The sequence below is a fragment of the Muntiacus reevesi genome, chromosome 1 (assembly GCF_963930625.1).
Source record: "Muntiacus reevesi chromosome 1, mMunRee1.1, whole genome shotgun sequence".
Lineage (NCBI taxonomy): Eukaryota > Metazoa > Chordata > Mammalia > Artiodactyla > Cervidae > Muntiacus > Muntiacus reevesi.
In genome coordinates, this window is record NC_089249.1 from 22,079,184 (window position 1) to 22,223,362 (window position 144,179).

The following is a 144,179-nucleotide window of genomic DNA, read 5'->3' on the forward strand; positions in this document are numbered from 1 at the left end:
TGAATCAGCCATAGGTATACATGGTATACATAGGTATATATGGCCTCCCTTTGGAACCTCCCTCCCTTCTCCCACCCCATCCCAACCCTCCTCAGAATGTGTTCCTTTTTATGGCCAATAATATTCCATTGTGTATATGTACCACGGCTTCTTCTGTCAATGGATATCTAGGTTGCTTCCATGTTCTAGCTATTGTATGTAGTGCTGCAATGAACAATGGAATACACGCGTCTTTTTCAATTTTGGTTTCCTCAGGGTATATGCCTAGGAGTGGGATTGCTGGGTCATATGGTGGTTTTATTCCTAGTTTTGTAAATTGAAGTTGCTCAGTCATGTCTGACTCTTTATGACCCCATGGACTGTAGCCTACCAGGCTTCTCCTTCCATGGGATTTTCCAGGCAAGAATACTGGAGTGGGTTGCCATTTATCTCCATACCATCTTCCATAGTGGCTGTATCAATTTACATTCCCACCAACAGTGCAAGAGTGTTCGCTTTTCTCCACACTCCTGCCAGCATTTATTTTTTTGCAGACTTTTTTGATGATGGCTGTTCTGACCAGTGTGAGGTGATATCTCATTGTAGTTTTGCTTTGCATTTCTCTAATAATGAGTGATGCTGAGCATCTTTTCATGTGTTTGTTAGCCATCTGTATGTCTTTTTGGAGAGATGTCTAAGTCTTTTCCCACTTTTTGATTGGGTTGTTTGTTTTTCTGGCATTGAGTTGTATGAACTGCTTGTATATTTGGAAATTAATCCTTTGTCAGTTGTTTCATTTGCCATTATTTTCTCCCATTCTGAGGGCTGTCTTTTCACCTTACGTATAGTTTCCTTTGCAATGCAAAAGCTTTTAAGTTTAGTCAGGGCCCACTTGTTTATTTTGCTTTTATTTCCATTACTTTAGAAGGTGGGTCATGGAAGATCTTGCTTTGATTTATGTCATTGAGTGTTCTGCCCATGTTTTCCTCTAAGAGTTTTATAGTTTCTAATCTTTAATCTATTTTGAGATTATTTTTGTGTATGGTGTGAGGAAGTGTTCTAATTTCATTCTTTTACAAGTAGCTGTCCAGTTTTCCCAGCACCATTTATTGAAGAGGCTGTGTTTGCTCCATTGTATATTCTTGCCTCCTTGATCAAAAATAAGGTACCCATAGGTGTATGGGTTTATTTCTGGACTTTCTATCTTGTTCCATTGGCCTATATTTCTGTTTTTGTGCTGATACCATACTGTTTTGATGACTATAGGTTAATAGTATAGTGAAGTCAGGAAGGTTGATTCCTCCAGCTCCATTCTTCTTTCTTAAGACCACTTTGGTTATGTGGGGTCTTTTGAATTTCCATATGAATTGTGAAATTTTTTGTTCTAGTTCTGTGAAAAATGCCATTGGTAATTTGATAGGGATTGCATTGAGTCTGTACACTGTGTTTGGTAGTATAGTCATTTTCATAATATTGATAATTCCTACCCAGGAACATGGAATATCTCTCCATCTGTTTATGTCATCTTTGATTTCTTTCATTAGTGTCTTATAATTTTCTGTGTACAGTTCTTTTGTCTCCTTAAGTAAGTTTATTCCTAGATATTTAATTCTTTTTGTTGCAATGGTGAATGGGGTTGATTCGTTAATTTCTCTTTCTGATTTTTCATTGTTAATATATAGAAATGCAAGTGATTTCTGTGTATTGATTTTGTATCCTGCAACTTTGCTAAGTTCATTGATTAGCTCTAGTAATTTTCTGATACTATCTTTGGGGTTTTCTGTGTATAGTATCATGTCATCTGCAAACAGTGAGAGCTTTACTTCTTTTCTGATCTGGATTTCTTTTATTTCTTTTTCTTCTCTGATTGCTGTAGCTAGGATTTCCAGAACTATGTTGAATAATAGTGGTGAAAGTGGATGCCCCTGTCTTGTTCCTGATCTTAGGGAGAATGCTTTCAGTTTTTCACCATTGAGAATATTGTTTGCTGTAGGCTTATCATATATGGTCTTTACTATTTGAGGTACGTTCCTTCTATGCCCAGTTTTTTTAAGAGTTTTAATCATAAATGGGTGCTGAGTTTTGTCAAAGGCTTTTTCTACATCTATTGAGATAATTATATAGTTTTTATCTTTTAATTTGTTACTATAGTGTATCACAATGACTGATTTGCATATATTGAAGAATCCTTGCATTCCTGGAATAAACCCAACTTGATCATGTTGTATGAGCTTTTTGATGTGTTGCTGAATACTGTTTGCTAAAATTTTGTTGAGGAGTTTTGCATCTAGGTTCATCAGTGATATTGGCCTGTAGTTTTCTTTATTTCTGTTGTCTTTGTCTGCATTTGGTGTCAAGGTGATGGTGGCATCATAGAATGAGTTTGGAAGAGTTCCTTCCTCTGCAATTTTTTGAAAGAGTTTTATAAGGAGAGGCCTTAGCGCTTCTCTAAATATTTCATAGACTTCTCCTATGAAGCCATCTAGTCCTGGGCTTTGGTTTGTGGGGAGATTTTGGATCACAGTTTCAATTTCAGTGCTTGTAATTGGGTTGTTCATAATTTGTATTTCTTCCTGGTTCAGTCTTGGAAGACTGAACTTTTCTAAGAATCTGTCCATTTCTTCCAGGTTATCGATTTTATTGTCAAATAGTTGTTCATAATAGTCTCTTATAATCCTATTTTTGCATTGTATGTTGAAACCTCTCCTTTTTCATTTCTAATTTTGTTGATTTGATTCTTCTTTCTTTTTCTTGATGAATCTGGCTAAAGGCTTGTCAGTTTTGTTTATCCTCTCAAAGAACCAGCTTTTGGTTTTATTAATCTTTACTACTGTTTCTTTCATTTCTTTTTTTACTTATTTCTGCTTGGATCTTTATGATTCCTTTCCTTCTACTAATTTGTGGGTTTGTTTTGTTCTTCTTTTTCCAGTTACTTTAGGTATAAAGTTAGGTTGTCTATTTGATGTTTTTATTGAGGTAGGATTGTGTTGCTATAAACTTCCCTCATAGAACTGCTTTTGCTGCATGCCATAGGTTTTGAGCTGTTGTGTTCTCATTGTCATTTGTTTCTAGAAAATTTTTGATTTCCATTTTGATTCCTTCAGTAACCTGTTGGTTATTTAGAAATGTTTTGTTTAATCTCCATGTATTTGTGTTTTTTACAGTTTTTTTTTCTTGTAATTGATATCTAGTCTCATAGTGTTGTGGTGGGAGAAGATGCTTGATATGATTTCAATTTTATTAAATTTACTGAGGTTTGATTTGTGACCTAAGATGTGGTCTATCCTGGAGAATGTTCCATGTGCAGTTGAGAAGAATGTGCATTCTTCTGCATTTATTTTTTTGTTTGTTTTGTTTTGTTTTTAGTTGGAGGCTAATTACTTTACAATATTGTAGTGGTTTTTGCCATACATTGACATGAATCAGCCATGGATTTACATGTATTCCCCATCCTGATACCCCCTCCCATCTCCCTCTTATTTTTCTGCATTTGGATAGAATGTCCTGAAAATATCAATGAGATTCATCTCATCTAATGTATTATTTAAGACTTGTGTTTCCTTATTAATTTTCTGTTTTGATGATATTTTCATTGGTGTGAGTAGGGTGTCAAAATCTCCTAGTATTACTGTGTTACCATCAGTTTCTCCTTTTGTGTCTGTTAGCGTTTGTCTTATGTGTTGAGGTGCTCCTATGTTGGGTGCATAGATATTAACAATTGTTATATCTTCCTCTTGGATTGATCCCTTGATCATTATGCAGTATTCTTCCTTATCTCTTGTAATCTTCTTTATTTTAAGGTCTATTTTGTCTAATATGAGTATTACTACTCCAGATTTCTTTTGCTTCCCATTTGCATGGAATATATTTTTCCATTCTCTCACTTTCAGTCTATATGTGCCTTTAGGTCTGAAGTGGGTTTCTTATAGACAGCATATACATGGGTCTTGTTTTTGTATCCATTCAACCAGTCTGTGTCTTTTGCTTGGAGCATTTAATCCATTTATATTTAAACTCATTACTGATATATATGTTCCTATTGCCATTTTCAGCAAGAGAGTTCCAGAAAAACATTTATTTCTGCTTTATTGACTATGCCAAAGCCTTTGCTCTGGATGAAATCCCCATAATAAGGCTGAGATTGTGATCATTGGGAACAGTTGTAGACACTAGGACAAAGTACAAACTCGAGTAAGGCCAGATCTGAGCCTGAGCTGACGCCAAAACACCCACAGCATGTCCAGAGACCTTCCTAGAAACATTGGAGTACTTTCTAAATAGGCAGATTGGGTGATGCTTGCTGTGTGGAGAGGTCAGTGCAGGAGTAAGGAGGCCATTCATCTTACTACCACTCTCTCTGTATATAATTTTCTTCTCCTTCCCTTTTCTCTCTTTTTTCTTTATCATGCAGTTCTAATGTTGTTCTTTATTATTTCTCTAATTGTTAATTTCCCCTTTACTTTCCCCCTTCAAAAAAGAATCTATTTTAAAATAAACTTATTTTATGTCTTTTTTCTATTTTTGTAGTACTATTTAATTATATTCATTTTCGCCATATTTTTGATTTTGTATTTTTGCTAGTGTAGGCTTTACTATTTATTTTAAATTATGTCTTGGTTGCCCTCTTCTTTTTTGATTCTTGCTTTTATTCTTTTTTTTTTTTAATTTTTCATTTTTTTCACTCTTCTCTTTGTATTTGTGTGACTTTCTTAGAGTGTTCTTGGCTGTTGGATGTTGTTTTTACCATTAGTCTTGGGTTTTGTCTTCTGTGCTATGTGGCTTATGAAGTATTGGTGCGACAATAAGTTGTCAGGCTGAACTTTCAAGGAAGGAGATGGGACTCCAGGACGTTGGACCACCAGAGCCTTTCCAACCCAATGGAACATTAATTGGTGAGAGCTCTCCCAAAGACCTCCATCTCAACACTAAGGCCAAGCTCCATTCAAAGCCAGCAAGCTACACTGTTGGACACTTCATGCCATACCTTCAGCAAAACAGAAACCCAAGCTTGCTCATTAAAAAACAGACTGCACAAAGCAATACTATGCCCATACAAACCACAAAACTATACTGAACATGGCACTGCCTTTTGAAGGACAAGATTCAGCTCCATCCACCAGATCATAGGAACAAGTCCTCTCAACCACTAAGCCTTCACAAGGAACTGGTCCAACCTCAGTCATGGGGAACAGACCTCACCAATAAGAGGAACTATGACTTGTCCAGCCTTCAGAAAGAAGACTCCAAACAAAGTAAACTAAACAAAATGAAAAGACAGAAACATACAACAAATGGAAGAGTATGGCACAAGTCCACAAGATCAAATAAATGGAGAGGAAATAGGCAGTCTACTTGAAAAAGAATTCATAGAAATGATAGTAAAGATGATAAAAAATCTTAGAATAAAATGGAGGCACAAGTAAATAGAATGAAGACATGAATTGAGTAGATGCAAGAAATGCTTAACAATGAGAAAGTATTTGAAGAGATTATAATCAAACACTTCCCTAACATGAGTAAGGAAATAGCCACCAAAGTCCAGGAAGCCCAGAGAGATCCATACAGGTTGAACTCAAAAAGAAAAACATGCCAAGACACATATTAGTTAAGCTAACAAAAATTAAACACAAAAAATAATTATTGAAAACAGCAAGGGAAAAGCAAAAAATAAATACAAGGGGATCTCCATAAGGCTAACAGCTGATATTTCAACAGAAACTCTGCAGGTTAGAAGGGAATGGCAAGATATACCTAAAGTGATGAAAGGGAAAAATCTACAACCAAGATTATTCTATCTAGCAAGGATTTCATTTAGATTTGAAGGCAAAATAAAAAGTTTTACAGATAAGTATGAAGAAGGCAATGGCAACCCACTTGAGTACCCTTGCCTGGAAAATCCCATGGATGGAGGAGCCTGGTAGGCTGCAGTCCATGGGTTTGCTAAAAGTCGGATACGACTGAGCGACTTCACTTTCACTTTTCACTTCCATGCATTAGAGAAGGAAATGGCCACCCACTCCAGTGTTCTTACCTGGAGAATCCCAGGGACGGGGGAGCCTGGTGGGCTGCCATCTATGGGATCGCACAGGGTTGGATATGACTGAAGCGACTTAGCAGCAGCAGCTGCAGCACAGACAAGTAAAAGTTATAAGAATTCAGCACCACCAAATCAGCTTACACCAGGAAGCAAATGCTAAAGAAACTTCCCTAGATAGGAAGCAAAGAGAAAGAAAAGACCTAAAAACAAACAAACAAAAAAAAACCAAAACCCAAAACAATAAAGTAAATGGAAACAGAATCATACATATCAATAATTACCTTAAATATAAATGGTCCAAGCAAAAGACACAGTTTGGCTAAAGGGACACAAAAACAACAGCTGTCGACAAGGGATACACTTCAGACCCAGGAACACATACTGATTGAAAGTGAGGGGCTAGAAAATATTATTTCATGCAATGGAAATGGAAAGAAGGCAGGAGTAGCAATACCCATATCAGATAAAATGACTTTAAAATTAAAAAATATCATGAGACAAAAGAACACCACCTAATGATCAATAGATCAATCCCAGAAGCATATATAACAATTATAAACATATATGCATCCAACATAGGAGTACACCAATACATAAGACAAATGGTACCAACTACTATAGTGGAAATTGACAGTAACACAATAAAAGAGGGAAATTTCACCAACTCACTCACACCAAGGAACAGATCATACAGACAGAAAATTAATAAGGAAACACAAGCATTAAATGATACATTGGACCAGCTGGATCTAATTGATCTCTATAGGACAGTTCATCCAAAAACAGTATGTTTCACCTGTCACATATGAGACATTGTTCATGGTCACATCAAGGCTTGATCTTGCATCACATCAAGCCTTGGTAAATTTTTAAAAAAAATAAAATCATTTCAATCATATCAAATCATATCTTTTCCTACCACAATGTTATAAGATTAGATATCAAGTAGAGGGGGGGAAAGTCTGCAACAGACACATGAAGGCTAAACAATACACTTCTGAATAACCAACCTGTCGCTGAAGAAATCAAAAAGAAAAACAAAATATACCTAGAAACAAATGATAATGAAAACACATTATCTCAATATCTACAGGATGAAACAAAACAGTGCTCAAAGAGATATTTATAGCAGTACAAGCCTACCTCAAGAAACAAGAGATGCAATAAATTCTTACACCTAAAACAACAGAAAATGAACAAAAAAGCCCCCCAAAGTTAGTAGAAGGAAAGAAATCATAAAGATCAGAGCAGAAATAAATGAAAAAGAAAAAGGAGGACAATAGCAATGATCAATAAAGCTAAAAGCTGGTTCCTTGAGAAGATAAAGAAATTTGACAAACCACTAGCCAGGCTTATCAAGAAAAAAAGGAAGAAGACTCAAATCAATAAAACTAGAAATGAAAAAAGAGAAGTTACTAGAGACAACACAGGAATACAAAGGATCATAAGAGGCTACTATGAACAACTATGTGCCAATAAAATGGATAACCAGGAAGAAATGGAAAATTCTTAGAAAAGTATGACCTTCCAAAACTGAACAAGGAAGAAATAGAAAACATGAGCAGACCAATCATAAGCATGGAAATCAGAAGTGTATTGAAAAATCTTCCAACAAAGAAAGCCCCAGGGCCAGATGATTTCACAGGTGAATTCTATCAAAAGTTTAGAGAAGAGCTAATACTTATCCTACTCAAAACTTTGCAGAAAATTGCAGAGAGAGGAAAACTCCCAAACTCATTCCACAAAGGCACCATCATTCTGATACCAAGCCAGACAAAGATACCACACAGGAAATTTCAGGCCAATATCACTGATGAACATCGATGCAAAAATTCTCAACAAAATTCTAGCAAACAGAACCCAACAACACATTAAAAGTTTATGCATCATGATCAAGTGGGTTTTATCCCAGTCATATATATCCCAATATATGCAAGGCATGCATATATTGCATTCAATATATGGAAATCAAACAATGTAAAGCACCATATTAAAAGATGACAGATAAAAAATCATATGATCATCTTAGTAGATGCAGAGAAACCTTTCCACAAAATTCAATACCCATTTATAATAAAAACACTTCAGAAAATAGGCATAGAAGGAATGTACCTCAACATAATAAAAGTCATACATGACAAACCCACAGCAAACATTCTCAACAGTGAAAAAGCACTTCCTCTAAGATCAAGAACAAGACAAGAGTGCTCACTCTCACCACTATTATTCAATATAGTTTTGGAAATCTTAAACGTAGCATTCAGAGAAGAAAAGGAAATCAAAGGAATCCAGATTGGAAAAGAAGAAGCAACACTCTCACTGTTTGCAGATGACATGACACTATATATACATAAAAAACCCTAAATATGCCACCAGAAAATTAATAGAGCTAAGCAATGAATATAGTAAGGTTGTAAGCTATAAAATTAATACACAGAAATCCCTTGCATTCCTATACGCTAAAAATGAAAAACCAGAAAGAGAAATTAAGTAAGCAATTCCATTATCCATTAAAACAAAAAGAATAAAATATCTAAGAATAACCTACCTAAAGAGAAAAGACCTGTATTCAGAAAACCATAAGACACTGGTGAAAGAAATCAAAGGTGACACAAACAGATGGAGAGATATGCTGTGGTGTTGGATTGGAAAAATCAATGCTGTGAAAATGACTATACTCCCCAAAGGAAGCTACAGATTTAATGCAATCCCTATCAAATTACCAATGACCTTTTTCACATAACTAGAACAAATAATTTCACAATTTGGAAATATAAGACCCTAAATAGTCAAAGCAATCTTGAGAAAGAAAAACAGAGGAATCAACCTTCCTGATTTCAAACTATACTACAAATCTACAGTCATCAACACGGTATGACACTGGCACAAAAACAGAAATAGAGGCCAATAGAACAAGATGGAAAGCCCAGAGACAAACCCATGCACCTATGGGCACCTTATCTTTGACAAATGAGGCAAGAATATACAACGGAGAAAAGACAGTTTTTTCAATAAGTGGTGCTGGGAAAATTGGACAGATACCCGTAAAGGAATTAAATTAGAACACTTTCTAACATCATACACAAAAGTTAACTCAAAATGGATTAAAGACTTAAATGTAAGGCCACAAACTGTAAAGCTCTTAGAGGGAAACATAGGCAGTATACTAGCACATATATATGGAGTCTCAAAAAAATGATATTGATGAGCCTATTTGCAAGGAAGGAAGGGAGATGCAGTCATAGAGAACAGACTTGTGGACATGGTGATAGAAGGAAAGAGTGGTATAAACCAAAAAAGTAGAATCAATTATATATACACTACCATGTGCAAAATAGAGAGCTTGTGAAAAATTGCTATATAACACATGGAGCCCAACCTGGTGTTCTTTGATGACCTAGAAGAGTAGGATATAGGTGGTGAAGAGAGAGGCTAAAGAGGGAGGTTAAAAAGCAAAAACGTTAGTCTCTCAGCCATGTCTGACTTTTTGTGACCCCATGGACTAGGCTTCTCTGGCTATGGAATTCTCTGGACAAGAATACTGGAGTGGGTTGGCAATTCCTTCTCCAGGAGATCCTCCTGACTCAGGAGTCAAACCCAGGTCTTCTGTGTTGCAGGCAGATTCTTTACTGTCTGAGCCACCAGGGAAGCACTGAAGAGGGAAGTGATACATGCATAATTTTGGCTGATTTGCATTGTTGTACAGCAGAAACCAACACAACAGTATAAAGCAATTTTCCTCCAGTTAAAAAATAAATTAATCAAAGGAGAGAAAAAAACTGGAAAACATTCATAAGAGGGTCAATAGAGAGCTCCGCAAAAGCAAGTAGAGCCTCTAAATAGTATAAAATCACTGGTTTAGACATCCCATACAACAGCTCATGTAATAAATATGAAAACAGCATTGCTTTGCAGGTCATTTCATATGGATCTGTCTAAGTGCGGAGGATTGGAGGGCAAGGACAATTGGAAAGGGACTTATTAAAATGCATTACTTATGAAAGTAAGCAGGATCCTGAGGGGCCTTCCTGAGTACAGAATCTCCTCTATGCCCCCATTTCTTGTTTGTAGAAAAAAAGGCTTTAGTCTTCAAAATCTTTACTGAGCTTCAAAGAGTAGGCTCAAGCAGTTAGTGATTAGGACAAGAGTCATTAAACTCCTAATTCTTCCTGAAGGGATAGAGATACAATTTAATGCATATCTTTGAGCTTTTGTAGAAATTAAGACCCCCATCAAGGTGGAGGATGGTGACTACATGCTGACTACACACATGTAGGCCCCAGACTGGAGCCGGAAGATTGAGGTTTCCCAAACATCACTCTATTATCTTACCATCAACCTGTTACCAAGTCCAAACTCACTCTGCTCACCACATGACAGGTCAGTAAATCCAAAAGACTAGGTGTTGAGGTAAGGAGTATAACTATTTGGAAAGTTGTCTGACCAAGAAGATGGCAGACTAATATCTCAAAATAACCATTTTATTGGAATTGGGAAACCAGCATCTTTTACAGAAAGGAGAGGGGGAAGCAGTGAGGAAGTAAAGTAAAAAGTCATTAATCCTGGAAATATTTCCTGGAATGGCCAATCTCAAGGAGGGTCTAAGTTAACTTCTTCCTTCCTAAAGCCATCCACAGGTGAGCAGGGTCCTGAACAAAGGCACTTTGGTTTAACATTCAGACAGAGGGGCAGGGTTTCCCAAAACAGGCCATTATTTATGATTATAATAACAAAAGCAACAAAAAGCAAAGATTAAAGTCAAAGAAACAGATCCAACATGGAGTCAAAATTGGCTCTTCCCTATCAACCAGTCAGAAGAATGTCCACAGTTCTTTCCTAACACTATTTTTAAAAACTCTTGCTTGAAAGCCATTTGAGCATAATCTGCCTGTTCTTCTTGCTTAATGCCCAAATAAACCCTTACTTTTCTGCAAACACCCACTGTCAGAGTTTGGCTTTCTGTAACATGGCCACAAGAGCGCTTATTTAATAACAGCTTCAAACATAGTAGATATTTAAGATTTCTTAAATTGATGGTGAAATTATTTCTTTAGTCAATCTGATCTAAAAACAGCCCAGATCAATGTGCATAAAAACAAAAAGTAAATGAAGACAGAAGATTATACTTTGTCTTAATTCATGAAAGAAAAATTCGTCCTTAGTTATACCAATTGTCCTATGAATCAGGTTAAAATGATTCAACTAATATATGCTCCCTACTGGGATGCTATGCTAGATGTTTACCCTAAGATTTACCATAGTGTCCTTACAAAAGAAGTAATTTATCACAAACAGTGGAATGGTTTAAAATAAAACTACTTATTCTTTGGCAGCAAAACTTGTCACCCCAGAATGTCTCTTGGGCACGCAGATTATTTTGAGCTGAAAACAACACCCAAAAGACTCAGGAAGAAATTTTGACAGTCCTTCTAGCTGCCTAGAGAATGTACCTAGAGCTGTTCTGGGAAGGGAGCTATCATCAAAGAAAACTATTGCATGAACTAGATGTGTAGACTGGGAGAAACCTAGCAAAATCTGTTTGTTAAAATTCTCATTGTCTCATATTGTCTCTGTATGGCAGAGTAAACATTTGTTTACCAAGCATCTGCTTTTTCATCTCTCTGTGAATTGTCTTCCACCCTTCTGAGGTACCAAACTGATACCCCCAATGTCCTCTTTTGTCTTTAGCTGAAGAGGGCATTTAAGGTGAGGGCTTCAGCCATTTTGGTGAGTCACTCATTTTTCCTGAGTCTCTCCCATTGTACATTACTAATTTTTTTTCTCCTGTTGATCTTTCTCACATCAATTTAATTCTTAGGCCACTCTGAAGAATCAAGATGGGGAGAGGGAAATTTTTTCCTCCTCAACTTGAACAAATTCAAGATATTTCACTTCTAAAATAAAGAATCCTTACCTAACAAAAGCTAAATCAATCTTCAGATTATAATATGTATGGGAGCAAACTCTGCCTGAAAACAATTTAAAAGCAATGTAAATTTATTTCCTACAACCTTGTGGCATATGTTTATTAACATTATTTTGTAGCTTTAGCTCCATCATTTGCGTTAGAGAATTAAAAGAATCTAAACCCTTCAGTCAGCCCTTTGACTTAGTTAAAGCCCTGAAAGCAATTTCCTCAGGTTAAGCAATCTGTGTGACAGATTTGAACTTAACCCTTTTCCCCTTTAACACCTGTGCCTTGTCTTCTTCAGTAATTAAGTCACTTGAAAGAGTGATAAAGGAGGTCAGGTTATGCAATCTTTATTGCTAATTGCATATTAATGGCAAAATTCAAACTGAATATTAATACAAACAACATATTTTGTTTTGTGGTCTCTTAAATTTAGTAAAAAAGAAATTTAAATAGCAATGAACAACTTTGCCCATTCAATTTATTTATGCGTAAAGAAAAACTGAACTGGGCAAATGGTAAAGATGCACCTCATGGAGAATTTTACTAGTAGTAGTAAAAAGAGCTCTTGGGTTGAACATTCTGTTTCTAAACAATCATGGTTAGAAATCCAAAAGAAGTCAGTTCTAAAATGCTTTCCTGGGATGTCTTTTTTTCTTTCTGTAGACGTCTGGTTTGATCGCTCATTTTCTAGGTATTTGATTAACTTTTTCAGCTTGTTTTCAGTTGGCATGATCTTAAAAAAAAAAAAAGTGTTAGAGAATCACAGCACATCCGTAATCAAGAGGGGTTTTGGTAGGGCGGTACGGAGGCTGGGAAAGGTACCCAGAAAACCAAGATTTCTCACCAACCTGCGCGCCCGAAGAGCATCTCCGGCCTCAGCAGGAAAACCCAGCAAGGGCGCCCGGTGGCGCCTCCTCCGTTGTCTCCCGCTTCCCCCGGTGACTAGAGAAGGGGTCACCAGACCCGCGCCAGGCTGCGATTGGACGCGCCGTCGTCAGGCGCCCTCCAGAAACACAAACGCTTCTGCAAGTGAAGGGCTTTAGGTTTTTTACGTCTCCCGTAGCTCCCCTCCGCTCTCCATGCAGGTCTCTCTGGCTTGCTTGGGCTCGTTCGCGCGGCGTGAGAGTTAGCAAAAACCTCGCTGCCGCATCCGCCTAGCTCTAATTCCCGCCCCAGCCTCTCCACCTTTTCTGGAGCCCTCTGCTCCCGCCATGGGGCCAACTTGGGGCTCCTAAGAGTTGCCGCCTCTTAGCTGCGCGCTCCTGGGCCAAAGTCTCCGAAGGCGGGATATGGCTTAGGGCGCTAGAGGGGTCAGCACAGAGGTAACTGGAAGGGGAACGAACGGCTATCTGGGAGAAACGAGGCCAAACGATGAGTTTCCATAAGGAGGACGGAGTGAGCAGCCTGTGCCAAAAGGCACTGCATATCGTCACGGAGCTTTGCTTCGCGGGCCAGGTGGAGTGGGAGAAATGCTCCAGCATCTTCCCCCCGGACGGGGGCAGCCAAGGCGGAAGTAACACAGGTAACTGGGGAGGGCTCCGCTTGCGACCTCGCAATCCTGGGAGCTCGCGCTCTCGGCAGCTCCTGAGTCCTGCGCCTTCCGCGAGGCGCGGGGGCTTCTTTAGGAAGCCTAGCCTTCCTATCTTATCTCTCTCCTTTGGTTAGCTCCTGGCGACTTCCAGTGTGGACTGTTCGGGTTTTGTCTTTTTGCCTCCATCTGTCTGGCTTCTTCCACTTCTCTGGTCCGCTTCGCACCCGCCGCCGCCGTTTCTCGCTCCGAGGCTCCTGTACCCTCTTTCTCTGAGCTCTCCCACGCCTCCCATCTCGCTCCCAGGGAGGAGAGGCGAGCGCGGGCCGCGGCGTCCAGACCGTTAGCCGAGCGCTGCCCGCGGGGGCCATTTGCCACCGGGACTCTGGCTGCCCTCGCTTTTGTCCCGCAGGTGGCGGGTCGCGGCTTGGGGAAGGGGCCAGGTCGAAGAATCCGTACTTAGATGCAAAAACAAAACCAAGCAAAACAAATGCCTTGGAACTGGGGCTGCGTTGGTCCCCGAGAACAGAAAGGAGCCCAATAGGGGTAACACGCAACCAGTGTCATGTTTGCATTTGACAGTGTGCAAAACCCTTTAATATATATGAAATTCTAGGGCTTCTTGACAACGTTGAGCCAACAGCGGGGATGATCAACCCCATTTTTCGAGGCAACAAGTAAGGCTTAGAAGACAGATTTAAGTGGAAGAAGGAAAGGTTTATAAATCCTTTCTACACAGGTGTTCATACAGCCCTTAATACAGGCGTCCTCTCTGCCCCATCAACAAACTTGGGGGAAAAAAACGGGATGGGATAGAGGAAGCACACGGATCTTTAGAAATCTGAAGGTGGAAAAAAGTCTCAGGTAATAGATTTTTTGCAAAAGAGATGTGGAGCATAGCAGAGCCACTCAGGGGTGATGCTTGGGGGGAAAGGATTTGTAACCACCTGCGCTGTGATTAGTTTGTGTAGCCTATTGTGCCACTGATGGGGTCTAGTTGGATTCCTGGAGTTGCGGGCCGAGTAGTTTTAAGAGTGCCATGGGAGAGAGTCCACATAGTTTTGGGAAATGAACACAGGTTTGGGGGATTTTCGTTATCGGGCTGGAAGGTTGTCATTCCTTCTGTAGGGTTTGTTTCTTTCCTTTTACTATCCTGTCATTTTAGTCTTCTGGCGGGTCCTCGTGGGTTGAGGGTAGTCAGGGCAACAGATGAGAGCTGGACCTTAGCTCAGCGTGGAGCAGCAACAGTGCAGAACCCTGCATGCTGGGAAGGAGACAAGGAAGGCACAGTTAGTGGGCTCCCTATCCACTACCACCAAAGACAAAGAGAGAAAGGATGGAGGTGGGGAACAAATGTGTTTTAACCTTTACAGTACCGTTATTTAAGTGGAATATTTGTACTTTTAAAAATTCTCTGATCATGGTAACAGGAACCAAGAGAGGCTTCTGTCTGCCCTTGGCACAACCTGAGGAGATGTTGCTACTTGAGCCCTGGAAAGCAATGATATATAACTGCTGCTGTACATATGCTGGAAACATGGACATTTTGTGAATTTTAATAAACACAGCAGAGTCTTCTCCATATGTTCAGCAGGTGTTCCATTCCTAGGAGTGTGTGAAATTCAACTACTAGTTAAAGCACTGGCTGAATATTGCATATTTGCTTGTCTTGTGTATAGTTGCTCAGCATGAAGTAAACACTCAAAATAGTTTGAACTTAAAGTCTTCTGTGGTAATTGGATAAGTTGCTCTGAAATTGATGATACACATGCTAAAGATAAGACTCGGAGATGGAAGTGCAGTGAAAGAAATGAGAGTATTTAAAAGATCTGAACTTTGGCCATTTAATAGTTGATGCTGTGGATAAAACTACTGATTTCCACTCCACCCCCCCATCCCCACCCCTTGTGATCATACAACAAATAGTGGTTTTCTGGGCCTCAGATTGGCTGGTAATAAGGAAAATCTGAAGACTGGACACCAAATACTAGCTTTTAAATCTTTATAAATACACAATTATGGCCTTCAGGTGGGCTTCCCAGGTGCCTCAGTGGGTAGGGAACCTGTCTACAGTGCAAGAAATGCTGGAGATATGGGTTTGATTCCTGGGTCAGGAAGATTCCCTGGAGGAGGGCACAGCAACCCACTCCAGTATTCTTGCCTAGAGAATCCCATGGACAGAGGACCCTGGTGGGCTACAGTCCTTAGGTCCCAAAGAGTCGGACATAACTGAAGCAGCCTAGCTCAGCACAGCTTAAGGTAAAACACAGCATGTGAATTGTGGAGAGAATTCTGAACTTGTTCTAAGCATTACAGGAAGTAATTGTAATCCTAATTCCTTTCGGATTTGTTCCTGGGAACAAAAATGGAGCAAAACAAAATCTCAAACAATTTCATGGGTATTTTTCTGCCCTTAAGTGAAAGTATGTACTATTCACATTGGGTATTCAATTTAATATATGAATATTTATTGAATGGTTACCACTAAAAAAGACACCTTACTAGGTTGTGTATGAGATATAAAGATGCAGAAGCTTGTTTTACACTTTCCATTTATAAATCCATGCAACAATTAAGAGTAAAATAATCTGCAAATAAGCTCCTATTACTAATAGATATCTATGAAATATATCAAAGATTAATTATCAAGTCTTTAACTATATTAATTAGCTACTCAGCCTCACCTTGTTCTTTATAGTAGATTTTCTTATGCACTTGTTCTAGTAGGTGATTCTCTACTCACTGTTTGTTTAATGAGAAACACGTTATGGTAAGAGGACATGGACACTGAGTAGAATGGTAGTTTTTTACTTTCAGCCCTGCTCAGATGGTGCCGGTTATTCTAAGGTTGCAACAACAATTGCAAGCTTCCAGACTGTGCATGTTTTTAAATTCCTTCATGCAGGGGTAGGGGGAGAGAAGTTCAGGTACAGGGCTCTCTTGGTCTCCTTGGGGGATTGAATCCAGAAGTCCCCACAGATACCAAGATTTATGATGCTCAAGTTCCTTACATAAAGTGCTGTAGTATTTGCTACAGCACTTCCTCCCATTTATTTTAAATAATCACTAGATTACTTATAATACCTAAATCATCAAGAGGTACTTCTAATACCTCTCATCTTCTTGATGAAGAGGTATTCATACCTTCATCAAGGTATTAGAAGTACCTCTTGATGAAGGTGAAAGAGGAGAGTGAAAAATCTGACTTAAAATTCAACATTCAAAAAACTAAGATCATAGCATCTGGTCCCATCACCTCATGGCATGAAAAAATGAAATGAAAGTCACTCAGTCGTGTCTGACTGTTTGCAATCCCATGGACTCTACAGTCCATGTAATTCTCCAGGCCAGAATACTGGAGTGGGTAGCCTTTTCCTTCTCCAGGGGATCTTCCCAACCCAGGGATTGAACCTGGGTCTCCTACATTGGAGGGGGATTCTTTATCAGCTGAGCCACCAGGGAAGCCCACTTCATGGCATATAGGTGTGGAAATAGTGAAAGACTTTATTTTCTTGGGCTCCAAAATCACTGCAGATGGTGACTGCAGACATGAAATTATAAGATGCTTGTTCCTTGGAAGAAAAGCTATGACAAACCTAGACAGAGTATTAAAACACAGAGACATTACTCTGCTGACAAAGGTCCATATAATCAAAGCTATGGTTTTTCTAGTACGTGAAAGTCGCTCAGTCATGTCTAACTCTTTGCGACCCCATGGACTGTGGTCCATGAAATTTTCCAGGCCAGAATACTGAAGTGGGTAACCTTTCCCTTCTTCAGGGGATCTTAACCCAGGGATCGAACCCAGGTCTTCCACATTGTGGGTGGATTCTTTACCAGCTGAGCCACAAGAGAAGCCCAAGAATTCTGGAGAGGGTAGCCTATCCCTTCTTCAGCAGACCTTCCCAACCCAGGAATCAAACTGGAACCACAAGGGAAGCCCAATAATTCTGGAGTGGGTAGCCTATCCCTTCTCCAGCAGATCTTCTGAACCCAGGGATCGAACTGAGGTGTCCTGCATTGCAGGCAGATTCTTTACCAACTGAGCTATCAGGGAAGCCCTCACACATGGACGTGAGAGTTGGACCATAAAGGCTGATTGCTGAAGAGCTGATGCTTTTAAATTGTGGTGTTTTAGTATACTGTATTGGTCTTTATCTTTCTGGCTTACTTCACTCTGTATAATGGGCTCCAGTTTCATCCATCTCATTAGAACTGATTCAAATGAATGTTTTTTAATGGCTGAGTAATATTCCATGGTGTATATGTACCACAGCTTCCTTATCCATTCGTCTGCTGAAGGTCATCTGGGTTGCTTCATGTCAATGTATGATAAAAACCACTACAATATTGTAAAGTAATTAGCCTCCAACTAATAATAATAAGTGGGGAAAAAAAAAATAAACTGTGGTGTTGGAGAAGACTCTTGAGCATCCTTTGGACTGCAAGGAGAACAAATCAGTCTATCCTAAAGGGAATCAATCCTGAATATTCTTTGGAAGGATTGATGCTGAAGCTGAAGCTTCAATACTTTGGCCACCTGATGTGAAGAGTTGACTCATTGGAAAAGACCCTGATGCTGGGAAAGATAGAAGACAGGAGGAGAAGAGAACAACAGAGGATGAGATGGTTGGATAGCATCACTGACTCAATGGACCTGAGTTTGAGCAAGCTCCGGGAGATGGTAAAGGACAGGGAAGCCTGACGTGTGCAGTCCATGGGGTCACAAAGAATGAGAAATGATTGAGTGACTGAACAACAGCTACCTAAATCAAGGTAAATGATATGCCACTCATTCATTTGGTGCTCAGCCATGTCTGACTCTTTGCGATCCCATGGACTGTAGCCCTCTAGGCTCCTCTGTCTATAGGTTTTCTCAGGCAAGATTACTGAAGTGGGTTACCATTGCCTTCTCCAGAGGATCTTCCTGACCCAGGGATTGAACCTGGGTCTCCAGCATTGCAGGCAGATTTTCTTCCATTTGAGTCACCAAGGAAGACCCATACAAAGGCAATGTAGATAGTTGCCTGTTTGACAATCCAAATTTTGGTTTCTTTAAACTTCCTTAATTTTTTAGAATACTTTCAACCTGTGGCAGGTTGATTGCATGGATATGAAACATGGATACAGAAGACTGATTGTAAGCCTAAAGTTACTCTACCTTAAAGAAGTCATGAATCACATATAGAAATAAAATATTCTTCTACTGTTTTTTTTTAAGCACCAATAAAGAACAGGCTTCACCATTCTCTTTACCATTTACTGCTCTAGCAGCAGCAGAAGTAGTGATAATGTTATTGACTTGAGAATCAAGCAGTCAAGTTGACAGATTCTATATTTTAGCAAACTTTACAGTAACTTAACTGCAGATGGCAATACTGGTTAATTTACTCTTTTGACAAAGTTTTTTCAGAGACATTATTGATGTCAACATTATTAGTACACTAGAAAGTTCATTGTGTGCAGTTTTTTAGAAAATAAGATTTTTTCAGTCTTTTTACCACTGATTCTCCCCCTCCAAAATAGATAGGTCACCCACTAAATTCATTAATGTAAAATAGAACTTAATACTCTAATACTTAGAGAAAATATAAAACAGTATATTGGCCTATTGCCTTAAATGTAATTTATCATATATACCGTGACTGAATATACATAATAGTTTTTGAACTGGATTTGAGTTCATTTCTGGTCTTTAATTGCTGCTCCCTATCCAAATGCTTGTGAGATTTTAGGAAATTTCATTACTTGAGAAGCAGACCTCATAAGTGCAGCTAATCAAAGCCCCTTAAGCTCATAGTCACATCACAACTGTGCAGACCTAACCATAATTTAAAAATTTTATACAAATATTTAATTCCTCAATGTTTTAAATTTACATTTTACACTTCTAATTTAGTACTAAAATTCTAAAATAAAAATGTAAGCAAATTCTTCTAAATTTATATATGTGTTCTTCATTTTCTTAAGATGTGGGAATAGTAGGTATTTATATGGTGAACACTTTCATTGAAGTTACTTGACTAATAAAAATGGCAATGGCTAAGTAAAAAAATTAAAATAACATGATTTCCTCTGAGAATAAGGCATTTTAAGTCTGTCATAATAGCTTAAAATGAGTAAAAGAGCTTTGTAGGTTTTCTCTACAGATAGAAAGCAAATGATTACCCAATTAATTTATTTTATATCACTAGTAGTAATGAGTTTTACACATTTTAATGATTGTATAAAGAATTACAGTTTAGAAACATAGTAGGCATGTTAAGTTTCAAAAAGTAACTGAACCACAGTGAATTCAGACCTGTAGGCACAGTTGAAGAAGGCTGCACCTGAGGGTTTTTTCCTTCCCGATGTTGATACTCCACTGAAGAATGACCAGCTTCTACTATTTCTAGTTTCATAGTTACATGATCTTCAGTACATATTGTGCTTGCTCTCAGTTGCTTCTAGGCAAATGGATGACTGCCTTGGCTTCAAAGGCCAAGCAGGTATCAGCAAACATCCAGTACTCTTCACTGTGAGATATCAATATTTCAGCAGTATTGGCATGATTTATATTTTGCCTTAAACTTTTTTCCACTTTGAGACAAATTAAGATCTGTGTTTCCTCTCTATATGAGCTGTGAATTTCTGAAACCTGATTCTTTCAAGAGCAATTTAATATATTGAGTATATAGCTGTCCATTTCATCCAAATCAGATTTTCTTTAAAACTTAGTCATCATTGTAATCTTGTTTTATGGGGGAAAATTGTCATTATTGGGAATACGTCTGCATTCATTTACAAATTGTTTTTGTACAAAACAGTGTCAGAAAATGAACATTATCATAAATGTTTAATGGACTTTACAAAGTCAATTTCAATAATCTATATTTTGAAAATATAATTATGTTTTTCCTGATCTACCTTTTATTCTGTTAATGACATTACTTCAGTAGGCTGTAAACACTTTGGGGACAGTGGCTTGTTTATTGTTTTATCCTCAGTGCCTAGAAAAAAACTGTGGCTTGTTAAGAGTTTCAACAAATATTTATTGGTTACTGAGAGAATGAATAATTGAATTAATGAATTTATCCTCAAGAAGCCTCAATATCCTTAGCTGTATAACAGTGGGTGCTATTTAATCATCTCCCAATCCCTTCTGAAACTCAGTCAGTTCAGTTCAGTCACTCAGTCGTGACTCCAACTCTTTGTGTCCCCGTGGACTGCAGCATGCCGTCTTCTCTGTCCATCACCAAATCCTGGAGTTTGCTCAAACTCATGTCCAGCCAGTTGGTGATGCCATCCGATTATCTCATCCTCTGTTGTCCCCTTCTCCCCTGCCTTCAAACTTTTCCAGCATCAGGGTCTTTTGCAATGAGTCAGTTCTTCATATCAGGTGGCCAAATTATTGGAGCTTCAGCTTCAGCATCAGTCCTTCCAATGAATATTCAGGACTGATTTCTTTTGTGTTAACTGGTTTGCTGTCTTTGCAGTCCAAGGGATTCTCAAGAGTCTGTCCCAACAGCACAGTTCAAAAGCATCAATTCTTTGGTGCTCAGCTTTCTTTATGGTCCAACTCTTACATCCATACATGACTACTGGAAAAAATCAAACCATAGCTTTGATTATAGGGGCCTTCATCGGCAGAGCAATGTCTCTGCTTTGTAATACTCTGTCTAGGTTTGTCATAGTGTTTCTTCCAAGGAGCAAGTGTCTCTTAATTTCATGGCTGCAGTCACCGTCTGCAGTGATTTTGGAGCTCCCCAAAATAAGATTTCTCACTGTTTCTGTTGTTTCCCCATCTATTTGCCATGAAGTGATGGGACTGGATGCCATGATCTTAGTTCTTTAAATGTTGAGTTTTAAGCCAGCTTTTTAACTCTCCTCTTTCACTTTCATCAAGAGGTTCTTTAGTTCCTCTTCACTTTCTGCCATAAGGGTGGTGTCATCAGCATATCTGAGGTTATTGATATTTCTCCCAGCAATCTTGATTCCACTTTCTGGTTCATCCAGCCTGGCATTTCACATGATGTACTTTGTATATAAGTCATTTTTGAACTTCAATTTTGAACTTCTGAAACTAAGTTGTATATTTTTGTATCTTTGTGTCTTTGGTGTCCAATATAGTATTCTATGTAGGTAATATACCACTTATTAAGTTTTATGATCATATCAAAAATTAGAGCACTTAGGCATTTAAAACCTAGAATATGATAAGCAACATACTCAAAAGTAACTGAACTTTGGATGTCCATTCACTTCCTGAGTGTATTCAGGTAGAACTATGACTCCCTGGCTCAACTTATGTGTTACACAATAAATGTATTGAATTTATTAAAGTTCTAGAAAAGTGGGAATATCTGTTTAATATACCCATTCACAATAGTAAAAGGAAAACCTGTTCATTTGCTTATGTAAAAAGTAGCATGGGAAAAATAATCATATTATTATTCAAACTGTTCTTATTCATTCCAGTAAGAACTAGAAATCATCATTTTGCAGTTGTGAAAACTAAGGCAGAAAAAGTTAGCAACTTCCCCTCAATCACAACTAATTAATGATGTGGCTAGGATAACAATGCTGGGCTCTTTAGATCCTGTCCTAGGCTCAACAAAAAGTAGGCATAAAAAGAGATCCTGGGGATCCTCTATGACCCACCTCCCAGAATATTGGACATAAAAGCAAAAATAAACAAATGGGACCTAATTAAACTTAAAAGCTTTTGCACAACAAAGGAAACTGTTAGCAAGGTGAAAAGACAGCCCTCAGATTGGGAGAAAATAACAGCAAATGAAGCAACAGACAAAGGATTAATCTCAAAAATATACAAGCAACTCCTGCAGCTCAATTTCAGAGAAATAAATGACCCAATCAAAAAATGGGCCAGAGAACTAAACAGATATTTCTCCAAAGAAGACATACAGATGGCTAACAAACCCATGAAAAGATGCTTAACATCACTCATGATCAGAGAAACGCAAATCAAAGCTACAATGAGGTACCATCACACACCAATCAGAATGGCTGCTATCCAAAAGTCTACAAGCAATAAATGCTGTAGAGGGTGTGGAGAAAAGGGAACCCTCTTACACTGTTTGGTGGGAATGCAAACTAGTACAGCCGCTATGGAAAACAGTGTGGAGATTTCTTAAAAAACTGGAAATAGAACTGCCATATGACCCAGCAATCCCACTTCTGGGCATACACACCAAGGAAACCAGATCTGAAAGAGACACGTGCACCCCAATGTTCATCGCAGTACTGTTTATAATAGCCAGGACATGGAAGCAACCTAGATGCCCATCAGCAGACGAATGGATAAGGAAGCTGTGGTACATATACACCATGGAATATTACTCAGCCATTAAAAAGAATTCATTTGAATCAGTTCTAATGAGATGGATGAAACTGGAGCCCATTATACAGAGTGAAGTAAGCCAGAAAGATAAAGACCAATACAGTATGCTAACACATATATATGGAATTTAGAAAGATGGTAACAATAACCCTATATGCAAAACAGAAAAAGAGATACAGGTGTACAGAACAGACATTTGGACTCTGTGGGAGAAGGCGAGGGTGGGATGTTTCGAGACAACAGCATTGAAACATGTATATTATCTAGGGTGAAACAGATCACCAGCCCAGGTTGGATGCATGAGAGAAGTGCTCAGGCCTGGTGTATTGGGAAGACCCAGAGGAATCGGGTGGAGAGGGAGGTGGGAGGGGGGATCGGGATGGGGAATACATATAAATCCATGACTGATTCATGTCAATCTATGGCAAAAACCACTGCAATATTCTAAAAAAAGAGATCCTGGGGCCATCCATGGTGCTAAAGGACACCGGAACAGCATCAATTTCCTCTGTTGTGTAATACCCAATACTGTTCAAGTTTAGGAACAGAATTCCTGAAGGGAACTTCTAAATAGAGCTATTTTCTTTTTCCTCACAATGTTAAATATCCTAGTGACCACTGAAGATGTAAGAGCTGACATTAACATAGCTTAGGTAGACTGTCAGAAAGTAAAACAATATATATATACATACATATATATATATATGTATGTATGTATATATATAATAAATATATTAATTCTTTCCTGGAATTGTGCTGTGATGGCCTGAGAACTAAAAGGTAAAATCATCTAGAGGGAGTGGTGAGGGAAAAAGGAACTGATATTAGCTTTGTTCCATTCAGATGGGTCCCAAAGTGTTATAATCTACAGTTAAATATTCTGTTATTGAATAGAGAACATGATAGCTTTTAAAACCTTGTAAATCAGTTTGTCCATACTGCAAGATTATTTTAATTTAACAATGAGGACTGTTGTTTTCTCTTCAGTATCCATTGTTCCTTTAGTTGTATTTAATTAGTCACACATTTATAGGTATAATGAACAAAACAATATTAAGTGATTTATTATCATTTTGAATATATTATAATATGAGTGGTTAATATAAGTGAGAGATAGTTTTAGCATTATGCTTTTTTTCAACAAATAGTTATTGAGGTCTTACTATGTGAGAACCACTGTGCCAAACATTAAAATGTACTGATACCATTAAATGTGTGTAGTTTTTCAAGTTAACATAAAGGTAGAGTTAATATATAATAATACATTATGAATTATTTACTCAATTATGAATATATGTAAAAATTTAAAAGTAAATTTGGCTAATTTAATGATATTTGATACCATGCTTGATACCGTCAGTCAGGCTTATTTCTCTTCCTTGAATTTTGTCTCCTCATATCAAAGATTTGGAATGACAGACTAATTACAGCTCAAGCAGGCAGGATTTCTCAGCCCCTGTCTCTTCATAGTAAGCATTCAAAACAAAGGTAAGGTTACAGCTCAATTATAGCTCAAGCAGAAAGGTCTTTTATTCAACAGACAAGGGATAGTACACTCCTGAGATGTGGGGACAAGCCAACCCTGAAATAGTGGCCACGATCCCTCTAGGCTTTCCCTTTTTATACTTCCTGTCTCCTCCTCTTGCTTCTACCCTGTACAAAATGCAAATGGGCCAATCAGGGAAGGGTTGGTATCTGGTCACATGCATAGTAAGGCTTTTGTATATTCATCTAGATGGGTGCAGACTGAGAGTTTTGATAGACAGTTGCTAGTTATATAACAACAGGCTCTATTGTGCATGTCTTTCCCATAATTCAGTCTGTTATAATCAGATGTATGTATGTCTAGAATATTTATGAATATGTGATGAACTGAACTGAACTGAATGGACTCCTAGGGGCCTAAGGTCACTTAAGGAAGTCCCTGTGGTTAGTTTGTATTCATTGTGTGCCTAGGGTACTTGTGCAGGAGTTGGAAAAGTATCTGGGGTTATTTTTGTAGCGTATCTGTGAGCTCTCCTGGGCCTGTCTGGAATGGGATTTAGAGATCAGCTTGCATCCTTTTCAGTTAGGCCACCTCTTGTGGCTCATGTCTAACTTCCTACCTAACAATACCATTTCATTGAATTTAGGATGCTGTTGATTACAAGGCACACCATTATTTTATATTATACCAAGAAAATAAAAAAAGAAGACCATAAAAATTAAATTATGACTTGGTTCTTTTCCATCACATTAAATTTTTAGTTTACACCTATGGAAAAATTTCTTTTAGAACAGACCTAAACTTTAAAAATCATATATCATTCTTGTACAAGTATAAAAAGGGAAACAAGACAACAATAACAAAAAGGAAAACACAAAAGACAAATAGATTAAAATAATTTAAAATGTAAAGTACTGAGTCTGATTCTTCTGAATTGTGATACTTTCATTTATCCACTTATTATTGGACTCTATGGCATCAAAAACACTGTCAAGAGTAGTAATGATCCATTTTTTTCCTTAAAGGAATTCATTGTTGTGCTAAGTCATGTCTCTTAGCGGTCCCATTGTAGTATGCCAGGTCCCTCTACCTATGGGATTCTCCAGGCAAGAAAACTAGAGTGGGTTGCCGTGCCCTTCTCCAGGGAATCTTCCTGACCCAGGGATTGAAGCTGTGGCTCTTGTCTCCTGCATTGGCAGGCAGGTTTGTTTTTTTTTTTTTTTTTTTTTACCACTGACACCACCTGGAAAGCCCCAAAGAAATTCAAAAGAGAGATAAATACTAGTGTTGCTGCGCTCTAAAGCTAGCTATACAGTTATGTTGATCCTGCCAATGTTGCCAAACTCATTTGACCCAGCAAAAGTTTGGCTTATGAAGGTTATTTCTCTATTTCCTCAACACTTTCCTCCAAGCCATTTAGATTCATTCTTTGACTTCTGATGCTGATGTAATTGCTTTAGCATAAACACAGAGAAAACTGTGACACCCTTACTTAATGACTACTAGTACTTGTAACAGAGTTTCCCTGGTGGCTCAGAGGTTAAAGCGTCTGCCTGCAATGTGGGAGACCTGGGTTCGATTCCTGGGTCGGGAAGATCCCCTGGAGAAGGAAATGGCAATCCACTCCAGTATTCTTGCCTGGAGAATCCCATGGATGGAGGAGCCTGGTGGGCTACAATCCACGGGGTCTCAGAGTCGGACACGACTAAGTGACTTCACTTCACTTCTTCACTTCACTTGTAACAGGTCATTGATACTAATACATTCTGATTTCAAAAACTGAAATGTCTGAAAATATGCATTTTGTAATCAATTAAATATGGTAATGATATAAAGTTTCTATCATTTACTAAAATTCAAGAGAAAGGCGAAAGTCAATAACAATTAAATGGAAATTTTAAGAGGCATTGTTGCAACAGTAATAGGTTGGTTGATTATGTATTGGATTTATGGTTGAGGAAGAGACTGATAGTTGTTTCCTAATATTCATTTCCCCCTTCTATTACACAGCATTAGAATCGTTTACTTTTAGTTTGGTATGTGGGAGCATTATTATTTTTTTTTTTTTTACTTTTTTCTTTTTATTAGTTGGAGGCTATTTCACAACATTTCAGTGGGTTTTGTCATACATTGACATGAATCAGCCATAGAGTTACACGTATTCCCCATCCCGATCCCCCCTCCCACCTCCCTCTCCACCCGACTCCAAACTTTAAAAAGAACAACTTTTTTAGCATATCTTATAGGTTGGTACAATCGCATGACTAAGTTATGATTGTCGGAATATTAGCATTAGTAATGTGCACTACTTCTAGATTTTTCCCTTAAAGTGAAAGGACACACCATTACCTTCCTTTCTCACTTATTATTTTTCATTCAGCTGCCTGGAATATAGACATGTAAGCTTGCCATCTTGGACATTAAGGAGTAGGCAAAAACCTTTGAATAGAAAAGTAAAAACATGGAAGAAACCAGGATTCCAGACACCTTAAGCTGATGTGTTTACCCTGACTTGCTTATACTGGAGCAATTAATTAAATGAGAAAGAAATAAACTTCTATTTTGTTTGTTACTATTAATTTGGTCCCTTGTAGAAATCAGAATTATGTGGCATTATAATAATACCATATTGTTGTTGTTGCTTAGTCACTAAGTCTTGTCCAACTCTTTGCAACCCCATGAACAGCAGCACACCAGACTTGCCTGTCCTTTAGGATGTACCTGACTTTGCTCAAACTCATGTCCATTGAGTCAGTGATGCCATCTAACCATCTCATCCTCTATTACCACCTTCTTATCTTGCCCTCAATCTTTCCCAGAATCAGGGTCTTTTCCAGTGAGTCAGTTCTTAACATCAGGTGGCCAAAGTATTGGAGCTTCAGCTTCAGCACCAGTCCTTTCAATGACTATTTAGGACTGATTTCCTTTAGGATTTACTGGTTTGCTCTCCTTGCAATCCAAGAGACTCTCAAGAGTCTTCTCCAGCACGGTTCGAAAGCATCAATTCTTCGACGCTCAGCCTTCTTTGTGGTCCAACTGTCACATCCACACATGACTACTGGAAAAACCATAGCTTTTACTATGTGGACAATGAGGACAACCAAAGAAACAAAAGATTTGCAATTTACAAGAAATTATAATTTCTGATTAATTGAGAAGTTACCTATTTGTACATTTTGAGAAATTAAAGAACTAGAATTTTTAAATTTAAAAAAGTAGTAATTGGAATTGAGAGAATAGCAATTGGTTTACAATTTTCTGCATCATTGTAGCCATCTGCATGGATAATATGTACTTAGTCCTAACAGTATTTACAATTTCTAGTAATTAAGACCAAGCAGATGTTAGAAATTAGCAAAATTCTGGTTTATTAAAAGCTTATGAGGACTTAGCATGTTTTTGCTAATTATGTTTTCTGATGAGAGTGGTTTTTTTTTCCCCAGAACTCTCTGACTTTATTTTGAGATATTAAGGCAAGATAAAAGAGTAAGATCTTTCTTTATAGCTACATATGAGTCAGAGATGAAGAGTCAGCCGGACAGACAGATGAATAAGTAGACACACAGTGGTAGAAGCAATAGTTATGCCTATGTATGTAATAAAATCAGGGTTTGTGCAATATTAAACCTGATTATCTTTGAGCCTAATTTAATTTTTGAAATTTCATTAACTTTAATTCTTACCAAGATATAATTGGATGAATGGTATATAATGGATTATTTTTAATTATCCAGAGACTTTGAAATTTTGAGCTAGAGAGATCCTACTCATCAAGTTTATTCATTATACCATGGGTAACTTCAAAGTCTGTGTGGAGAAGGAAAACCATTCATAAGCATCTCCCTCCAGTGCTCTCCTCTCCACCTTACTTCATTTCTTTCATGATCATGGCCAAACACTTGTCATTATGTTAAAAGGGCTATTTTAGAATTATAAATCCAAATATTCCAAACCCCAACCAAAAACTCCTATGCTTTCTTCTTTTGCATTTAGAAACTCCATTTAATTTTCTACCTCTGGCTCAATTTCCTGTCAATAAATATTGCATCATGCTTATGATACATCACTTAATCATTGCAATCACTTTCTCCTTTGAGGTTTATTACATTCTTCTGGGAAGATAGAAGGTGCTCATTCATGGATAAATTCGTCTGCTTCTCTATTCCTACACCAAAGAACCTGAATATTTAGAAGATGTTAAAACCAGGCAGGCTAGTATCACTCTTAGTCTTCAGGTGCAAAAGAACCCTCAATTCTGACCAGATGTCCTATGTTTTCCTATTCAATTTTCTCCTATTCTCTAAAGTTCACATATCAAAATTTTCCCACGGGATTTAAATATTCCAAATTATTTTCCAATATCCCAAAATAACTGGCAGTTGACTCTAACTTCTATTTGGAGAGAAAATTATAAACAAGAATTATCTTGAATACCTGCCTATACCTATAAAATTTGATTCCAGAATCTATCCTTTTTTTCTTGAAAAGGAAAAAGTGATTGAGTTCTTTCATCTTTGCTTCAGATTTCATCCATTGTCACCTTTTATGTGACTTTATAGATAATTATTCACTCTGTTTGATTTTCTTTCTCCCTTATCTAGTAATACTTCCCCATAAATTATAAACCATGCTGAAATATTGCACATTTTAATTAAAAACATCAATTCCATGAGTGATTCTTTCCTCCTTTCCTAAATACAATATCTTGAATGAACTATCTATACTCACAGAATTCCCATCTTCACTCCATTCATTAAACTGCATTCATCTGGTTAACACAGTCTCTGCTGCACTAGTCTCATTGAATTCACTGCAGACTTACTTGTTTAAGTTAATGTTTACTTATCTACCTTAGTTTTGATTGAACTTTTTTTTCTTTTCATTTATTTTTATTAGTTGGAGGCTAATTACTTCACAGCATTGCAGTGGGTTTTGTCATACATTGACATGAATCAGCCATGGAGTTACATGTATTCCCCATCCTGATCCCCCCTCCCACCTCCTTCTCCACCCGGTTGAACTTATTTTAACTTCTTATGCTACTTACACTTTATATTCTCCAAACCTCTATGAAAGCACCTTGACCTCATTTTTTTCATAAGTCTTCTACTCTTTCTCAGTCTTATATGCAGGCTCTTTGTTCTTTAAATTTCTCTTTCTTTCTTTAATTATTGCTGTCTTCAGGATTTTGTTGAGGAGCTTTTACCTTCTTTGTCACGGATTCAGATTCTTCTGTTTAAAGAAGTCCTTCAATTTTTATCTTCAGTTGCAGTCATATATGACCAACGGCTTACTCAAAATTTCTACTTGCCTGTTGAATATTATTATTAATATATAGTCTAAACCCAACATAGCTGAAGCATGGTCTTCCTTACTTCATCATCCTGTTTGTCTCCCAGTGAATCACATTCTTGTTCTTCAATCTTCACACTCCTCACTAGCCCCTTGCCTTGCCAAATACCTCTAAAATGTGCTCTTTTCCTCATTCTAGCCGCCCTTGTTCAGAACCACTATCATCTCTTGTGTGGATGACTGCTATAATCTGTAACTATTTTTTCTCTTCTCATCTGGCCTCCACTTTTGTTTTCTCCCCAGCCAGAGTGTTATTTATGAAATGCACATTTAATCATTTCATACTTTGACATAAAAATGCTTCCGGGACTACATATTGCAATTTGAACTAAGTCCAAACTCATAACATCCTTTATGCCATAGTTAAATGTTGAAAAACAATCATTAAAAAAAAATTTTAAACATTTTGATGACTTTACAAATTCTCGCAAATCCTCCCTTAATCTTTTTTAAACTCTTAATCTTTTGATAGTCAGAGCCTTTATCTTGTTTAACAAATTTTGTTGAAAAAAATGTGATAAAAACCTAAGAATTAAACTCTCGGTTTTGTTTTTTAAATACTCTTATTTGTCATAATTGCAATAATAAGCAATGTAAAAATATATAATGCAATAAGCTTGGTTTTATAATTTTAGCTTTATTTCTCTCAAAGAAATTCTAATTAATGAAACTCCTTTCACTTTTTCTTGTTGTGGGAAAAGTCCTTTCCCCTCATTTTGCATTTTTGGTTGGAAGAAGCTACAAGATAAGATAATCAAGGAATCTTAGCTTACCCTATCCCTAAGACATGACTTACCTGTTTCCCTCTTCATTGATGGATACTCTCTACTCCTTCATGTAGTAAATTTTATAGGGTCAGGTATTCATGGAGAATACTTGTGGTTGTCCAGCCAGGCTTCTGACTGTATCTGAAAGTCTAATTAATTCAAGGTGATATGTTAGCAAGTCTAGTTTCTAACAAACCTAAGAAGAGTTGATGCTTTTGAACTGTGGTGTTGGAGAAGACTCTTGAGAGTCCCTTGGACTGCAGGGAGATCAGTCCTGGGTGTTCATTGATGTTGAAGCTGAAACTCCAATAATCTGGCCACCTCATGCAAAGAGCTGACTTGTTTGAAAAGACCCTGATGCTGGGAAAGGTTGAGGGCAGGAGGAGAAGGGGACGACAGAGAATGAGATGGTTGGATGACATCACCGACTCAATGGACATGAGTTTGGGTAAACTCTGGGAGTTGGTGATGGGAGGCCTGGCGTGCTGCACTTCATGGGGTCGCAAAGAATCGGACGCGACTGAGTGACTGAACTAACTAACCAAGCTTATGCTAACTTTTATTATAATTGCTACCTGTTTGAACAGTTTCTCTGAGTACAACTGGGTAGGAAAATAGAATGTTATTTATTAGCTTCTTGAAAAAATAATTTTTACTTAGAAATTTTGGTCTCTAATATAAACAAATTCACTCCTTTTAGTACCAAATAACATTGGAAGATGTTTCTCTTCTTACTAATCTGTGAATCACCATTTAATCCATACTCATTCCATACCCATGCCTCCTTTCCTCTAGGTACTCTTGTTTAAACAAAAAAAAATTGACAATAGTAACAATCCGTTGTTACCTTTACTATGTTGTTATTACCCATAGTTGTTGGAAACTATGATGTTAAATAATTTACATACATTTCCTTATATAAAACTCAAGCATTCCTATGAAACAAAAAGATAAATTCCTCAATTTTACTAAGATTCTTAAAGTCTAAACAAGTTGCCCAAAGCCACACAGTGGTGGGGCTGACATTTGAACCCAGGTCAAAATGGTTTCACAGTATAAGTATACTATTTTCCTAGTATAAGAATTTCTGCATATTTCTTTCATATCACTCAACTCTTAGTTATCCAGATGTCTTGAGGTACATAGGCATATCTTTTCAGAGAATTCCCAAAATATGTTTTCAGTAGCTCCATAAATATTTTTTGACTGTGTGATATACACTAAACACCAAAAAAGGTAAATAAAGGGACTGAGTTTATTTTTAGGCTGGGAACACATGGAGAAGCAAAATAAACACATATCCACAATCCCTTATCCACAATTATGAAACTTCCAAACCTCTAAAAACTGAAAATTATTTTGTAAATTGTCCAATTTGGCACCAACATCTTACCTAAATTGACATTAAGTTGCTTATGGTCTTCAGTGATCCCATTCAGTGTGCCTAATTCATATAATTCATTACATATCTATTAATGTGTTTGGTTACTAGATGTTATCCCTGATAATGTTTATCATAATACCTTCCTAATCTCCAAAACAAAATAAGTTTTGAAACCATTGTGTCCCAAGCATTTAGGATAAAAATTATAGGCCAAAAATTATTAATGTTACAGTACTAGTGCTGTGGTGGTGGGTGTGCTTTAAAAGCCATTAGGAACAGAGGAGGCAGTAGAGCTTCAGGGAACGATACTATCGGATCTGGTTACTGAAGCATGAATACAAATTTGCCAGGCAGACAGATAGGAGAAAACAATGGAGCCACTTGAAACAGACTGAACAGAAATCATGAGAGAGTAATATGTGGCCTGGAGGAGGAGACTAGGCAAGAGAGTGGCAGAGAATGAAGTTGGATCAATAGCCAAGGGTCGAATCACAGGATACTGTGGAATGCTATGCAAAGTTTAAATTTGATCCAGATTGGCTAAGATGACCTGGGAGGATGTTAGGCTAAAAGAGGTAGGAACACAGTTTATCTAAGTTACATAATAATATAATATATAAATTAATAAAATAACTTTATTCCTGCTATCCTGGTATTACTGATAGTATAGCCTGTCACTTTCAAAAGTGATTTGGTTTGGATGAAGTATTATATGACCAAGAATAGTGAGAAGAGAGGTGTGATATTGTGCATATATATTTAGTCTTTGTCTACAGTTTCTGGCTCACAGCTCCTCAAAACCTTAGTATTTCTTTAGTAACGAGAGCCATAAAGGTGTCTTGTTAGGTTAATGGCATAATTTCTTGATCCCAGCTAAGGTTGGGTACTGTTTTCCACAAGATAAACCACGTGATTAGAGGACTGGAACTTTAGTTCAACCCTGCTGAACTTCTGGGAAGGGAGAAGGGCTGGAGGTTGAATCAGTTGGAGGTTGAACCAATGGCCAGTTTTTTTACTCAGCCATGCTAGTATCAAGAAGCCTCTATAAAAACCCCAAAGGATGGGGTTTGAGAGCATCTGTGTTAAACATGCAGAAATTTGAAAACAGTGTGCTCTGAGAGGGCATGGGAGCTTTCTCAACACTTTGCCCAATGAACTCTTCAATCTGGCTATTCCTGAGTTATATCTTCTTTTAATAAACTGGTAAATAAACAAGTTTCCTGAGTTCCATAGGCTTGTCTGGCAAATTAATCCAGTTTTCATTCCATTCCCAAAGAAAGGCAATTCCAAAGAATGCTCAAACTACCACACAGTTGCACTCATCTCACATGCTAGTAAAGTAATGCTCAAAATTCTCTAAGCCAGGCTTCAGCAATACGTGAACTGTGAACTTCCAGATGTTCAAGCTGGTTTTAGAAAAGGCAGATGAATCAGAGATCAAATTGCCAACATCTGCTGGATCATCGAAAAAGCATCCAGATGTTTCCAGAAAAAAAACATCTATTTCTACTTTATTGACTATGTCAAAGCCTTTGACTGTGTGGATCACATTAAACTGTGGAAAATTCTGAAAGAGATGGGAAAACCAGACCACCTGACCTGCCTCCTGAGAAACCTGTATGCAGGTCAGAAAGCAACAGTTAGAACTGGACATGGAACAACAGATTGGTTCCAAATAGGAAAAGGAGTATGTCAAGGCTGTATATTGTGACCCTGGTTATTTAACTTCTATGCAGAGTAAATCATGAGAAATGCTGGGCTGGAAGAAGCACAAGCTGGAATCAAGATTGCTAGGAGGAATATCAATAACTTCAGATATGCAGATGACACCACCCTTATGGCAGTAAGTGAAGAGGAACTAGAGTCTCTTGATGAAAGTGAAAGAGAAGAGTGAAAAAGTTGACTTAAAGCTCAACATTCAGAAAACTAAGATCATGGCATCTGGTCCCATCACTCCAGGGGAAATAGTTGGGGAGTCAGTGGAAACAGTGTCAGACTTTATTTTTGGGGGCTCCAAAATCACTGCAGATGGTGATTGCAGCCATGAAATTAAAAGACACTAACTCCTTGGAAGGAAAGTGATGACCAACCTAGATAGCATATCAAAAAGCAGAGACATTACTTTGCCAACAAAGATCCGTCTAGTCAAGGCTATGGTTTTTCCAGTGGTCATGTATGGATGTGAGAGTTGGACTGTAAAGAAAGCTGAGCACTGAAAAATTGATGCTTTTGAACTGTGGTGTTGGAGAAGACTCTTGAGAGTCCCTTGGACTGCAAGGAGATCCAACCAGTCCATCCTAAAGGAGATCAGTCCTGGGTGTTCATTGGAAGGACTGATGTTGAAGCTGAAACGTCAATACTTTGGCCACCTGATGCGAAGAGTTGACTCATTGGAAAAGACCCTGATGCTGGGAGGGATTGGGAGCAGGAGGAGAAGGGGACGACAGAGGATGAGATGTCTAGATGGCATCACCGACTCGAAGGACATGAATTTGAGCAAACTCCGGGAGTTGGTGGTGGACAGGGAGGCCTGATGTGCTGCGATTCATGAGGTCCCAGAGTCGGACACGACTGAATGACTGAACTGAACTGAACTGAAGGAGTAGGTGGTGGGAATCTCCTCCAATCTTTTGCCAGTTGGTCAGAATCCCACAGGTGACAACCTGTGTTTGCTACTGGCATCAGAAGGGAGAGGGACAGTGTTTTGGGACTGAGCCCTTAACCTGTGGAATTTGATGTCACCTCCAGGTAGGCAAACATCAGAATTGAATTGAATTTTAGGAACACCCAGTTGGTATCCACAGAATTGTTAGTGGTTTGTGAATCACCCCTCCTCCCACACACACATTGAAATTTGGTAAAAGAACCTAAAAATAGAGGATATTTTCAGTTATAGACTGAAAGCTGTTTCTGTCCTGTCTCCCACCCCGCATTGTCCTGCAGTCTCCTTATATCTTGTCTTTGGCTCCAACTGAGTAGAACTTAGCCACTGAAGAAGTTAACTGGTTAAAATATCCAGAAAAAATATATAAGTGGGGCTTGAAATATATGAAAATTATGAAGCAAATCATAGGCTTCCTTCATTTCAAAATTGTAGTTGATAATCAGGAACCATATTGATGTTATATTTTTTCTCTTTTACTCAAGTTATAGTGCTAAAAATAAACTACAAAATATAAACACACATTCCTCATCAATGGGATATAAATGGAAAATATAATCAATGTAGCTTTAGCCTCAATTGAAAAATGAAGGAAAAATTAGTGTCTATATCATAGCATGTTAAAATTAATTTTTATTCATATAATTAAGAAGCAATAAAAACTTAGAATTATTTCAATTTCTGAATGGATTTGCATCAGCAGCAGATTGAGAATTAAACCAGAACCATTTTATCTCACTAATTATAGAAATATAAAATAAAACTACCAATCATTTTCCTATCAGGTCAATGAAAATAAAAATAAAATAGTATTTCTCTGAAATTGTAGAAACTGGTAAGCTTATATGATGTTTTTATTAGTGAGTCTTAGTTCTGTTTTGAAATATCTGTTGTTGTTGTTGTTCAGTTGTTAAGTCATGTCTGACTCTTCGAGAACCCATGAACTGAGGCACACCAAGCTTCTCTGTCCATCACTATCTCCTTAAGTGTGTTTAAACTCATGTCCACTGAGCCAGTGATGCCATCCAACCATCTCATCCTCCGTCACCCCCTTCTCCTCTTGCCCTCAATTTTTCCCAGCATCAGGGTCTTTTCCAATGAGTCAGCTCTTCGAATCAGGTGGTCAAAGTATTGGAGCTTCAGCTTCAGCATCAGTTCTTCCAATAAATATTCAGGGGATATTTCCTTTAGGACTAACTGGTGTCCAAGGGGCTCTCAAGAGTCTTCTCCAATACCACAGGTCTTAAGCATCAATTCTTCAGCGATCAGCCTTTTTGGTTCAGCACTCATGGTCCAACTCTCATGGTCCAGCTCATCCCAAAAAATTGAAATCTGATCCTGTTTCCACATTTCCCCCATCTATTTGCCATGAAGTGATAAGGTCTAGTTTTTTTTTTTTTTTTAACTTAAATCTTTTTTTTTTTTTAATATTATTTTATTAGTTGGTGGCCAATCACTTCACAACATTTCAGTGGGTTTTGTCATACATTGACATGAATCAGCCATATAGTTACACGTATTCCCCATCCCGATCCCCCCTCCCACCTCCCTCTCCACCCGACTCCTCAGGGTCCTCCCAGTGCACCAGGCCCGAGCACTTGACTCATGCATCCCACCTGGGCTGGTGGTCTGTTTCACCATAGATAATATACATGCTGTTCTTTCAAAACATCCCACCCTCACGTTCTCCCCCAGAGTTCAAAAGTCTGTTCTGTACTTCTGTGTCTCTTTTTCTGTTTTGCATATAGGGTTATCGCTACCATCTATCTAAATTCCGTATATATGTGTTAGTATACTGTAATGTTCTTTATCTTTCTGGCTTACTAGTTTTTATGTTGAGTTTTAAGGCGGCTTTTTCACTCTCCTCTTTCACTTTCATCAAGAGGTTCTTTAGTTCCTCTTCACTTTCTGCCATTAAAGTGGTATCATCTGCATACCTGAGGTTGTTGATATTTCTCCCAAAGATCTCAATTCCAGCTTGTGATTCATCTAGCCTGGCATTTTGTGTGATGTACTCTTCATATAAGCTAAATAAGAAACATAGCAATGTACAGCTTTGTTGTACTTTCCCAATTTTGAACTGGTCAGTTTTTCCATACATGTGGGCTTCCCTGGTGTTTCAGTATAAAGAATCTGCCTGCATGCAGGAGCCCCAGGAGATACAGATCCAATCCCTGGGTTGGGAAGATCCCCTGCAGGAGGGCATGGCAACCTACTCCAGTATTCTTGTCTGGAGAATCCCACGGGCAGAGGAGCCTGGCAGGCTACAGTCAATAGGGTTTCAAAGAGTCGGACACAACTGATGTGACATAGCATGCACAAATACATGGAGTTGTTCCATGTGCAGTTCTAACTGTTTCTTCTTGACCTGCATACAGGTTTCTCAGGAGACAGGTAAGGTGGTCTGGTATACCCATATCTTTAAGAATTCTCCACAGTTTGTTGTGATCCACACTGCCAAAGTCTTTAGTCAATGAAGCAGAAGTAGATGTTTTTCTGGAACCCCCTTGCTTTCTCCACGATCCAACAAATGTTGGCAATTTGATCTTTGGTTCCTCTGCCTTTTCTAAATTCAGCTTAAACATCTGGAATTTCACAGTTCACATATGTTGAAGCCTGACTTGGAGAATTTTGAGCATTACTTTGCTAGCATGTGAGATGAGTGCAATTGTGCAGTAACTTGAACATACTTTGACATTACCCTTCTTTAGGATTGGAATGAAATCGGACCTTTTCCAGCCCTATGGCCACTGCCGAGTTTTCCAAATTGGCTGATATATTGAGTGTAGCACTTTCACAGCAATGATATCTTTTAGGGTTTTAAAAAAACCTAAAAGCTGGAATTCCATCACCTCCACTAACTTTGTTCGTAGTAAGGCTTCCTAAGGCTCACTTTACTTCCCACTCCAGGATTTCTGGCTCTACGTGAGTGACCATACCACAGTGCTTCTCTGGGTCATTAACACCTTTCTGAGTATTCTTGCCATTTCTTCTTAATCTTCTGCTTCTATTAAGTCCTTACCATTTCTGTCCTTTATTGTGCCCATTCTTGTATGAAATATTACCTTTATATCTCTAATTTCTTGGAGAGATCTCTCATCTTTCCCATTCCACTATTTCCTCCTATTTATTAGAATCATTCATTTAAGAAGGCCTTCTTGTCTCACCTTGTTATTTTCTGGAATTCTACATTCAGTTGGGTATATCTTTCCCTTTCTCCTTTGCCCTTCACTTCTGTTCTTTCCTGAGCTGTTTGTAAAGCCTCCTCAGACAACCACTTTGCCTTCTTGCATTTCTTTTTCTCTGGAATAGTTTGGTCACTGCCTCCTGTACAGTGTTATAAATCTCTGCCTTATTCAGGCACTCTATCAGATATACTCCCTTGAATCTATTTGTTACCTCCACTGTATATCACAAGGGATTTGATTTAGGTCATATAATGAATGACTAACACTTTCACTGAATGGTCTAGTGGTTTTCCTTACATTCTTCCATTTAAGCTTGAATTTTGAAATAAGGAGCTCATGATTTGGGCCAACTCCAGGTCTTGTTTTAGTTGACTGTATACAGCTTTCCATTTTCAACTGCAAAGAACATAATTGATCTGATTTTCATATTGACCACCTGGTGATGCCCATGTCTCTTGGTATGTTGGAAGATGGTGTTTGCTATGACCAGTGTGTTCTCTTGGAAAAACCCTGTTAAACTTTGTCCTGCTTCATTTTGTACTCATAGGCCTCACTTCCTGGTTATTCTGGGTATCTCTTGACTTCCTACCTTTGCATTCCAATCCGATATAATGAAAAGGACATCTTTTGCTTTTTGTTCTAGAAGGTGTGGTAGGTTTTCATAGAACCAGTCAGTTTCAACTTCTTCACCATTAGTGGCTGGAGCACAGACTTGGATTACTGTGATTGAATAATTTGTCTTGGAAATGAACTGAGATCATTTTGTCTGAGCTTGCACCCAAGTACTGCATTTCAGAATATTTTGTTGACTATGAGGGCTACTCCATTTCTTCTAAGGGATTCTTGCCCACAGTAGTAGATATAATGATATCTGAATTAAATTTTCCCATTCCTGTCCATTTCAATTTACTGATTCCTAAGACATCAATGTTCACTCTTTCCATCTCTATTTGACCGCTTCCAATTTACCTTGATTCATGGAGCTAACATTCCAGGTTCCTATGCAATATTGTTCTTAATAGCATTGGACTTTACTTCCATCACCAGGTGCATCCACAACTGAGTATTGTTTCCACTTTGGCTCCGCTGCTTTATTCTTTCTGGAGCTATTAGTAATTGTTCTCTGCTCTTCCCCACTAGCATATTGGACACCTTTTGATCTTGGGGGCTCATGTTATGGTGTCATATCTTTTTGCCTTTTCATACTATTCATGGGATTCTCAAGGCAAGAATACTGGAGTGGGTTATCATTTCCTCCTCCAGTGAAATTCTATATTTTATTATATATTTAAAATTCTATACTTTATGATTAGTTAAAAGATATTTTTTGTTTATTAGTGCTTGGAATGGACAGAGTCACACCAAACTGAGGTTACTGGTTGCTTTCGAGGAGTGGTGTGTCCTCCTGGATTTACAATGGTGATTTAAAAGAAATTAGATTTGTTCTTTAGTGTGCTAGGGCTTCCATAACCAAGTACTACAATGGGTCACTTAAGGAACAGAAAGTTACTCCTCAGAGTTTTGAAAACTAGAAGTCTCAGATAAGTTGTCAGGAGGGTTGATTTTTTCTGAGTCCTCTCCCCATTGGCTTCTTGATGGCTACCTTCTCCCTGGGTCCTTACATGGTCTTCCTTCTATGACTGTCTTTGTCTTAATTGCCTCATCTTATTTGGGCCTCAGATATATTGTGCTAGGGCTCATTCATATGAGCTCATTTGGCCTTAGTTACTAATTTAAAAGGTCCATCTGCAAATACAGTCATATTCTGAGGTCCTGAGTGTTAGGACTTTAATATATTAATTTGGAGGTGGTGGAGGAACAGACACAATTCAGTCTATGTTATATCCCTAACATCATTTTTTTTAAAACAGAGAAACAAAAGAAATTAATAGTTATATTTGACACTGATGCTAAACAAAGTTGTGAAATAAAAATATATGGTTATCTAAGTCTAGAAAAGTTCTTTGTGGGATATCTATTTACTCTTCCAAACCTTAAGAGTACTACAGCACCAGATTGCTAACATTTGTAATTTTAGGAAGATGAAAATAGAAGTTGGTAGAGGGATATTCTTAACATATTTCAATGGATTTTACTTTTTGAAACAGTTGTCAATGTACAGAAACATTTGGGAAGACAGTACAGAGTTTCCATATTCCCCACACTCAGTTGCTCCTATTATTAACATTTTACATTATGTAAAATGAAAATTATGTGAAACACTAATGTATTTGGTTACAGTTGCCAAACTAGTATTGATACATTGTTAACTGAAGTCCATACTTTATTCAAATTTACTTTTTCATAATGTTCTTTATTATTATTATTTTTTTTAATTCCAGGAGTCTATCTAGGATAATTCCATCCAGATTCAGTTAGTTCAGTTCAGTTCAGTCGCTCAATCCTGTCCGACTCTGCAACCCCATGAACCGCAGCACGCCAGGTCTCTCTGTCCATCACCAATCCCCGGAGTTCACCCAAACCCATGTCCATAGAGTCAGTGATGCCATGCAAGCATCTCATCCTCTATCGTCCCCTTCTCCTCCTGCCCTCAATCTTTCCCAGCAACGGGGTCTTTTCAAATGAGTCAGCTATTTACAACAGGTGGCCAGGTATTGGAGTTTCAGCTTCAACAGCAGTCTTTCCAATAAACACCCAGGACTGATCTCCTTCAGGATGGACTGGTTGGATCTCCTTGCAGTCCAAGGAACTCTCAAGAATTTTCTACAACACCACAGTTCAAAAGCATCAATTCTTCTGCACTCAGCTTTCTTTATAGTCAAACTCTCACATCCATACATGACCACTGGAAAAACCATAGCCTTGATTAGATGGACCTTTGTTGGCAAAGTAATGTCTCTGCCCTTTAATATGCTGTCTAGGTTGGTCATAACTTTCCTTCCAAGGAGTAAGTGTCTTTTAATTTCCTGGCTGCAGTCACCATCTGCAGTGATTTGGGAGCCCAGAAAAGTAAAGTCAGCCACTGTTTCCCCATCTATTTCCCATGAAGTTATGGGACCAAATGCCATGATCTTAGTTTTCTGAATGTTGAGCTTTAAGCCAACTTTTTCATTCTCCTTTTTCACTTTCATCAAGAGGCTCTATAGTTCTTCTTCACTTTCTGCCATAATGATGGTGTCATCTGCATATCTGAGGTTATTGATATTTCTCCTGGCGATCTTGATTCCAGCTTGTGCTTCCTCCAGACCAGCATTTCTCATGATGTACTCTGCATATAAGTTAAATAAGCAGGGTGACAATATACAGCCTTGACAATATAAGCCTTTTCCTATCTGGAACCAGTCTTTTGTTCCACGTCCAGTTTTAGCTGTTGCTTGCCGATCTGCATACACATTTCTCAAGAGGCAGGTCAGGTGGTCTGGTATTCCCATCTCTTTCAGAATCTTCCACAGTTTATTGTGATCCACATAGTCAAAGGCTTTGGCATAGTCAATAAAGCAGAAATAGATGTTTTTCTGGAACTCTCTTGCTTTTTTGATGATCCAGCAGATGTTGGCAATTTGATCTCTGGTTCCTCTGCCTTTTCTAAAACCAGCTTGAACATCTGGACAAGAGTGAACATTGACATTCTAGGAATCAGCAAACTAAGATGGACTGGAATGGGTGAATTTAACTCAGATGACCATTATACCTACTACTGTGGGCAGGAATCCCCTGGAAGAAATGGAGTAGCCATCATAGTCAACAAAACCGTCTGAAATGCAGTACTTGGATACAATATCAAAAAATGACAGAATGATCTCTGTTCGTTTCCAAGGCAAATCCTTCAATATCATGGTAATCCAAGTCTATGCCCCGACCAGTTATGTTGAAGAAACTGAAGTTGAACAGTTCGATGAAGATCTACAAGACCTTCTAGAACTAACACCCCCAAAAGATTTCCTTTTCATTACATGGGACTGGAATGCAAAAGTAGGAAGTCAAGAAACACCTGGAGTAACAGGCAAATTTGGTCTTGTAGTACAGAATGAAGCAGGACAAAAGCTAATAGAGTTTTGCCAAGAGAACGCACTGGTCATAGCAAACACCCTCTTCCAACAACACAAGAGAAGACTCTACACATGGACATCACCAGATACTGGACACCGAAATCAGATTGATTATATTCTTTGCAGCCAAAGATGGAGAAGCTCTACAGAGTCAGCAGAAACAAGACCAGGAGCTGACCGTGGCTCAGATCATGAACTCCTTATTGCCAAATTCAGACTGAAATTGAAGAAAGTGGAGAAAGCCACTAGACCATTCAGGTATGACCTAAATCAAATCCCTTATGACTATACAGTGGAAGTGAGAAATAGATTTAGGGAACTAGATCTGATAGACAGAGTGCCTGAAGAACTATGGATGGAGGTTCATGACATTGTACAGGAGACAGGAATCAAGAGCACAACCAAGAAAAAGAAATGGAAAAAAACAAAATGGCTGTCTGAGGAGGCCTAACAAATAGCTGTGTAAAGAAGGGAAGCAAAAAGCAAAGAAGAAAAGGAAAGGTATAGCCATTTGAATACAGAATTCCAAAGAATAGCAGTGAGAGATAAAAAAGCCTTCCTCAGTGATAAATGCAAAGAAATATAGGAAAACAGTAAAATGAGAAAGACTAGAAATCTGTTCAAGAAAATTAGAGATACCAAGGGAACATTTCATGCAAAGATAGGCACAATAAAGGACAGAAATGGTAGGGAACTAACAGAAGCAGAAGATATTAAGAAGAGGTGGCAAGAATACACAGAGGAACTGTTCAAAAAAGATCTTGATGATCCAGATAATCACGATGGTGTGATCACTCACCTAGAGCCAGACATCCTGGAATGTGAAGTCAAGTGGGCCTTAGGAAGCATCACTATAAGCAAAGCTAGTGGAGGTATGGAATACCAGTTGAGCTATTTCAAATCCTGAAAGATGATGCTGTGAAAGTGCTGCCCTCAGTATGCCAGCAAATTTGGAAAACTCAGCAATGGCCACAGGACTGGAAAAGGTCAGCTTTCATTCCAATACCAAAGAAAGGCAATGCCAAAGAATGCTCAAACTACTGCACAGTTGCATTCATCTCACACACTAGTAAAACAGTGCTTCAAATTCTCCAAGCCAGGCTCCAACAATACGTGAACCACAAACTTCCAGATGTTCAAGCTGGTTTTAGAAAAGGCAGAGGAACCAGAAATCAAATTGTCATCTAAATTACCATATCACATTCAATTATCTTGTCTCCTTAGTCTCTTTGGGTTATTACAGTATGACAATTTCTCAGACTTCCTTTTTTTGACAACATTGGGTTTTGAAGAGTACTGGTCAGGTGTTCTGTAGAATGTCCCTATACTTGAAAATTCATTTTTTTTTTTTTCATGATTAGATCTGGGTTACTAATTTGGGAAAGAAGATCACAGAGGTAAAGTGCCATATTCATCACATCATATCAAGGCTATTGACATGTTTTGTTACTGTTGATGTTCCCCTGGATCATCTGGATGACGTTGTATTTTTCAGATGTCACCTGTGTAAAATTATACCATTTTGCCCCTTTTCATACAAAAGGTACTTATTAGGTATTCCCTAGGAGGAAGTACTCTTTAGGAGGAAGCCACTTGGTACATCCCACAGTTAAGGAGTGGAGAACTGTTTTCCACTTCCTTGAGGGCAGAGTATCTACATAAACTCCTTGGCATGATTTTGCATGAGAGATTTGTGACTTCTCTCCCATTTATTTATTTATATAATCTTATTAACTTTTTATTGTATTCCTTTTATTTTACACATATATTAATTTTGTAATTATTTTAAAATAAGAATATTTTAAAATTCCCTAGCAAATTATTAACCAATTTTGTACTTCAGAAGTTAGGAACACTCAAGCTTATTAGAAAGGACCTATGGAGTTTGAAGAGGGGTTTCACAGGTAGCGCAGTGGTAAAGAATTAACTGCCTGCTAATGCAGGAAGTGCAAAAGATGCATGCTGGTTTGATTCCTGGGTTGGGAAGATCCCTGGAGTAGGAAATGGAAACCTGCTCCAGTATTCTTTCTTGGAAAATTCCATGAACAAAAGAGCCTGGTGGGTCCATGGAGACACAAAGAGTCCAACACGACTGAGTGAGTACATACACACACATGGAGTTTGAAAGTACAACACATTGTGCACTCATTCTCTGTTAGTAATGTGTCCCAGGTGGTGCTAGTGGTAAAGATGCTGCTTTCCAGTGCAAGAGACATAAGAGAAATGAGTTAATCCTTGGGTTGGGAAGGTTTCCAAGAGAAGGGCATGGCAACCCACTCCCGTATTCTTGCCTGGAGAATCCTATGGATAGAGGAGCCTGGCAGGCTATGATCCATAGGGTCACAAAGAGTCAGAAGATGCTTAGCACACACATATTCTCATTTAGACCATAGAAAGCAGCTTATACAAATATTTAACATTACTACTGCTTAGAGATTAAGAAGGTTGCATCTGCAGATCAAAGATGAAGCCAACAGAAGGCTTTCTTTTTGTATACAGTCTCAGAGCATGTTACGCTTCATGACTTCAAGGTAGGTTGCAAGGAGTTAACCTTCATTTTGCAAACTCTTGGACAACCTGGTACTATACTTGGAAATGATATGTATATATCATGCTTTTCTTGTATACAACTGGAAACTTCCTGGGATAGAATTTTTCAATTGTTTCCTTTGAATATATATATATGTAATTGAAGTATAATTGTTTTGCAATATTATGTTAGTTTCCTCTGTACAATGAAGTGAATGAGCTATGTGTAAATATACATATTTCCCCTCCCTCTTGGGCCTCCTTCCCACCTCTCTCCTTCCCACCTCCCCCCATCCCACCCATCTATGTCATCAGTGGTATAGATGAACCTATTTCCAGTGCAGGAATGAGATGCAAACATAGAGAACAAACATAATTATTAATATTTCCTCCCTACAAAAGTACCTAAAAGTAAATTTTTGAAACTCTCAATCAGCATACTGTTAATAATAACCTTAATATCACATTATCCCCCAATTACTGCTCTATTATATACATTATCAATAACTTAATATTTCTCCTACATTGTAATTTTTTTCCAGATATTTCAGTCAGCCTGTTAGCAGTTGTTGTCAGCTTTTGTGGCCTGGCCTTGTTGGTTGTTTCACTTTTTGTCTTCTGGAAGTTATGCTGGCCTTTCTGGAAGAGCAAACCCATGACTTCCAATGTCAGTACCCTTCCACAGAGCATGTCAAGTGCTCCCACTGAAGTTTTTGAGACTGAAGAGAAAAAAGAGATTAAAGAAAATGGAGAACCAGCACTAAAAGTTATTGAGCCTGCAATAAAAATCAGCCACACTTCCCCTGATATCCCAGCCGAAGTCCAAACTGCTGTAAAAGAACATTTAGTTAAACATGCACGTGTGCAAAGACAAACAACTGAGCCTACATCTTCATCCCGGTAAGGAAAGATCAAATAAACAAAACTATTTGGGCTGTGTGTGTGTGTCTGTATTTGTGTGTGTTGTATGTGATTTTCTGAGGGAGAAAAACTGAGGTGGGAAAGGAGAAAAGACAAACAAGAGAAATGAGAAAGACAGAGGAAAATAAATAATAGAGTAAGGAGGGAATTGATAGGACAGAATAAATAAGGATGAAGAGAAAGGAATGAGGACAAAGTCAGACAGAGAGTGGTACCATGAAAGGTAGAGGTTTCATTAAGATAATCTAATTAGAGATTTATTTATTGACTTTTTCCTTTGAAATATTTTTGGTTGATTTCCAGTCTTTCAATTTAGTTTAATGCAACCAATAAATATCAAGAAATCAGCCATTTGCCTTGTGTTCCATTAAATCATCTACAAGTTCACAATCAAAACCAAGTAACAGAGGCTAATGTTTAGTTTACACTTGTTTAACACCTATACCATAAACTTCTAGAAAATTTCATTGCTTATTGGAACTCATAGACCAAACTATTATGGTAAATTCCACAACAGCTTTGGTGAGTATCATGAGCATAGCATAGCAAGAGTGTACATGAAGGGAAGGCAGAGGGAAAACTTCTTAAAGGGATACATTTTAAGGAGGTACAATTTAATTCAGCCTGGAAAAATCAGCAAAAGTTTACTTGAACAAAAACAATTTGCTATAGTGTATTTCAAATTGTGTAACTGTAAATGGGAAAAAGATTCTTATGAAAGATACTTATGAAAAGATTTTTTCCTACTAAGCATGGTCTTCAATCTTTAACATGAAAAACCAGCATGTTATTGTAATAGTAGCACTGTTTCTGATAATAAAGGTCTAATAGTAGCAGTGTTTCTCTGATTCCCAGATGTAACAACTAGTTTTACCCTAGGGACATGGTAAAAATCAAAAGCAATGGGGGTAAGTGATGTTTTCTGCTAAACAATTGACTTCCTAATCTTATCTTCCTATCTCTCTAAATCAAAGATGCTTTCTGACATGACATACTTTTTGTGGATTTGGAAATCTATCAAGTTGAAAAACTACACGGGTCATGTTTGCTACTAGGATTGAAAGAATATTTCATATATCTTTTGTAAAATTTTAAAAAAGGATTGTATCTATAAATAAACCATCTTCTTTCTGAGATAAATTCCAGTGAGATAAGTAAGAATAATTGTTACTTCAGGGATGAGGAACTTTGTGGTAAGGAGGATGGATGGAAGTGTTATTCTTTTCAAGCTATTTAAATTTTATAACCTAAATGTGCTTTGTGTTTAGTTGCTATGTTGACAGGTTTTCCTGAGTGCTGCATTCATTCAATTTTATGATCCAGTATGCATTAATTTAAATATATCTATAGATAGTTAACTCTAAAATAATTATTCCATATGCTACTTCTTTATATTTATAGGAAAAATGCTTTAAAATTATTTCATGTAGTTATTTGATTATCATTACTATCATTACTATCAAAACTTCAAACTGTGGCCAAATATGATATTTAATAAAGCCTCAACATACTCAGAAATTTCAGGGTAAAAATATTCAATTAATCTACAAGATATTTTTTAAAAATATTGATACTCTCTGTGACTATATATCAACTTAATGTTCAGAATTACTTAAATCTTTTAGTGGATAAGTGCACCCCACATAAAGAGACTCAATTAATGAAGACAACTTGGGCTTCTCAAGAAGGTGATAATCTGCCTACCAATGCAGGAGACACACAAATCGTGGGTTTATACCCTGGGTCTGGAAAATGTCTTGGAAGATGAAATGACAACCCACTCCAGTGTTCTTGCCTGGAAAATTCCATGGACAGAGTAACCTGGCAGTCCATGGGGTTGCAAAGAGTCAGACACAACTGAATGACTGAGGATGTACAATAAGAAAAACTTGCCTTTCTTTGCTCAGTTTTTTTTAGAAACCTCAGAAAAATAAAACACTATCTCCAAAATATTATCTGTTGAATGTAAACAAACAACTTATCCAATTATCACTAACTTCCCTGGTAGCTCAGACGGTAAAGCGTCTGCCTACAATGCAGGAGACTCTGGTTCGATCCCTGGGTCAGGAAGATCCCCCTGAAGAAGGAAATGGCAACCCACTCCAGTATTCTTGCCTGGAAAATCCCGGGGACTGAGGATCCTGGTAGGCTACAGTCCATGGGGTCACAAAGAGTCGGACACGACTGAGAGACTTTACTTCACTTCTAGGGAGAATGAAAGAATACATACTGAGAACACAAGTTTGAAGAATTGGTTTTGGATGCAGAATTGCTGTCTAGAAATAAAATACATTAGAGAGTGACGACACTCTCATTTTAGCCCGTCACTTTAGCACTAAATTTCTCAGTCAGTCAGTCACCCAGTCATGTCTGACTCTTTGTGACCCCATGAACTGAAGCCCATGAAGCTCCTATCCATAGAATTTTCCATGGAATTGTCCATGGAATACTGGAGTGGGTTGTCATTTCACACTCCAGGAATTTCTCAGTAATTATATGAAATCAAATCAGAAAAAAATCCTTTTTTCTATTAATTCTAAAAAACATAAAGATGGCATTGTACTTATGTCTCATATTTTTTAAGAGAAAAAGTATAATACAGATTCACAGTTTTTCTATAAGTTTGATATCATTGGCTTCTTTGAATTTCCTTGTTTATGAATGGTTGGGGAAGGAAGAAAATGAAATAGCATTTTTGAGTGCTTACAGTTTAGTCACCATGCCAGCATCCTTTCTGCTAATCCTCTGCCAGCCTGCATGAAGTTAATATTATTAATTATCCCTATTACTTGTGAATTAACTGAAACCCAGAGAGATTTTAAAAATTTCCTAAAGAAATGCAGCTGGTGAATATTCGAACTCACATTTATCCAGATTGATGGAACACATTTTTAGAGTTAAAGCCAAGGAGATATTTTTTTTTCACAATCAAAGATGTTACAAACAAGGACCTGCTGTATAGCACATGGAACTCTGTTCAGTGTTATGTGACAGCCTGGACAGGAGAGGAGTTTGGGGGAGAATGGATACATGTATATGTATGGCTGAGTCCCTTCACTGTTCATCTGAAACTATCATGATATTGTTAATCAGTTATACCCCAATACAAAATAAAAAGCTTAACAGAAAAAAGATGGTTACAAAGTCCACTGAGGACAGGTAGCTTGGAGGTTGGCGAATGAGGGCATCTTCCTGCTCATTGTGCTCAGTTAGAAATGTGGAATTATATGTGGTTATGATGAATAGCTAGTCATGATTTTAATCTGTTTGACCTTGGGATGAATTTCTTGCAGAAAACTTGATTATTTCTATTTCTCAAAATTCCCATCTATGTTAATTACTTCATCATACTAAAATTACCTTTATATATAGAGGAAGGGGAAATTGCTGAGTTTATTACACAGACAGAGAGCTTGAGGGCACATTATTATAAATTGGATTATTCTGCTCAAATGTTAACTTTTCACTGAAGTCTAGCAATATCAGGAGCCGCCCCCCCGCCCCCCAAACCCACACAGTAATTTAACTTTAATGCTTGGTTCCCTCACCTTATTAGGATATCCCAGCTCTAGTCTGGTATTAGGACTCCCTTTTATTTGGCTTAGACAATAGATGACAAGCATCATATTCTCTCAACTTTGACTTGTCTCTATTTTTAAGTGACATCCTAATCAGTTAACAACATGCTAGAAACTATCACATTTGTCAAATTCTCATCTTGTTTTTCAAATATTTGGACATTTGACCCCATCAGCCTGCTGGCAGCCCAACAGCCCAACAGACGTCTGTGTATTTCTTATTATTAACATTATTCTAGCATCTATCTTGATTGTTTTTTCATTCATCCAGTAGTCTTACTTAATAGATATAGTCAGTAGATATAGCTTTTAAGTATAGTTAGGGTATTCTGCAAACTCTGATCTGCAACTCTAGGGAAGTGAAAAAAACATCCACAACATAATGCAGAAAGATAAGAAACATAAGAAATTACAGTGTTCAAAATTACAAGTACATACTGTGTGGTGGAAAATGTGGATTTAAGAGAATAGAAAAATCATTGCCAGCTGAGGCATGGATCTGAGGCCAAAGGAAACTAGAAATTCACATAAATGGCAATTTGAAGAGGGTATGCATTCCAGATGGAAACATTTTATATGGAAAGACACAGAATAGGAAATCTTGGTATGAAAACATCAGGTAAGTTGCCTTGATCAGAAAATAGAGGTCAATTGAGGAATAATTAAAGATAAAGTCAGTTGGAATTAAAGTCTGAGAAGAGCTTGAAGTTATGGACAAAATGTTCAAGGTCTGTCCTGTCAAAAATATTTGTGTCAGAAGAGTCTCTTGGTTAAAGAGCTGTGTTTAGTAAAATTAATTTGACAACAGTTTGTAGGGCAGGCTGTAGAAAAAGACATCTATTTTAAAAGTAATATAGTAGTTCAGGCATGATAAAAATCAGGAAGTTGCAAACAACAGCAAAAGGAAAACTGAGAAAAGTTATAAAGGAAGAATCTAAGATTTCATAAAAAATATTGTGACACTTCTATCATTCCAAGTCTATTCCAATCCTAGACTAAAAGCTTGACATTCAAACTTTTGATGTTTGATGTATGTGTCTGATGATGCCAAGCTGTCATTATAGTGTTTAAGGTCCATATTTCCTCACACATATAGCCCTGCCTTCTTAGGCAGAAAATCTGCTGATATCACTTCTGCATTTCTCTTGACACCTAGACAAAGCACTATAGAATTTCAGGATATATTTGTTGAATTTAAAAAGTCAGTAAATGAATTTGATGACTTCATTTTATCTATCCAAATGGGTCTTTCATGGTTATCAGTTAGAAAGGTGCTTGGTCTTTTTATCATCCTGTAGATCTCAACTGTATTCTTCTGTGCTTGTTTCCCTTATCTAGAATGAAAAACTCTTTTATTCACTATAAGATCTTTAAGGAAATAAAACTTTTTCTATCCAATTATCAGTTATTGTCCTTTAAAGTCATATCTACAGTCTAGCAATTGTTTATTATCTTAATGTTGATCTCTAGCTGATTGCTGTATCTAATAGGATAACTTTTCAGAGAACCAGTGTGTATATAACCTACTTTAAAGTGCTCTTTTTCCCATCATTGAAAGACACTGAGAGTGTTAGTTGCTCAATCATGTCTGACTCTTTATGACCCCATGGACTATAGCCCGCCAGGCTCCTCTGTCCGTGGAGTTCTTCAGGAAAGTATACTGGAGTGGGTAGCCATTCCCTTCTCCAGAGGATCTTCCCAACCCAGTGACTGAACCCAGGACTCCTGCATTGTAGGTGGATCTTTACCATCTGAGCCACCAGGGGAGACCCAATTTCCATCACTGGGTAAGTGCATAATAAGCATCAAGTGAATGATTTTGATTGATTATCTCTCCACTTTGCTCCGTTAAAGACATCATCAGCTGCTAAGATAATAAGTGCTAATATTCAGAGGAGATTAATGATGGCTAAACCTAGGTCACCTCCCTAGGATGAGTATAAGGAACAATTTTCTGTGCATTCATTACTATTGTAAAATGAGGTGAATTGTAAGTGGCAAAATAATTTGCTGAGAATGAGAAATTATGTTGGTTAATCACTGTTAGAGAGGATTCTAAGTACCTACTGAAAATAATTAAAGAAATCATTGACTTATATGTACTGATGGATTTACATTAGCCATGGTTTCTTAGAAAAGCAATTTTTAAAGTCATCACAAATAAAGTTAGAAAGAACACTCAGAAATAAATTATGTAAAAATATTTTAAAAAATATATAAAACTGGATTTCAGAGTTTTCTTTAAGAAAATTTTTAAAAATGAAATCCTTCTCAAAAGATAGCAAAAGTTGCAATTTTCATCCCAAGATACTGAACAGAGTGGGAAAAAGATGTTACACAAATGAAGAATTTAGAAGATATTTAACTAGTTAGGATATTATGACCAGAACAATAGGAGAACCTCAAATCTGTTGTTGTTCACTCACTCAGTGTGCTCAACCCTTTGTGACCCCGTGGAATGAAGCACATCAGACTTCCCTGTCCTTCACTATCTCACGGAGGTTACTCAAACTCATGTCCGTTGAATTGATGACGCCATCCAACTATTTCATTGTCTGTCACCCCTTTCTCCTCCTGCCCTCAATATTTTCCAGCATCAGAGTCTTTTTCAGTAAGTCAGCTCTTTGGAATTAGGTGTCAAAATATGGGAGGAAGCTTCAGTTTTAGCATCAGTCCTTCCAATGAAAATTCAGGCTGGATTTACTTTCGAATTGTCTGGTTTGATAGACTTGCTGTTCAAAGAACCCTCAAGAGTCTTCTCTAGCACCATACTTCTAAAGCATCAATTCTTTGGTGCTCAGCCTCCTTTATGGTCTAACTCTTATATCCATACATGACTCCTGGAAAAATCATAGCTTTGACTGTACAAACCTTTGTCAACAAAGTGATGTCTCTACTTTTAAATATGCAGTCTAGGTTTGTCAAAGCCTTTCTTCAAAGGAGCAAACATCTTTGAACTTCATGGGTGCAGTCACCATCTGCAGTGATTTTGGAGCCAAATAAAATAAAGTCTGTCATTGTTTCTGCTTTTCCCCCATCTATTTGCCATGCTCAGTGGTAAAGAATCCATCTGCAATGAAGGAGACCCGGGTTCAATCCTTGGGTTAGGAAGATCCCCTGGAGAAGGAAATGACAACCTACTCCAGTATTCTTGCCTGGAGGATCCCATGGACCCAAGAGCCAGGCGGGCTGCAAAGAGGATTGTAAAGAGTAAGACACGACTGAAGCAACTTATCAAGCACACACAATGGGATTCAATACCATGATCTTTGTTTTTTGAGTGTTGAGTTTTAAGCCAGTTTTTTCACTCTCCTCTTTTACCTTCATCAAGAGATTCTTTAGTTCCTCTTTGCTTTCTGCCATTAGGGTAGTGTCATATGCATATCTGAGGTTATTGGTATTTCTCCTGGCAGTCTCGATTCTAGCTTGTGATTCTTCCAGCCCAGTATTTTGCATGATGTACTCTGCACATAAGCTAAATAAGCCACATCTAGCTCCTTGAAATAACAATTAATAAAATATACTGTACAGATGCTTGAGGTGGTTAAATAATCTGCTTTAGGAAACATAAGCTTTTGGTATATAATCTAACTTTTGAAATGGAGTGGCTCTTTGAACCAAGGTCAGAGATAAAACCTTATAAGGCATAAAAACTAGGAGATTTTGCTTAAAAACACTGATAAATATTATCTCCTCTTTATAAGCACCGATTATAAATTGGTTAGGGCTTCCCTAGTAGCTCAGCTGGTAAAGAATCTGATTGTAATGCAGAAGACTCTGATTCAATTCCTGGGTCAGGAAGATCTTCTGGAGAAGGGATAGGCTACCCACTCCAGGATTCTTGGGCTTCACTGGTGGCTCAGAAGGTAAAGAATCTGCCTGCAATGCGGGAGACCTCGTTTGAGTCCCTGGGTTGGGAAGATCCCCTGAAGGAGGGCATGGCAACCCACTCCAGTATTCTTGCCTGGAGAATTGCTATGGACAGAGGAGTCTGGGGGCTACAGTCAGTGGGGTTGCAAAGAGTCAGATGTGACTGAGTGACTAAGCACAGCACAGCACATAAATTGTTTAGACCCTCTTCTTCATAGTACAAATAATTCTTGGGAAGTTGACTTTTATTAGTCATAAGAACTTTTAGTAATCATTTCATACAAACTCCAACAGATATTTCCTGAATCCCAGCTTGTGATTTTTATGAAATTCATGAAAAGATTAATAAAACTTATTTTCTGCTATTATAAAGAATACTAGTGGAAGGGTTGGGGATTGGTAGATAAATTTGAAGATAGGATATTTCAATACACTCTTTTCAGTATGCTCAGGAGTTGTGAAGGTACAGAAGGAGGGCCCCAGAGTGGTAGGTAAATTCATTTGAAGGATTTTAACATTTTTCTTCAAATCCTAGCTGAGCTTACTAGGAGAGAGGGTCATGATAGACATAAACTTACTTAAAATTAAGGGATAGCCTAAATGACATGTTGAGCATAGAAAGTTAAAGCTAAAATACATAATTATAAGGTCAAAAGACCTTATACAGGATGAATCAATACCAAACAAAATATTCTTGGTTTTATTATTCTGACAAGATGTTATTGTAAGATTACTATTATTTTTTTTTAAATTTAAGCTTTTGTATTGCTCCATTCTTTTAATATAAATATTATGTTCTCAGAACTTTATTTGTAGATAAAAAACTACCAAGAAAAATTCCCCAACCTAATTACTTCATATGCATTTCTTTAAATATATGATACATCAAAAGCAATTGCTTATCATCTCTTCTTTTGATTTATACACATTTTTGAACATGATAAAAGGTCAAAGGACAAGTATTTTCTGAATACCAACATTCATTTTATTAACATATTAAAGAAAAAGTTTCCTTGAACAGAATAAAGATAAGTTACTCAAATTAATTTTAACCATTATATTGTATAATTGAGAAGAAAAACAGTTTTTCTCTCCAAACAGCTTTTATTATTATTGGATTGTTAGTCATATAGCTAAAGTTTTCAGGGAAAAAAAATTTAACTTATTTATTCAACAATATTTATAGAACAGGGCTTCCCTAATGGCTCAGGGGTAGAGAATCCATCTGCCAATGCTGGAGTCTTGAGTTTGATCTCTGGGTCAGGAAGTAGGAAATGGCAACCCACTCCAGTCTTCTTTCATTCTTGCCTGGACATTCCCATGGACAGAGGAGCCCAAGGGCTACAGTCCATGGGGTTGCAAAAGAATCAGACACAACTTAGCAACTAAACAACACCAACAACAGTATGTGCACGTGTGTGTGTGTATTCAGCTCAGTTCAGTCGCTCAATTGTGTCTGCTTCTGTGACCCCATGGACTGCAGCACTCCAGGATTCCCTGCCTATCACCAACTCCCAGACCTTGCTCAAACACATCTCCATTGAGTCGGTGATGCCACGCAATCATCTCATCCTCTGTCATCCCCTTCTCCTCCTGCCTTCAATCTTTCCCAACATCAGGGTCTTTTCCAATGAATCAATTCTTCACATAGGATGGCCAAAGTATTGGAGTTTCAGCTTCACCATCAGTCCTTCCAATAAATATTCAGGACTGATTTCCTTTAGGCTTGACTGGTTGGATCTCCTTGCAGTCCAAGGGACTCTCAAGAGTCTTCACCAACACCACAGTTCAAAAGCATCATGTCGTCGGCACTCAGCTTTCTTTATAGTCCAACTCTCACATCCATATAAAACTACTGAAAAAACCATAGCTTTGACTAGATGGACCTTTGTCAGCAAAGTAATGTCTCTGTTTTTTAACATACTGTCTAGGTTGGTCATAGCTTTTCTTACAAAGAGCAACTGTCTTTTAATGTCATGGCTGCAGTCACCATTTCCAGTGATTTTGTAGCCAAAGAAAATAAATTCTGACACTGTTTCCATTGTTTCCCCATCTTTGCCGTGAAGTGATGGGACCGAGTGCCATGATCCTAGTTTTCTGAATGTTGAGTTTTAAGTCAAAATTTTCACTCTCCTCTTTCACTTTCATCAAGAGGCTCTTTAGTTCTTCTCTTTCTGCCATAAGGGTGGTGTCATCTGCGTATCTGAGGTTATTGATATTTCTCCCAGAAATCTTGATTCCAGCTTGTGCTTCGTCAGCCCAGCATTTTGCATGATGTACTCTGCATAAAGTTAAATAAGAAGGGTGACAATATGCAGCCTTAGCCTTTATGTACTCCTTTCCCGATTTGGAACCAGTCTGTTGTTCCATGTCCAATTCCAAATGTTGCTTCTTGACCTGCATGCAGACTTCTCAGGAGGCCAGTAAGGTGATCTGGTATTCCCATCTCTTGAAGAATTTTCCACAGTTTGTTGTGATTCATACAGTCAAATGCTTTGGCATACTCAATAAAGCAGAAGTGGATGTTTTTCTGGAACTCTCTTGCTTTTTTGATGTTCCAACAGATGTTGGTGATTTGATCTCTGATTCCTCTGCTTTTTTGAAATATTTCTTGACCATCTGGAAGATGGCTCATGTTCTGTTGAAACCTGGCTTGAAGAATTTTGTGCATTACTTTGCTAGCATGTGAGATGAGTGCAATTGTGCAGTAGTTTGAACATTCTTTGGCATTGCCTTTCTTTGAATTGGAATGAAAACTGACCTTTTCCAGTTCTGTTGCCACAGCTGAGTTTGCAGTTTGCTCAGCAGTGGCTAAACTCAGCAAACTATATATACGTTTTCTGGCTGGATTCAGACCGTACTTTGAAGATAGAACAAACAGAATATGACACATTAGCTTGGGCATATGAGTAAGAAGAGGAAGTCAAGACTGACTGCAATGTTTCGACCTGAGCATCTGGAAACAAAAATTGATAAAGATGAGACTGAGAATGGAATGAGTCTGAGAGCCAAGAACAGGAAATATGGAATTGTTTTGTTTAAGGATTTTGTTCGAAATCTTAGTTGAAAAATTGAATGGGCAACCAGATAATGACTCTGGAACTCTGGAGAAATTTGTGAATCCATATAGAGCTGATGTTCAAACTCAGGGGATAATATTATCAAAGGGGTGAATGTATATAAGAAAGAGAAAACAAGGGATGAATCCCCAAAGTACTTCAATATTAAGCCATCAGGAAAAATACAGTAGACTGAGAAGTAAAGACTAGTAAAGTAGAAGGAAAACCAGGAAAGTACAATTTGAAAGCCAAGTGAAGAGAGTAGGTAAAGAACCATGTATTAAGCTGGGTTTAGTAATGTGGAGGAGATACTGTGGACGTTTTCAAGAGCAATTATGTCAGAATTGGTGTGTGAAAGTTTAATTAGCATGTGTTTACATAGAATGGAAAGAAATAAACTGGATAGTGTACGAACTATCCTCAACTCTTTCAAGGAGTTTGGCTGCAAACATGTTAAAGAAACAGCAGTACAGACAGAGGAGTGGGTTGTTCGGAAAATTCCTTTAAGATAGAAGATATAACAGTATCCTCTTGTGCTGATGGCAATAATCTAGTAAAGGGGCGTTAATAATGCTGGAATCAAAGAGGAGCAGTCTTTAAAATGACATGACAGAAAATGGGAATTAGTATACAAGTGGACAAACTAGCTTTAGATAACAGCATGGGTGTGATCACTCACCTAGAGCCAGACATTCTGGAATGTCAAGTGGGCCTTAGGAAGCATCACTATGAACAAAGCTAGTGGAGGTGATGGAATTCCAGTTGAAATATATCAAATCCTAAAAGATGATGCTGTTAAAGTACTGCACTCCATAGGCCAGCAAATTGAGAAAACTCAGCAGTGGCCGCAGGACTGGAAAAGGTCAGCTTTCATTCCAATCCCAAAGAAAGACAATGCCAAAGAAAGTTCAAACTACTGCACAATTGCACTCATCTCACACACTAGCAAAGTAATGCACAAAATTCTCGAAGTTAGGCTTCAACAGAACATGAACTATGAACTTCCCAATGTTCAAGCTGGATTTCAAAAAAGCAGAGGAACCAGAGAGCAAATTGCCAACACCCATTGGATCATCAAAAAAATAACAACCTTATCTTCCTCCTGAGAAATCTGCATGCAGGGCAAGAATAAAGAGTTGGAACAAGACATGGAACAACAAATTGGTTACAAATCAGGAAAGGAATACGTCAAGGTTGCATTTTGTCACCCTGCTTATTTAACTTATATGCAGAGTACATCATGCAAAATGCCAGGCTGATGAAGCACAAGCTGGAATCAAGATTTCTGGGAGAAATATCAATAACCTCAGATACGCAGATGACACCACCCTTATGGCAGAAAGTGAAGAACTAAAGAGCCTCTTGATGAAAGTGAAAGAGGAGAGTGAAAAATTTGACTTAAAACTCAACATTCAGAAAACTAAGATCATGACATCTGGTCCCATCACTTCATGGCAAAGATGGGGAAACAATGGAAACAGTGTCAGACTTTATTTTCTTCGGCTACGAAGTCACTGTAAATGGTGACTGCAGCCATGAAATTAAAAGACACTTGCTACTTGAAAGAAAAGCTATGACCAGCCTAGACAGTATATTAAAAAACAGAGGCATTACTTTGCTGACAAAGTTTCGTCTAGTCAAGGCTATGGTTTTTCCAGTAGACATGTTTGGATGTGAGAGTTGAATTATAAAGAAAGCTGAATGCTGACGACATGATGCTTTTGAGCTGTGGTGTTGGCGAAGACTCTTGAGAGTCCCTTGAGCTGCAAGGAGATCCTACCAGTCAAGCCTAAAGGAAATCAGTCCTGAATATTTATTGGAAGGACTGATGGTGAAGCTGAAACTCCAACACTTTGGCCAACTTATGTGAATAACAGACTCATTGGAAAAGACCCTGATGTTGGGAAAGATTGAAGGCAGGAGGAGAAGGGGAACACAGAGGATGAGATGGTTGGATGGGATCACCAACTCAATGAACATGAGTTTGAACAAGCTCCAGGTGTTGGTTATGGATAGGGAAACCTGGTGTGCTGTAGTCCATGGGGTCTCAAAGAGTCGGACATAACTGAGCAATTAATCTGAACTGAGCAGCATGGATGATTAATCTTTTAGCAATCAGAAAGGTAGAATATATATACAGATACTGATAACAGAGTTGATAAGGTGGAAGGTTTCTGCTCTTTGCTTCAACTTCATTAGTGAAATGGGAATTAAGGCCCCATAGTGAAATGGGAAGTTAGTGAAATGGGAAGTGAGATTGGGAATAAGGATGGTGATACAAGTTTGAATAAATGAGAAGGTGGAAATGGAGAGTGAGAATGTTTTGCTGTTCAGTGTTAGGGTCTAATGAGGAATTTGGTCATGAATTTAAAATGGACATTGAAAGCTATTTATGTTTTTCTTTAGCTTATTCACTTATACATGTACAGGTGTAGAAATGGTGGAAAGTTGAATTCAACTAGAATTGTGGTTTTGCCCTACCACAAAGAAAATTGAGAATATATACATGAGAGTGACTCTAATGATTAACAATGGAATTGAATTGAATCTAATAAAGAAGGGACCTAGTGCACAATTGGGATCATTTCACATGCTAGCAAGGTAATGCTCAAAATCCTTCAAGCAACAGTATGAAAAGGCAAAAAGATCGGACACTGAAAGATGAACTCCCCAGGTCGGTAGGTGCCCAATATGCTACTGGAGATCAATGGAGAAATAAATTCATAAAGAATGAAGGGATGGAGACAAAGCAAAAACAACACCCAGTTAGGGATGGAGCTAGTGACAGAAGCAAGGTTTGATGCTGTAAAGAGCAATATTGCATAGGAACTTGGAATGTTAGGTCCAAGAATCAAGGCAAATTGGAAGTGGTCAAACAGGAGATGATGAGTGAACATCGACATTCTAGGAATCAGCGAACTAAGATGGACTGGAATGGGTGAATTTAACTCAGATGACCATTATATCTACTACTGTGGGCAGGAATCCCTTGGAAGAAATGGAGTTGCCATCATAGTCAACAAAACAGTCTGAAATGCAGTACTTGGATGCAATCTCAAAAACGACAGAATGATCTCTGTACATTTCCAAGGCAAATCCTTCAATATCATGGTAATCCAAGTCTATGGCCCGAACAGTAATGCTGAAGAAGCTGAAGCTGAACAGTTCTATGAAGACCTACAAGGCCTTCTAGAACTAACACCCCCAAAAGATGTCCTTTTCATTATAGGGGACTGAAATGCAAAAGTAGGAAGTCAAGAAACACCTGGAGTAACAGGGCAAATTTGGTCTTGGAGTACAGAATGAAGCAGGGCAAATGCTAATAGAGTTCTGCCAAAAGAACACACTGGTCATAGCAAACACCCTCTTCCAACAACACAAGAGAAGACTCTACACATGGACATCACCAGATGGTCGACATTGAAATCAGATTGATTATATTCTTTGCAGCAAAAGATGGAGAAGCTCTATACAGTCAGCAAAAACAAGACCGGGAGCTGACTGTGGCTCAGATCATGAACTCCTTATTGTCAAATTCAGACTGAAATTGAAGAAAGTGGAGAAAACCAATAGGCCATTCAGGTATGACCTAAATCAAATCCCTTATGACTATACAGTGGAATTGAGAAATAGATTTAATGGACTAGATTTATAGACAGAGTGCTTGATGAACTAAGGAAGGAGGTTCATGACATTGTACAAGAGACAGGAATCAAGACCATCCCCAAGAGAAAGAAATGTAGAAAAGCAAAATGGCTCTCTGAGGAGGCCTTGAATGGGAAAGACTAGAGATCTTTTCAAGAAAGTTAGAGATACCAAGGGAACATTTCAGGCAAAGGTGGGCTCAATAAAGGACAGAAATGGTAAGGACCTAATAGAAGCAGAAGATATTAAGTATAGGTGGCAAGAATACACAGAAGAACTGTTCAAAAAAGATCTTGATGATCCAGATAATCATGGTGTGATCACTCACATAAAGCCAGACATCCTGGAATGTGAAGTCAAGTGGACCTTAGGAAGCATCACTGCAAACAAAGCTAGTGAATGTGATGGGCTATTTCAAATCCTGAAAGATGATGCTGTGAAACTGCTGCACTCAATATGCCAACAAATTTGGAAAACAGCGGTGGCTACAGGACTGGAAAAGGTCAGCTTTCATTCCAATCCCAAAGAAAGGCAATGCCAAAGAATGTTCAAATTACCGCACAATTGTACTAATCTGACATGCTAGTAAAGTGATGCTTAAAATTCTCCAAGCACTATAGATAATATACATGTTTCACCAGCCCAGTTTGGATGCAGGAGACAAGTGCTTGGGCCTGGTGCATTGGGAAGACCCAGAGCAATTGGGTAGAGAGGGAGGTGGGAGGGAGGATCAGGATGGGGAATACATGTAAATCCATGGCTGATTCATATCAATGTATGGCAAAACCCACTACAATATTGTAAAGTAATTAGTCTCCAACTAAAAAAATAAATGAAAAAAAATTCTCCAAGCAAGGCTTCAGCAATACATGAACCATGAACTTCCCGATATTCAAGCTGGTTTTAGAAAAGGCAGAGGAACCAGAGATCAAATTGCCAACATCCGTTGGATTATTGAAAAAGGAAGAGAGTTCCAGGAAAATGTCTATTTCTGCTTTACTGACTATGCCAAAGCCTTTGACTGTGTGGATCACAATAAACTGTGGAAAATTCTGAAAGAGATGGGACTACCAGACCACCTGACCTGCCTCTTGAGAAACCTGTATGCAGGTCAGTAAGCAACAGTTAGAACTGGACATGGAACAAAAGACTGGTTCCAAATAGGAAAAGGAGTATGTCAAGGTTTTATATTGTCACCCTGCTTATTTAACTATATGCAGATTACATCATGAGAAATTCTGGGCTGGAGGAAGAATAAGCTGGAATCAAGATTGCCAGGAGAAATATCAATAATCTCAGATATGCAGATGACAGCACCTTTTGGCAGAAAGTGAAGAAGAGCTAAAGAGCCTCTTGATGAAAGTGAAAGAGGAAAGTGAAAAAGTTAGCTTAAAGCTCAACATTCAGAAAACTAAGATCATGGCATCTGGTCCCATCACTTCATGGCAAATAGATGGGGAAACATTTGAAATTGGCTGACTTTATTTTTCTGCGCTCCAAAATCACTGAAGATGGTGATTGCAGTCATGAAATTAAAAGATGCTTACTCCTTGGAAGGAAAGTTATGACCAACCTAGACAGCATATTAAAAAGCAGAGACATTCCTTTGCCAACAAAGATCCATCTGGTCAAGGCTATGGTTTTTTCCAGTAGTCATGTATGGATGTGAGAGTTGGACTATAAAGATAGCTGAGCACCGAAGAATTGATGCTATTGAACTGTGGTGTTGAAGAGGACTCCTGAGAGTCCCTTGAACTGCTAGGAGATCCAACCAGTCCATCCTAAAGGAGATCAGTCCTGGGTGTTCATTGGAAGGACTGATGTTGAAGCTGAAACTCCAATACTTTGGCCACTTGATGTGAAGAGCTGACTCATTGGAAAAGACCCTGATGCTAGGAAAGATTGAGGGCAGGAGGAGAAGGGAACTACAGAAGATGAGGTGGTTGGATGGCATCACTGACTCAATGAACATGGGTTTGGGTGGACTCCGGGAGTTTGTGCTGGACAGGGAGACTTGGCGTGCTGCGGTTCATGGGGTTGCAAAGGGTTGGACATGACTGAGTGACTGAACTAAACTGAGGCTTCAACAATATGTAAACTGAGAACTTCCGAATGCTCAAGCTGTATTTAGAAAAGGCAGAGGAACCAAAGATCAAATTGCCCACATCCACTGGATCATAGAAAATGCAAGCAAATGCCAGGAACACATCTACTTCTCCTTCACTGACTATAATAAAACCTTTCACTGCATGGATCACAACAAATTGTGGAAAATTCCTAAATAAATGGGAATAAAAGACCACCTTACCTACCTCCTGAACAACTTGTATGCAGGCCAAGAAGAAACAGTTAGCACCAGACGTGGTACAATGGGCTGATTCAAAATTTTGAAAGGAGTGGTGCATCAAGGCTGTATATTTTCACCCTACCAATTTAACTAATATGCAGAGCACCTGATGTGAAACGCCAGGCTGGATGAAATACAAGCTGGAATCAAGGTTTTGGGGAGAAATATCAATAACTTCAAATATGTAGATGACACCACCCTAATGGCAGAAAGCTAAATGGAACTAAAGGGCCTCGATAAAGGTGAAAAAGGAGAGCAAAAATGTGGGCTTAAAACTCAACATTTAGAAAACTAAGCTCATGGCATCTTGGTCCCATCACTTCATGACTAATAAATGGGGAAAACATGGAAACAGAGACATACTTTATTTTCTTGGGCTCCAACATCTCTATGGATTGTGATTGCCATCATGAAATTCAAAGATGTTTGCTCCTTGGAAGAAAAGCTATGACAAACCTAGCCAGCATATTTAAAAGCAGAGACATCACTTTGCTGACAAAGTCCCTATACTCAAAGCTATGGTTTTCCCAATAGTCATGTACAGGTATGAAAGTTGGACCATAAAAATGCTGAGCACTGAAGAATTAATGCTTTCAAGTTGTAGCGCTGGACAAGATTCTTGAGAGTTCCTTGAGTAGTAAGGAGATCAAACCAGTCAATCCTAAAGGAAATCGACTCTGAATAGTCCCTGGAAGGACTGGTGCTGAAGCTGCAGCTCCAACACTTCAGCCACCTGATGCAAAGAACTGACTCATTGGAAAAGACTCTGATGGTGGGAAATATTGACAGCAGGAGGAGATGGAGGTGACAGAGGATGAGATAGTTAGATGGCATCATGAACTCAATGAACGTGAACTTAAGCAAGCTCCAGGTGTTGGTGCTGGACAGGGAAGCCTGGTGTGCAACAGTCCACGGAGTCACAAAGAGTCAGACATGACTGAGTGACTGAACTGAACTGAAAGGCCAAGTAGTTGGAATAAATTTGTGCATTGTTAGGTATTAAAGCAAAAGCACTGTCAAAGAGAGTTAGTGAACGAAGAGATTAAAATAATGAAGATTTTAAAAGAAGTGATTTGAGTATTGGTATATGGCTCACAGTGCTGCAGTTCATGGCATCACAAAGAGTCTGACATGATGGAGTGACTGAACTGAAAATGCCTCACGATAAGTGGTAATGGGGATATGATCTGTTTTTTTTTTTTTTTAATATAAATTTATTTATTTTAATTGGAAGGTCATTACTTTACAACATTGTGGATATGATCTGTTGACTTGAACTTTTTGGAACCTGGAGTGGTGTATTCAGGGGGATTGATGTGAAAGTGGTAAAGGAAGACAAGAAAGAAAGGTTGTGTGCAGTTATGCTGTGTCTGTTATGGCTGCTGCACCAGCCAGGAGAGAATAAACAGGTCTGCAGTTCCTAGACTCACATTTTCTTCCAGTCTCTTAGCTCACACCTTGCTTACCATGGTTTCAGCAAACAGTGTGCACAGTGAGATAGAGCAAGACAATTGGTGCTGTGAGCAGGATGAAGAACAATACATTGCAAGAGACAGGGGTTCGATACCTGGGTTGGGGTTCCCTGGAGAAGGAAATGGCAACCTACACCAGTATTCTTGCCTGGAGAACCCCATGGACAGAGGATCCTGGCGGGTGACAGTCCATATGTTCTCAGAGTCGGACATGACTGAAGCAACTGAGCAGCAGCATGGCAGCATGGATGAAGAAAATAAAGTTCAAAAGGTGAAGGGCTTGTCCAAAGTTGCTCACTTCATGGGAAACCTGGGACCACACTATTGTCTGATTTCAAGTGCAGCACTTTTTAAATCTCATCTTTATGTAATCCTCTTCAAGTGCTTTCACTTGGATAGTGGGAAATATTGGCACGGTTTCCAGTGGGATTCCAGGACTCTACTCACATGTCATCCAAAGAGATTCTGTCCATACATATTCAACTTCTGTTCTCTGATTTTGTTTGAAAGAAAAGAACTGTTGGTAAAATAATATTTTACAATTGCCATATTAATACATTTATTCCTGTAACATTATGTGATATTGACTACATTTAGTAGCTACCCTTGGATGTTCCAGGTAAGGTGGGTAGAATTTTTCCTTCTCCATCTGGAGAAGTATTTATATGTTGTCTTCTTAGGTTTGAAGGTTAACAGTGGGGTCTGTAGCAGTCTAATGGCCTGTACTTTAATTGGTTGGATACTTGTGTGAGACTAAATAGCCACTTACCACTGTCATTTCCAAAGGAGAAAAAAAAAAATGGAATAAGGTAAAGATCTGTGTTGTCATGACAATGCTTTAACATTGTAATAATTAAAGCTTCTCCTAGCTGACTAGCTAAACTCTGACTTAGAACAGGCACTATTTACTCTATAATTAGGGTACTGGCTTACTAGAATGAAAATCTTAATACTTTTTGATTCCTGTTAGAAGGGGCTTACAGCTGCACAGTTATATTCGGTGACATAAGAAATAAATTATTGATTTTTTTTAGGAGGAGGACAGAAGATTAAATTTTATTGAAAAGCATAATGGAGGTGAAAGTATGGATCAATTTATAAAAAATAAGAAAACAATTTTTGTGGGGTTTCTTGCTTGCAAAAATAAAAAAAATTAAATTTTTGCATAAGTGAAAGTGATTATGGCAGAAGCATTAGATTGTTTAGTAAGTATTCCAAATCTCTTAAGAATGCTGAATGTATAAAGTGGGCTATACTAGATCTATTTAATAATTTACAGCAATATATTCTACCTGTATTCCTTTTAAAATTCTTAAAAGGAATGATTTGTGACCCTAATTTAAGCCCCTGATCTTATATATCTGGAATAGAGTAAATATTAAAATACATTTTATAGTGTGTTCAACGCATTAAAATGGGATCAATCTGAAGAAACAGATCACTTCAAGCTTTAACTGAGTCAGTAAAGACTTTTATATTTAAACTCAAATACTGAAACTAAAATACTGAATTATTTTAGTTTTGAATTCAGTATAGTTTAATTAGGAGCAAATTCCCTCATCTGAGATAAAGTAGTCCTAGTTTGTCTTTGTATAGAAATAATTTTCCAATTATGATCAAGTGGAAAAAGATATAACGACATGAGTAAAGGTTTTGACGTAAGCGCTGGAGAGCTATTGAGTGTAAGAGAAAGCTGAAAGAAGGAAAGCCAAACTGAAGGCTACTGTAGAAAGCAAAGTATGAGGTGATGAGATTCTGGACCGAATAGCAATGGAAATGAAGCAGAATGGACAGTTATATGAGATGTCTCAAAGCAGTAGATCCACAGGACTTAGAAAATTGAGCAAAGTCCATGAATTAAAGGAAAGGTGATTCAAAGCATACTATAGCATTCCAAGCATAAATGATTGATAAAACTGTTAGACCTATTATAAGAGATTATAGAAGAGATAACAGATTTGAAAGCAAAATAGAGAAAATAAAGGATTTGCTTGACTTTAGGGCAAAATTTGGACATTTGTTTAGAAATCTCCCTTGAAGATAACGAGATATGGAACTAAATTTTTGTCTATATGAGATATATCTATATCTCAGGAATCTCTGGGAATCATCAGATTTAAGATAGTAATTATAGCCCAGGAATTGATTATTAGTCTAATGGAGTGACTGAAAAAAGAACAGAAAACCTGGAACTATATCTTGAGGGAACACTTAAGTTGACATAGCTCATGCTAGAAATCATGGAGAAAGTATAAGAGAATCAGATCTTAATGCAAGTCACAGTTAGACAACAATTAGTTAACTGAGATATATATATATATATATATATATATATATATATATTTAATGTTCTGGAAATGTTGATGAGATAAACAGTAACAGTGAGTATATGAAATTCAGTTTGAATTTTAAGAACTATTATTTAACCCCAAATTCTAAAATTCTACAATCTTTCAATCCTTAAGAGTTTCTGAAGCCACTCTATGTTGAAAAAAGTAAAATGTACTCATTTTGGCTGTCATAATTATGTATTTTTTTGAAAAGCAAACATTAATTTGGTTAAATGTTAGAAATAACATCATGTAAGAACATGTGGACTTATGCCTTTAATATTGACACTAAAATGGATATTCATAGGACCAAAATATCCAGATGAAAAGAAACCAGTCATCTGAATGATTTGTTTACATAATGTTTACATCTTGATGCACCCAGGTAACTGATAACATTTATAGCATTTTGTGTAATATTGAACTTTTTTGGCAATCCTCTTTCTTTGTGATTGTGCTTATGATGGTAAGTAAAAATACCAAGAACTTGTAAATTGTGCATTTGTGTGTTTTAGGTGTTTTTATAATTTTAGGAGATTTTCTCTTTGAATACTTCATCCCTGGTTTTTCAAAAGTACTGTGTGTGTATGTGTTTGTGTGTGTGTGTCCATCTGTTTATTGCTGTCGATAAAATACTTCATTATCATGGGTGTGGGGAAGAGTTTATATGCCACTGTATATAACATTATTATCAAAACAATCTACCTAAATGATTTTCTGTGTGTATATATATGTATATATATGTATGCAGACACAATTCCTTCAGAAGACACCTACCAAGGCAAATGCAGGTTTCCAGTGTTGATTTGGGCATGGGCACAGAACCCATTTTACAAAGAGGAGAAACAACCACCAGCATTGGGAGAATAAAACCAGAACTCTACAAACAGAAATCAGTGGACTCTGAGGACGACAGGAAAGAAGATGTCAAAACCTGTGGGAAGCTTAATTTCACCCTCCAGTATGATTATGAAAATGAACTTCTAGTGGTGAAAATTATCAAAGCCTTAGATCTCCCTGCTAAAGACTTCATGGGAACTTCTGACCCTTATGTGAAGATGTATCTTCTTCCAGATAGGAAAAAGAAATTTCAGACTCGTGTGCACAGAAAGACTTTAAATCCTCTGTTTGATGAAACTTTTCAGTTTCCTGTAGCATATGATCAACTAAGCAACAGAAAACTACATTTCAGTGTGTATGATTTTGACAGATTTTCTAGACATGACATGATTGGGGAAGTGATTTTTGATAATTTGTTTGAAGCCTCTGATCTCTCCAGAGAAGCCACAGTATGGAAAGATATTCATTGTGCTACCACAGTAAGTTATAATTCCACCAATATATTTCTTTTATTTGACCTGCAGTGATATATAAAACTAATTTTCACCCAGATTAGTTCCAAAAGGTTAGGGAAATTTTGTCCTAAATACCTGCAAACAGAGTATGAATTACATATATACATACATAATTCAGGCACTTTACACTATCTAGGTAATATTAGTGATTGTATACATAAAAATCTTTTCTTTCAATGTCTAACCTTTGTTTCTACACTTCTTGTTTTGAGGAAGATCATTACTTCACTATACTGGACAATTCTTATAATTTGACCAAAATAGTAGGCCTTTCACTTGTAAAAATTTATCTTTAACTTATTCTCTACAGTCAATTTCCAAATAGTTATTATTGATTTTAATTATTTAAGATGATTTCATTCCTCAGGTTTAACCTAAAATGTACTTTGATGCCATTTGGAAAGGCCTTGATTTGGCTTAAAACTGCCCACTCCTTCAGAAGCTTTTGTGAAATTAGTAAAATTATACCATTTGAAATGGCAAATGATGAGGAGGTGATTGTTTACATTCTGTTCAGTTCAGTTCAGTCGCTCACTTGTGTCTGACTCTTTGCAACCCCATGGATTGCAGCACCCCAGGCCTCCCTGTCCATCACCAACTCCTGGAGATTACCCAAGTTAATGTCCATTGAGTCGGTGATGCCATCCAACCATCTCATCCTCTGTCATCCCCTTCTCCTCCTGCCTTCAATCTTTCCCAGCATCAGGGTCTTCAGTTTCAGCTTCAACATCAGTCCTTCCGTGAACACCCAGGACTGATATCCCTGCAGTCCAAGGGACTCTCAGGAGTCTTCTCCAACACCACAGTTTAAAAGCACCAGTTCTTCGACGCTCAGGTTTCTTTATAATCCAAATCTCACATCCATACATGGCTACTGGAAAAACCATAGCCTTAACTAGATAGATCTTTACTGACAAAGTAATGTCTCTGCTTTTTAATATATTGACAAAGTAATGTCTCTGCTGTCCAGGTTGGTCATAACTTTCCTTCCAAGGAGTAAGTGTCTTTTAATTTCATGGCTATAATCACCATCTGCAGTGATTTTGGAGCCCTCCAAAACGAAGTCTGCCACTGTTTCCATTGTTTCCCCATCTATTTGCCATGAAGTGATGGGACCGGATGCCATGATCTTAGTTTTCTGAATGTTGAGCTTTAAGCCAACTTTTTCACTCTCATCAAGAGGCTCATTAGTTCTTCACTTTCTGCCATAAGGGTGGTGTCATCTGCATATCTGAGGTTATTGATATTTCTCCCAGCAATCTTGACTCCAGCTTGTGCTTCCTCCAGCCCATCATTTCTCATGATGTAAGTTAAGTAAGTTCTCTGCATATAAGTTAAATAAGCAGGGTGACAATATACAGACTTGATGTACTCCTTTTCCTATTTGGAAACAGTCTGTTCTTCCATGTCCAACTGTTGCTTCCTGACCTGCATGCAGATTTCTGAGGAGTCAGGTCAGGTGGTCTGGTATTCCCATCTCTCAGAATTGTCCACAGTTTATTGTGATCCACACAGTCAAAGGCTTTGGCATAGTCGATAAACAGAAATAGATGTCTTACTGGAACTCTCTTGATTTTTTGATGATCCAGCAGATGCTGGCAATTTGATTTCTAGTTCCTCTGCCTTTTCTAAAACCAACCTGGACATCTGAAATTTCACGGTTCATGTATTGTTGAAGCCTGGCTTGGAAAATTTTGAGCATTACTTTACTAGTGTGTGAGATGAATGCAATTGTGCAGTAGTTTGAGCATTCTTTGGCATTGCCTTTCTTTGGTATTGGAATGAAAACTGACCTTTTCCATTCCTGTGGTCACTGCTGAGTTTTCCAAATTTGTTGGCATACTGAGTGCAGCACTTTCACAGCATCATCTTTTAGGATTTGAAATAACTCAACTGGAATTGTTTACATTAGAACTTGTCTTTTTCATTGTAAAATGATTTTTCTGATTATAAAATAATTTAATATCAAAATTTGAAAAATAGATTAAAAATGTGCAATTAAATAGTCTATAATGCCATGAATTAATATGTGAAGACTTGGCATATTATTTTCTATTTGTTTTTCTATAAATGTATGAAAATAATTAAAGTCAATATAAGTTTAAACTTTTCCATGCTTTTTTTCAGATGATATTTGTTTTAGTACATGATGTTCAAGATATGATCCATTTTCTCTAATGAATCTTTTATTGTTGGACATTTAAATTAGGCATAAATTTTGTTATACTAAAAATTGTTGCATTCTTTTTACAGAAATTTCTTTTATATTCGAGAATATTTGTCCAGAATAGAACTGGAGAAACAGAATTAGGGAACTGGTCTCCTAGAAGGTTAGAGTGCTCCTTTTTTTTTCATTTATTAGTTATTAAATGAAGGTATTTAATTTTTTACTGCCAGGCTGTCCTTATGTATTTAACATGTTTTACAAAAATTTTATCACAAATTATAAACTTAAAGTGTTGAAGTTTTAGACAGAGACAGAGGTTATTTAAAAAATAAGAAAACTGTTAAAATCGAAATAGCTCCTTCTGTAGTACACTCGTATTTGAGGTCAACACATTTTCATTATAAATTTTACAGATAAATTAAATAAAAATTTATATTGTCAGTTTATTGCATTACATCATCAAAACATTTTAACTTTTGGGTTTTTATTTCATGGTCTCCACTGTGATTCTCTATTAAGGAACAAACTAGATTATATTTCAAAGGCACATTGGGGCTTTATTGATTTCATATCACTTTTTACCTTATTACTTATATTCTTACAGGAATAACAGTGGTGAAGAGGGAATTTTTACTGAATTTTTTCTAGAATTATAAAATGTGGATAACACTAATTGTTAGGTTATTTCTCTTGATTCTCCAATCTTCTATTATCCTTCTTTTATTTATTCAACAACTATTTGCTGATTACCTACTCTGTGTTTGACATACTCTGAGTACTAGGAATGTGAAAAATGTTACCATAAAAATTTTTTTGACATACATTCTGTTCATATATTTAGGATCAGAGGTAGGTAACCCCTAAATGAAGTATAAAAATTAGTATAATTTTATAGGTGACTGAGAGTGGATTTTCTTTTTAACATTCTTAAATTTTGTGTTTCATAATTGGTCCTTAAAAACATAGTAAGGATTCCTCATGGAAGCTTCAATTTTTGACTGTTTATAGAACATAAACTGTTTTTTTTGTAAATGTAAATGAACTCTTCAGTTTTATTTTCAATTCTCCCATATGCTTCAGGTATTACTATTTTATTTCTCCTGTAAAACTTACCACAAATACAGTGTCTTAACACAAATTTATTACGTCATACTTCTGTAGGTTAGAAGTCCAACATAGATCTTATTGGACTGAAATCAAGGTCTTGGCAGGACTCTGCTCCTTTCTAGAGGCTGTAGGGATGATGCATTTCCTTTCCTTTTCCAGATTTTCGCAGTCACCGGAATTCCTTGGTGTAGATTGAGCCCATGTGAGCAATCGAGGATAAGCTTTCCATCCCAAGGTTTATAAGCTTAATCACATCTGCAAAGTCCTTTTTTGCCATGTAGGTAGCATACTCAGGTCTTGTAATTAGGATGCAGCCATCTTTAAGGATGCCTTTATTTTATCTGCCATGGCTACAGACATTTTCATTTCAGTGTTCTGGAAGTATGACGAAGTATGAGGATAATAACATATATTATTAAATTATTCTAGTCAAATGATGTTTCTCTTTAACTGGAACACTGAGCCACACACTATTCTAGACACTACTTATGACTTTTTTGTTGTGAAGATAGTGATGAAACCTAAGTTTCTTGAATACGGAACCAAAGTTCTCAGTATGCATTAGTATCATCTTTTAGGTTAATGTAGTATTTAATTAAAAATTCTCTTTAGCTTTTGAGAAATTATTAAACATTTTTATATCCTCAAATTAATAAAAGTGAAAAAAAAGGGTTGAAATTTGCTTAAGAAATTGTCTTTTCCTACTCACATATCTTTAATTTTAAAAAATTCACACAGAAATTATAGAGTTTTCTAGAAAGTAGAAAGGAATGAAATTGTAATGTAGTCATATGCCCTCACTAAATATTTGTTGAATAATTAGCTTAGCATATTTTCATATAAGGTCAAGTGAAAGAATGTATGTTAGTACAAATCTCCCAGAAGGGAAAAAAACAATGCAATGATGTACTTTATTGATATGTTTGGTTGTATTTGTTGCCATTAACTACTTTCTGTGTACAAAATAAATTAAAAATTATTGAGTGTTTAGCACAAATTCATATGTGAAATAAGCCAGAAATAATAATATTTTAAAATTATTGTTAATAATCTTATGAAGTTGAAAAAGGAGACACATATCAGGTATAAATGTATTACTAATTATTTCTATACAAGTAGGATTAATATTTTTATCAGGAATTAGCAGGTTTTTTTTTTTTAATTTCAAATTGAATGACAAAGAAAACAATAAAGTTGTATCTTTATTTTGTGCAAAAAATTAGTTTTCACTTTAGAGCTCATCTCATTGCATGTTAAAAATGTGGTAAGCCAATCAGCACTTCACCTAACATTTAAATATCTCCAATGTAGGAAAAATCACATTGAAAGACAGTGTATACCCTATACCTCTACTTCTAAAATGGGAAAGAAAAATATATATTCACATTGAGTTATATATGCAATAAAGGTCTTTATAAGGAGACATAAAAATTTAATAATAGTTATTGCATGTGTCCCTGGTAGCTCAACTGGTAAAGAATCTGCCTGTAATGCAAGGAGCCCTAGTTGGATTCCTGGGTCAGGAAGATCCCCTGGAGATGGGATAGGTTACCACTCCAGTATGCTTGGGCTTCCCTGGTGGCTCAGACAGCAGAGAATGCAATGCGGAAGACCAGGGTTCAGTCCCCAGGTTGGGAAGATCCCTTGAAGGAGGGCATGATAACCCACCCCAGTATTCTTTCCTGGAGAATCTCATGGACAGAGGATCCTGGCAGGCTATAGTCCATAAGTCTCAAAGAGTCAGCGCAACTGAAGCAACTTAGCATGCACGCAGGCAATGTGCTTAGCTGCCCAGTCATGTTGGACCCTTTGTGACCCCATGGACTGTAGTCCATCAGGGTCCTCTGTCCATGAGATCCTCCAGGAAAGAATACTGGGGTGGGTTGTCATGCCCTCCTCCAGGGGATCTTTCTGACTCAGGGATGGAACTTGCATCTGTCTGTTACATCTCTTGCGTTGGCAACTGGATTCTTTATACCTAAAACCACCTGAGGAGCCCAATAATAGTCATTGCCTATTGGCAAAAATGGTAGAAACTGGATGAATATAGAAAAGGAATGATTTGTAATATATTACTTTATATACATCTTATGTTTAGGTAGTTCAGTTCAGTTCAGTTCAGTTCAGTTCAGTTCATTTCAGTCGCTCAGTCGTGTCTCACTCTTTGTGACCCCATGGACTACTGCACACCAGGCTTCCCTGTCCATCACCAACACCCAGAGTTTGCTCAAACTCATGTCGGTGATGCCACCCAACCATCTCAACCTCTGTCGTCCCCTTCTCCACCTACCTTCACTTTCATCAAAAGGCTCTTTAGTTCTTCACTTTGCCATAAGGATGATGTCATCTGTGTATCTGAGGTTATTGATATTTCTCCCAGAAGTCTTGATTCCAGTTTGTGCTTCATCCAGTCCAGCATTTTGCATGATATACTCTGCATATAAGTTAAATAAGCAGGGTGACAATACACAGCCTTGATTACTCCTTTCCCAACTTGGAACCAGTCTGTTATTCCATATCCAGTTCTAACTGTTGCTTCTTGAACTACATACAGATTTCTCAGGATGGAGATAAGGTGGTCTGATATTCCCATCTCTTGAAGAATTTTCCAGTTTGTTGTGATCCACAGACTCAAAGGCTTTGGTGTAGTCAATAAAGCAGAAGATGTTTTTCTGGAACTCTCTTGCTGTTTTGATAATTCAGTGAATGTTGACAATTTGATCTCTGGTTCCTCTGCCTTTTCTAAATCCAGCTTGAATATCTGGAAGTTCACGGTTCATGTACTGTTGAAGCCTGGCTTGGAGAATTTTGAGCATTACTTTGCTAGCATGTGAGATGAGTGCAATTGTGTGGTAGTTTGAACATTCTTTGGCAATGTCTTTCTTTGGGAAAACATACTTTTTCCAGTCCTGTGGTCATTGCTGAGTTTTCTAAATTTGTTGGAATATTCCTGAACTGAACTGAACTACTGTAACATAAAATATATATAAAATAATATATTACAATGTGAGTAGAGTACATTAACAGAATCACCTTTTAGGATTTGAAATATCTCAACTGGAATTCCATCACTTCCACTAGCTTTGTTCATAGTGATGCTCTCTAAGGCCCACTTGACTTTGCATTCTGGGATGTCTGGCTCTAGGTGAGTGATTACACCATCATGGTTTCCTGGGTCATGAAGATCTTTTTCTATTGTTCTTCTGTGTATTCTTGCCACCTCCTCTTAATGTCTTCTGCTTCTGTTAGGTCCATAACATCTCTATCTTTTATTGTGACCATCTTTGCATGAGATGTTCCCTTGGTATCACTAATTTTCTTGAAGAGATCTCTAGTCTTTTCCATTCTATTGTTTTCCTCTATTTCTTTGCCCTGATCACTGAGCAAGGCTTTCTTATCTCTCCTTGCTATTCTTTGGAACTCTGCATTCAAATAGGTATCTCTGTCTTTTTCTCCTTTGCTTTTAGCTTCTCTTCCTTTCTGAGCTATTTGTAAGGCCTCCTCACACAACCATTTTGCCTTTTTGCATTTCTTTTTCTTAGGGATGGTCTTGATCATTACTTCCTGTACAATGCCATGAACCTGTGTCCATAGTTCTTCAGGTACTCTGTCTATAAGATCTAATCCTTTGAATCTATTTGTCACTTCCACTGTATAATCATGAGGGATTTGATTTAGATCATACCTGAATGTTCTAGTGGTTTTCCCTACTTTCTTCAATTTAAGTCTGAATTTGGCAATAAGGAATTCATGATCTGAGTCACAGTCAGTTCCCAGTCTTGTTTTTGCTGACTGTATAGAGCTTCTCCATCTTCAGCTGCAAAGAAAACAATCAATCTGATTTTGGTATTGACCACCTGGTTATGTGCATGTGCATAGTTTTCTCTTATGTTGCTGGAAGAGGGTGTTTGCTATGACCAATGCGTTCTCTTGGCAAAACTCTGTTAGTCTTTCCCCTGCTTCATTTTGTACCCAAGGCCAAATTTACCTGTTACTCCAGGTATCTCTTGACTTCCTACTTTTGCATTCCAGTCCCATAAAATGAAAAGGACATCTATTTTGGGTGTTAATTCTAGAAGGTCTTGTAGGTCTTCATAGAATTGTTCAACTTCAACTTCTTCAGCATTACTGGTTTGGGCATTGACTTGGATTACTGTGATATTGAATGGTTTGCCTTGGAAATGAACAGAGATCATTTTACGCTTAAACTAATATTATTCAAATTTTAATTAACTTTTTCATAAAGTCCAATATCATAAAAACTAATGTAGTCTGAATATATAAATGTAGTTTTCTTATGAACACTCAAGAAGCCACTGAAAGTTTAAATATATAAGGAAAGGCTTTCCTTCTTATAAACAGAACCATTTCATTTGCACATTTATTTATTTATCTTGCTACTGAACTAATATTTTTTCAGCATCACCTATGTTCTAGACACTCAGGAATCTCAAGGGGGGAGAATGTATGTGTGTGTGTTTATGTGTGTAACCACATTGACCTGCCTTACAGATATAAAATGTTTCAATCTATTATCTTTTAATAGCCTATCAAAAGTCTATTATGTTTTGACTCTGTTTCTGTTTTGTAAATAAGTTCATTTCTACTAATTTTTAGATTCCACATACAAGTAATAGCATACAGTATTTGTCTTTCTTTAATCTTTAATCTCTAAGTCCATTCATGTTGCTGCAAATGGCATTATTTCATCCATTTGTATGGCTAAGTATTAGTCCACTGTATATATATATTGCATGTTTATTTATTCATCTGTCCATGTTGATGGACATTATGGTTCCTTCCATGTCTTGGCTATTGTAAATAGTGCCACTACAACATCGAGGTGCATGTATCTCTGAATTAGAGCTTTCATCTTTTCTGGACTTACGTCCAGGTGTGAAATTGCTGGGTCATATGCTGACTTTAATTTTAGTTTCTTAAGGAACCTCCATACTGTTTTCCATAGTAACTGCATCAATTTGAATTCCCACCAACAGTATAGGAGAGTTCTCTTTTTTCCATATCCTCTCTAGCTTTTATTTGTAGACTTTTTGATAATTGTCATTCTGAAGGATGTGACATGATGCCTCTTTGTAGTTTTGATGTGTATTTTACTAATTATTAGGGGTTCCCAAGTGGTGCAAGTAGTAAAGAACCTTCCTGCCAGTGCAGGAGACATAAGGGACACTGATTCAATCCCTGCATCAGGAAGATTCCCCTGGAGAAGGGCATGACAACCTACTCCAGTATTCTTGCCTGGAGAATCCCGTGGATAGAGGAGCCTGGCAGGCTGTAGTCAATTGGGTCACAAAGAGTCAGAAATGATTGAAGCATGCATGACAATTAGTGATATTGAGTATCTTTTCACGTGCCTACTGTCTACTTTGTATGTCTTCTTTGGAGATATGTCTATTTAGGTCTCCTGTCCTTTTTTTTTTTTTTTAAATTTCATTGTTGAGTTGTATGATCTGTTTGTATATTTTGGAAATTAAACCCTTGTAGGTTCCATCCTTTGCAAATATTTCTCGGAGTCCGTAGATTGTTTTTTGTTTTTTGTTTTTTGTTTTTTTTTTTTCCATTTTGTTTCTGGTTTCCTTTGCTGTGCAAAAGCTTATAAGTTTGATTAGGTCCCATTTGTTTATTTTTTTCTTTTATTTCTATTGCCTTGGGAGACTGATCTAAGAACACATTGCTACAATTAATGTCAGAGAATGTTTTACCTATGATTCTTCTAGGAGTTTTATGGTGTCTTTTCATATGTTTAAGTATTTGAGCCATTTTGAGTTTATTTTTGTGTATGATGTGGGAGAGTGTTAACTTCATTGATTTACATGCAGCTGTCCAGGTTTCCTAGCACCACTTGTGGAAGAGAATGTCTTTTCTTCACTGTATTTTCTTGTCTTGTTTGTTGAAGATGGACTGTAGGTGTGTGGGTTTGTTTCTGGACTCTATATTCTGTTTCACTGATCTTTGTCTGTTTTTCTGCCCATACCATGCTTTTCTTTTCTTTTCTTTTTTTTCATTTATTTTTATTAGTTGGAGGCTAGTTACTTTACAATATTGTAGTGGTTTTTGTCATACATTGACATGAATCAGCCATGGACTTACATGTATTCCCCATCGCGATCCCCTCTCCCACCTCCCTCTCCACCGGATTCCTCTGGGTCTTCCCAGTGCACCAGGCCTGAGCACTTGTACCATGCTTTTCTATCACTGTAGCTTTGCAGTACTGTCTGAAGTCTGAAAGGCTTATATTTCCAGCTTTCTTCTTTTTCCTCAGCATTGCCTTAGCAATTGTGACTCTTGTAGTTCCATATAAATTTTAGGATTATCTGTACCTCCCTTCTGACAACCACCAGTTTGTTCTTTGTACCTATGAATCTGTTTCTGTTTTATTTGTATTTGCTTTTTAGATTCCACATATGTGTGAGTTTATATTCCATTTGTCTTTATCTCTCTGATTTATTTCACTTAGCATAATTCCCTCAAGTTCTATCCATATTATTGGAAATGGCAATATTTTATTTTTTATGACTGAGTACTATTCCATTGTGTACATATATACCACTTCTTCTTTATCCATTTATCTGTCAATAGAAACAGGTGGCTTCCATATCTTGGCTACTATAAATAATGCTACAATGAACGCAGAGGTACATATATATTTTTAAAAGAGTATTTTTATTTTCTTCAAGCAAATACCCAGAAATGTAGTTTCTGGCCCATATTTCAGTCTTATTTTTCATTTTTTGAACAACCTTCATACTGTTTTCTACAGTGCTTGCACCAATTTACAACTTCCACTAACATTGTATGATAATTTTCTTTTCTCCATATCCTCACCAAAACTTTTTTCTTGTCTTTTGATAATAGTCATTCTGACAGTTGTGAGGTGGTATCTTATGTTTTTTGACTTGCATTTCTCATTCTCATTTTTCTCATTCATTAGGCATTTTAGTTTGATCTAGTCCTACCTATTTGTTTGTTTATACTTTTGTCTTCCTTTCCTGATGAGACACATCCAAAAAATATCATTAAAATCAGTGTCAGGGAATGTACTGCCTATGTTTTCTTCTAGGAATTTTATGGTTTTGTTTTGTACATATAACTCTTTAACCCATTTAGAGTTTATTATTATATGGTGTGAGAGAGTAGCCAATTTGATTCTTTTGAATGTCGCTGTTCAGTTTTCCAACACCATTTACTGTATAAGCTTTTCCCATTGTCATTTCTTGCCTCCTTTAATGTAGATTAATTGTCCATCTAAATATGTGTTCATTTATGGGCTCTCTATTCTGTTCCATTGATTGTTTTTGTGCCAGTACCATACTGTTTTGTTTCCTGTAGCTTTGTAGAATAGTTCAAAGTCAAGGAGCATGATATTTTCAGCTTCCTTCTCAAAATTGCTTTGACTATTCAAGGGTTTTCATGGTCCCATACAAATTTTAGGATTATCTGTCCTACTTCTGTGAAAAAATGTCAGTTATTTTAATAGATATTGCAATGATTAATAAAATATTGATTTGTTCGATTCATAAGCACAGACTATCTCTCCTCTTATTTGTAATGTCTTTGATTTCTCTCATCAAAGTCTTAAGAATTTTCAGAATAAATATCTTTCACCTCCTTGGCTAAATTTATTCCTATATATTTTATTTGTTTTGATGAAACTTTAAATGGGATGTCTTTTTTAATTTCTCCTTCTGATAGTTTGGTATCAGTGTATAAAATGTAACAGATTTATGTATATTAGTTTGTATCCTTCAATATTGCTGAATTTTTTAATTAGTCCTAATACTTTATTGATGGAGCCTTTGGGGCTTTTATATATAGTGTCAGGTCATCTGAAAACATTGATAATTTTACTCCTTCCCTTCTAATTTGGATGATTTTTGATTATTTTTCTTGACTAATTATTGTGGCTAGAATTTCTAACACTCTGTTGCACAAAAGTGACAAGAATGGGCATCCTTGTCTTGTTCCTGATCTTAAAGGAAATGTTTTCAACTTTTTATCATTGATTATGATGTTAGCTATGGGTTTATCATATATGGTCTTTAATATGTTGAAGTATGCTCCTTCTATGCCCACTTTTTTGAGAGTTTTTATCATAAATTGATGTTGAACTTTATAAAATGCCTTTTCAACATCTGTTGAGATGATCATATGATTGTTACTTTTTGTTTTGTTCATATGGTATGTCACATTGATTGAATTTGTGGATATTGTACCATTCTTGCAACCCTGGAATGAATCCAAGTTGATCATTCTCTCTTTAACTTTTGCCATTTTAATTATAATATGCCTTGGCGAGGACATTTTTAGGTTTATCTTGTTTGGGTGATGCCTGTGCTTTCTATACCTGGATGTCCACAGGTTAGGGAAGTTTTCAACCATTATTTCTTCAGATATATTTTCTGTCTCTTTGTCTCTCTCTTCTCCTTTTGGGGACCCTGTAAATATTATAATGCTTGATTTCTTAATGTATTTTTATATCAGTTATTGTAGTCTTCATTTCTGCCTGATTCATTATTATATTTTCTAAGTCTTTGTGAAAGTTCTCATTGACAGAAACAATCACAAGGATACCCACCCAAATCAGGAAAAGAATGGAAGAATTCAGTGAGAACTTTGAAACAAACTGACCATGGATTTGCATACTTATTAGGTCATTAATCTGTATATTTCTGAGCAAGTTACTAGATCTCTCTAAGTCTTAATTATCTTATCTGCAAAATGAGGATATGAGAAGATTAATAATGGTTTGTTGAATAAACTAAATAAGATGTGCTTAGCATAGATCCACACCTTTTTGTAAATGCTCACTATACATTAGCTGCTAAGAAGTATTGGCAGAATGATATCACTGATATATTGTTTTGGCTTTTGTTATAGTTGGCTTATTTTATAGGAATGAAGATCTTGGTGCTAAATATAGCTTTGCCTTATTATCATACTGAAGATAGTTTTAGATGGTGTGTTTTTCTACTTAGATTGGAAAGTTTTGTGCAGCAGATAATTTAAATCTATTTAGTTACTGTATGCCATGACTCAGTGAGTAGATACGACTTTTTCTTTTATGATATATACTGCTACATAACATGTTTCTCATCTCCCACCTGACTTGACTCTTCCTTTTCCACTGGGCCCATCTCCTCTTTTTCCCCTCACCAACCTCTGCATGCACTTATAATGGGTATCTTATAAAACCTCAAGAGTTAATGATGCTGGTTATCTTCAGTATGCTACTTTCCACTATTCTTCAACCTGTTTGATGCATAAAGAGGTTGACTTGTTTGTCCACACACTCTATGCTCAAAAGATGTTAGGGCAGAAGGATAATGGCATTTGGCTATTTCCTTTGGCTATGTATTTTCTTTAGATTTTTCTATAAGAGATTGTCTCAGGCTGGCTATGTGCTTTACCTGAGGGTACAGTTCCTCTCAAAGTAGGCTTTTCTTATTACACCTCTTTCTGAGTTCTGGTAACTGTCCTCTCCCTTGCCCTTTCAGGCCTCGGGGTCATTACTACCTCTACTCTTACCAGCAGCCAGGGCATCACACTGTCTCTTGTGGTTTCCCTACTGCTTACACCCCTTAGATGCCTCCCCCCACCCCCCCCCCGCCCCGGTTAAACCCTTTGGAATTACTCTGATTTGTCTGTGTCATTCGGTTTCTTCCTATATCCCTGAAAGATATCACAAAGAGATATAATGATTCCTGATTACAAACAGCTTAATTTCCTGTAAACTTCTAGGATCATGAATGTATGCACGCCCTTAGTTGCTCAGTCTGTCCAACTCTCTGTGACTCTATGGACTTTGCGATCCTGCCAGGTTCCTCTGTCCATGGGATTTCCCAGGCAAAAATACTGGAGTGGTTTGCCATTTCTTTCTCTAGGGGATCTTCATGACCCAGTGATCAAACTCTGATTTCCTGTATCTCGGGCATTGCAGGCAGATTCTTTATCCATTGAGTCATTGGGGACCATGCCAGGTGTGGAATATATTCTGCATATTTATTACTTTTAGGGAAGCTAAATTAGTCCTTTAAATGCTTGATATTAAGATAAGGTTTTCAACTATTAACAAGGCAAAATAGCCATGACATTTTTACAGTCTTCTAATTATTTTTATACAGAGAATTTCAAAGGGCTCCCTTGTATCAGAATATCATATTTCATTGCAACTGAAAAAAAAATCTGAATTTCTGTCTTTTAAAAAATCAAGATTTCAGCATAAATAATACACCATTTAATTAAATAGTCTAAAAAGTGACTCTATTTATGATAATTTTTTTAGATTTCAAAACATATATTTGTGTGCCCAGTTTAGAAATATAATCTAAGAACACATTATATATATATAAAATCTCCTTACTTTTTCAATAGAAACTACTGAATATAATTTAGCCTTTGCTTATTAGTGGTGATCTTTATGACAATTAATTATGATAGTAAATTTTAAAAGCAGACTTTTATTTTTGTCCTTTGTTCATCTATTACACTGTTTTTTCTCCATATAAGTATACATGCTTCTTACATTCCTTACTTCAATCTGTTCCTTTTAGGTTTTATAATAAAATATCTAAGTTGGGAGAACTATATATAAGTAAAATCAATATGTGTTAAATAATGATTTAAGATTTTGTTCTCATAGTAAAGTGCATGAGGCTTATAACATGAAAGAAGTCTTTTTATATTAACCTAAAAGCTCAAGGGTATGTTCTGAGTAGGTTTTGAAAGTCTGGATCTTATGATCATATTATTTTAGAATTGGTAGAGAATTCAAGTGATCCTTTTATTTTATAGCTTAGCAAATGGTGGTCCAATTATAATAAGAAAAATACCAGTTCACACTGCTGCTTAATAGAAAGTTTAAAGCTAGATTTTAAATCACTAATTAACTCTTGGTTCAGTGTTGTTTGCCCTGAACTATATTAGAATGCATGTTTGAAACATGCTAAAAAGAAATGAAAAGAATTAATTTTTTAGCATGGAATTTCACTTCTGGTTTACAGAATTAAAATCTCAAATTACTTACATAATTTGAATTAAATAAAAATTTGATATGATACTTCTGACAAAATATATGTAAAAAATTTAAAACTTATAACCCTGTCAAATTTATCTTTACAACATTGATCAAAAATGCGTGAAGTACTAAGCAGTAATTCTTTTGGTCTTATTCAAAACAGTAGTCAGAATCAATGCTATTTCAGGGAATGTCTAGGCTATTTTTCTTTCTTATATATTTGGTGAAAAATCCACACTAGAAATATAATTTGATTGTATTTATTGTTTGTGTCTTTCTATATTATAATATTTGGAGGTTATAGGAAATGGAAAGAAACTTTTTATGCCCATGATGTTCTAGCAACATATGCAGGTCTGTTGCAAGTTTTAGGAATTTAGTATAATTCTACTGGTAGTGTTGAATTAAAATTTTTCCTTTCTCTCTTGTGTTTAACTAGTTTAATTATTAAGATTCTCTTATATAGTGAAAAGAATATGCAGTTGATTTTTAACTATTCAAAATATTCTCCTCTTCTATAATAGAGAGCATTAAATAGCTTCCTAAAATTCAGTAATTGATTTTTTTAATTAAAAAAATTTTTTTCAAAGAAATATAGTACTTCATTCACTAGCTTTGGAATCTAAGTCCATGAAAACAGTTCTGAATTTGTCCTTCTGACTTGTAAAATGTGAAGCAGTATTTTCTTTGAGGAAAGTAACAGAGGAAAGCAGAAGTCCAGAGGAACTCAAAATGAGTGTCCTTTAATTACAATCCAGGGTTTGTTACCATCTAGTTATATCATTTTGGGGAAACTGCTTACTATTTCTGAACTTGTTCCTACAACCGTAAAAAAAAAAAAAATAGATTTATAATAATATCAACCTCATGGGAATAATTTTGAAAATAAAACAAGATAATAAAAAGTGCAGTTCTGTAAAATTTAGTGACTTTAAAGTAACTGTCGCTTATCCCCAACATGCTATAATCTTGTGAATAAAGAAAACAGCTGCTTGTCATCTACTCGATTCAGTTCAGTTCAGTCGCTCAGTCATGTCTGACTCTTGGCGACCCCATGAACTGCAGCAAGCCAGGCCTCCCTGTCCATCACCAACTCCCAGAGTCCACCCAAACCCATGTCCATTGTGTTGGTGATGCCATCCAACCATCTCATCCTCCGTCATCCCCTTCTCCTCCTGCCCTTAATCTTTCCTAGCATCAGAGTCTTTTCAAATGAGTCAGCTCTTTGCATCAGGTGGCCAAAGTATTAAGAGTTTCAGCTTCAACATCAGTCCTTCCAATGAACACCCAGGACTGATCTCCTTTAGGATGGACTGGTTGAATCTCCTTGCAGTCCAAGGGACTCTCAACAAGAGTCTTCTCCAACACCACAGTTCAAAAGCATCAATTCTTCGGCACTCAGCTTTCTTTATAGTCCAACTCTCACATCCATACATGACCACTGGAAAAGCTATAGCCTTGACTAGACGGACCTTTGTTGACAAAGTAATGTCTCTGCTTTTTAATATGCTGTCTAGGTTGGTCATCACTTTCCTTCCAAGGAGTAAGCGTCTTTTAATTTCATGGCTGCAGTTACCATCTGCAGTGATTTTGGCGCTCAGAAAAATAAAGTCAGCCACTGTTTCCCCATCTACTTGCCATGAAGTAATGGGACCAGATGCCATGATCTTAATTTTCTAAATGTTGAGCTTTAAGCCAACTTTTTCACTCTCCTCTTTCACTTTCATCAAGAGGCTCTTTAGTTCTTCTTCCCTTTCTGCCATAAGGGTGGTGTCATCTGCATGTCTGAGGTTATTGATATTTCTCCCTGCAATCTTGAATCCAGCTTGTGCTTCATCCAGCCCAGCATTTCTCATGATGGAGTTTGCATATAAGTTACATAAGCAGGGTGAGAGTATACAGCCTTGATTATCTTGAATATCTTGAATATCTACTTGATTAGTAATATCTAATTCTCTCCATGTGTTAAATTTCTTACCTTAATATTTAACTTTCTTAAATGTATTACTGTCACAATGTTTTTAAAAATGAATAAGATATTCTATACTATTATCCTCAATCTTAAGTTGATTAAAGCATGACACATCATAAAAGACTGTGCTGTGGCATACACTGCATTAAGTCTTTCTATAAATTTAATTAGTTCACTTAACCAATTTTTTATTGGTTTTGTAAACTAAATTTTTACAAAATTTTTACCAGTTTTAAACCATTCAATTACTGATTGAATACCAATTTTATTTATATTTTTGGAATGCTTTTAATTTTTGTATATGCTATGCACAGTCCCACACGCCATAGTGAGTAATGGGATGCTTGACAAGTATAGGCACATATGAAATAGCAATCTAGGGAAGAGCTTAGACACCCAGGAACAGGAAATTATGTCTAAATAAGTTGTTACTGTACCAAGTAGACTGCAGATGTTTCAATTTATAATCAATTATTTATAGAGAAGCAACTATGATATAACTGATATGATGACTGTAAAATATTGCCCACACAGTGGAAAATAATGACTAGGAGAACATTTTTGTAACAGAGGCTGGTTACCTGCTATACCTATTTAGACCAAGGATCTTAAATCTACTGGTACAATAACTTCTGTTTAGTTCTTCTATTTTCCAGGTATTCTTCTGGATGTTTTAGAATATAAAATGTCCCCAGTCTAATAAGGCTTACTATGTAGAAATAGATGATAATGAAAGAAATATGAATATCTCCAGTGAATGGGAGTTCTATATGAGGCAAGGTAAGGGACAAGAAGTTGGCAGTGAGGCGGGGCCACTCTTCATAGTGTGGTCAGATAAAGCCTCTATGATGAGAGTGGTTGATGAGGGTCAGGTCACCAAGAGCCTTTAGGTCATGGAAGGAACTTTGAGTTATATTCTGAGTGACATGTGAAATCATTGATGGCTTTTGATCAGAAGTGAACCATGACTTCATTTATTAGCTGTAAGATCTCTGGCTACTATATGGAGAAAAAACTTTGGCAGAGAAAAAACTTTGGCAGAGAAAAGTGGAACCAATTAAACTAACTTCTTATTTTTTCAAATAGTGAAGCCAAGTTCTTCCAGTTCACATATTTTCATATAGCAATAACTGAGAGGAATTCCTTCAATTAGGAATTTTGTAATGATATTTAAAGGCACCAAACATTCTAAGGACTGCTGTATACCGTTTACTACACGTTTCTATACCCCATCTATAAATAGTAATTAAGTTTTGAAAATAATAAGTCTCCAGTTCTTCTCAGTAAGAAACTTTAATATCTCTTAACCGGTAAAATGAAGAGTTCTTATCAAATTTGTATACTTTTATTGTGTTCCAAGTTCTTCTTGTCCCAGTGTCTATATTAGTCTATCCCATTTGCTCTTTATGTAGATATTAGGATACTTCATTTGTTAAATCCAGGAAAGTTTGTTTCAGCTCTGTCTCTTCAACCTGAGCATTCAATGACTCCTGGTAGCTAATCCAATGGCTGTATTGGATTGTATAAGAGTTAAACCATTGTGTCAGGTAGTTATTTCCTGCTTGGATTAAGGGCTGAAAATGGTTCTCCTACTGAGACAAAACAGGGGCAACATTAAATAGCATCCTTGGCAATAATAGCTCTTGGCTGTGATCATTAAGCACTTAATGCTCAGTATGCTTTATAACGGTCCCATCTGTAACACTACCATGCTCTCTGCCCACTTCTGCCCTGACTTCAGATAAGTTCCATCTTCGTTCCATGAGGAAGCACAATGCTTAATACTATATGCTTAATACAAAGGCATTTCTTCGTTCTTATTGAAATACTAGCAGATCCTGCTAATGGACATTAGGTGAGAATTTTCTCTGTTTTTAATGGAGATGGTGGGAAAGAATCAATAAAGAAAATGTGAGGTAAAAATCCAGGAATGTAACAGGTTTTCTGATAGGACCCTCCTTTGGCTGTTTCTTCCCCCATCTTCATTGAATATGATGAAATCTAGTTTAATCAGAATCACTGAGAGAAAGAGGAAGGGCAGGGAGGAAGGACTGCTCAAAAATTGTGGTTCTTTGAAGAAGAAGGAGGGAAATGAGCTAGAAACTGGAACAGGATTATAATGCTATGCTATAATTTCCTAATTGTATTCTGCCAAGCATCTTCTTCATTGTTTTCCCTTGCTCCCCAATGTCACTAGACTGCTTGCTCTGGATGAGTGGAAGAGATGGTCAAATGTACAAAAGAAGAAGCAATTTGTCCACCTTAGGGAGGTATTTATTTTGGAATTCCAGAGTGCTATAGAATTATAGCAAACATAATGCCAAATCACCCTAGAGTAAAGGGATCTATAAAGAAATAGGTTCAATAAAACTAGCAGATATGTATCATGAAACTTCAGCTCCCCAAATCCTGTGTACCTTTAAATGACTCAAAAGTGTTTTGAGCCATACATGGATATGCCCTTGCACACTTCTGGAGGGTTTCACTCATAAAGCCCTCAACAGTTGTTAACAGTGTCTTAGCTCAGTTGCGCTCTGGTTAATGAGCAGTCTTCATATCTTCAAATGGAAGTGAAGTCCCTGCTGCCACTGACCTGGTTTGATGCTTTTATGATTTTTTTTCATTCAGGATGCTTTTTATTGAGAATCAACATTATGATGCTCATAAACAATAGAAATATTGTTATAAACAAGAAAAGAAAAATATTTCTTGAGCAATCTGCAAATTGAACATACATTATCTTTGCATATTATCCCTTTAAAGTCTAAATGCAACCTCCCCAGGAAATTGTTATTGATAATAGTCATGAAAGTGGATCTCATCTTGACTGCAGAGGAATTCTGGGTTGATCTGAGTAAGTATTATTGAGAACGGATCCTAAACCAGTGATCTTGTTTACATTCTGGTCATAGTTAGACACCTAAAAGCCTTCCCTCACAACTTCTTTATATGATGCTTCCTCTATTTTTAATTACCTTTACCATTAGTCATTCTTCAAGGTTCAGTCACCCACTTCTGAAGTTCTCCTAGATCCTCATGGGAAGAATCAAGTATTTTTCATCTCTACTCTTATAATTGAAATCCAGGAATCCCTCTAAAAGACTGTACAACACTGGATTTAAAAATGTACTATAAAATTATACAAACCTACTTTTTTATCCCATTTTGTCTCTTAATTATGTGATGTTCTGAGAGGCTACGTAACTTATGAAAAATCCCATATAAGCCCTATGAGGAGAAAAATTTTGTCCTGATTATCAGTGTTCCCCTAATGACAAGGACAGGGTTTTCCAGTTAGGCTGTTCTCAATAAATACAAGCATACTAATAAATGAATGAATGTTTAGAAATTGATGAGGTATTTGATAAAGCTAGAGTGCAGAGTTTGTTGTATCAGTTCAGTTCAGTTTAGTCACTCAGTCGTGTCCGACTCTTTGTGACCCCATGAACTGCAGCACGCCAGGCCTCCCTGTCCATCACCAACTCCCAGGATTTAGCCAAACTCATGTCCATTGAGTTGGATGGTGATACCATCCAATGATCTCATCCCCTGTCATCCCCTTCTTCTCCCATCTTTAATCTTTCCCATCATCAGGGCCTTTTCAAATGAGTCAGCTCTTTGCATCAGGTGGCCAAAATATTGGAGTTTCAGCTTCAGCATCAGTCCTTGGACTGATTTCCTTTAGGATAGACTGGTTGGATCTCCTTGCAGTCCAAGGGACTCTCAACAGTCTTCTCCAACACCACAGTTCAAAAGCATCAATTCTTTGGCGCTCAGCTTTTTTTATAGTCCAACTCTCACATCCATACATGACTACTGGAAAAATCATAACCTTGACTAGACGGACCTTTGTTGACAAAGTAATGTCTCTGCTTTATAATATGCTGTCTCGGTTGGTCATCACTTTCCTTCCAAGGAGTAAGCATCTTTTAATTTCATGGCTGCAGTTACCATCTGCAGTGATTTTGGAGCCCAAAGAAGCAAAGTCTGCCACTATTTCCACTGTTTTCCCATCTATTTGTCATAAGTGATGGGACCAGATGCCATGATCCTAGTTTTCTGAATGTTGAGCTTTAAGCCAACTTTTTCACTCTCCTCTTTCACTTTCAAGAGGCTCTTTAGTCCTTCTTCACTTTTGGCCATAAGGGTAGTGTCATCTGCATATATGAGGTTATTGATATTTCTCCTGGCAATATTGATTCCAGCTTGTGCTTCCTCCAGCCCAACATTTCTCTTGTTGTACTCTGCGTATAAGTTAACTAAGCAGGGTGACAGTATACAGCCTTGATATACTCCTTTTCCTATTTGAAACCAGTCTGTTGTTCCGTGTCCAGTTCTAATTGTTGCTTCCTGACCTGCATACAGATTTCTCAGAGAGCAGGTCAGGTGGTCTGATATTCCAATCTCTTTCAGAATTTTCAAAAGTTTATTGTGATCCACACAGTCAAAGGCTTTGGCATAGTCAATAAAGCAGAGATAGATGTTTTTCTGGAACTCTCTTGCTTTTTTGATATCCAGCAGATGTTGGTAATTTGATCTGTTTCCTCTGCCTTTTCTAAAACCAGCTTGAACATCTGGATGTTCAAGGTTCACGTATTGTTGAAGTCTGGCTTGGAGAATGTTGAATATTATTTTACTAGCGTGTGACCCACTATGACAAAATTAATGGAAAAAGGCATTGAAGTGACGTTTTCTCCCCACCCTTGTCCTATTTGGACCCTTGATTGGGATACACTTCCTGCAACAGTGAGCCCAAAGGAAGGATATACCCCATGTACAAGGTCAGAGAAAACCCAGTAAGACGGTTGGTGCTGGAACAACTATGGGGAGATATCCCATGTCCAAGGGCAAGATGGTAGGAGGGGCAAATTTGCATTTAGAATCAAACTCCATTCCCACCAGTGACACTAAGAGGGCTCAAACAAACCTTGTGTGCACCAGAACCCAGGGACCCCATAGAGACGGAGACAGAACTGTGTTTGAACATCTCCTGCACAGGTACGGGTCAGCAGTGGACTGCCACAGGGACAGGGGTTCTGGGTGCAGCAGACTTGGGTATGGTATAAGACCTCTTGAAGAAGGTCGCCGTTAACCCCACCATAGAGCTGCCAGAACTTACACAGGACTGGGAAATAGACTCTTGGAGGGCACAAACAGAACCTTGTACACCAGGAGCCAGGAGAAAGGAGCAGTGACCCCGCAAGAGGCTGACCCAGACTTGCCTGTGAGTGTCCAGGAGTCTCCAGCAGCAGCATGGGTTCATGGTGTGACCTGATGCAGGGTTGGGGGCATATAGTGCTACATATAGTGTAGCAGCATATACCTGAGATCTTTTGAAGGAGGTCACCATTATGTTCATTACCTCCACCATAGATTGGCCCCAGGTAAATAAAAGAAGGAGAGGTAACACAGCTCCACTCATCAACAGAAAATTGGATTAAAGATTTACTGAGCATGGCCCCTCCCATCAGAACAGTACCCAGTTTCCCCCTCAGTCAGTCTATCCCATCAGGAAGCTTCCATAAGCCTCTTATCCTTCTCCATCAGAGGGCAGACAGACTGAAAACTACAGTCACAGAAAACTAACCAATCTAATCACATGGACCACAGCCTTGTCTAACTCAATGAAACTATGAGCCATGCTGCGTAGGGCCACCCAAGATGGACAGGTCATGGTGGAGAGTTCTGACAAAATGTGGTCCACTGGAGAAGGGAATGGCAAACCACTTCAGTATTCTTTCCTTGAGAACCCCATGAACAGTATGAACAGTTTGTTGTATATAACAAGAAATTTGTAAATGAAAGTAGAAAAAACATAAGAACCAACTTGATATGGACTATGTGTCATGTTGAGGAGTATGGACTATATTGAAAGTCCTGTGTGTCCAACATGTATCAGGGAGTCAAATACTTGGAATTTTTAGCAGAGCTGGGGAACAATATAAATGACCCTGAATGTTACTTGTTCAACATGGTCTTTTCTCACAAATCCCTAACCTAATAAACCCTATGTTCTCTACCTTAAGGATTGGATCCTTCCTCATCTGAACCACATTGTCTAGCAATTTAATTGACAGCCATGTTTTATAATTGCTTATTCTTAAACTTGAAATCAAGCTATGAGCACCAACTGATCCTTTCTAGTCTTTCCAATGAGGTTTTGCCAGTTCTGTAGCACACAAAGACTAAAAGGGCCTGTCCATCCAGTCTAAACATACCTGAGCTATGTTTATTATTTAGTCCTCATTCTACTAGCAGTTAAGACACAAAATTTTAGAGCTGGAAAATCAATTAGTTTTTCTCTTTGAACACCTTCATTTTATACCAAAACCCGCTAAGGCCAAATAGGGTTAAATGGATTGATTGAGGTTAAGTTCTATGATTTCCTCAGGTGTATGGGAGGTGTAGGTCAGAGAGAAATAAGTATTTTACTATAGTTTAAATTAAGTAGACCCTCTTTGAGTCTGCATTTCACTATAGCTCCATTTCATGAAGTAAAATAGTAACTTCATGAAGATACTCATTTGATCCAATAACATATCATTTAACAAAGTGAGGAAAGCCATCTGTTTTCTTACCAAGCAGGAAATTTGGAAGGCAGGCTGCATTTAGGGTCCTAAGTGGATATGATGACTGCTGTCACTATGGCAACAAGTTGTTCATTCAAAGATTTTTAAAATAAGTCTTAATGATCCTTCCTAATATATCTCTGAATTCAAGCATGTCTTTAGCCAGCACTTCCCCATATCTGTTTACTTCAGTGACCCCTCTCTTTGGTCTTTTCCCAGCCTAATCTAGCCTACTCAAAATAAATAAATGTTTTTAAACCATTATTTTCATTGGTATCATTATTTTTGAATGTCTATTCATGCCAGGCACTTTATATGGATGATACCTACCTTGTGAGACAGAAGTTACTATTCCTATTTTACTTGTGATCAAACTGAAGTTAAAGGAGGTCATATTTTTGCCATGTGCTTGGGAACTCGTACATGGAAGATGTAGCTTTCAGCTCTGGCTTTTCCAATCCAGGAACCTATGCCCTTTTTATTCTGCCAAGCTCTCACTCTCTAGTGTTACCAAAACCTTTGGATCCCTGTTGCCCAGAGAAATCACCAAACCAACTACATCTAGCTTTAAACCTCCTTCAACATGTTGCCAAACTCCATATTTCTCAACATAAATCATCCATTCTTATTTCTGAGTATTTATCATAGTACTCACCTGTAACATTATTCCTTTTCTTCCCTTTAAAACCCAATTTCATTAATTCTTCAAACCCAACATAATGATCATGTCCTTCCAGGAGTGCTTCCCTTGGTTATTATACACACTAGTCATTGAGCCTTTAAACTGCCTGCTCTCCATATCTTGAGCTCGCTGTTAGTTCAGTTAGTCCTGAAATAAGATGTGCAGTGCAACTGTTTGCATATTGATTTATCTTTCCAATGATTGCTGTTTTAGTGACACAGTGCCCACAAAAACTTTATAACTGTGATTATGTTTCAGAGGTTGACTGTAGCCAGTCATCAATTATCTTGCTCTCTCCAGCTCTATGTGTGTGGAACCAGGTAAAAGAAATCAAAGATACAGTGTCTAACCCAACCCTGGTGCTAGCTTTTATACATAAGCCCTCTATTTCAAGTATGGATTAAGAAAATTGTCATTGTGAATGTTTCACCAATTACATGAATGTGTATCAGAATTAAAGTTGTTCTATCTGAGAGAAACTTTATGGAACATGATATCCTAGACTTAATAGTAGGCTTTCAAATAATTATATGCATAAAGACACAAATGTTTTTCAAAAGTTAATATGGGGAGTTCATATTAATATAGCACTACAGTAAATGAGATTACTCATAAATAAAATTCTCAGAAATTCAAAGCATTTCTCATTTTAAGCCAAAATTATTATTTTAAACATTTTAAGGTTTGGGGATAAAAATAACTCCAAAAAGTAGTTTATACTTCTCTACTTCCTTAAACAAAACATAAAGGATAATTTTCCCTAGCTTAATGACTCAGAATCATCATTTTGAACTTTAATTATTCTTCAACTCTGTAATAAAATGACATTTTTAAGTTACTGAGGCATTATTAGTGTTAGTCGCCTTTGATACAAAATGATTCTAGATTGCTATCCTTTTAAGAACACAGTATTTGCTTCTTTTTTATATGCTTTGTGTCTCTGCAGCTATCATTTATCTCTGCTTTTGCTAGACCTAGTGCTGTTAGTTTTCCCAACTTTACATTTCATGTGTGAGTTTTGACCTGTTATAGATTGATACACCAATTAAACATTCTTCTTAGAACTTTGTCTAAAATAATAGTAAATGGGTGTTGAATAGGGATGGTATAGCATCCTTATATAAGATAATTTTACTGCATACCTATGTTATATTTATGCTGTATATTCAGAGACCTTTCAATTTATTTCCTGGTCTTTTGCTGGGCCTGGGAAGTTCAGATTGTTGAAAGTGACTTTCCTTATAAACTGCATTGCTCTCTGGCAGACAGAGTCAAATAAAACTCAGTCTGGTCCCTGGAGGTGGGCTATCAATATAGGGACAGATTCAGTGGTGGGTACTGAGATCAAAGCACACTTTAGCTCAGAAGACTGTCACAAAAATCCAGAGATTTGATGCACTTTTGTTATGGGATCTTTTTATAGGCCATACAGCCATTTACCTTCATCAAGTTCGCTTCTCATAATTATCTCTTGTATTGCTTCCAGATTTAAAAAGCTGTAAGAATATTGGCATTTACCCTAGAGAGTATTTTGCCCTTTTCCATGTATGGGCAGTTTTACTTCTTCCAAATTCTTACTTCCTAAAGGAAAAACTTAGTCTTAATGAAGACTCAAATTTTGTGCAGTTATTATGCATGCCTACAATACATTAATTTTCCCCACCCAGGTCATTCCAGTTTACTTAAAACTCCTGACTATATGGAATTTGCTCACTTAAGTGGATTTCTTAGTAGTTCAGTGAGCAAAAAGTCAACTAGCTTGTCATCAAAGTGGCCCTTTAATCATATTCATTTCTTTCAATTTATTTGGGCTAGTTCTTCAATCACTCCTCAATTTAACCTCTTCATATTTGCCAATACTTGTTGATAGTCAAAATTTTGTTGCAACTCGGTTCATAGATAGGATCTTTCAGAGATGGCACCAAACACAGTAAACTTTCTTTGTTCCAACCTGTAAACATGTGATATATCAAAAGAAAAAGAAAAATTACTCCTACAGATTGTGTGATGTATAAAAGTGAAACCATCAGTCAGAGGTATGAAAATGATTTATTAATCCCTTTAGAAGTCTCTGTGTGCTTTTTTTTCTGCACAAGCAGAAAATGTGGTTCATTTCTTGTTGAATTCTAAGTATTTCATCTCTGAGATTATCTCTCCTATTTCTTTCCTAATTTATCCATCACAATCCCCAACTTGTTTCTTGGTGGCACCTGGTATCTTGTTCTACATTTATAAAGGGATCCTTTAATTTTTGTTGTTGTTCAGTCTCTCTGTCATATCTGACTCTGTGACCTCACGGACTGCAGCACACCAGGCTTCTTTGTCTACTATCTCCCAGGGCTTGCTCAAACTCATGTCCATTGAGTCAGTAATGCCATCCAACCATCTTTTCCTGTCATCCCCTTCTCCTGCTGCCTTCAATCTTTCCCAGCAACACGGTCTTTTCTAATGAGTCAGTTCTTCCCATCAGGTGACCAAAGTATTAGAGCTTCAACTTCAGCACCAGTCCTTTCAATGAATATGCAGGACTGATTTTCTTTAGAATTGACTAGTTTGATACCCTTACAGTCCAAGGGACTCTCAGGGGTCCTCTCCAATGCCACAGCTCAAAAGCATCAATTCTTCAGTGCTCAGCTTTCTTTATGGTCCAACTCTCACATCCATAAATGACTACTGAAAAAACTATAGCTTTGACTAGATGGACTTTGTTGGCGAAGTAATGTTTCTGCTTTTTATTATGCACTCTAGGTTTGTCATTGCTTTTCTTCCAAGGAGCAAGGGTTTTTGAATTTCATGGGTGCAGTCACCATCTACAGTGATCTTGGAGCCCCGCAAAATAGTCTGTCACTGTTTCCATTGTTTGTCCATCTATTTGCCATGAAGTGATGGGACCGGATGCACAGTCTTAGTTTTTTGAATACTGAGTTTAAGCCAGCTTTTTCACTGTCTTTTTTCATCTTCATCGAAGCTCTTTAGTTCATCACTTTCTTCCATAATAGTGGTGTCATCTGCATGTCTGAGGTTGTTGCCATGTCTCCTGGCAATCTTGATTCCAGCTTGTGATTCATCCAGCTCTGCATTTCTCATGATGCACTCTGCATATAAGTTAAACAAGCATGGTGAAAATATACAACCTTTACATACTCCTTTCCCAATTTTGAACCAGTTTGTCTTTCCATGTCTGATTCTAACTGTTGCTTCTTGACCTGCATACAGATTTCTCAGGAGGCAGGTAAGGTGGTCTGGTATTCCTATCTCTTTAAGAATTTTCCACAATTTTTTGACCCACACTGTCAAAGGCTTTAACATGAAGCAGAAGATATTTTTCTAGAACTCTTGATTTTTCAATGATCCAACAGATGTTGGCGATTTGATCCCTGGTTCCTCTGCCTTTTACCAATAGGACTTGAACATCTGGAAGTTCTTGGTTCACATACTGTTGAAACCTAGCTTGGAGAATTTTGATCATCACTTTGCTACCATGTGAAATGAGTGCAATTGTCTGGTAGTATGAACATTCTTTGGCATTGCCCTTCTTTGGGATTGGATTGAAAACTCACCTTTTCCAGTCCTACGGCCACTTCTGAGTTTTCCAAATTTGCTGGCATATTGAGTACAGCAGGTTAACAGCACTTTAATTTTTACTAGCTTTCAACAAAAAGTGCCTACTCTGATTGATAGTTCTTGTGAGGACAAACATCCAGAAATGGAAAGAGAGATGGGCTACAGACAAGGAATTTTAACCCATTAACTGAGCCTAAAGAAATTCTTGGAAAAAGAGAGAGTAAGTAAAGAATCAGATAAATAAATTCAGACTTATTTTATTAGCCCTTTATAGTCTTATATACTGACTTCCTCCTCAGCTAAGATCTTCGAGGGCAGAATCATGCCATCTCTCTTTTAGTATCTACAGCACCTACCAGTGTACCTAACAAATAATGCTCAATATTTTCTTGGTAGTGAAAGGAATGAGTCCTGTAGGAGGCTGTATCTTCCTGTTTTCCTCAGGCCTCTCCTTTTAGATCTTTCTTGCTATTTCAAGTGTGCAGCAAACAAGCCAGAGGAGAGCCATTTGGATACACTTTTGTTTTAAAATAATTATTTTCTTACTTTTTAAAAAAAATAATAATTCCTCTATTTATTTTTTTTTCACTTATCCAATATTTCTGATCAGCTGATCTGTGTTAAGCATTGCTCCATGTGATAGCAATACAGCAATAAACAAAACAGCGTACCTTATCATATGCCAGACACTTTGTTAAATGCTTTAGACTTTATTTACATTATCTCAATTACTGATTAAAACCCCTGTGGGGAGGATAAGGATATTTTCGTCAATCTGAAATGAAATTTCAGAGATTCAAAGCTTAATTAAATTTCCTAGGATCTCACAGCTCAGAAGGAGGAAACAAGAATCAACACAAGTTTAGCTGACTCTAATATTTATGCTATTAATTTCTTGACTGAGCAACTAACACCAATTCTAGACCATGAATAAAGAAATGGGAATTACATAGATCAGAACTTGAATTGTAAGAATTAGTCCAATAAATGTTAATAGTATTTCATGAAAATTTTTAAGAACTAACTTTTATGAACCTTAATGAATAGCAACTTATTCTTCCCCATATTAAATCTACCACAGATTTTTTTACCAGGAATAATTTAATTTAACTCCTGTAAACAACTCTTTGAGAAGCATCCAGAATGTGCATTGTTCACACTCATTTTCATTTGTTCACCATCTAGGCAGACTTTGACAGCAAATTTATCTATACCAGGATACTATGGATAGTTTTACTTTACAAATGAAGCAAAGCAGTTCAGATTTTTATCCAGATTAATTAATAATATTTTCATTCCTTCAAAACCTGCACTGAAAGTCAGCTATGTACCTTTATTAGGTTATAAAAATAAAATAAATAGAACTATATTCCCTTAGATCTTACATATAGGAGTTGGGGAAATGAAAAATGAATTTAAAAGATAATTCTGATGATGCTTAGTGCTATGAAAAACTGTGAAGAATCTGTGAGTAGGGTTGGTATAGGATAGGAAGGAGGAAGACCTCACTGAAGACATTTTTTTTTTTTTTTTTGAGCTGAGTCCTACATGGTGAGAAGGAGTCAGCCATGTAAAGTTATGGGAGATAAAAAGAAAATGCAAAAGTAAAAAGCACAAACAAACATCATCTGATGAATAACTGAGAAAAGGCTTTTGGCCTATAAGAGAGAAAACTGAGGGAGGGGAAAGAGATTAATAGAGTGATAGATGAGACCAGATCACATGGGTCCTATGTGTATGACTTTGTAATACATTATCTAAACAAAGACATATTTAATAATAGAGATACTCTTAATAATTATACCAGGACAAAAGATATTAATCTGGAATTTCCTAGATATACCAGCTGTTTAGATGATTTTAAGCAGAAAAGTGAGATAATGTGGTTTGCATTTCATAGGTCACCACACTGACTACTTCTGATTAATCTTTGCAGTAATCCTGATAAGATGTGAAAGTGGCTTCCATGAGATTAATAGTAACAGAGCTGCAAAGAACATCAGTAATTTCAGATATATTTTATAGATAATGTAGACAAGATGTGGGTTGGATGTGTTAGGAGTGAGAGAAAAAGAATAAGAGTAAGTGCTAGGTTTTTAACTGCAACCTCTAGATGAATTAAGATACCATTTCCTGATTTTGAAAAGATGGCAGAGGAACTGGTTTTAGTAAATGTTTGCAAATGAGTAGAACCAGCAGTCCGATTCTGACTGTACTGAGTTTGAGATTCTGGTTAGAATTACAAGTGGATATATCAAAATACCAGCTGGGATATACTCTCTTTTCTTACCTGCTTATTAGAGCATTTTTGCATTGTAACATGTATCCTCAATAAAACAATTTAAAATGGAATTCAAATAGTTCACTAAAGTGATTTTTTTACTCAGCAGTAATTTTTTTTTTTCACTATCTGGTGTTTTAAATTGCTAACGTTATTTATTTCCTTTCTAGGAAAGTATAGATCTGGGTGAAATCATGTTTTCCCTTTGTTATTTGCCAACTGCTGGGCGTATGACATTGACAGTCATCAAGTGCAGAAACCTGAAGGCTATGGATATCACTGGCTCATCAGGTATGCTCACAATTGGCTAATGGGTACATTCCCAAACAAACATGCCATATAGCTGAAATTATGAATGGCTACTGAATTATTAAGTTCATTTGTCTGTTGTGGGGCACTATGTGCTAAGTTGCTTCAGTTGTGTCTGACTCTTTGTGAACCTATGGACTGTAGCCCACCAGGCTCCTCTGTCCATGGGATTCTCCAGACAAGTATACTGGAGTAGGTTGCCATTTTCTTCTCCAGGGGATCTTCCCAACCCAGGGTTTGAACCAGCATCTCTCTGTCTCTTGCTTTGACAGGTGTGTTCTTTACCGCTAGCACCACCTGGGAAGGCTTGGGGCATTATAGAAGTAGAAAAAGAGATTACCAACCAAAGTGTTCTTAATAAACGCCTCTTTAGTTTACATTATCACTATGACATTTTTGAAAGGTATTGTCGAGTAGATTGCCTTTGGACTTGGGTTTATATCTTAATTTCTTTCTCTACTGATTTAGTTCTTTCACAAAAAATGTGTAACTTGCCATACACTTTGGGGCTTCTTTTGTGGCTCAGCTGGCAAAGAATCCACCTGCAATGTGGGAACTCTGGGTTCGATCCCTGGGTTGGGAAGATCCTCTGGAGAAGGGAAAGTCTACCCACTACAGTATTCTGGCCTGGAGAATTCCATGGACTGTATAGTCCATGGGTTGCAAAGAGTCAGACACAACTGAATGACTTTCACTACTTACAGCTACTCAGTTGCTTATAAAGGAAGATCCTTGGACTATGGGCTTCCCTGGTAGCTCAGACAGTAAAGATTCTGCCTTCAATAGGAGACCTGGGTTTGATCCCTGGTCAAAAAAATCCCCTGGAGAAGGGAATGGCTATCTACTCTGGTATTCTTGCCTGGAGAATTTCATGGACAGAGGAGCCTGGAGGGCTACAGTCCACGGAGTCAGAAAGAGTTGAGCACAACTGAAGTGATTGAGCATGCATGCATGCAGGAACAGAGAGATATAATAAAGTAAATGAACACACCTTAAAGTTTCTTAAAAACATTCTTGGAGGAAATTTCTCTTTTTCTAGATTTGATAAAGAGGTAAAACCCCATCATTCTCTTTAATCCCTTCATTTAAATCACCACAGTTCTAGAGAGTTATTTGTAAGTTAATAGGGAACTTTGACATAGCTCTGTAGAAGAAAAAATGATAACGACAGAGTAGGGAGGTCAGTAGCATTTATTGAATTAAATAAATAAGAAATAATAACACATATATAGTAAAAGATGACATGGGGTATGCAATCTGTAACCTTTTGGTTCTTCAGAGCAAAATAAACTAAATTTGCATCACAAAAAGTATTAAGAACTCAAATGTAGAAAGGATTCCAGGAAAAACTAACTGAATAAAAAATGAACTACAAGCATAAATATGGATATCATGCTCCTTTTGATATAATAATGTGGAATCTTAGAATATATATCATGTTGCTAATATTTGCATAAAGAAATACTTGAATGATATATAAAAACTGAGGGGTGGAGAAGTAAGGGAATAGATAGGAAGGAGACTTCTCATTGCAGGTCTTTTTCTGTCTCATCTTTTAAAATTTGTTATGAATTTTTATTATTTTTTAAAATTTGCAATGCATAGTTGAAATATAAAGATAGAAAGAAAGGAAATTAATTTCACATTCATTTTGGTGAAAAAGTTTTAAGTAAACAAATTTGGAAGAACTTAAGATAAACAATGCATTCTGCAAATTATTGTTTATTTTGCTCTTTCTACCATGTATTGAAAGAGAACCAAATTTCCAGACAAGCAAACAGCAAAGTTGTAATTAAGTTCAAGAATATTTTTTATTTATATGAAGCTTCTCATCAGGGGAGTGCATGCTTTGAGAATATCACCTCATTAAGTCTCACAACAGCCTTGTGAATCAAGTAAGGAGCCCATAAATTATCTTTATCACTAATAGAGAAATGTCATCAGAGACATGATGGGGGTAGTAAATGATAAACCAGTCCTCATTCTCACTGTTAATAAGAGGCTTAGGCCTGGGGCTCATACAACAAAAGTGAATTTCTTCCTTAGAACATAGTTCCTATTATTAAAAATATATAGGGCTGTTTCTATTTTGCAAATAAGTTCATTTATATCATTTTTAGATTTGCATATAAGCAATACCATGCAGTATTTATCTTTCTCTATCGGACTTATTTCACTCAGTATGACTTCTCTAGGTCCATCCATGTTACTGCAAATGGCATTATTTCATTCTCTTTTAATAACTGAATAATATTCCATGAATATTATTTAATAACTGAATTCATATTCCATGGAATATGAATAATATTCCATATATATATACACACATATACATACATATATATATATCACATGTTCTTTATCCATTCCACTATCAATGGACATTTATTATAAAACAGTGTTGCAGTGAACATTGGAATACATGTATCCTTTCGACCACGTTTTTCTCGGGGTATGTGCCCAGGAGTGGGATTGCAGGGTCATATGGTAGCTATATTTTTAGTTTTTGAAGTGAAGTGAAGTGAAGTTTTAGTTGCTCAGTTGTGTCTGACTCTTTGTGACCCCAGGGTCTATAGCCTGCCAGGGTCCTCTGTCCATGGGATTTTCCAGGCGAGCATACTGGAATTCTTAAGGGGAAAAGGGAATGGGTAGACACTCCCTTCTCCAGGGGATCCTCCCAACTCAGGGATCAAACCTGTGTCTCCATCATTGTGGGCAGATTCTTTACTATCTGAGCCACCAGGGAAGACCCTTTTTGAAGAAACCTTCAGAGTGGCTGTATCAATTTACATTTCCACCAACATATTAGGAAGATTCCCTTCTTTCCACACCCTCTCCAGCATATATTTTTTGTTGACCTTTTGATTATAGCTATTCTGACTAGTGTGAGGTGATATCTTATTCTAGTTTTGACTTGTATTTCTCTAAGTAATTAGCAATGTTGAGCATCTTTTCATTTGCCTTTTGGCCATCTATATTTCTTATTTGGAGAAATGTCTAGATCTTCAGCCCATTTTTTGATTTGATTGTATTTTATAAATTTTTATTTATTTCTTTATTTATATTTTTGCTGTGTTGGGTCTTTGTTGCTGCATGTGCTTCCCTCTAGTTGAGGTGAATGGGAGCTACTCTGTAGAGGCCATTTGGGTTTCTCAATGTTGTGGCCTCTATTGTTGTGGAGCATGGGCTCTAGGGCTCATGGGCTTCAGTAGTTGCTGCATGTGGGCTCGGTAGTTGTGGCTCCTGGGCTCTCGAGTATATAGGCTTAAGAATAGTTGTGGCTTGTGGGCTTAGCTGCTCCATGGAAGTGGGATCTTCCCAGATCAGGGACTGACCCCATATCTCCTGCATTGGCAGGTGTATTCTTTACCAATGAGCAACCAGGGAAGCCCTGGGTTGTTTCTTCTGATGATGTTAAGCTGCATGAGCTGTTTGTAAATATTGAAAACAAACCTCTTGTCAGTCACATGGCTTGCAAATATTTTCTCCCTTTCTGTGGGTTGTCTTTTAGTTTTGTTTATTGTTTCCTTTGCTATGCAAAAGCTTTTGAGTTTAATTAGGTCCCATTTGTTTATTTTTTGCTTTTATTTTCATTACTGTGAGAGACAGATAAAAAAAAAATGTTGCTCTGACTTATGTCAGAGAGTGTTGTGCCTATGTTTTGCTCTAAGGGTTTTTTTTTTAATTAATTAATTTATTTAAATTAGAGGCTAATTACTTTAAAATATTGTAGTGTTTTTTGCCATACATTGACAAGAATCAGCCATGGGTGCTCTTAGAGTTTTATAGTGTCTGGTCTCATATTTAGGCCTTTAACCCATTTTGAGCTTATTTTTGTGTATGCTGCTAAAGAATGTTCTAATTTCATTTTTTTTTAGCATATAGCTGTCTAGTTTTCCCAGCACCATTTATTGAAGAGACTGTCTTACCTCCGTTGTTTTATTGTTATTTTTTCTACTTTTGTCATAGATTAATTGACCATAGGTGCTTGGGTTTATTTCTGGTTTTTTCATCCTGTTCCGTTGATCAATATTTCTATTTAAACAAACTCACAGAGTTAGAGAACAAACTTATGGTTACCAGGGGGAATGGGTGGGGGAAAGGAATTGCCAGGGATTAGGGGATTAATATGTACACACTGCTATTGATATATACAACCTGGGCTAATTCAGTAAAGAATCTGCCTGCAATTCAGGAGATCCAGGGTTCAATTCCTGGGTCAGGAAGATCCTCTGGAAAAGGAAATGGCAAGCCACTCCAGTATTCTTGCCTGGAGAATCCCATGGACAGAGGAGCTTGGTGGGCTGCAGAGCCTGGGGTCGCAAGAGTCAGACATGTCTTAGCAACTAAACCACCACCACACCCTGCTATATTTAAAATGGATAACCAACAAGCAGCTACTGTATATGGAAGATAACTCTGCTCAATACTGTAACAGCTTAAATGGGAAAGAATTAGAAAAAGAATGAAGTGAAGTGAAGTCACTCAGTTGTGTCTGATTCTTTGCGACCCCATAGACTGTAACCCACCAGGCTCCTCAGTCCATGGGATTTTCCAGGCATGAATACTGGAGTGGGTTGCCATTGCCTTCTACAGGGGATCTTCCTGAACCAGGAATCGAATCCAGGTCTCCTGCATTGTAGGCAGATGCTTTACCGTTAGAGCTACCAGGGAAGCCTGGAAAAAGAACCGATGCATGTATATGTATAACTGAACCACTTTGCTGTAAACCTAAAACTAACACAACTTTGTTAATCAACTCTGTATGTGTGTTTGTTAGTCGCTCAGCTGAGTTTGCAACTGTATGCCAATAAAAAATTAAAAGTTTAAAAAAATATAGTCATTGTTCTCCAAAGACATACAGATGGCTCACAAACACATGAAAAGATGCTCAACATCACTCATTATCAGAGAAATGCAAATCAAAACCACAATGAGGTACCATTACACACCAGTCAGCATGGCTGTTATCCAAAAGTCTACAAGCACTAAATGCTGGAGAGGGTGTGGAGAAAAGGGAACCCTCTTACACTGTTGGTGGGAATGCAAACCAGTACAGCCACTATGGAGAACAGTGTGGAGATTTTTTAAAAAACTGGAAATAGAACTGCCATGTGACCTAGCAATACCACTTCTGGGCATACACACTGAGGAAACCAGATCTGAAAGAGACACATGCACCCCATTGTTCATCGCAACACTGTTTATAGTAGCCAGGACATGGAAGCAACCTAGTTGTTCATCAGCAGATGAATGGATAAGGAAGCTGTGGTACATATACACCATGGAATATTACTCAGCCATTAAAAAGAATTCATTTGAATCAGTTCTAATGAGGTGGATGAAACTGGAGCCCATTATACACAGTGAAGTAAGCCAGAAAGATAAAGACCATTACAGTATACTAATGCATATATATGGAATTTAGAAAGATGGTAATGATAACCCTATATGCAAAACAGAAAAAGAGACACAGATGTACAGAACAGACTTTTGGACTCTATGGGAGAAGGCGAGGGTGGGATGTTTTGAGAGAACAGCATCGAAACGTGTATATTATCTATGGTGAAACAGATCACCAGCCCAGGTTGGGTGCATGAGACAAGTGCTCAGGCCTGGTGCACTGGGAAGACCCAGAGGGATCGGGTAGAGAGGGAGGTAGGAGGGGGGATCGGGATGGGGAACACATGTAAATCCATGGCTGATTCATGTCAATGTATGACAAAACCACTACAATATTGTAAAGTAATTAGCCTCCGACTAATAAAAATAAATGAAAAAAAAATACAGTCATTGAATATTTCCCTTTTACCTTGTTTTCCTCTAGATACTTTATTTCCAGTCACAAAATGTGTTTTGGCCCCTTGGTACAAATGCTTATAAAATACACAGATAATTTTTCTAGAATCTAAAAAACATTAATTTCATTCATTTGCTGAAATAAATTAATGTCACATTTTTGCTTATTCTAAGGAAATAAGATCTATTATATTGATAGAAAAAAAAAGTTGTGGTGCTATAATTGGAGGATAACTATAAAGAAAAAAAGAACAAATGAAGATAGAATAGACAGTTTTAACCACCTAGCAAACTCACCCCAATGCCTATACCCTCTTCCAAAACCATGCTTCCTTTTTATAAAGAGGTACAAATAGCAAATTTTGATAAATATTAAATCAGTTCAGTTCAGTTCAGTTAAGCTGCTAAGTCCTGACTGACTCTTTGTGACCCCATGGACTGTTGCACACCAGGCTTATGTTGAGTCAAGGATGCCATCCAACCATCTCATCCTCTGTCATCCCCTTCTCCTGCCTTCAATCTTTCCCAGCATCAGGGTCTTTTCCAATGAGTCAGTTCTTCCCATCAGGTGACCAAAGAATTGGAGCTTCAGCTTCAGTCCTTTCAATGATTATTGAGGACTGATCTCCTTTAGGATGGACTGGTTGGATCTCCTTGTAGTCCAAGGGACTCTCAAGAGTCTTCTTCAAGTTCAAAAGCATCAATTCTTCAGTGCTCAGCTTTCATTATGGTCCAACTTTCACATCCATACATGACTACTGGAAAAACCATAGCTTTCACTAGACAGACCTTCATCTGCAAAGTAATGTTTCTGCTTTTTAATATCCTGTCTAGATTGGTCATAGCTTTTCTTCCAAGGAGCAAGTGTCTTTGAATTTCATGACTGCAGTCACCATCTGCAGTGATTTTAGAGCCCAAGAAAATAAAGTTTGTCACTGTTTCCATTGTTTCCCCATCTATTTGCTATGAAGTGATGGGACCAGATGCCATGATCTTAGGTTTTTTTTTTTTTTTTTCTTTTTTTTAATGTTTTGGAGAAATAACTCCAGAAATAATCAAGAGACAGAGCCAAAATACAATGCCCAGTTGTGGATGTGACCAGTGATAGAAGTAAAGTCTGATGCTATAAAGAACAAGATTGCATAGGAAACTAGAATGTTAGGTCCATGAATCAAGGTAAATTGGAAGTGGTAAAGCAGAAGATGGCAAGAGTGAACATCACGATTTTAGGAATCAGTGAACTAAAATGGACGGGAACAGGCGAATTTAATTCAGATGACCATTATGTCTACTACTGTAGGCCATTATATCTACTACTGTTCTTCTAAGAATCCCTTGGAAGAAATGGAGTAGCCCTCACGGTCAACAAATGTCCGAAGTGTTGCATTTGGGTGCAATCTCAAAAGGACAGAATGATCTCTGTTCATTTCCAAGGCAAATGATTCAATATCACAGTAATCCAAGATTGTGCCCCAAACTCTAGTGCCAAATAAGCTGAAGTTGAACAGTTCTATGAAGACTTACAAGACCTTCTAGAACTAACATCCAAAAAAGATGTCCTTTTTGTCATAGGGGACTGGAATGCAAAAGTAGGAATTCAAGAGACACCTCCAGTAACAGATAAGTTTGGCCTTGGAGTACAAAATGAAGCAGTGCAAAGGCTAACAGAGTTTTGCCAAGATTATTCAATGCTCATAGCAAACATCCTCTTCCAATAACACAAGAAATGACTCTACACGTGGACATCACCAGATCGTCAACATCTAAATGAGATTGATTATTTTCTTTGCAGCCGAAGATGGAGAAGCTCTAAACAGTCAGCAAAAACAAGACTGGGAGCTGACTGTGGCTCAGATCATGAACTCCTTGTTGCAAATGTTGTATGATTTTCTATAATACTGTGGCAGTTTTTCTACTTAAGGTGATAGGAGTAAGAGTAGAGATCAGTCATCTAGAGCAGAACTTGTTACCAATTATTTGTTCTCTTTGGCCCATAAAAATATAGCCTAAATGAAATTTTCTCTTTCCTATTGGCATCATATAGATAATACATTTGAGGAAACTTCCTTGAGAATATATGTAAACCAAATATCACTTTTTTCATTTTATATGGCTGAGCATTTAATAAATGATTTGTAGTAATCATTCCTTCAATCCAAACTCCTTATCAAGCATGATGACTGAAACAGAGCCTCTAAATTTAGTGCCTTTTCCAACAATTCAAGACAGTCCTAACCAGTAAAGTTTTGCTAATTTCAATTCATTGTGATTATATATACTTATCTGGATACAATGTTTTTATTTCATAAATTTTAGTCTTCTAATTCTAAGTCACTTTGAAGGAAATAAATACGGTTGTTCTTATTGGGATTATATTCCTTAGAAGTCTCTTACAATAAAGCATGTCCTCAAATAATTAAAAGACACATTATAATTTAGACTGACTCTTGGTAAAATAGTGGGCTTTTTGCATTGTATTAAACACAGTGATCAGCTAATTCTTTTCTAGTTCATTGAATAAGAAGTCTTATTCTGTTGCCCCCAGTTATGCCATTTGATTATACAACTGGTAATACTATAGGACATCAGTCAGTCATTCAGTTGCTCAGTCATGTCCAACTCTTTGGGAGCCCATGTACTGCAGCACGCCAGGCTTCCCTGTCCATCACCAACAACAAAGCTTGCTCAAACTCATGTATATTGAGTTAATGAGGCCATCCAACCATCTCATCCTCTGTCATCCCCTTCTCCTCCTGCCTTCAATCTTTCCCAGCATCAAAGTCTTTCTAATGGGCCAGTTCTTCCCTTCAGGTGACTAAAGTATTGGACCTTCAGCCTCAGCATCTGTCCTTTCAATGAATATTCAGGACTGATTTCTTTCAGGATTGACAGAATGGATCTCCTTGCAGTCCAAGGGACTCTCAAGATTCTTCTCCAGCACCACAGTTCAAAAACATCAATTCTTCTGTGCTCAGCTTTCTTTATAGTCCAACTCTCACATCCATACATGACTACTGGAAAAACCATAGCTTTGACTAGATAGACCTTTGTTGGCAAAGCAATGTCTCTGCTTTTTAATATGCTGTCTAGGTTGTTCATAGCTTTTCTTCCAAGGAGCAAGTGTCTTTGAATTTCATGGCTGCATTCGCTATCTGCAATGATTTTGTAGCCCCCCAAAATAAAGTCTGACACTGTTTCCATTGTTCCCCCATCTATTTGCTGTGAAGTGATGGGACCAGATGCCGTGATCTTTGTTTCTTCAATGTTGAGTTTTAAGTCAGCCTTTTCACTCTCCTCTTTCACTTTCATCAAGAGGCTATTTAGTTCCTCTTCACATTCTGCCATAAGGGTGGTGTCATCTGCATATCTGAGGTTATTGATATTTCTCCCAGAAATCTTGATTCCAGATTGTGCTTCATCCAGCCCAGCATTTCACATGATGTACTCTGCATATAAGTTAAATAAGCAGGGTTACAATATACAATCTTGATGTACTCTTTTTCCAATTTGGAACCAGACTTTTGTTCCATGTCGGATTCTAACCATTGCTTCTTGATCTGCATACAGATTTCTGAGGTGGCAGGTAAGGTGGTCTGGTATTCCTATCTCTTAGAATTTTCCACTGTTTTTTATGATCCATACAGTCAAAGTCTAGTCAATAAAGAAGTAGATGTTTTTCTGGAACTCCTTTGCTTTTTTGATAATCCAATGGATGTTGGCAATTTGATTTCCAGTTCCTCTGTTTTTTCTAAGTCCAGCTTGAACATTTGGAAGTTCTCAGTTCATGTACTGCTGAAGTCTGGTTTGTAGAATTTTGAGCATCACTTTGCTAGCACGTGGAATGACTGCAATTGTGCGGTAGTTTAAACAACCTTTGGTGTTGCCTTTCTTTGGGATTCAATGAAAACTGACCTTTTCCAGTCCTGTAGCCACTGCTGAGTTTTCCAAATTTGCTGGCATACTGAGCGCAGCACTTTCACAGCATCATCTTTTAGGATTTGAAATATCTCAGCTGTAGTTCCATCACCTCCACTAGCTTTGTTCATTGTGATGCTTCCTAAGGCCTACTTGACTTATCAATCAAGGATATCTGACTCTAGGTGAGTGATCATACCATCGTGATTATCCTGGTCACTAAGATCTTTTTTGTATAGTTCTTCTGTGTATTCCTGCCACCTCTTAATATCTGCTGCTTCTGTTAGGTACTTACCTTTTCTGTCTTTTATTATGCCCATTTTTGCATGAAATGTTCCCTTGGTGTCTCTCATTTTCTTGAAGTTATCTCTAGTCTTTCCCATTCTATTGTTTTCCTCTATTTCTTTGCACTGATCACTGAGGAAGCCTTTCTTATCTCTCCTTGCTATTCTTTGGAACTCTGCATTCAAATGGGTATATCTTTCCTTTTCTCCTTTGCCTTTAGCTTCTCTTCTTCTCTTAACAATTTGTAAGGTCTCTTCAGGCAACCATTTTGCATTTATTTATTTACTTATTTTTTGAGGAGGGTCTTGATCACCACCTTCTGTACAATGTCATGAACCTCTGTCCACAGTTCTTCAGTCACACTGTCTATAAGATCTAATTCCTTGAATCTATTTGTCACATCCACTGTATAATTAAGAGATTTTATTTTGGTCATATTTGAATGGTCTAGTGGTTTTCCTTACTTTCTTCAATTTTAGTCTAAATTTTGTAATAAGGAGTTCATGATCCGAGCCACAGTCAGTTCCTGGTCTTGTTTTTGCTGACTGTGTAGAGCTTCTCCATCTTCAGCTGCAAAAAATAATAATCAATCTCATTTCGATATTGACCATCTGGTGATGTCCGTGTGGAGTTGTCTCTTGTGTTTTTGGAAATGCGTGTTTGATATGAGCAGTGCATTATTTTGGCAAAACTCTGTTAGCCTTTGCTCTGCTTCGTTTTGTACTCCACGACCAAACTTGCCTGTTACTCCAGGTATCTTTTGACTTCCTATTTTTGCATTCCTGTCCCTTATGATGAAAAGTACATTTTTTTTGGATGTTAGTTCTAAAAGATCTTATAGATCACCATAGAATTGTTCAGCTTCTGTCACATAAGTGGTTGGAGCATAGACTTGGAGAGTGATCATACCATCACTTACTCTGATACTGAATGGTTTGCCTTGTAAATGAATAGAGATCATTCTTTCATTTTTGAGATTGCACCCACGTACTGCATTTTGGACTCTTTTGTTGACTATGAGGGCTACTCCATTTTTTCTAAGTGATTCTTGCCCACAGTAGTAGATATAATGGTCATCTGAATTAAATTCACCCATTCTGGTTCATTTTAGTTCACTGATTCATAAAATGTCAATGGTCACTCTTGCCATCTCCTGTTTGACCACTTCCAATTTACCTTGATTCATAGACCTAACATTCCAGCTTCCTATGCAATATTGTTCATAGGAAGTCATCAGACATTGCTTCCATCACCAGTCACATCCACAACTGGGCATTGTTTTCACTTTGGCTCCATCTCTCCATCTTTCTGGAGTTATTTCTCCATTATTCCAATAGTATATTGGGCCCCTACCTATCTGAGGAGTTCATCTTTCAATGTTTTATCATTTTGCCTTTTCATACTGTTCCTGGGGTTCTCAAGGCAAGAATACTGAAGTGGTTTGCTATTCCCTTCTCCAGTGGACCATATTTTGTCAGATCTCTACACCCTGACCCATCCATCTTGGGTGGCCCTACACAGCATGGCTCAAAGTTTCATTGAGTTAGACAAGGCTGTGTTCTATGTGATCAGTTTGGTTAGTTTTCTGTGATTGTGGTTTTCATTCTATCCACTTTCTGATGGATAAGGATAAGAGGCTTGTGGAAGCTTCCTGGTGGGAGAGACTGAGTGTGGGGGGATTTGGTTCTTGTTCTGATAGGAGGTGCCCTGCTCAGTATATCTTTAGTCCAATTTTCTGTCGGTGAGTGGGGCTGTGTTCCCCTCCTGTTGTTTGGTCTGAGGGCAAACTGTGGTAGGGGTAATGGTGATAATGGCAACTTCCTTCAAAAGGACTTATGCCCGCACTGTTGTATTCAGTGTCCCTGACTCTGCAGCAGGTCACTGTTGACCGATGCTTCCTCCAGAGACTCTTGGACACACACATGCAAGTCTGGCTCAGTCTCTTATGGGGACTCTGTTCCTTTCTCTTGGATCCTGGTGGGCACAAGGTGTTGTTTACGCCCTGCAAGAGTCTCTTTCTCCAGTCCTGTGGAAGTTCTGTAATCAAATCCCACTGGCCTCCAAAGTCAAAGTCCCTGGGAGTTCTCAGTCCCTTTGCTGGATCCCCAGGTTGGGAAATCTGTTGTAGGTCCTAGAACTTTCTTAACAGTGCAAGAATTTCTTTGGTATAATTGAAACTATAGAACTTAATACACCATTATAAGACATAATATACCACTATAGGACATAACATTCCATTTTTCTAATTTAATAAAATTAACCACAGTTTTATTTGTGCTTTGTATTATTATTTGCATTTTCTTAAAACTACCTTTCTATTGCTAGATCCATATGTCAAAGTGTCTCTGATGTGTGAAGGTCGAAGATTAAAAAAGAAGAAGACAACTACGAAGAAAAACACTCTAAACCCTGTGTACAATGAGGCAATTATTTTCGACATCCCTCCAGAGAATGTGGACCAGGTCAGCCTCTCCATTGCAGTCATGGATTATGATAGGTAAGTTCATTTTTCTACTCACAGAGTAATTGTTACATTTAGTCATATGTGAACCAAATTCAGCTTTTCAGGTTATTTTCTGCTACAAGAATTTTAATTTAAATTGGAAAAGGGAAAAATTATTTATTCAAAATTTACTTTATTCTGTGCTGTAACATTTCAGTTTTCTTTTCCAAAGGACATCATTCTGAAGTTGAAGGACAGGTTACCTGAGTATTGTGACATAATGGGTGTGGAAGTTGTATGGGATACATTATAAGTAACACTTTTGTGAAGTTTTTTTTTTTTTTTTAATAGTAACAGCAGAAATTACAATCAATGGATTTTGCTTTTCCAAGTGGTCTGGAATATGAATATCATGATGCTTACCTGAGCTCTATCATTAGTTAGCTGTGTAAAGGGCAAGTTTCTCTTAGAGATTCACTTTTCCATTGTTAAAACATTAGTATAATGTGAAATTGTGAACAATGAGAATTAAGAGTTGAAGGTGAATATTGTCCATATTGTTACTGCCTTGAAGATCTCACACTAATCTTAAATCATCACTTTATGTTTAGTTCTTCTAGGCCACACACTTTGATTACTTCTCCTTTCATAAAATAAACAGGTAACTCCTGAGTAAAGCACTGAATCTTCTTCCTGTTGCAGCACCTACTCCTTCCTTATCTGAAATGTTGCCCTGCTCAGTTTTATCTCATTCCACTCATGGTTTATAGCTCTGCTCAAGTCACCACTTCTGCGTCTTTCTTGGCTAACAAATCTCTTCTTTCTCTGAACTTGTATTCCACTGGAGTTCCTTGCTATATAATTCTTTTTATTCTTTTCTTTTTATATTTATAAGGCTTTCAAAAATGAATCTTGTATATTTAAGCTACAAAATTATCAGCACATAGACAGTGTCTTATTTTGTTCTAAAGATAACGGAAGTGGTACAGAATGCACATACATAAATATTCAGAGTGTCTATTTTGTATTATCATGCAAATGGTAGTAGCCAGGACCCTATAACAGAGAGACATTAAAAATGGCATACTTTGGATGACAGCTAGAAAAATGAAGTACTGAAAGATATGATGATCTGTACTATCTATTTGTAGTTAGATTATATCACAGTTTACAGAAAAGCTGACACTGTTTAAAGAGAGAGAGAGAAATCTTGAATTTCTAGTTGAAATGGCAAAATCTAAAAATATCACAGTGTTTCAATTAGAACCCACTGTTCCGCTTTATCAAAAAAAATTACCCCCATTGATTTCTCACAGCAAGGACTGCAAGTAGATACGGTTGATCATTTGTCACCCAAATAATTTTAGGGAAGTGGGCCCTGACAATCTGTAAAGTGAATTTTAAAAGTTATTTATAAAAATACAGTTTTGGGGAGACTTCATTTTAAGGGGAAAGATACTAAGCATCAGTTCAGTTCAGTTCAGTCACTCAGTCGTGTCTGACTCTTTGTGACCCCATGGACTGCAGAACACAGGCTTTCCTGTCCATCACCAACTACCAGAGTTTGCTCAAATTATGTTTTTCCTTATCTACCTTTTAGTCTGCTAATGACATTAATTCGATAGGTTGTAAACTCTTTGAGGGCAGTGACTTGTTTATTGTTTTATCCTCAGTGCCTAGAAAAAACCTGTGTCTTCTTTAAGAATCTCAATAAATATTTGTTGCATACTGAGAAAATGAACCATTGAATTAATGAATTTATCCTCAAGAATCCTCAGTATCCTTAATTGTATAACAGTGGGCACTATTTACTCATCTCCAAATCCTTTCTGAAATTCAGTCGGTTCAACTCAGTCATTCAGTAGTGTCTTATTCTTTGTGACCCCATGGACTACAGTATGCCAGGCTTCCCTGTCCATCAACAGCTCCCGGAGCTTGCTCAAACTCATGTCCATCGAGTTGGTGATGCCATCCAACCATCTCATCTTCTATTGTCTTCTTCTCCTCCTGCCATTGAGTCTTCTTAGCTTCAGTATCTTTTCTAATGAGACAAGTCTTCACATTAAGTGGCCAAAGTATTGGAGTTTCAGCTTCAGCATCAGTCCTTCCAATGAATATTCAGGTGTGATTTCCTTTAGGATGGACCAGTTGGATCTCCTTGCTGTCCAAGGGACTCCCAAGAGTCTTCTCGAACACCACAGTTCTAAAGCATCAGTTCTTTGGCGCTCAGCTTTCATTATGGTCCAACTTGTGCATTCATTCATGACTACTGGAAAAACCATTGCTTTGACTAGACAGACCTTTGTCAGCAAAGTAATGTCTCTGTTTTTTAATATGCTGTCTAGGTTGTTGATAGATTTTCTTCCAAGGAGCAAGCATCTTTTAATTCCATGGCTGCAGTCACCAGATGCAGTGATTTTGGAGCCCCCAAAATAAAGTATCTGTCACTGTTTCCATTATTTCCCGATCTATTTGCCACGAAGTGATGGGACCAGATTCCATGATCTTTAGTTTTTTGAATGTTGAGTTTTAAGCCAGTTTTTTCACTCTCCTCTTGCACTTTCATCAAGAGGCTCTTTGGTTCCTCTTTGCTTTCTGCCATAATACATCAGTTAATTACTACATCATTAATTGACTGTACAATTAATACATCAGTGACAGTGAGAAATGTCCTAAAATCATCCCAAAAATCTCCTTAGAGTTTTATGTCAAAATAATGCTAGAAAAAAATGCCATTAACTTGTATTCTGTTCTTGAGAAGCAGCTTACCCCATATGTGTTTGGGTCAACTCTTTTAATTCAAGTCTTCTATCTCTTGCCAAGTGTACAAAGGCAGGCAGGTCCCTTCTTAACTTCTTTGTCTGCAAAATGAGTTGATAATAATGATATTCATGGTCATGATATAAAGATTAAGTGAGTCAGTACATTTAAATTTCTTAGAAAAGTGTCTCACACATAATAAGCTCTCAAAAATCTTAACTATCATTATTATTTTTTTTTTAACTTTTTTTTTTTTCCATTGGGTTTTGTTATACATTGATGTGAATCAGCCATAGAGTTACACGAATTCCCCATCCCGGTCTCCCATCCCACCTCCCTCTCCACCCGATTCCCCTGGATCTTCCCAGCCCAACAGGCCCGAGCACTTGTCTCATGCATCCCACCTGGGCTGGTGATCTGTTTCACCACAGATAATATACATGCTGTTCTTTCGAAACATCCCACCCTCCCCTTCTCCCACAGATTAACTATCATTATTATTTTGATTTATTGCTATGAAAACAAGGCATGAATAGAAAACATATTAACTATCATTATTATTTTGATTTATTGCTATGAAAACAAGGCATGAATAGAAAACAAGAATGTTCACTATGCTCTGATGCTATGCAGTAAGTTAAATGCCATGATTCAAAATGTAGCCCTTCCCTGTTTAATTATTATACCAGTGGTAACATTCACTGACATATCATTTAGAATCAATTAATTATGGTCATTTATACAAGCTCATTTATATTGAACTCTTTGTGAGTAATTTATACATCATTATAAAACATTAAGCCCTTTGGGAAAAGGAGATTAGAGTTATATCACTTAAAGTTACTAGGTCTGCTTCCAAGAAAGAAACTCATCATATAGGCAAGGACCAATGGGCATTTCTCATTCACACTCCTATTATTGTGAAATGTGCTTAATTTACAGAGCACTAAAATAGTTTGTGTATAGTCCTTTTACAAATTCATTTTTGAATGCTGATCCTGCTCAGTCACTTCAGTTGTGTTCTACTCTTTGCGACCTTATTGATTGTAGCCCACCAGGCTCCTCTGTCCAAGGGATTCTCTAGGCAAGAACACTGAAGTGGGTTCCCATGCCCGATTCCAGGGGATCTTCCCAACCCAGGAATCGAAACTGTATCTTTCATATCTCCTGCATTGGCTGTTGTGTTCCTTACCTCTAGAACCATCTGGGAAGCCCAATCTTTTTAAGTAAGTTTTAACTTACTTAAGACTCTTCATTTGACCTGAAGTAGTTTAACATGTAAAATTATCTAGAACTTATCACAAAATCTACTGCTTTAATTGTGCTTAAAATTCTGTTAAGGTGTGTGAAACTTATCTTTGAATATTGGAATGAAAGTAAAATATTCTCCAAATCATAGGGTAGGACACAATGAGGTCATAGGAGTGTGTAGAACAGGACTGGACGCCGAGGGTCTTGGGCGAGACCACTGGAATGAAATGTTGACCTATCACCGAAAACCAATAACACATTGGCACCCCTTGCTGGAGGTAAGCTCTGGACCTCTCTCGCATCTACTCTCTTCTTTATCTCTTGTTTAAATATTATTTATCTGTTAACATTTCACTAACATTTTACATATTCACCTTTTTAAAAAAAATAGCTATCTGTTCTTGTTTTTGTCCCACAGACTCTGTTATCCAGTATGCAAAGTTTTGTATGTCTTGTTCGTTTTTAAAAACAACTAAGTTGACGTGAATCAGCCATGGAGTAATTAGCTTCCAACTAATAAGAATAAATGGGGAAAAAAAAACAATAAACTTTCTGAGCTTGATATTCCTTTGGAGTAAGTCCATAAAAACTGCACATCTACTATTTTCTCTACATAGTCTGAAAACTTGTGTCATTAAGTGGTGCAACAATCAAGTAAATCCATTATTACCTGGAAACTGAATTTTGGTGCTTCTCTTTTGTGAAAATAGCCACCTCACCTAAACTTCCCAAGAATCCTTAAATAAAGATGTCATTTAATATGTAAGGGGGCAGGTATATAGTTACTGGCTCTGTTCAGGAAGTAAAAAAGTCTCACAGATTGTTTTTAAAAATATTGAGGTATTAGTTTGCTTAAGTTGAAAACCTGGCTCTGCTGTGTGGCCACATATTGGAGAACCTTGGGCAAGACATAAATCTAAGTTTCTAGTATTGCTACTCAATAGTAGTAAACGTAGAGTAAAACTAGATGAATTGCTGACTATTAAGTACTTAACACAGAGTACAGCACAATGTTGTTCTAAATATAACTAATATTAATAGTTATATTAGCTAGAAGTGATATCAATACCAGTTTCTATCAGAATTTTTAGCCATGAAAGCAGTAGGCAGTCTACTTGATACACTGAATGTTGCTAGGTGAAGTGATTTTCTTTCCCAAAGACTGGAATATCTTGAAGAACCTCAAAATAAATTATTTATATGACCTAATTAATTGTGAGTTGATAAGAGGTGGAATTTATGCAATTCAATACAAAAATTTATGATAACCACACAGTAATAGTGAAGTATATATACATTGCCATCTCTCCCATGGATAAGATTCTGCTTCTTATTCTGTTACTAAGCATAGATTGAATAGGAGAGACAGAGAAGTATAATTATCTAAATGTCATTGAGCCCTTGTTCTAAGCTCAGCTTGGTCACAAAAGTGTGACCTTGGCTGCGTTACTCAAGACATTATGGGGAAAATTCCATGAACATTCTATACACAGCACATACTCAGGCATAGGAGGTGAAATGTCATCTTAGATAAATTATCTGCTTTATTAAATTAACGTTCCAAATCTTTAACTCACTTCATCATTTATTGTAAATCATAAAAGACAGATGTGCTATGCAAATGCACATTCACACAGCACTTTCCCCTAAATAACAAATCAATAAGTCTTGAGAAGGTTGTTTCATTTCAACAGCGTGTATTATCTGAAGTACACTCTACTGCTTTGCTATTCTTTCCCTGTTTCTCATCTTTATTTTTACTTAAAGTTTGAAAAGTGATTATTAGGTCTAAGAATCTAGACATAAGAGTAGAGTTTGCTGGGCAGAGTACTACACTGAAGGCAGACGTGAATTCTAACCCTTGTTCCTCTGACTGTCTAAACCTGGTCAGACCACATACTTTATCTGCAGCTACATTTCTGTATATTTAAAAAATAGAAATGCACACCTCTGGGACTTCCCTGATTGTCCAGTGGTTAAGACTCTCATTCCCAACACAGGGGCCCCAGGCTTGATCCCTGGTCAGGGAACTAGGTTCTACATGTTACAACCAAGCATTCTCATTCCACAACCAAAGATCCTGCATGCCACAATGAAGGCCCAGCACAGCCAAAAAATTAATAAATATTTAAAAAAGAGAAATACACACTCTTACAGAATTTATAGGAATGATGTAGGGATAAGTGAGATAATGTGATCAACAATTTTTAACTAATGAAAGGACAGATGTTTTATGACCCAAAGCATATTATACTTGTTTATGACTAGTAAGTTGGGCATGCAGCAGTCCATGGGGTTGCAAAGAGTCGAATAAGACTGTTCGACAGTTATTTAGGGCAACTGAGCAACAATAAGCAGTTATACATTTATATAATGAGGAAAAACTATGAAATAGGCATGAATTTGTGTGTGAAAACATGGAAGAACTTTTCAGTCATTGTAGGATATATAGGAAGGATAAACATCAGAAGAAGATCCCAGATACAATTTTCTAGTTGCTCACTAGCAGAAGACAAGAGGGCTGAAAAGATTATGCAGAGGTACTTTCTCCAGCAAATAGCTCACCTTTTCTGACTTCTGCACCTTCATTCACTGGTCAAACAGAACATAGGGACTACAGACCTAAGAACTGGCTGGATTTTGAATTGTGGGAAAGTTGTGTATGTGGAATTATGTGTTTTGTTGCCACTGCAGGGATTGAAGTGAAAAGGGAACAATTACTCAAGAGCTGAGTAAATTGATAAGAAAGAAACTAAAGCATCACTTGGAAAATCTGTCTACTTCTACCTGGATATAAAAGTTTATCCTATTGTAATTAAACCTTTAAAATATACATAATATTTAGGGACCAGGAGAAAGTATTCTTTATCCCTTGTGGCTCCTATTTTCCAAACTCAGTCCTTCTCATTAGTTGCTTCTATCAAAACCACCTCCTGCCTTAGAGCAAATGGAATGCAGCCTCTTGTGTCTTGAAACTTCTTGCTCTTACCCAACCTTAAAATGAAAGTGTTAGTTGTTCAGTTGTGTCCCATGATTCTTTGTGACCCCATGAACTGTAGCCCACCTGGCTACACTGTCTATGGAATTCTCCAGGCAAGAATACTGGAGTGGGTAGATATTCCCTTTGCCAAGGATCTTCCCAACCCAGGGATCAAACCTGGATCTCCTACATTGCAGGCAGATTCTTTGCCATCTGAGCCACCAGGAAATAAAAACTAGTAGTCTGTGATAGAATGTGAAATAAATCTGCAGTTTTCTGGCATGTCATCTATGTACCATGCTCTGCCTACATTTTTGTGAGATGTTAGTGTCCCCACACACCACCTGAGAAGGTGAGTTATGAAAGTCATGGGGAGTTATGTATATCTTCTCTTCAGAGACTAGCATATCATGGGTGTGAGTATTCACTATTAAAAGGTAACAACAATTACCCACTTTATTATTATTTTTGCACATTATAAAATTATTATCTTTCAGTTACCTGGCCGGGCAACCAGTTTTGATAGTCAAGGATCCTGTCCATCTCCCAAGTCAACTTCCACACCATAATGCTTCCAAAATAACGCCGTTATAATAAGGATCCAGGACCATGTACTCACCAAGTCAGAAAAAAAAAAGTGGAAGATTTGATTTCCTCATTTGAAATGCATCCTGATAAGAAACAAAATATTGTGTAAATTTTATTTGCTTTTATTGTCTGTTTACTAACTTTGAACATCTTAATATATTTTACTTGAATACAAATGGTCTTTACTTACATAAGGCATTTTATTATTTGTGTCATATGCCAATTAGCAGAAATAAACTGTTTTTAATAAATTGTAAGTTCTCTACACAAGCAAATAATACATTTTTGAAAATAATCCATACTTATCTAAAATTAAATATAGTTAATGCTGCTATTGTATAAAGTAGCACATGTCATATATGTATGGTTTTGACTTTGTTAAAACTATGTTCATTTCCAGTTGTGTATATGGCTCTATATAAACCTTAATGGAAAATGTGAGCTTTACTCACTGCATTAAATAATCAAATTAATATAATTTATTAATTAATTTATTATTTATTCTTTCATTCTCAGTGGTGAAGTTTGGTTTTTGCTAAACTCTAAACTTTTTCTTTCAAGTTTATTCTTTAAGATATAGAGAAAACACTATAATTTGAAGATCCTCTCTGAGTATAAATTTAAGAATATTTAGTAGCTGGAAAATGGAGATTGAGCCATTTGGGCTAGTCTTTTTTACTGTCTTAAAGTTACTAGTTCAAACATCTGTAGCACTGTTTGATCTTTCAAAAATTCTATTATTCATATTCTCAAATGTAGCATTAGTATTCCTAAATGAATAGAATCAGAACTCATGAGATTCTCAAGTACTACAACATGTTTATTTTGTGACATAAAGTTATCATGTGGATCCTGTATTCCTGATAGACATACTAACACCAAAGTTACAGTAAATCTCTGTGCTTATTGCCATTTGGACTGTACACAGTGACAGTGACTTTTAAATTCAAACAGAAGCTAATCTTTAGAAATGGGTATTTTCTTAAAGAAAAAAAGTGACTTATTTCAGCAAATTATAAAATTATAAATAATTCAACTTCAACATCTAATAAAAAACAAATAATTTTTAAGGCACACACCCAGTCTTTTGTGAAAGGTTTTGCTATCATAAGAATCAAGAATCAGGCCACTAGTTGTAAAAACAATACAAATGTCTTTACAGAACTTCCCTTTAAACCATGTCAGCTTTTTATTGTCATGTTTCTGGGCCCTATTAGAAGGTATCTAGAATGACCCCTATCTTACTTTTGAGACGTGTATTGTGCATGTTTCAAGCTTATCCCAATATAGAAGGTTAAAGTCCAATCTTTTTCCACCCCTCAAAAAAACAAAAAGCAAGAAAATCTGCAGTTAGGCTATAAAAACAGGTTCATCAGAATGAGAAAATTTTATCAGCAATTGCAAAATTTTGATTTTAGTAGAATCCCTTATTTCTAAATATTAAAATTAGGTTTCAAAATCTTGAGATTTTGTATGTTGGCACCTCTCATATGATATTATTACCATTAATTAAGATGTAATTATTTTACAAATTAATATTTTTAAGTCATACACAATTCCCTAAAGTTTTTTAAAACTACTTGTGTCATCTTAATGAAAACAAGTATTCCTGGCTAACATTTTCCTAAAAGAACCACTTGCTATAGACAATATGACTGAGGATGACACTTCTATTTTGTAATTCTTTGTTTTACTGGAAAATAAAATTGTCAAATGAGAATACTCTTAATAAAAATAACATGTTCGAGACAATTGTTTATAGGCATAGCTGCAACTTACAATTAATTAGCAACTATATTTCCTTAGTATAATAATTTTTTTCACCTAAAACATACTTAAGCATTTATATTCATGCTTTTCTTTGCCTCCTATGTAGAAATAGTCAATGTTTATGGTGAAAAACACAAATAGCCAACTAGGAGACTTTAATATGGCTACTGTAGACTAAAAGTTTAAGATAATTTTTTAAAAAAATTATTGTTTCCTAGGGATTAGAATAACATATCAGGACTGATCATTTGCTAATCTTTGAGAGATTAAAGGGAGAAAATTCATAAGATTTTAAATGCATGATTTAAAATGGTGTGAAATTATTAGTTGCTCAGTCATGTCTGACTCTTTGGTACCTCACTGACTATAGCCCACTAGGCTTCTCTGTTCATGGAATTCTCCAGGCAAAAATACTGGAGTGGGTTGCCTTTCCCTTCTCCAGGGAATCTTCCTGACCCAGAGATTGAATCCAGGTCTCCTGCACTGCCGGCAGATTCTTCACTGTCTGAGCCACCGTAGGATTTTCAATACAGTACACCCTACTCTGCACAGTCACACATCCATACAAACATAACTTATCTTCTTTCTACTTATGATTAAAGATGGAATTTTTTCATTTCAATATTTAAAGTAAGGTTTACTGTTACAGATATTCTCCACTAAGTTGTGTGAAAGAGCACATTTTAACAACCACACTGATGCATGATGAAGTTGCAGTTTAGGTATATAATGGATACTTAATTCCAGGGACTTGCCAAACATAAATCTAAGAAAAAGAAACGTGTTGATTAGTTAGTGTAACAACACTGATGTTCTTTTTGTTATTTTTATTTTGTTTATTCATTTGCTTATTTTACACTAAGTAATTAGGGGAATGAGGAAATTGAATATAAAAAAGCACAGATGTTTAAGGAATATATATAATATAAAATATGGAATATATAATAATCTCAGTTCAAGTGTTTTCTCATCAAGGCAAAAATATGTTTTTATTACCACTTTGTTCATCATGAAGATTGGTGACCAGGGTTTGACTTGATAGCATAGTAGTATCATGATATCAAGACCTTAAAAAGAAAGCATAAAGGGCTAAGGTGGAACTTAAGGATTTATTGAATGCAAATATTCTGGATATTAGAAATAGTGATTGAAAAAAATAAGTAGAAGATATAAGGGAGAAGATAGGCTTCTTCATGCTTGAAATGATTTAAATACACTTTTATAAGAAGACTTGATTACACTAATCCTATTTTATTTATTCTGAAACACTGGAAATGACTTCTATTCAATGGATTAAATATGCAAATAGTAATTGTATGGAAATGTTCTAACCTCAAGTTGACAGTGATTTCTTTGAAGCTCAACTGGGTCATGAATGCCCTCTCCAAAGAACAAATTATGCCTGATTTTGTCATAAAAGGGTAAAAATAGACCACTGTCTTCAGAAATTTTGTTATGAGTTGCATCAGCTGTACGCAGAATCTATTTACTGTATGGGATGCTGAATTTCAATTATTCAATATCATAATTTTGTTTCCTCAAAAACAACGTATGGGATAACAGTGCACATTATAAAAATGAGTCAAAATTGTTCAGAAAAATAATTCCCAATGCTGAAAAGTTAATGCATTGGATTTTTATTTTTGTTATCTTTTCAAAATTGTTTTATTATTTTCCCAATGTAAACATCCATACAGAGTTACATTTGACTATGACTTTGCTATAGAACAAAGTTTGCGAACCTAAAAAAAAAAAACAAAAACCTAAGACTATGTACAAACTGGTCACAGAATCATTCCCCTTGAAAATTACATAGTTTATTCTATTTGTATCCATATGGATCATTTTGCTAATTTTATTATATATATATTTGTTTTTTCTTTTAAAAGACTCTTTAAGCTTTCCATATAGAAGCATAGTAATCCCTGATGTGAATAGCTTCATAAATTCTATCACAGCATAAGAAAGAAGCAGGTAGACAAACTCTAAAATACAAGATATTTGCATTTAAAGTTTTTATAAACAAAAAGTCCAACTCAAATTTGCATTAACTTTTTGGACTTTTCCAACTGAGAGAAATAATTAGGTTCATCTGCAAAATCTAGATAAATTTTGGAACACATGAAGTGAGATCTTCATGAAAGAATGAAGAAGTCAATATAGAAAAGAAATTTCTCACATTGTAAATACAGTGATTCCACTAATGAGCAGTCCAAGATAATTTGCCAGTTATTCTAAGCTGGCAGAAGACATGGAACTTCTTCATTTCATATATGTCATTGAATAATTTGTATCCATTATATTTGACATTTTTTGTATCCTTCAGTCATTGTTGATGTGGTGGCTTTTTAACTGAAGTTTGTGATATAATATGTAGTTATTCAAATAGGTATCTCTGAGTCTGTATAATAGAAAAAAAATTTTAAAATCTTTTGAAATTCATGTTTCTGGCTTTTGTATATGGTAACCAGACATTTGTGAAACTTGACAACATATAATTGTATTACTTAGAACAAATGTTTTGCAACCACCTTTAAAAGATGTTACATAGTTCAGTATTTTTACAATGTCTTCTTTAAAATGTGTGAATATATTTGTCAGGTTCAGATGAATTATGAAACAATGAAACCTCAAAGCTGTCGTAAAGTCTATGATTACTTTTATAAAAGAAAATGGAAAAGCACTTGAAATATAATTTTATTGTTTCATATGTATTTTGAAAAATAAAGTGATTAGAAATTATTTTTTCTTGATATTGAAGAAAATGTCTTTTTCAGATTTATTTTTGAGACCTTTAAATTGCTGTCTTACTTTAACAGTCATTATTTTGGCATTCATTAGAGAGCAGAGTAATTCATTTATCAATAATTCAGTAGCTTTAAAACCTCACTTAATTCATACCATTATTTTAATAAAATTATGAACTTAATATCCTGGATTATTTCCATATGGAAAGTGAAAAAATCATGAATCATGTGTAAGAAGAGGTAAATGCCAGTTATACGTACTAGCTACATTTGTTTTATCTGCAAAATATCCCTAAAAATGCATTATCAGATGATCTAGTAGTTGGGGAATACCAGTTATTTTGTTTCTCTTTACTTTATATTTTCAAAAATAATCAATATTTTCATAAGAAAGGTACACATAGCAACAAATTTTAGGCAATCAACACAGCACTGACTCAAAGGAAATTATAAACCAAATGTTCTATATTTGGTTTTGTTTAAAACAAAAATTAGACAAGTGGACACTCTTAAAGATATTTTGTGTTTCTAAATGTCTCTCCAGGAAGTTTTTGTACTTACATTTGCACTGAATTAAAATTTATATTTCCACTAATAATATACAAGAACTTCCAGTTAACCTAGTCAATATGTGACATATTATCATTTGAAGCTTTGCCAATTTAAACACAACTAAAATGATATTTCATCAGTATTTTAATTTTATTTCTTTTTTACTCAGGTGGTATTCATCATTTTTCATAAATTTTGATTGGAAATTTGAATTTTATTGCTTAGTATTTTCTCATTCTTTTGTTGAAATTGGCTTCCTCATTCAATTTTAGAGGCTTTTTTTTTCTTAATGTAGACATATTCTTCATATGACCACATCTCAAATTAATTTCCATTCTGCAGAGCTGAAGGCATTTAATACTAGATTATAATCTGTATAGGCAGTTTATACAATCTATAAAAGTGAAAAATACATAGTAAATATATATATAAGAAATAAAAAGTGCAACCAAAAGTCACCATGCTTTTATTATAAAACATGAGATGTTATGTTGACAAGGTTCTAGATCATTTTGTGCTGTCACTGCCAGTGTTTCTAAAAGGATTTGAAGGCATCCTTTTATGGATATACCATTATTTCTTATGTTTTAACTAATTTTTGTGCTGGGTTAGGACAGTTTCAAAACTATCCACTTTAATAAATTAATACAGAAAATTAAGCCAAAAGTCTGAACAGTAACTACGATAAGACACAACAGTTTCCATGTTTTTTTAACTCAGTTTTCCTTCAAATGAAAAAATATCATCCAAATTTCCACCTACAAGTATAAACTATGTAGGCAGAGTCAATTCCAACTATGAATCCACTTAATGAGTCTACTTGTTTAGCTTGTGTGCATTTCATGAGCAAGATTTGTGTGTGGAGGTCATGCTTGTTTGTTTTTTATAACTTTCAGGATATATGACTGAAAATTGTACCTTTTCAGCCTTGAGTCACTAGAATTCAGTCAGTGACTGGAACTTAAACCAGCAAGAAAAGGAACTAATAAATAATCATACAGACAGCTAATAAACACATGAAAAGATGCTCAACCTCACTCATTATTCAGTTCAGTTCAATTCAGTTGCTCAGTCATGTCTGATTCTTTGTGACCCCATGGACTGCAGCATGCTGTCTCCCTGTTCATCATCAACTTCCGGAGTTTACTCAAACACATGTCCATTGAGTCGGTGATGCCATCCAACCATCTCATCCTCTGTCCTCCCCTTCTCCTCCTGCCCTCAGTCTTTCCCAGCATCAGTCAGTCAGTTCAGTCGCTCAGTCATGTCGAACTCTTTGCGACCCCATGAACCACAGAACGCCTGGCCTCCCTGTCCATCACCAACTCCCGGAGTTTACCCAAACACATGTCCATTGAATCAGTAATACCATCTAACCATCTCATCCTCTGTTGTCCCCTTCTCCTCCTGCCCTCAATCATCCCCAGCATCAGGGTCTTTTCAAATGAGTCAGCTCTTCGTATCAGGTGCCAAAGTATTGAAGTTTCATCTTCAACATCAGTCCTTCCAATGAACACCCAGGACTTATCTCCTTTAGGATGGACTGGTTGGATCTCCTTGCAGTCCAAGGGACTCTCAAGAGTCTTCTCCAACACCACAATTCAAAAGCATCAATTCTTCTGCGCTCAGCTTTCTTTATAGTCCAAGTCTCATATCCATACATGACCACTGGAAAAACCATAGCCTTGACTAGATGGACCTTTGCTGACAAAGCAATGTCTCTGCTTTTTAATATGCTGTCTACGTTGGTCATAACTTTCATTCCAAGGAGTAAGAGTCTTTTAATTTCATGGCTGCAGTCACCATCTGCAGTGATTTTGGAGCCCCAAAATATAAAATCAGCCACTCTTTCCTCTGTTTCCCCATCTATTTGCCATAAAGTGATGGGACCCGATGCCATGATCTTAGTTTTCTGAATGTTGAGCCTTAAGCCAACTTTTTCACTCTCCTCTTTCACTTTCATCAAGAGGCTCTTTAGTTCTTCTTCACTTTCTGCCATAAGGGTGGTGTCATCTGTATATCTGAGGTTATTGATATTTCTCCCGGCAATCTTGATTCCAGCTTGTGCTTCATCCAGCCCAGCGTTTCTCATGATGTACTCTGCACATAAGTTAAATAAGCAGGGTGACAATATACAGCCTTGACATACTCCTTTTCCTATTTGGAACCAGTCTGTTGTTCCATGTCCAGTTCTAACTGTTGCTTTCTGACCTACATACAGGTTTCTCCAAACCAGGCTTCAGCAATATGTGAACCGTGAACTTCCAGATGTTCAAGCTGGTTTTAGAAAAGGCAGAGGAACCAGAGATCAAATTGCCAACATCCGCTGGATCATTGAGAAAGCAAGAGATTTCTGGAAAAACATCTATTTCTGCTTTATTGACTATGCCAAAGCCTTTGACTGTGTAGATCACAATAAACTGTGGGAAATTCTGAAAGAGATGGGAATACCAAACCACCTGACCTGCCTCCCAGCATCAGGAACTCTTCAAATGAGTCAGTTCTTTACATCAGGTGGCCAAAGTATTGAAGTTTCACCTTCAGCATCAGTCCTTCTAATGAATATTCAGGACTAATTTCCTTTGGGATGGACTGGTTGGTTCTCCTTGCAGTCCAAGGGACTCTCAAGAGTTTTCTTGAATACCACAGTTCCAAAGCATCCATCCTTCAGTGCTCAGCTGCCTTTACAGTACAACTCTCACATCCATACATAACTGCTGGAAAAATCATAGCCTTGCCTAGACGGGCCTTTGTTGACAAAGTAATATCTCTGCTTTTTAAATGCTGTCTACGTTGGTCATAACTTTCCTTCCAAGGAGTGAGCGTCTTTTAATTTCATGACTGCAGTCACCATCTGCGGTGATTTTGGAGCTCAAAATAATTAATTCTGTCATTGTTTCCATTGTTTCCCCATCTATTTGCCATGAAGTGATGGGACCCGATGCCATGAACTTAGTTTTCTGAATGTTGAACTTTAAGCCAACTTTTTTTCACTCTCCTCTTTCACTTTCATCAAGAGGCTCTTTAGTTCTTCTTCACTTTCTGCCATAAGTGTGGGAGAGGTATCTGTGTATCTGAGGTTATTGATATTTCTTCAAGCAATCTTGAATCCACCTTGTGTTTCATCCAGTCCAGCATTTCTCATGGTGTACTCTGCATATAATTTATATAAGCAAGGTGATAATTTATAGCCTTGACATACTTCTTTCCCGATTTGGAACCAGTCTGTTTTTCCATGTCTAGTTCTAACTGTTGCTTCCTGATCTGCATACAGATTTCTGAGGAGGCAGGTCAGGTGGTCTGGTATTCCCATCTCTTGAAAAACTTTCCAGTGTGTTGTGATCCACAGAGTCAAAGGCTTTGGCATAATCAATAAAGCAGAAATAGATGCTTGTCTGGAACTCTCTTACTTTTTTGATGAGCCAGTGGATGTTGGCAATTTGATCTCTTGTTCCTCTTCCTTTCTTAAATCCAACTTGAACATCTGCATGTTCCCAATTTACATACAGTTTAAGCCTGAACTGGAGAGTATTGAGCATTACTTTGCTAGCATGTGAGATGAGTGCAATTGTGCAGTCGTTTGAGCATTCCTTGGCATTGCCTTTCTTTGGGATTTGAAAGAAAACTGATCTGTTCTAGTCCTGTGGCCACTGTTGAGTTTTCCAAATTTGATGGCTTATCGAGTGCAGTACTTTCACAGTATCATCACTCAGTATTAGAGACATGCAAATCAAAACCACAATGAGGTATCATCTCACACCTGTCAGAATGGCCATCTTCAAAAAGTTTACAAACAACAAGGCTGAAAAGGGTGTAGAGAATAAGGAACCCTTTTATACTGTTGGTGGGGATGCAGACTTGTACAACCACCATAGAGAACAGTGTGGAGATTCCTTAAAAATCTGGGAATAGAACTGCCATATGACCCAGCAATCCTATTGCTGGGCATATACTCTGAAGAAACCAGAATTGAAAGAGACACATGTACCCTGATATTCATTGCAGCATTATTTGCAATAGCTAGGACAAGGAAACAACCTAGATGTCCATCAGCAGATGAATGGATAAAGAAGTTGTGGTACATATACACAATGGACTATTACTTAGCTATATAAAGGAACTCATCTGAGTCAGTTCTAATGAGGTGGAATAACCTGGAGCCTGTTATACAGAATGAAGTAAGCCAGAAAGAGAAAGACAAATACTGTATATTGACATGGAATTTAGAAAGATGATACTGACAGTCCTACATGCAGGGCAGCAAAGGAGACACAGATGTAAAGAATAGACTTTTGGACTCAGTGGGAGAAGGTAAGGATGGGGCTATTTGAGAGAATAGCTTTGAAACATGTATATTACCATATGTAAGTCAGATGACCAGTGCAAGTTTCATGCATGAAGCAGGGCACCCAAAGTCGGTGTTCTGGGACAACTCAGAGGAATAGGGTGGGGAGGGAGGTGGGAGGGATTTCAGGATTGGGGGAACACATGTATATCTATGGCCAATTCATGTTGAAGTATGCCAAAAATCAGTACAATATTGTAAAGTAATTATCTTGTGATTAAAACAAATAGATTAATATTTGAGAACACCAACAGGTCACCTAATTACACAACTTCTAGAGGCATTGATCACACTCACATGAATCTCACCCCTTAAATTAGTGAATAACAAGGGAGAAGCATATTGAAAACTATAGAGGTACCTTAACTAGAAAAAGTAATTACAAGCTAGAGTTAAGAATTAGGGAGATTCTTTTTTTTTTTTTAGTGGAGCACAGCTTTGAATACAAAGTAAACTCATACTTAAATCTGAGCTTTTATTCTCTACATATAATGAAATATAAAATCTAATATTTATACTTTTTAAAAAATGTGACTGTGTTGGGTCCCAGTTGTAGCACATGGGACTTTTGTTGAGGCATTTGGGGTCTTTCACTAGGCTTGAGGGCTGTCTAGTTGTGGCATGCAGGCTTAGTTGCCCCATGGCATGTGGGATCTTAGTTCCCAAACAAGGGGATGAACCTGCATCCCTTGCATTGCAAGGCAGATCCTTAACCACTAGACCACCAGGGAAGTCCATATACAACTTTAAAATATTTTCACATTTGCTATTTCTTGATTCGTATCCAAGTCATATGGGTTTTTTATCACTCCCATTTAACAAAGATGGCAATTGTGGTTAAAAGAGATTACCAGAAATCCCAAGGTCACATAGTAGACAGTGGAACTGGGCCTCAAATCTAGATCTTTGGCCTTAAAGCTAGAAGTATAAGCAACTTGGTGTTTTTTCAGTTTAACACTAAAAATACAGCTAACTGGATATTTTTGCCTCTTTAGATAAATCACCAAGACCAAAGATGTGTAAACTTTCTTGACCTTTACTCATCTCTAAATTAAGATCAGTTGTATCTGCCTGATGTACCAACTAGTTAATGTTTCTGTCATTTTTACAACATGTCAATCACTATGAACATCAGTAGGTACTACTTTTGTCACTAACATCATTCTGATTATTAACACCTATAACCACGGATAGGGTAAATATTTTTAAGAGGCCTAAGATAGGAATATGTGGGGATCAATTTGTTAAGGAAAAGGAACTCCCTTCAAATATTGAATCAACCCTGACCTGGCAATAAAAGAGCAAAGAAAGGAAGAGAAGGAGCATAGACTCCCACTAAAAATATTTCAGGCTTCTCAGGTGGCTCAGAGATATAGAATCTGTCTGCCAATGCAGGAGACATGAATTTGATCCTTTGGTTGGGAAGATCCTATGGAAAAGAAAATGGCAGCCCACTCCAGTATTCTTGACTTGAAATTCCCATGAACAGAAGAGCCTGGTGTGCTACCAGCTATGGGATTGCAAAAGAGTCAAACGTGACTTAGTGACTAAACAACAGCAATAATATCTCATTTTAAAAGTATTTTTCCATTGATATGATTCTGATTCAGGCCATGAGCCCTTTTATCTGCATTTCATAAATCTTGATAATTGGTTTAGAAGCCTCCAGATTCTCATAGTTGGGGGTGGGGAACATCATGCATGTGTACTGTTGAGAATAATAGTGTAAAAAAGGAAAACGTAATACAAGGGAGGGATACAGAATTCCTAAAACAATGTCTCTACATGAATAGAGGTTTAATACACCCATGAAAATTTTGGAGCACAGGGAATTCAGGTAGGAGCACAAGTAGCTCAATTTGCTGTCAGATCTTTTAGCTACAGATGCTAGTCAGTTGGTAGATGTGGTGTTGGGATCTGGGAAAGTTCTCCCTTGAATTTCAGTATTCTCAGTGAATAAGAAAGCAAGAGTGTCAGCTGAGAGAGAAGGCCACAGGGGAAGCCTGAAAGGGAGATATGAGAAAATATTCAACGATAGTGTAGAGTTGAGCAACTTAGTGAAATGTACTGATTATTAGGCATAATTAAGGGACTACCTTTAAGTTTGTGTTATGAATTTAATAGAAACAGTGAATGTGGGTATGTGTTTTTCTCCAGTGGTGTTCAGTTTCAGAGCTATAGGAGCAAAATTTTGATGGAATAGTAATAATAGGAATGATCTGGAAAAGCAGGAGATAGTGATCCAAGAGGAGGGTGCATAAAATTTATATAAAGAAGAATTGCAGTTATACATGTCTTTTGTGAGGGAAAAAATCATAGAAAAATCAATTTTGACCACTTAAAGTCAAAATAAAGATGGGATAACTACAGTCTGTAAAATATAGTAAACAGATTGATTTAAAATAATTCATTCAGTTTTTTCCCATGGATGTTATTGAGAACCTACAAAACAGGCCCAGACCCTGCCATTATGGAGCTTAAGTTGAGGATAAGAAAGAGTTATTAATAACTTAAATTTAGACATGCACATTTTTAAAACTGTGTGATAGGAAACCTAACCTAGTCTGTTGGAGAGCTTTGTCCTTAGAGACTTTGTTGGAAGAAGGCATATTCTCATTGAGATGTGAAGAATGAGGTGTAAGGTGAATTGGAGAGAAAACAGCTAATTATGGGGGAACAAAAAATTGGCAGTCTGAGAAGTAATACAAGATGAGGCTGGAGAGATAGCTATTTAAGAGACAGCCCATGCAATAATATGTCTACTACTCATTTGTTCTATCTAATAGGGGAATGAGATGTCTGAAGATGAGAAAAAAATTAATACTGCATATTTTTTTAATATTAAGAAAATAAACTAGAGGCATGCAAGAGTGAAATAGAGATAGAGAACACTGAAAAGGGGGCATTTTTGACAGAGAAGGAGTGGTTCAAAAATAGTTTTCCACATATTGAATTTGAAGTGACCCTCATGGCAGAAAGTGAAGAGGAACTAAAAAGCCTCTTGTTGAAAGTGAAAGAGGAGAGTGAAAAAAAGTTGGCTTAAAGCTCAACATTCAGAAAACTAAGATCATGGCATCGGGTCCCATCACTCCATGGCAAATAGATGGGGAAACAGTGACAAGCTTTATTTTTTGGGGCTTCAAAATTACTGCAGACGGTGATTGCAACCATGAAATTAAAAGACTCCTTGGAAGGAAAGTTATGACCAACCTAGACAGCATATTAAAGGGCAGAGACATTACTTTGCCAACAAAGGTCCATTTAGTCAAGGCTATGGTTTTTCCAGTGATCATGTATGGATATGAGAGTTGGACTGTGAAGAAAGCTGAGCACAGAAAAATTGATACTTTTGAACTGTGGTGTTGGAGAAGACTCTTGAGAGTCCCTTGGACTGCAAGGAGATCCAACCAGTCCACCCTAAAGGAGATCAGTCCTGGGTATTCATTGGAAGGACTGATGCTGAAGCTGAAACTCCAGTACTTTGGCCACCTCATGTGACGAGTCGACTCATTTGAAAAGACCCTGATGCTGGGAGGGATTGGGGGCAGGAGGAGAAGGGACCAACAGAGGATGAGATGGCTGGATGACATCACCGACTCGATGGACATGAGTTTGAGTAAATGCTGGGCTCCAGCCTCAGCAGGATCCAGGGGTACCCTCAGGATGAACAGCGTCGGCGAGAGAGAGAGAGAAGACACATAAGACCAGCCTTGATAGGGCCAAGTCTGCAAGGGAGAGAGAGAGAGAGAGAGAGAGAGAGAGAGAGATCAAGAGAGAGAGAATGACCAGACCGGGGTGCTTGCAGGGTCTGGCAGAGTCTGGCAAATCTTTATTTTTTATTGTAGCTTTTATATTCTAAGTTAGTACATTTTTAGGGGAAGAAAGTTTAACATTACATCATCTTGCCCCTCAGGAAACCAGGGTGTTTACAGTAACTTCTTTGTGAGTGTCTTATACATTATCTTCTGGCCTCGGGGCCTATTGACATTTTATGACCTAGGTGAATGCAAAGCTGTTTTCCTGTAATCTATTCTTTAATGAACACAAAGGTTAGTCCTTTTGCAGAAGTTATTAGTTGAATTTATCTAAAAAGTTTACAACACAAAGACTCTGCAGCTCCGGTGAAGCAGCCCCTGTTTAGCATTCCTGGTTAAAATGAAAAATTCTAACCACTTTTAAAATAATACTTTTGTGTTACATTAATACGCATTTGCCAAACAGGCTAACAAAGGGGTCTAAATTGAAACACTCCTTTCATCCTGGTTAATCTTATAGGATACTGCCGTCCGGGGGACATGTTGATTAAAGTTCTAAGTTGATCCTGTTTGGAGAGAAATTGGGGAAGGCCTTCTACCCGTGTCACAGAAATTAGGGAGTAGTCTAATAGAGCAAGCATCAGAAAGACAGAGATCATCTTTAAGGTGAGGGCCAGGGCAGCTTTTCGAAATTCCTGAAGTCCTGATCTGCCTTGCTTGTCAGACCTTCTCCTCATGATCTTGTCATGGGTGGGATCTCGTGTGCTGGCTCCCAGCAAGTAAACTCCTGGAGTTTGTGATGGACAGGGAGGCCTGGCGTGCTGGGATTCATGGGGTCGCAAAGAGTCGGACACGTCTGAGCGACTGAACTGAACTGAACTGAACTGAAGACATCTAAGTGTCTATCTATGATGAGTGGTCCAAACCACTTGCTAAGAATGATAACTTACGATGGCCGGTGTTGGATTTGTGGGCTCTGAAGATTTCACTCAGGGACCAAAGATGCAGTATAAGTCACTCAGAGCTTTATGCACCAGCAACTTAAAAGTGAAAGGATAGGGAAAGCTTCTGATATAGACATCAGAAGGGGGTAGAAAGAGTACCCACCCTCACTAGTTTAAGCAGGACATTATATACTTTTCAACTGGCTGCTGATAATAGATAAAAAGGATACCTCAAGGTTTTAAAACTTCCACCAGACCCTTTCCCAAGGCCTACATCCTGAGATAACTCTGTATAAGATTAGCCAGGAAGAACAAGATCTGGACAATACGTATCTGGGTGAGATATATTGCTGTGGTATAATCAAGGGTACAGATCCTGAGAAACAGGTTCCCAGGAAAGATTTGTTACAATCATAATCATTAACATAGAGCCTAAGAAAAGCATACCTATGAGTAAGATAGATTATTGTGCTGTGTAATCATTAGTTCCAGACCTAAAGAAAGGCCAGATCTCAAGCGAGATATACAGTTGCAATATCAGTACAAGGCTTAAAAGAAACATGTCCTATGTGACTAGGGCAAAAGGATGTACAAAAGAATGTTTCCCTACCTCTACTTTAAGGGGTTTGGACTGCCTATCAACCTGCCTAAGTTTTAGGAAACAGAAAACTGGGTACAGTAGAAGAAATGAAAAATGCTAATTATGGGGGAACAAAAACTTGGCAGTCTGAGGAGTAATACAAGATGAGGCTGGGGAGATAGCTAGTTAAGAGCCAGCCCATGCAGTAATATGTTTACTACTCATTTGTTCTATGTAATAGGGGAATGAGATGCTTACAGACAAGAAAACTTTTTAATAGTGCATATCTTTTTAATATGGAGAAAATGGATTGGACTCACTTGAGAGTGAAATAGAGATAGGAACATTGAAGAATGGGCAATTTTGACAGAGAAAGAGTGGTCCAAAAATAATTTTCCACATATTGACTTTGAAGTGACTAAGACATCTAAATATCAATGTTGGGTGGTCCAAACCATTTGCTGAGAATAAAAAGAAGCAGTTCTAAAAGGATAAAGAGAAAAATTCTAAGATAGTTATTGAAAAGCATGAAAAAGCTACATGTGTCGACATTTACACTGAAGCACAAAAATAAAGCAACTATGCCACAACATGGATGGACATTGAAGATATTAAGCTAAGTGAAATGTCAGACAGAAAAATACTCTATGATCTCTTTTATATGTATAGAATTTAAATACATTGAAGTCATAGAAATAGATAGTAGAATGGAGGTTGCCAGGAACAGGTGGCCAGTGAGGGAATTGGGAGATGTTGGTCAAAGGATACAAACTTTCAGTTATAAGATGAATAATTTACAGGGATCTAATACATAGCATAGGAATATAGTTAAAAATACTATATTCTATACTTGAAAGTTGCTATGAGAGTAGAACTTTAATGTACTCATCATGAAATGATAATTTTGGTAATTTTATGAGGTAAAGGATGTATTAACTAACCTTACTGTGGTAAACAATTCATTATACACACACACACACACACACACACACACATGAAATCATCAATTTGTATACTTCAAACTTACATAGTGTAAATGCCAATTTTATCTCAATTAAGCAGGGGAAAAAACCAATTATGCCAATAGGTTATATAAGTCAAAAAAAACATGTTTGTAGACTTATAGTGAAATGTCTGAGTTAGAGATCTTAAAGTGGGACAGTTTTGGGTGGCGAAAGTTACGGTTCCCTGGTAGCTCACTGGTTCCCTGGTAGCTCAGTTGGTAAAGATCTACCTGCAATGCAGGAGACCCTGGTTCAAGGCCTGGGTCAGGAAGAGACCCTGGAGAAGAGCACAGCAATCCTCTCCAGTATTCTTGCCTAGAGAATCCGCATGGACAAAGCAACCTGGAGGGCTACAGTCCATGGGGTCACAAAAAGTCAGACGTGACTTAGCAACTAAGCACAGCACAAGAGGCAGGATACACTAATGGAAATGAGAACCTTAGGTTGATGGGGGAATACCAGTTCATGAAGGTGGTCAGGGCATTAGTAGTCTAAGTGTTGTATATGATCTGATCCAGAAATGAGAAGAGTGTGAACAGGTAGCAACCACTGCTGAGTGATGCTAAAGGAGGAGGTCAGGTTAAGGCAAACCTGTGGAAGACACTGAGACTACACAAGAGTGTTTGATCATGGATCAGGAATAGCAAATTGCAGAGTCAAAGGATTAAGGAGAATGTAGAAGGAGTGAGAGACTAGAACAGTGGAGAAGAGCCTGAGGATTATGAGAATGTGAATTGGGGAGTTTTTGGATGACCAGAGTGTCTGAGGACAGCAGAAATGCCAAGTGACAAATTTCACTTCATAGCCTCAGTGGGATCTCAGCTTCCAGGGCTGCTGAAGTCTGAAAAAGATGCTCCGTGTTTCATTATGGGACAGGGATCAATCTTCCTTGATCTCTTTGAAAGACAGCTGTGGGAAGCTTTCAGAGAACATTTATTAAAGTGTATTATTAAACAGTTCAGTTGTATTTCAGTTCTGTGAAAAGTTAAGATTACCAAAAAAAAAAAAAAAAAAAAGAAAGAAAAAAAGAAAGATTAATAGCTTTTAGTGAGGGTTGGAAGCATGAGTTGCTTTATCCCCAATGAACACCCACATGTCCTATAGGCTGATCTAGAAAGCAAGCTCCTTAATGTAAATATAATGTAAAAAAAGTATGTATTTTCATTTTCTACTTCTTGATGACACTTCACTTTGGATAAAGTGATATGAAACTCTATCATAAATGAAGACTCTTTGGCTGAGGTATTATGAAGTCTTTAGTTAACGGATTCTTTCATTCTCAGTTATTTTAATAAAGGTCAATATATGAGAACCCATTTTTGGCTAAACGCATCATTCCCATATCCTCATAATTTGTATCTACATCATGAAAGCAATGAATAAAGTATTTGAACATCTCTTTAGTAATGTGGTTTTTCACCTTGATTTAAAAAATATTTTTGCATTCAGGATTTTCATTAACTGTTACATGTGGACTGTACCAAAATGCAGAATCTATTCTTAGCTTCTAAAGGGAAGCAACACCAAAAGAAAGCTTTACTCAAATGTTTATTATTTGAATTGCTACCCTGAATTTCTGCCTCATTTGTACCTTAGTAAATGTGTGTGTGTGCTCAGTCACTTCAGTCATGTCTTTGAGAATCTATGGACTGTAACCTTCCAGGCTCCTCAGTCCATGGGATTTTCCAGGCAAGAATATGGTAGTGGGTTGCCTTGCCCTCCTCCAGGGGATCTTCCATATCCAGGAATTGAACCTGTGTCTCTTATGTCTCTTGCCTTGGCAGGTGGGTTCTTTACCACTGGCACCACCTGGGAAGCCCACCTTAGTAAACAGCTTTAGAAAATTTAGGAATAAATAACAGCTTTACTTTAAGCTTACACTTTTTGAACCAAAAGCACTGAGCAGGCCTTTGGGAGACAAATGATACTTCTTTATTCTGGTTCTACAATCCCCAGAATTAAAGACTCATCTCAAATGGTAGGTATTCCCTTCAATGATTGAGAGAAAGACTGAGAGCAAGAGCTTTCCAAAACTGCAACCTGGAAAGGCCCACGTCCAAAACTTCAAATGACCATAAATTTTCCTTTGCTCTCTGAATTTGGTAATCTTTTTTATTCACTTAGGAAATCTAGTAATCTTAGCAATTCTAACATATTGAAAGCTTACTTACAACTATTTATTGGTAGCTGGCTATTTTCTTGGCAGGAGTGTTTTCAACTCTAATTTGCTAGAAGATTAAAAAAAAAATAACTGGGCCATGGAACCTTTCAATAGCCTTCCCTTAATCACACAATTTTTTAAATAGTAGGGCCATGTTCTTATATAGGAAAGCCTAACACTAAAGACTTATGTTTTTAACCTTGTGTTCTATCCCCTTAAGGAGGCTGAAAGAGGGGTGTAGTGAAAGTGTCAGCTACCTTTCCTCCCAGAATATAAGATTTTGTTTCATCACCTCTCAAAATCTTAATACACTTCATGCAGTGCTTTGAGTTCCTAGCAGGTCCATTTTTTCTTATATTATTTCATTTCATGTTCTGAAATAAAATTCAGGGTGTATGATAAAGGATTATTCAGCAGACTTGGCTTGTCCAAACCCTGCACATTCTGAAACAAAGGTTTGGCCCTTGCCTAACTCCTGTTAGGTAATTTCTGAGCCCTTGGACAAAGTGCCCTTTTCATCTTGGTCATAGAAGATAAATTATGCTAACAAAGTTAATATGATGGGGGCTTTAGGTCATACAGTATCAATTTGATCTCAGAGGACATGGTGACTGAGTAAATAAGGTTAGGGCTGTGAACACTCCATAAATATATGACAAATTAAAAAAAAAAGAAACCCTGGACACCATGGCTTAAGTGAGCTTCCCTGATTGGCATTACTTCATACATATTGTTACACAATATGGCTGAGAGAATTAAGAACTGACCATGTGGCTTTACTAGAAGAGGATAGCTGAGCTTGTGCCTAATCAACCTGAATTCTTCTCTATGTATACAGAATGTTTACCAAAAAAAGGAATACATGAAAGGGAAGTGGTTTGTAATAAAATAATAGATACTTAAGTATGGAATTGTTTGAGCATGACTAATACATGATATAGTCAGATGTTTGAACTTATTTCTAAAGCCACTGGCAGCATTTATCATTGGAGGCATGATTTTTACAAATGGTGACTCGGTAAATTTCCAAAAAAGTTAAGTATAACCTTACCTCAATAACTCTATTTATGGAAAATTAAATTTATTTCAACATTCCACACACACTAAAAATTTGTGTTTATATGTAATCATTTTATCTGGTTTCAGATAACAATAAGTAGATTTTCATCTGTGGGGACAATCTGTGAATAAATTAAAATTTATGCAGTATGCTGGATAATTTTTTCTTGGAAAGGAAGGCCCTGGTCCTTTCTCATTAAATGAAGACAGGACTGTGACACCTTAAAATACCTCCCTGGGAACAGTGCCATTCCTGGTGATAACTACTGATCCAATGACATCACCTCATACGTCATGGTTTCAGTCTGTGTGAAATTTCTAATCTTTCTCCTTTGGTTGTAGTTTCCTAAATTCCTTTTAAAGGAACTGAGGTCTTACAGCAGTTTATATGCATACATGAGTACAACTAGTGGCATAACAAGCAAAGTAGGATAATATATTTAAATATTTACTGATGTTGCTTTTTATTCCTTGCTCCCTGAGTTGACTTTTTTCTCTTTCTGTCTTCTTTCACTTTCCATGGTCAAAGGAGCTAGATTTTCCATGATTATTTTCTCAGGGGAGAAAATAAAAAAGGGGGGGAAAAATTTCTTTCTGGCTATTTTGCTTCAAAAAACTCCATTCATTGGGGCATGAAGAGGACTTAGTCAAATTAAGGCAGCACTTCCCCCCATTTCAACTCCCATGAGCGAGTTTCTACAGGCTGGGTGGTGGAGTTCTGAGCAAGGATGAGAATATTTGACATGAATTAATTACATGGACAAGAATGGGGAATTTTAAAGCAAAGGCTCACCCCGAGGGAGCATTTTATTCAAGAACCTGGCAGCTGGGGGAAAGTTGACTCCCTAGTTCTGTAAGAGAGAGTACTGCCCATTACCCATTCCCAGTAATTAAGCTTCCTACTGATTAAGAGGGCTTCCCTTAGACAACAATCACCTCTAAACTGAATGCCATTTAGCAGGTAGTGATGTCTGTCTATACTCTATTGCTGCTTGAAGTGAGGTGAAGTGAGAGTCACCCAGTTGTGTCTGACTCTTTGTGGTCCCATGGACTATACAGTCCATGGAATTCTCTAGGCCAGAATACTGGAGTGGGTAGCCTTTCCCTTCCCCAGAGGATCTTCCCAACCCAGAGAATGAACCCAGATCTCCCACATTGCAGGTGGATTATTTACCAGCTGAGCCACAAGGGAAGCCCTGAAGTGGGATTCTTTACCTGCTGTGACTCTTTCTGATATATTCCAATTACTACTGACTCACTTAGATTTCTTGGCACTGTCCCAGGATTAAAGAAGAGGTGGAGATTGGATTTATAATAGGACTGAATTTAGGGAAAGTCACTGGATCTGTTGTGAGTGGGGATGCAATTCAAGATCTTTGTAAGCTGATGGATATCTTAATACATTTATGTTATGCTAGCAAAATCAGAGCCAAATCAAGTGTGGTGTCAACTCGAACTGAGATACAAATAAAGATGCTCTCCTTATAGCAGAGAAAGTGATTCAGCTATTCAAGGATGAGATTTTGTTTGTTTATTTGTTTCATGTGAGACAGAAAGAAGTGGTGATTGACACTTTTTTTTGCTTTGGTTTTGTATTTGTTGTCTTAGTTTGGCTTTGGAAGCACACAAATATTGATAGCAGATGATGTACCTAATTTCTGTACATTTGAGTGCTTTGTGGGGGCTTCTCTGAAAGTACAAGACTGGAAAATTGAGTTCCTCTTGGCCACTGTCTGTCTTTTGAAAGACAATAGATTGAGTACAGACTCTGTCACACTTAATTCAGATTGCCACTCACTCCCCCTCACTCTCTCTGTTTCTTCCTTTTTCCTCTTTTCCGGTCTTCATCTTCGAGAATTTTCTGACATTTGAAAAAGTACAATATTAGAAGCTGTTTTGTTCCAGGTGAAGCTTGTTTTGTTCCAGTTGAGACCCACCCTAAAGTGGGCTTCCCTAGTAGCTCAGACGGTAAAGCGTCTGCCAGCAATGCTGGAGACCTGGATTTGATCCCTGGGTCAGGAAGGTCCCCTGGAGAAAGAAATGGCAACCCATGCCAGTATTCTTGCCTGGAAAATTCCAAAGACAGAGGAACCTTGTGGGCTATAGTCCATGGAGTTGTAAAGAGTCAGACACAACTGACAGACTAATACACACAAACATAGCAGTATGGGTACTTCACAAGATTCTCAGAATCTCCCATGTAAGACAGATTGGGCAACTGGATTAAGTTGTGTAACAGAGCAAGGTTAGAATAACAATATATAACTTTTTCACTTTATACTAAAAGTAACTTTTTACCAAACATGGTTTAGATTTCAAAATTCTTCTAAGACCTTGTCATAGAGACCTGTCTAATACAATGATAGTATCAAATTAAGGAAAACAAACAGGAATTTTGCAGGTATATCAACAATTGGTTATTAGGAAGTTTGGCTTCTGGCCCTAGCGTTTTTGCTCATCCATTCCCCAGTCTACTCACAGCTAGACACTGATGCTGTCCATATCTGATGTTAACACTATGTTCTCTGTGTTTTTCAGCTTGTGGCTAAAACAGAGTAAACCCAGGGAATCTAGAATTCATAGTCATATGTACACGTTCACATATTGCTTTTTTTGTTTAGGCTTTTGTTTAGGGGAGAGGGGCAGTTGGTGGGGGATGCATTGTATTTGAATGTCATGTTCATCCATCAGACATAAGCAAAAGTGTATGAATATAATGGAGGAGGCACCTCTTCCAGTTCATTCTGGGCTTTATTTGAAACTCTGATCAGTATAGTATAGGGTACAGAAAAGGGGTACATCTCAATCTCCAGGCTATGCTCCCACTCACTCTTCCTAACAACTGCTAGCCCCTTTTGTACCTCCCCTGTGTACTTTTCTCCATTATGGACCCTGCTGCTAGTTCCACCAAGCACACCATTTCTTTATTGCCATACTGAGTGCATTGGCCATCTAGAGCTGTTGTGACAAAATACCACAGACCGGGCGGCTTAAACAATAAACATTTATTTCCAAATATTTCTGGAGGCTGGAAGTTCAAAATTAAGGTGCTAGCAGGGTAGGTTCTGTTCAAGCTTCTCTTTTTTACTTGAAGATGGCCACCTTCTCAATGTGGCCTTACATGGTTTTTCTTTTCTGTATGGACTAACCTAGAGACATATCTGGTGTCTCTTCCCCTTGTAAAAACACCAGTCCCATTGGATTATGACCCCACACTATGACCTCATTTAAACATGTTGCTGTTCAGTCGCAAATGTGTATTGATATTTATCCCAGCAGTCTTGATCCCAGCTTGTGATTCATCCAGCCTGGCATTTTGCTTGATGTATTCGGCATAAAAGTTAAACAAGCAAGGTGAGGATATACATCCTTGACATCCACCTTTCCCAATTTTGAACCAGTCCATTTTTTCATGCCAAATTCTAATTGTTCCTTCTTGACCTGCATACAGGTCTCTCTGGAGGCAGGTAACATGTGTGGTATTCTCATCTCTTTAAGAATTTTCCATAGTTGTTTGTGATCCAAACAGTCAAAGGCTTTAGCAAAGTCAATGAAGCAGAGGTAGATGTATTCTAAAATTTTCTTGCTTTTTTCTATGATCCAATGGATGTTAATAATTTGATCTCTGGCGCCTCTGCCTTTTCTAAATCCAGGTTGTACATCTGAAAGTTCTCAGTTCATGTACTGTTGAAGTTTAACTTGAAGGATTTTGATGATTACCTTGCTAGTATGTGAAATGAGTGCAATTGTATGGTAATTTGAACATTATTTGGCATTGCCCTCCTTTGGAGTTGGAATGAAAACTGTCCTTTTTCAGTCCTGTGCCCACAGCTGAGTTTTCCAAATTTGCTGTCTATTTAGTACAGTTTTTAACAGCATCATCTTTTAGGATTTGAAATGGCTCAGCTGGAATTCCACCACCTCCACAAGCTTTGTTCATAGTAATATTTCCCAGGGAGCACTTAATGTCACACTCCAAGATGTCTCACTCTAGACCAATGACCACACCATTGTGGTTTTCTAGGTAATCAAGACATTTTTGTACAGCTGTTTTGTGTATTCTTGCCACCTCTTCTTAATCTCTTCTGCTTCTGTTAGGTCCTGACCATTTCTGTCCTTTATTGTGCCCATCTTTGGGTGGAATGTTTCTTTAGTATCTCTAATTTTCCTAAAGAGATTTCTAGTCTTTCTCATTCTATTGTTTTCCTCTATTTCTTTGCATTGTTCACTTAAGAAGGCTTTCTTATCTTTCCTTACTATTCTTTGGAAATTTGCATTCAGATGATTATATCTTTTCCCTTCTCCTTTGCCTTTTGCTTCTCATCTTTTCTCTGCTATTTGTAAGGCCTCCTCAGACAACCATTTTGCACCGCTGCATTTCTTTTTCTTCAGGATGGTTTCAGTCACTGTCTCCTTTACAATGTTAAAAACCTCTATCCATATTTCTTCAGGCACTCTATCAGATTTAATCCCTTGAATCCATTTGTCAGTTCTCCTACTAGCATTAAAAAATAAGCAAAAGTACCCATAAAATTTCATATTTGCTAAAAACAAAATATGACTTACAGTAAAGGTGCATTTACAAAACATGAGCTATACAGACTAGGTATGTTTCTCAGGTAATAAAAACTGTTAACATTTTCCTTGAAATGTCCTCTCTTTATAACCTTTGTGGGACTCCAAGTCCAACATGCCAAACAGTTAACCTGCCAATGAATATAGCTGATTCAAGAACCCAGAGTTGTCAACTAAGATTCTATCTTAGTGCTTACCCACATACCCCAAGATGCATGAGACTTAAGAGGGAGGTCCCTCAAAGCTTAAATCTTCAATCTGTAAAGAAGTATTCATTGCAATACTAATTTTATTTTTTTAGATACAAAGTTTTAAGACTATGTAAAGTAAACTCTATATTACAGCTATTTCCAGTGACAAATATCTCAATGCCTGTCTCCTATTATATGTCAGATATGCTTAAATGCTTCCTTTAATCTGTTGCATAAAATGTATTCTGCTTAAACAGCCACTTTTAAAATCAAATACAATATACACATGTATTCTCTCTCTTAGACTTTTGCAACTTAATTACAATACTGTCATAGCAAAAATTATTCATTTTTCATCCTTCTCATTCAAAGTCGTCTTTCAGTAGTGAGCTTGAATTTGTTAAACATGAAAGAGATTATATAAAATGTGTATTTTTGTAGTATGAATGAACAATCTGTATATATCTTTTTATTAAAATAAAAAAAAAAAGAACCTAGGGCACTGTGTGGACAGGATAGAACGTTTATACTCTCATAAATACTGAGACTTTATTGATTTAAAAGTGAAAGTGAAAGTTGCTCAGTCCTGTCCTACTCTTTGCAATCTGGACTCTGTACAGTCCGTAGACTTCTCCAGGCCAGAATACTGGAGTGGGTAGCCATTCCCTTCTCCAGGGGATCTTCCAACCCAGAGATCAAACCAGGGTCTCCTGAATTGTAGGCATATTCTTTACCACCTGTGCTATCAGGGAAGCCCAATGATTTAAAAAATATTTTAGATTTTTTTAATGATTTATAAAATACCCACTATATCAGATGACAACCTAAAAGCCTCCCTAATAGGCCCTGAATAATTACATATTTCTTTTCCATTTACCTCTCAAAAATATTTTTTTGTAAATCCTGACATAAATATAATTATTCAAAGAGAAACTGAAGTTATATTGTGAAATACCAGATAACTTTCAGTCAAACAAAAATTCCTTAGGCTTCCACTCACAATTGTTTTATTATCATTGACTTCAAATAGGCCACAAGAAAGAAGTAGTAATACCTTATATGTTGGATCATTTTAACAGCTGTGGGAGGAGTTTGTAACTAATGGGAAAAAATGAGGAATTAATGTGCCCAAGTGACCTGTCCTATAAATCTATTCCAAACCATGGCTAAATAGATGGGAATAGTCTGTCATTTCCTATATCAAGATCTCACTTAATATGTAATATTATTTGTGGGCCATATAACCTTTGGCAATTTTAGTTAGAGATTGGCAATAGAGTCAAAATGGCAGCAATATTAGTTATCAGTAAGAATGAAGTTTATCAGGACATAACAGAAAAAATAGAATCCAGTATTATTACTGGTGACATGTATATGAGATTATTTTTCTCTCAGTTAAAAGAAGTCCTAAAGCAGAGAGTCCAGGGGTCTTACTGCTGTTTCTTGTAAATTAGTGTTCATTTTTATTTAGCCATCCTAAGGGCATGAATTTCATCTTTATAGTTGCCACATGTTCCAACATAGGTATTGGGGTACTGATCATCATTTAAGTATTCCATGAGAGAAGCATCAGGAAAGGAGGCAAGAAGGGAAAATAGTCAATTAATATAGATTCAATAACTCCTGAATGTTTGAAATTTACATATTTTTTCTGTTTTCTAAAATTTTAAATCACTGCATAAACTATATAAAATAGTTATTATTATTCAGTTGCTACTGGAGAGTTTATATCCTCTTTATATAGATTACCAAATTTTATATGAATATTTCAAGAAACCATAACATTTAGCTCCTCTATTTTCTGTATTTTAATTTATTTTTATTATTAAAATAGTGTTGGTTTGTAATATTTTTGGTGTCAGCTGTCCAACACAGTGATTCAGTTTTTTCCCTTGTTGAAGTATGGTTTAGTTATAATACTATGTTAGTTTCAGAGGTATAGCATAGTGATTCAGTATTTTTGAAGATTATATTCCATTATAGGTTAATACAAGAGAATTGGTATAATCCTTTGCTATATAGGTTATCCTTGCTGCTTATTTATTTTATATATAGTAGTTTGTATCTGCTAATCCTATACCCCTAATTTGAACCTCCTTCAATTCCCTCTCCCCTTTGATAACCACAGGTTTGCTTTCAATATTTATGAGCCTGTTTCTATTTTGTGTATACATTTATTTTTATTACCTTTTCAGTTCAGTTCAGTCGCTCAGTCATGTCCGGCTCCTCACAACCCCATGAATCGCAGCACGCCAGGCCTCCCTGTCCATCACAAACTCCAGGAGTTTACTCAAACTCATGTCCATCGAGTCGGTGATGAAATCCAGCCATCTCATCCTCTGCCCCCAATCTCTCCCAGCATCACGGTCTTTTCCAATGAGTCAACTCTTCGCATGAGCTGGCCAAAGTTTTGGAGTTTCAGCTTCAGCATCAGTCCTTCCAATGAATACCAGGACTGATCTCCTTTAGGAAGGACTGGTTGGATCTCCTTGCTGTCCAAGGGACTCTCAAGAGTCTTCTCCAACACCTCAGTTCAAAAGCATCAATTTTTCGGTTCTCAGCTTTCTTCACAGTCCAACTATCAGATCCATACATGACCACTGGAAAAACCATAGCCTTGACCAGACAGACCTTTGTTGGCAAAGTAATGTCTCTGCTTTTTAATATGCTATCTAGGTTGGTCATAACTTTCCTTCTAAGGAGTATGCGTCTTTTAACTTCATGCAGTCACCATCTGCAGTGATTTTGGATTATTACCTTTTAGACTTCACATAAAAGTGATATCATATAGCACTTGTCTTTCTTTGACTTATTTCACTAAACATAATATTTTTAAGGTTCATTCATGTTGCTGTAAATGACAGCATTTGACTGTTTTTGTGGCTGAGTAATAATAATATGTATGTATATATAATAATTATACACACATATATGTATATAGCTCACATTTTCTTCATTCACTCATCTGTTGATGGACTCGGGTTCTTTTCATGTCACTTCATGACATAGTGCCACTATGAACATCAAGGTGCATGTATCTTCTTGAAGTAGTGTTTGAATTATTTCAGATATATACCCAGGATGCCTTGCTGGATGATGTGATAGCTCTATTTTTAGTTTTTTAAAGGAAATTCCATACTGTTTTCCATAGTGGCTGCACAAATTTACATTCCCACAAACAGTGTACCGGGATTCCCTTTTCTCCACATCCTTTCCAACTTTAGTTATTTCTGGATGTTTTTCATAGTAGCCATCTGACAAGTGTGAGGTAATACCTTACTGTGTTTTGATTTCATTCCTTTAATACTTATGAATGTTGAGCATCTTTTTATGTGCCTGTTGGCTATTTGCATGTCTTCTTTTTAAAAATATTTATAACCCTTTATTGGTTACATCATTTGAAAATATTCAATAAGTTATCTTTTCAATTTGATGTTCTCCTTTGCTATTTATGGGCTTCTCTGGTAGCTCAGATGGCAAAGAATCTGCCTGCTATGCAGAAGACCCGGGTTCAGTCTCTGGGTTTGGAAGATGCCCTGGAGAAGGGAATGGCAACCCACTCCAGTATTCTTGCCTAGAGAATTCCACAGACAAAGGAACCTGGCAGGCTACAGTTCATGGGGTTGCCAAGAGTCCTTTGCTATGTAAAAGATTTTAAGTTTAATTAGACCCCATTTATTTACTTTTGATTGTCTTCTGAGGTAGGAGATTATTCTGAGGAATAATACTATGATTTATGTCAAAAGTGAAAGTGTCATGTCCAACTTTTTGCAAGCCCATGGACTATAGCCCACCAGTCTCCTCTGTCCATGGACTTCTCCAGGCAAGAATACTGGAGTAGGTAGCCATTACTTTCTCCAGGGGATCTTCCAGACTCAGGGATCAAACCTGGGCCTCCTGTATTGCAGACAGATTCTTTACCATCTGAGCCACCAGAGAAGTCCCTTTATATCAAAGATTGTAGGATTATTTGTTCTAGTTCTGAGAAAAACATCATAGGTATTTTCATAGAAGTTGCATTAAATCTCTAGGTTGTTTC

At 37.1% G+C, this 144,179-nt stretch overlaps 1 protein-coding gene across 1 annotated transcript; it reads left to right on the forward strand.

Moving 5' to 3' along the window:
• Window positions 1-13,301: 13,301 nt before the first annotated feature.
• SYT10 (synaptotagmin 10) lies at window positions 13,302-116,438 on the forward strand. Its single transcript, XM_065939601.1, has 7 exons — window positions 13,302-13,452; window positions 44,719-45,076; window positions 66,150-66,717; window positions 96,298-96,418; window positions 108,761-108,932; window positions 113,038-113,167; window positions 116,367-116,438. The coding sequence occupies exons 1-7, from the start codon at window positions 13,302-13,304 to the stop codon at window positions 116,436-116,438; spliced, it is 1,572 nt and encodes a 523-aa protein (XP_065795673.1).
• Window positions 116,439-144,179: the final 27,741 nt, after the last annotated feature.

Bases quoted from the DNA above. Each gene is read 5' to 3' on its own strand.
- SYT10 (XM_065939601.1), top strand. From the start codon at position 13,302: ATGAGTTTCCATAAGGAGGACGGAGTGAGCAGCCTGTGCCAAAAGGCA. The intron at 66,718-96,297 runs GTAAGTTATAAT...TTTCCTTTCTAG, and splicing joins ATATTCATTGTGCTACCACA to GAAAGTATAGATCTGGGTGA. The intron at 108,933-113,037 runs GTAAGTTCATTT...TCCAAATCATAG, and splicing joins GCAGTCATGGATTATGATAG to GGTAGGACACAATGAGGTCA.